The sequence below is a fragment of the Ornithodoros turicata genome, unplaced genomic scaffold (genome assembly GCF_037126465.1).
Source record: "Ornithodoros turicata isolate Travis unplaced genomic scaffold, ASM3712646v1 Chromosome117, whole genome shotgun sequence".
Taxonomy (NCBI): Eukaryota; Metazoa; Arthropoda; class Arachnida; order Ixodida; family Argasidae; genus Ornithodoros; species Ornithodoros turicata.
The window spans coordinates 177,103-321,281 of NW_026999299.1; the positions used below are offsets into that span (position 1 = coordinate 177,103).

The 144,179-nt window shown below is 45.9% G+C and overlaps 3 protein-coding genes and 3 long non-coding RNA genes across 11 annotated transcripts; 3 read left to right on the forward strand and 3 right to left on the reverse strand.

Annotated features, from left to right (window-relative positions):
• Nucleotides 1-6,031: 6,031 nt before the first annotated feature.
• On the reverse strand, nt 6,032-23,257 carry LOC135371612 (uncharacterized). 2 transcript variants are annotated; one of them, XM_064605601.1, is made up of 10 exons: nt 23,151-23,257; nt 21,431-21,567; nt 21,220-21,310; nt 20,345-20,446; nt 20,006-20,143; nt 19,242-19,343; nt 18,258-18,395; nt 16,826-16,927; nt 15,885-16,022; nt 6,032-12,460 (listed from the first exon to the last, which is right to left on the reverse strand). In XM_064605601.1, the coding sequence occupies exons 4-10, from the start codon at nt 20,439-20,441 to the stop codon at nt 6,759-6,761; spliced, it is 6,417 nt and encodes a 2,138-aa protein (XP_064461671.1). In that variant the 5' UTR covers nt 20,442-20,446; nt 21,220-21,310; nt 21,431-21,567; nt 23,151-23,257; the 3' UTR covers nt 6,032-6,758. The 2 variants fall into 2 exon arrangements, with proteins under 2 accessions (XP_064461671.1, XP_064461670.1); XM_064605600.1 differs by having other exon boundaries at nt 21,220-21,313.
• A 10,770-nt stretch (nt 23,258-34,027) lies between these two features.
• Nucleotides 34,028-50,291, forward strand: LOC135371594 (uncharacterized). The gene is made up of 3 exons (XR_010415653.1): nt 34,028-34,239; nt 47,185-47,259; nt 50,032-50,291. It is a non-coding gene; the product is annotated as an uncharacterized LOC135371594 (long non-coding RNA).
• LOC135371593 (zinc finger protein 883-like) lies at nt 37,599-63,931 on the reverse strand. Of its 3 annotated transcripts, XM_064605578.1 has the most exons (5): nt 63,768-63,931; nt 63,387-63,513; nt 60,930-61,159; nt 57,978-58,130; nt 49,983-52,105 (listed from the first exon to the last, which is right to left on the reverse strand). In XM_064605578.1, the coding sequence occupies exons 3-5, from the start codon at nt 61,084-61,086 to the stop codon at nt 50,313-50,315; spliced, it is 2,103 nt and encodes a 700-aa protein (XP_064461648.1). In that variant the 5' UTR covers nt 61,087-61,159; nt 63,387-63,513; nt 63,768-63,931; the 3' UTR covers nt 49,983-50,312. The 3 variants fall into 3 exon arrangements, with proteins under 3 accessions (XP_064461649.1, XP_064461648.1, XP_064461647.1); XM_064605579.1 differs by lacking the exons at nt 49,983-52,105; nt 63,768-63,931 and adding an exon at nt 37,599-42,419 and having other exon boundaries at nt 63,387-63,755; XM_064605577.1 differs by lacking the exon at nt 63,768-63,931 and having other exon boundaries at nt 63,387-63,744.
• A 446-nt stretch (nt 63,932-64,377) lies between these two features.
• Nucleotides 64,378-75,721, forward strand: LOC135371609 (zinc finger protein 501-like). 3 transcript variants are annotated; one of them, XR_010415663.1, is made up of 8 exons: nt 64,378-64,490; nt 64,564-64,684; nt 65,854-65,940; nt 66,070-66,258; nt 69,936-70,088; nt 70,759-70,911; nt 73,628-74,563; nt 74,626-75,721. XR_010415663.1 is itself a non-coding variant. In XM_064605598.1 (7 exons), the coding sequence occupies exons 4-7, from the start codon at nt 66,153-66,155 to the stop codon at nt 74,482-74,484; spliced, it is 1,269 nt and encodes a 422-aa protein (XP_064461668.1). In that variant the 5' UTR covers nt 64,378-64,490; nt 64,564-64,684; nt 65,854-65,940; nt 66,070-66,152; the 3' UTR covers nt 74,485-75,721. The 3 variants fall into 3 exon arrangements, 2 of the variants coding, with proteins under 2 accessions (XP_064461668.1, XP_064461669.1); XM_064605598.1 differs by having other exon boundaries at nt 73,628-75,721; XM_064605599.1 differs by having other exon boundaries at nt 64,378-64,476; nt 73,628-75,721.
• Nucleotides 75,722-133,246: 57,525 nt separating this feature from the next.
• Nucleotides 133,247-134,322, forward strand: LOC135371608 (uncharacterized). The gene is made up of 3 exons (XR_010415662.1): nt 133,247-133,448; nt 133,670-133,695; nt 134,126-134,322. It is a non-coding gene; the product is annotated as an uncharacterized LOC135371608 (long non-coding RNA).
• A 1,386-nt stretch (nt 134,323-135,708) lies between these two features.
• LOC135371606 (uncharacterized) lies at nt 135,709-141,375 on the reverse strand. Its single transcript, XR_010415660.1, has 3 exons — nt 141,278-141,375; nt 138,985-139,087; nt 135,709-136,035 (listed from the first exon to the last, which is right to left on the reverse strand). It is a non-coding gene; the product is annotated as an uncharacterized LOC135371606 (long non-coding RNA).
• Between the last annotated feature and the right edge of the window lie 2,804 nt (nt 141,376-144,179).

Sequence of the window (144,179 nt, forward strand, 5' to 3'; positions counted from 1 at the left end):
TTAGCGAGGTTAAGGGGTTTTGGGATATCATGAAAACGGGGTTATTGTTAAGACCGATTCATGGATACAAGCCTGGTAATACTCTCCTATCAGTTGGACATGGCACAAGGCATGAGCCATGTTAATAAACTGTTTCTGATGTTTTGCAATTTGGAAAATGGTATGCGCACTGAATGACTCATTGTTTCATGCCCAACCAGAGGCATAAAGCTCAATGCATGTTCAAAGCATTAATGGACTGTCATTTGTTGCTACACGACAATGTGTGAAGGTCTTTAAACATGAATTCAACCGAAATACTATGACTGCGTGTGCTTCCTGCTGTTTGGTAGGCTCTTAGAATCTGGTTGCAAAGCTGCTTCTCAAAACTGCCTTACTGCGATTTCTTTCTTCACACTGTCTGTGCATCAATATTTGTACAGCTTGGGACAAAAGTCTACGAAACACCAAGGTGTCACATTTCTTCATTGGAGCGCCACCCTAGGAGCAAACAGAAGCAGGCACACACACTTAGATGTGCATGGAACAGCCAGTCACCCGTTCCTTGTTCAATATCCTCCTGCTAGCCAACAGAGGGCTGCTCCGATGAAGTGCAAGCCAATAGGCTCATTGATATGGTGTTCAACTGTAATTCACGTTGTATTTTGGAACGATGTGTTGTTGTCCTTGAGGTGTTGAGAAATTGGAGCTGTAAGGACAAGGGACCAGTCCTGTGTATGTGTGTTCTTTATGTCCCTTGTCCTTACAGCTCTAATTTCTTCATATTAGCTATGTACCAACAGGCTCACTCTGCCATTCTAATTAGTTTATGTTTGATTCTGTGTGTTGATGTCTCTCCAGTACTGAGTGACCTGCAATGTACTAGACAACTGCCCCTGTGATGGCACCCATGACTGATGGTATAGTTTTCTTAAACTGCAACAGATGCTTTTTACCAAAATGTATTTAGTGCCAGTACACAACTGTCTCATAGAGTGGCCCACCTGTGGTGCCATGTATAGGATCTATGCACACTTTTCTTGGTGCCCAAATGCCTTATTTGCCTATATGCCTTATATGCCTGTTTTTGCCTGTCTCGAGAACTAGCAAGAAATCCTCAACAAGTCCTCCTCCTTGCAACAAGTCAGTATTTCGTCATTGAAAGAGAGTAGCATCACCCTTCTTGCCTTTGTGTGTGACGAAAAACACTGAACTGCTTGTTTGGGCTCTGACCAACAAGGCAACTCTTTCCTCTCACTGTAATATATATTATAGTACTTCATGGCGGTATCCAAGCACTGCCTTGTAGTGAGGTGAACTCAATCCTTTGCAATGTGCCATCCAGCACACCTCGAATACTGAGCTGCATAGAAGGCCGAGTGCTACACAGTCACGTAGTTTCCTAATATAAACAGATACTTCAAAAAAAAATACAGTACAACAAGAAAAAAAAGACATTCCAGTTAGTGTTTGACAGGGTCCTGCACGGGCTGCCTGTATTGAATCTTCCTCTGTTTTTGTCAGTGGGGTGTGGCACAGCCCAAGTCACATGCATAATAGCAAGCTTGGAAGACAAATGAGACCTTGCCAGTTTGGAATGTTGCAGACACATCAGCAAGGCAGGTGTCCCCACGCATGACGGAACCTCGTGATTCTATGGAACATTTCCTTTGATGTGTCCTCTCTGTAAAAGCACCTGATCAGTCACAAATATAATAACACTTTAAACTTCCACCTTTCAATCTTTTTGCCCCTATGCCTTTAGTAAAATGACTCTTGGCTGCCTTCTGCATTTCTTCTCTCCATGCCTAAGAATATGAACTCAGCAAAAATAAGCAATGTCCCCAGTTTTAAAACAACTGGCATGTTTTGTAATTTCGTTGCCCCAGTTAAAAATGCAGCATGAGAGTTCTGAGTAAAAACACCAGAACAAAATAATAGGAATAATTAAGCACAACTTAAGATTATCGGAACCACGATATTTCTTACACATTTACCGGCTCCGGTGTTGAGATGGAACTGGTGATACAATTATAGTCCGAACAACTATAGTCCGAACACACCACACGATGGGTGTACATTACACACCAGACTGCCGGTTTATGCCACTGCCTCAATTTTTGGAACACCTGCAAAATAAGTGCATTGAACGCGAATGGCATGCGTGTATTAGTGTAACAGAGCATGAAACATACTTACCTGCTTCTGAATTGTACATTCACCTGGTGCTGCTGTTGCCTGGGCTGAGAAAAAGTGGACTTTCATTTATTGCAATCTGCAGTAACAGAGCAGCCCATGGAGCAATTTTGTTCAAACGCCCTCACCTTTGAACCGAACATGCTACTCGCAGGTGTTACTGAAACGTTCCCTCACCTGGTGAACATCGACGGACATCCAGCGAGGAGCTTAAACGAAATAATGCAGCAAAGCTGCTTCTCTGGCTTCACGTCCCTACCCCTACCACCCTACCATACAAATCCATCCTCAAGCAAACCGCTGTCTCATAAGGCATGCGCACGAGAAACGAGCAGACGACAACGCGGCGGCAAAGAGCGACACGTGACCAACGTGGCGTCCATGCTGGCGCATGCGTCGTGCAATTCATGTTCCTCTCGCGAAAGCCAAGTCTCCTATGCGCGATCCAGCCTTTATACATAGAGATCAGTGGGTTCGACAGCCTGCCTGTAACGATAGTTCGCGCGCAGAACATCTACGTTGTTGTTGTTGACTAGCAGTGTCGAGTGTACAAGAGAGAGAGAGAGAAATACATGATGACGATGATATGGGGATGACAAGCAACATGTTCAGGCTGAAGATTCCAATCACTAATATCGTTAGGAAAGAATTATTTCAGAAAGGAAGTGATATTACAATGGGGAAGCTTAATCACATGGAACGTCGTTCAGACGAGATGAAATGTAGTTAAAAAGCGATAGAACTTGCGTCGTCTGTTTTGTCTGTCTGTGTCCCCTGCACCAGAGAGTCGAACCGAAACATTTAACGGTCCGGTTCGGGTTTAGGTTCGGCGATAAGGGTTCGGTTCCGGTTCAGCTCCAGAAAGCAATTATAATGGTTCAAACCGGTTCTTTCCAAACGGTTCGGTTCCCGAACCGGTTCAGGGGTGACGGGTGCGAATGAAGCACAACAGGCAGGTTAAAACAAGCTTCCGTGTGTGTGTTACGGTGCCTGGAGTGGGCAGGAAAGCGTCAGTAGTCGTTCAGGATTTTGAAAGAGTTTGTGCGATATAAAAGACAAGATTAGTAGCGGTTACAAGAGGAGCATAGCCATGAATTACTCGTTTGGGTTGACTTTACCCGCACGTAGCTCATGTCGGGGAGGTTAACTCACCCACTGGATTGTTCGCGGAATCTCACCAGGAATAACAGTCAACCAAGCCTCCTACCTTGGCCTAAGTCATTTAAGTCATTGAAATTATTCGTTACCAGTCAGAACCGCGATTACATGTTAATCAGATAACGACGCTTCATGGTATGTAATTGGATTGGAATGGTGCGATCCTGAGCTCCGGGACATTACGTGTACTAAAGGGCACCTTATTGTATCAGCATTGACCACCGCCGTGCTCGGCGTTAGAGTGAAGTGTCTGTGGAACAAAGACAAAGCAAGTGCAAACAGACAGTTCGACTCATTTTAGACCCACCGGTGATTTTTAGATACTGTGTCAGTATGGTCGTTTTTGCTTCTTTTATTTTAAATCCACAAAGAAAGCAAACTTGGCATGTTCTTTTCATTCGGACCAGCATGAGTGTGGCCGGTGCTTTACTTTCTAGTACCCTAGGCACGCCCGGGCAAACTTAATAAACGAAATGACAGTAACTTCACCTCCTGACCAACCATCATCCCGAATGACACCGTTTTTTCAACGCGCCCCTGCTTTCAACAAACCAGGAGAGAACCACCCCACACAAGATGATAGTTGGTGAGGAGGTAAACTTACCGGCATTCCGTTTCATTAAGTTTGCAGTGTGGCTAGCGTATAAGGGGCTTATGTAAGATCACACGCGCACACGTTGGGAATTATGCTGCAGCGTTGTACACACGAATACGTGCTAGAGCTGAGCTCAGATAGTTTGCTTTCGCAATGCACTACGTACAAGCGAACAGAAGAAGAAAAAAGAAAAACGAAGGGAAGAATATTTGAATGACCGAAGGTCGCACAGACGACGACATATACGTCGGTTGGTCCCCGTATTTGCATTTACCAGGATGCCTGCGATACCGGTAGAAATGATCTCGAAGACATAGCGCTGTCAAAGAAAAACTGACAGGTTTGTGTTGCAAACGGACTGATCCTGAAGTGCAGTGCCTGTTTCTGACGCAAACGTCATAGGAGAGTGTCAGTTTCCCATTGACTGTGCAATGTACCAGCGATCATTTCTGCTGCTAGGGTGGACACCCTGTGTATAGCTGACTCTGATTAGTATATTGTTATAATATGTCACTTATTGACTACTATCCAAAACTGGCCCTCATTTCCTGTTGATCCCTAATTCTTATATATATATTTATATGTATGTCTTAGACGTTAGTAGTCCTAGCAGTTTTAAGTTACTACCTGTTGCTATTTCGTGACTCGAGAAGACCCAGATCATTGTTGGGAGGGCACGACTTTTTCGGCAAGCAAGAGGATGTCTACGAAGCTAATAAATGAAGAAAAAATACGAAAAATAGTTTTTGTGTTCATGCACAACATCCAAAGTTTCGCACTTAATTCCGTGTGAACCGTTATTTGAACCGGAAACCGGTATTTTTTTACCGGTTTAGTTCCGGTTCAGCTCCAAGATGGCGTCGACTCTTTCGGTTCGGTTCAGTTCCGGTTCGGCCAAAAATAACGGTTAATAACGGTTTTCGGTTCGGGTTCGGTTCGACTCTCTGCCCTGCACTGGAGTTTTATCGCTTTTAGAAATCTAGTTAGCAGGGACTAGGAGTCGATCGCCAGCGTTTGTGTCGTGACACATTTTATGGAAGAGACACCGCCTGGCTATCAACCGTCTTGACTTGAAGATCAACGTCGAGGTTTTTCTTTATACGTGAAACACTCGCGTCTCTGGAATAGTTAGATGTAATGAAGCACATTTTGAACTGACTCTAATGCTTGAATTAAGTACTCTTGATGGGGATCCCATATGGCCGATGCGTATTCGAGTTTGGGCAGCACGAATGCACGATATGAAAGCAGCTATGACAGTGATGTGGTGGGAGCACAAGATGGCTGCGAAAATTTAATTTGGTAACTCTAAACATAAATCTAAAAACAGCACGCCATCAATGGTCCCACATCGGTCCAAAATTGGCAGCCAATATAAGTTACGTTGGTCCAGTATATAGGCCGTGCAACAAAGGTCTGGTAATACGCCAATCAAAACTGCCAATATTGGTCCAATGTTGCAAGCCCGTGGTGAGCCAATGAAGAATACGAATGCCCTGTAGCTATAGTAACTGTCACTCTGGTCTAGTTTTAATTGGTTTGAATGGAAGCACGACAACGGGAAGGCATCACAGTACAATACATTCTTTTTTTCTCTTTTGTCTTTTCTCTTATATTTACCTGGGAAGGTACTGAAACACTGCCATGGGTAGCACAGTGGTGAGAGTAGGATAAGCCAAGATAACACCACTTATTGCTCTTCATTGGCTTGATTGGCCCTCATTAGGCTCACTAGAACCGAGACAGTGCCAATATTGGACCAATATTGTGCGCTGCTCGGGTAGTTAGAATCCGCAAAAGTAACTGTAATAACAACTAAAACACGCATCCCAAGCTTTCACAAGCTGGCCATAACTATAACTTGCGTCCCCTCGAAACACGTGTCCTTGTGGCTGCTATGAGGCCCTAGGACATGTCCTGCGCTGTGTGCGAGCCGCTAATTCTGATTCTCGCTCATGATGAAGAGGAATAGCAGTCTCTGTTCGAAATATATGGGCGGCTCTCATCCTGGGACACTTCCCTTCATCTTTGCTTACCGGTTCACTGAATTTTCTCCTCATCTGCATCTCTTGATGACATCTAAGTGGACACATTACTTCCAAGGACAACTGCATATAATCATTTAATCGCACGTACACAAATCTAATTTGTAACAGGCATATTTGAGTCAGTCGAGGTTCCTTTACACGAACCTTGATTACTTCAAAGTAATATGTTCCGTAATCTGTAACGATAACTGGAAAAGCAATTTGGAACCCTTACATTTATTAGGTCGTAATAAAAGTATGACTGTATCACACATGTGTTTCGCTCGACAATATTTACTTTATTCAACTCTGCAGCGAAGTGAGCGAGAGTTCCAAAATAATTTGAATTAAACCTTCTCCAATGTGCGAAAAACACTTTTGTTCATTTACATTTGACATTTGGGTATATACATTTGACACCGAACATAATCGCACGCAGCCGTATTCTAATACTGTGGCATATCATAGCTAACCATATTACTAGCACATTAGGAATAGACACATTTTTTACACATTTTCAAATCACCTTATGAACCTACTACGGAATAGTACTTTGTAACATAAGGAATATGAAGCAAAATGCGTAAGTCATAATCACAATCACAAAAAATCAGAAAAGTGATCTTTTCTCTTTCATTTTGACACTGGATGAATATTTGTGCTTTCTCGGATGAAGGCAAGGACTCAGTATACTGCTGTTGATACCTCTATTAAAACTGCTATATCATCTTCAGAGCTCGTGTCCATTGACAGCTCAGTGGCACTTGGTGCTTAACCACAACCGTTGCCAACAATCGTCAGCATCATGAATGAAAGTCCCTCAAGCGAGTCCATTTCTGAAGGAAGCTCAAAAATTCGGGATCTTGGCTACTTCGAAGGGCTTCTTGTAATAGTTTCTTGTCTTCATCGTCCTTAGCAGAAACATTTGTATGCGGAAGCAAGAGAGGAATATAATTCAGGATTAGTGATATCTCAGTCTCTTGTGGACGCCAGAATGAATCACTCTCTACATAATACTTTCGAATGCGTCTGAGTGTTGCACAGAAACACTTATCTACTGCCTTGACATCTGAGTGGAGTACCATCAGTTTCAGACAAGGCATAGCTTCCATACTCGTATCGTCCTTACGAAATGACAGCGGGAGAATAGTCAATAAACTCGTTGCGTCATAATCACAAGAATATGGCAATAATGTCACCAGCTCTTCTCTCATATAATCTTTTGCACACATTCGCATTGGTGATTGGCCTCTCCGATTAGGACAGTTCATAAGAGAGTGAGGGATGAGACATCTCAGAACATTCATTCCCCTTCTTTTAGCGGAAAGGGCGCAGCACGTGTAACCCACTTTGTTGTGCATATTAGGGAAGGAGTGGGGAAGAAGGAAGTTCACGATATCAACGGCACCACTGTAACAGGCCAAGTGAAGAGGTGTCTTTCCAAGCTTGTCACGGGAACTCATTCTAGAGCGGAGTAATAATAACTTTACAACGTCCAGGTGTCCCCATGAGGCGCACATATGCATGGGCGTCATTCGATCCACATTGATCACTTCCACTGACGTATAGAGAGGAATGAGAAATTTCACCACATTTGTGTGTCCCTTCCACGCGCTCAAGTGCAATGCAGTGTTCTCTCTCTCATCTGTAAAGCACACGGATGAATGGGAGAGGTGAAGTTCCACAGCTTCCACATTACCTTCCTCTGCTTCTATGAGCAATTTCATACTGCCGTCGTCGCCGACCATTTCCACGTTGACATCGTGAATATGGGGATCATCGATGTTACTCATGTCCGACCATCTCCGATATAAGGTAACAATGTCATTATTTCGTGCGCTATATTTTACATAATCCTGCTCAGTGAGATTTAAATGCGGCAGTAACAGCTTCACGTAATTAATATAATTTACTTTTTGTATCCAAAAAAGCTTTCTCTTGGCCATATCATGTAGGAGTTTACGGCTATAAGGATCACCAGCGATGTCATCTAAGTGGAGGAAGAGAAGTTTCAGAGAATAAATTTCTTCTTGGAAATCCCAATTCAGTTCCACATTCACATATCCTCTGCTGATCCTCTGTGCATGCCTAGGGTCACTGTGTCGCAAATAAGGCCATAGAGTTTGCATCAATACCCTTCCACCATCTTTCGCCCAGACGTACAACGGTGATGAGCCGAACGTTTCAGGTGAGTTCACGAGCGAGTGTGGGATGAGACACCTCAAAACGTTGGACTTCAATCTAAAACGATATTTCCAAATTGCCCAAGCAACGTCTAAGCACGTTTCTCCTTTGTAGTTAAGCATGTGCGCATTTGTGTGAGGTAGAAGGAACGTCACAGCTTTAAGAGAACGAGAGCCAGAAGCCACATGAAGTATTGTGTTCAGTCTCATGTGATGTGCGTCATATGTTCGAGTGCGAAGGAGTAACAACTTCATGGTCTCCAAATAATCTCTCTTTACACATATATCCATCGGAGTTCGTTGATAAGAATCGAGAACATTCACTGAGGGATAAAGAGGCAGAAGTAGCTTCGCAATCTCTGCATCTTCAGCCAAGTGCAAAGGAGTTTGAAAGTGTCCATTTCTCTTGTTAACGGATAAATGTGCGAGGTGAAACTGTGTTGTCTCCCGATTTCCTTCTTTCGCACTAATGTGCAACATTGTGTTTCCATCCTTGTCAAGAATTCCCATATCGCAGTAAGGAAGGAGCATTTTACAAACAGCCTCGGACTTTGCGTAAAAAGGGGCAGTTCTATAGTCACTGTCTGCAAAGGCATCAAGGTTTCCAGTTACCGAAGGCTCTGCAGAACATCTCAAGCTTCGTTCCCTGCGTGTTTCTAATTGGTTCGTGATGTCTCTGTCTAGGATTACGGTACTCTCTTTCGGGGACACATAGCTCAGATACACGTCTAAAATGCCTGGTAGGTCGTGTATCACAGCCGTGAATATTGCTCGCTCGAGGAAAAGTCTTTTTTGCTCGAAGGTTTCACACCTGCGCAGATTTTGGGTAGAACGTCTCACTGCTTCCTTACTGCATCGAGCGCATAATACGTCGAGTCTCTCTTGCACAGGTGAAGTCTCAGTCCGCAGATATTTCTTTATAGCCACAGTCGACAAATAATTGTTCCACTCTGCGTCCCATGGGAAAAAGAGTCCTACGTACTCGAATGGTGACATTTGAAACAAATCATCCTTGATTAGTTCATCGTCCATTGGAAGCCTCTTCAATGTTGCTTCATCAGAATGCAGGGCTCCTACGTGCAATGCAGTTCTTTCAAGCTCATCGACTTCGAACATATCCACTCTTTTGACACCGGGTTGCTCAAAATATGAAGCGTCGTTGTTCATCACAGCAGAGTGAAGTGGATAGGACGCCGACGCCAGTCCATCGAACAACAGCATTACACCCTCGTAGTCTACTTTACCATACAATTCCAGGACTTTGTTCCTAAAGCTCAGTTTTTGTCTGATCTTTGCCTTCTCGAGGAGATAGTGAGCTGCGAAGAATTCGGCGAAAGTCTTATGAACGAACTCGGGAGTTCCTCCGTCGTTAATTCCATTCACAAAGCCTTCTTTGTGAGAATTGTCTGCAACGCGTTTGATGAAACTTCCTTTTGGATCTAACTGCACTAATTCGTCTTCATTCAATAGGATTTCCAAGGCATCCTCAGGAAATATACACATCATAGCGAGGAGACTATAGTTTGCGTAGAATGAAGACTGCGCTGCATCGTGCTCCCCTCGTGTGGCACATAGGACGATGTCTTCCTTCACCATCTCTTTGCGGTGCACAAGGTGCTTGTACTCGACAAACATCTTGTAGATGTGTACAGTGTATATACTTCGGCCGGCGGAGATGTCAGCAATATTAAGCAGCGAAGAGTAATCGTTCAACTTCGTAATTTCCCCGCTCTCCACCTGAGCCATCATACGAAGTAGGAGAGGGGTTTCCAGGATTGTCTTGTTTTTCTCTTTCAATGTCGCGTACAGTTGCTGGAATTTTTCCGCAAATGCGTAATTCCTGGTCGCTGAAGTTTCTCCTTGGACCCTATATCTTGTACGGAAATCATTCTGGTTTTCATCAGAAAAAGGAACGAGATCGTATGACACCGTGTGCAAGATATCTTGTGCATGGCGTTTAAACACAGTGCGAGTAAAAAGGTACACCTTGTAAATTTTTCTCTTAGCTAGAAACTGTACAAGTTCCACCACACACTCTCGACATTCCTCATTGACTTCATCGAAGCCATCCAACATGACAACGACCTTGAAAGGGTTTCCATTGTCCAAGCTTTCCTGGAACAGAGCGAACTCCAGGCCATATTTTTGTACTTGGCACAGATCCGCCAGATATTTCAGACTAGGCGATGCAGTTTCAACCGATGCCATTCTCTGAGGAAGGTCGACGTAGAGCACCCACCGCTTCACGTCTTGAGTTTTTAACTGTGTACACAACCGAGATGCCAACACACTCTTTCCCATACCAGGTGCTCCAGAGACGACAACGACCTTCTCGGGCACTTTCAGCAAAGCGTCCTCGGTGTAACAGTCACTTCCCGTCATTGGAAGGTGACTGAGACGTCCATTTGATTTGGTCCACAAGAGTCGGTTACGGGATTCGTTTAGCCTTAGCAGGTGCACTACCTTCTCTCTGTATTTATCGTTGTTTAGGAGAGCGTCGTAGTCACGTGACTCTTGAAGGACCACGAATTTTTCAAACTGCGTTAAATTTTCCTGATGTTTCGCCTCGTAGCCACAAGGTACAAGTTTTGCAGCACAATAATCGGGAGACCCCAAAAGTGCGAAAGCCTCATTCTTGTCATCGTCCAGTCTGCACGCATTCAGGTCAATTTGCACAGTCCTTGTAAACACTCGCTCCACATAACAGTTCTTGACAGAACGTTCAAGTTCAGGAAGACGAAGTCCCAGGTCAATTGTCTTATATTGGCACAGGTTTAGGAAAACGGAAGTGTCTAAGCAGCGTAAGAAAGCATCAGTATGCATTACATTCGGAAATTTTGAAACATATTCGCCCTGAAGGCTTAACGAAGAATTTTTAAACAATTCTTCTTTGCTGTCGCGCGTGACATTTTGGATGTCTGCTTCAACGATACTGCGAACTTCATGTTTCCCGGCAAAGAATTTGTACAAATTCGACAAGTACTCTTTGTCACTGTTTTTCACAACCAAGATGACGTTTGTTCCAGTCACACGGGATACTTCACTCAGAAGTGCAATAATATCTGGGACGTTTTTGTTTGGATAAACCGTTACAAGCACCAATCGACATTTGTAGTTCAATAACACATGCTGCAGCGTAGAGTCCATTTGGTTTGCTTCGAAAAACAAGTATGGCTGCCCTGTGCATTGCACAGTGTTGTGAACCATTATTTCGAGGAGACTCAGTTCTGGACCCGCAAGGACGAGAAGAGGCATATTTTGCAGGTCACTCAGGTCCAGCGGCTTCTCGAAATTGACTTTGAATTGGCCAACATGGGAAGCTTTTCCAAGTCTTGCGTTCTCTTTTTCGATTTCCGTTGAATCTATGGACGGGATTCCATTCAGAATGTATCTCTGCATGTCTGGCATGACAGTGTCCTTGAAAAACTTTAGTAGTTTCGGCGCTTGAAGCTCCAGAATCCTATTTCCTTCGTCACATTCGGTCAGTATGTGAGGAATCCGTACAATTAGCTCTTCTTCCTCATTATTGTCGAAGGCTTTCTGGATAAGGAAATGCACATTATTTTTCCTTCCTTTAACGTCGTTCAGAATTTCTTGGTACTGACGTTCCTTCTCCTTATCGCCGCTGTTATATGGCTTTCCCTCATTTGTGTAAACTAAGGACAGTGCCATGTGGGACAACTCATGAATGAGAGTTCCCCAAACTTCTCGCTTCTCTGTGCTGCCACACACGTAAACCCTTTGTTCTTTACTATAGGTCAGACCACGTGTGGAACACCCGCCGGATCCAGTAATCCTCTGAACGTTTTCAGCCACAGAGTCGAACACTATATCTAGGTGTGGTGCTGTTGCAACAACTTTCAGGATACTCTTGTTTACTTCATCACTGGAGAGCTGCTTAAACGTCTTCTCCAATCGTACACCGAAGTCATCACATCCGCTGGCGCTCCGGGATTTGCTTTTCAGAGAGTCGATGTAGGAGTCCTCGTATTTGGTGGTGTAATATTGTTGCCGACGAATTTCAGCTCGTTCAACATGTGTGAGACCTTCGTAACACGATGAGTCTTCGTCGTCTTTGAGGGCGCATTCGCGCGAGATTAAGAGACCATGAATACGCAAAGCTTTCTCTTCGACTGCTTTGTAAAGAGCTGACTTATCTTTCACAGGGTCCAACCACAGTTTCAATACAGGCGCGGCATCCAGGCACTTTCGAACACCAGCCTCGTCTTTGGCCGCAATAGCTTCGTGCATTTCCTTCCTGACGTCTTTCCACTGTTGCGACCTTTCCATGTGGAGATGAAATTGAGCTGCCGGATCAGTTCCTGTAATTTTCATAAAGAAATTAGTAACCTAAACACATATTCATCGAAGTAAAAGAGACTGATCAAGTGTGGCATTTCGTCCGGATCGCGGCACTCGCTTTTATTGTATCATCACGTTGTCTGAAGGCTGACGCCCATGGAGCGTTTCTTGCACGCTAAAACGCCTCTCGCGACAGACTCCGTCGCCTAGATACTCCCGCACGCCACGAGGGAAAAATGTCGCCCTCGGCGTGCTCCCCGTATAACACAAACACTGGGATCTCAGTGTGCACTGATGATATATCCAGAAATAGAACGACACGATTCTAAGGTAATCAATACATACTTAACGTGGATTTGTAGTTGGTCCTTAATGTGTCACTTATTTTGGGGTTGACTATTGCGCTTTTAATAAACTATACTACTGTGCTTGCGTACAAAACAGCGTTCCGAACTGAACTAAGCCACGTCAATGTCTCCGGGTACCATTTTTGTGGTCGTCACAGCGGCCGTCGCGAAGCATTGGTTTTGTTACGACGAGAATGAAGCAGACACATAGGAGAACGGGAAAGGCGCCATCGCAGGCGAAAGAGGTTGGTATATCAGACGGTTGTGAAGTTGCATGCTCTAATGTTTCTTTCTTTACGTTTTACTTTAATATACATATATAAAAGATATGTTCGCATTTAGCTGGGGTACACTGTCTATATATATATATATATATATAGGTATTCAATAAAGATCAGAAGTGGAGACGGTGCTTCTACAGGATAAGGAATAAAAGGGGGACTTTATTAAAAACTAAGAGGGAGTATTCGACGTTTCGACAGCAGCGCTGTCTTCAACAGGAATGGGATACTATGGTGACGCAAGACAATTGCAAAGAATGAAAGGGGAATATGTACAAGGACTGTTCACAAGGATATGTTCAAGGACTGTTATGTACTGGTCACCCCAGGAAATCATTGCCCTCCGGCGAAGAACTTGACTGCCTATGATTCATTGTACCCCTTTACCTTTGTTTGACAAAGCACGTGTGCTGCCCTCTCTCCTTGTACATATTCCCCTCTCATTCTTTGCAATTGTCTTGCGTCACCATAGTATCCCATTCCTGTTGAAGACAGCGCTGCTGTCGAAACGTCGAATACTCCCTCTTAGTTTTTAATAAAGTCCCCCTTTTATTCCTTATCCTGTAGAAGCACCGTCTCCACTTCTGATCTTTATTGAATACCTTTATTTTTCGTGGTCAACCGCATTCGTTTATTTCAACTTATATATATATATATATATTACAGAGATGTCGATAACCATCTATTAAGGATGATAGCTATATTTCGGCGTGATAAAGAGAGTAAGATTTGGTAAATACCAGCTAACGAAAAGACATCAAAGGTCGCATTCAAAGCCGCATTCTCCAATACGCCTTATGCATAAGTGCGCGCCATCTATGTGCGGAGACGGAGACTACGTTTACGCGCCATGTTTGAGTATAGCTGCCGGTGGTTTCGGTTTTCGCCACATCGCCTATCGCCAGCAACGCGGCATCCCGGGAGGTTGACCGGCAACTCCCCTTTACTGCTCGTGCCACTGTGCACCCAAAAGGGCAATATTGGCTGGAATACCGATAAGGTAAATCCTCAGTTCGCTATTATTGCCTCTAAAATAATTAAAAAGGCACGTGACACGTTCACGGTCAGAACATGCTTAGATTGAGGTTGTTTGGCGTGTCACGGGACGGCGGCTTCTTTCAGAAGTAGGTCTATACGAAACGCGATCTACAGAGGACTTCATTTATGTGCAGGAGTGTTGAATTTCCAGTGGCAGCGTGCTGCAAGACCAGTATTTAGAAGATGACTGGGAAAATGAGCTTTGTGCACTGTATCTCATAGTGGTACATGTCCGTTTGAGACATTGTTGCTATAATTGCTTTTAAAAAGGAGCTATGTACCAAGCAGATAACCAAGTACGACACATCAGATTTCAGAGCAAAAGCAATGTGCTCCTTCTGATGTGCCGTTGCCTTTGCATCACAAAGAAAATGACATATGATGCGAGGAAATCGTCAAATCATTACAGAAACTCCGGTTTTCTGTGTCTCCAAGAAAAGTGCTCTTCCTCTTTCTTTGTGTGAACAGTCAGCTCCACATGACTTCCATGTACAAAAGTGTGTATCCGTTCACCTTTTGTTGGGTTACTGGTACCAAACAACTACATGCGAGTATGAAAGTACATACGATATCTTACTGAAGGTACACAAAATGTGTCTAGTCACAGGTGCTCAAATGCTTTTTTATTCCGTTATTGAACAGGACTAGCAGCTAAGCAGAGAGTCCTGTAGTAAGATCATCCATCGCCACGCCATGCTGCACGAACGCGCATATATAGGGACCCGCTACGTAACTGCGTAACACACCGCATCAGAACACTCTGCTGTAAAGTTCGGGCAAGTAGTTGAGTATTCATATGTACAAAAGTGACAGAGTCCCCAAAATTCCGCAGTTCGACGTGAGATTCAGTCACGAAATCGCAGCTACGCCGAGCGTGCTTATCCGATGCTGTCTGCTCGTCGTAGAAGACAATAGCGAAGTTGTCCGAAAGGAACGTTCGTATAACGTTAGCTTCGTGAGCTCGGCTGTGCATTCTTCCTGCTCGCCTGCCATGCTAAAAAGCTTGAATCGCAAGTTTAGCGCGACCGCCCGAATACTCAAACATGGCGCCGCCGCAAGCCGCCGCCGCCACGAGATGGCAGCACTTATGAATAAGGCGTATTGCAGTAAAGTATTGTCTGTGAGTGGAGCTAATGAGTAGCACGGGCACAGGCGGTCTCCAAGCGGGCAGGTGGGACACTTCGTCATCACGACATATCCTATCTTCATACTGAGCGACATAGCGCGCACATCTTACACTCCCTACACTGCATTGTGTGTGTATTAATATATCAACCATTCAATACGGAATACAACTGCGTCCAGTATCCTATGAGACAGAAAACACGAATCTCTTCAGGGCCCATGTAAATGACAAAAACAGAAAAAAAAATATACGATGGCTATTATGTGGTACATAAGTACAAAGACAGCAGTGGATTGTTGATCTACGTATCTAAACGGGTCGCGAGACCTGGATAGACGTTCTTAGTTGCATTGTGCGCACAACGTACTACCAAGCGTGTAAATTGAGAAAAAAAGTTAACTGCGTATTAGGATATAGGTGTGTCCATCATCCGGTCCATAGGGTTATTCGTTCGTTCAGTCCGCGTTGTTAGTCAGTAGGACAGTAGGTGCATTGCGGAGATTTTAAAAAAAAGTTGGTAAGCGTGTAAATTCTGAATCAACGAAGAAAAATGTATCGACGTTCTCCGAGTCATTATGTTCCGCGCAGGAATGCCAAGGTGGAGTTCACGAGGTCTGAGTGCTGTGCCTCAGTTCAATGGTGCGTAGCTCACCTGGATGCCCTGTGTACTGTTCCAGTTCCTTCTTGAAGCTCATCACGTGAAAAGGGAATCCGGCCATGCCAACAAGATCCATCAACTCCTGGAACTCTTCTTTCGTCAAGTCAAAAAGCTGCTGCACATTGTCTACGCCTAGGGTCAAGTTCAACACTTAAGTTAAACACGTTCCAAGTCTCATGAAGACGATTTACTAAATGCGCTGTAGACCACGCAAAGCGCTGCTCTACAAGCGAGAGAAATTGTCGTTTTGATTTATTTATTTATTGGTCATTAGTTAGAGGCCCGCTTAAGGGCATTACGTAACGGAGGTGGCACTGCCTACGCATGCACTTATAGGACTCAAATACATACAAATACATACAAAGCCTCAAATTGCCTAAGAAATTAACGATGAAAGATGAAAGTCACTGAAAAGGTTAGCCAGCTGTAGGACTCGAACCCACATCTTCTGGATTACCGAATGAGTGAAAGGAGGACGAGTGAGAGAGAGTGACTGGTTTGTCCCCTCAGACGACGCACCCTTGGAAGTCGCTGAGAAAGCGTGTTAGCTTAGCTCAATTGGTAGAGCCCTGGACCGGTAATCCAGAAGATGTGGGTTCGAGTCCTACAACTGACTAACCTTTTCAGTGACTTTCAGCTTTCAACATTCGAAGTCTCATGAAGACGATCTACTAAATGCACTATAGACCACGCAAGGCGCTGCTCTACAAGTGAGAGAAATTGTCCTTTTGATATATCTATTTAATTTTATTATTATTCGCGCCATTTCAAATCCGAGGCACTTGGCAGCAGTATACCACTGATCCACCGAGGCTGACTTCAGAAAAATCGTTCAGCGAGCATGCCGAAAAATATTTATCTTAATCGTTAAAAAAACAACCGAAGTACCTGTGAGCTCGCTATATTTGGTGACACGAAGTCGCAATCTGGCTCACCTTTCTCGATGAACTTGTCGTAGTAGGCGAGGAGATCCGCTCGCTGAAGCAGTTCGTGAATTTCACGCTCCGACTCGCTTGAAGGAATGGACGTCATTACGGCTGCAAAGGAAGATCGGTGTAGGCGATACAGACACATACGTCCGGGCAGTGAGATCTTAAATTTTCATTTAAGATAAGATAAAATCGACTTGCTAGCATAAAGGAATACGTAAGCTATACTGCACCAGGAAGAGGAATAATATGTGTAGAAGGGGATGTAACACTTGGCCCCCTGTTACGCGGTACATATTTAAGAGAAGGTTCTCCGATACGATGAGGGCCTGTATACCGAGTTTCACAACAAAGGGTAAGAGACGCGTATTACATCGTTTGTGCGAATCTCGAAACGCAGCTGGCTCTGAAATGACGGAGGCACGTCAGTCAAGAGGGTTTGTGAGCCATCGTGCATATCTCTCGCGGCTGACGTCCACGTCCTTAAGGGAACCAGACCTATAGCAACCTACGGCCATCGCGCTGTTCATTGACAACATAATAAAACCATAGGAGGGGCTGAGGATTTTTTTCCTCCTCTGATGTGAGAAATGGACGAGGAAACATGTGCGGCCACCGTCTTACTTACTTTATTACCTTCACTGAATTTCTTTTGCAAGCTCCAGAGAAGCACTCCGTCACAAAAGGACACAATTACTAATGTAGTTGGAGGTTTGAGACGTAGGACTGAATCTTCTTTGACACCTCACTACGGCCATCGGGTCTCAACACCTTTTCGCTCACGTATGAACCTGTTTTACCGTCCATCAAGGCGCTATCCCCTGCTCATAATAACTCCAAAGCAATACGCGCATAAGTTCCGAGGTATCTTATTGCTTCTCCCGAGTTTCTTGAGTCTGTATTGCTCCTCGCGAGCGACCCTACCGCTAGCACTGATGAGACACGTGCGTCTAGAAACTGCCATGCCCTACACTTGGTGCGTCCCTGGCGATGGAGATGTCCTGCGAATGATACACTACGGATGTGACGACCGGAAGTGAATGCTGCGTGGCGTCCTTCCCCCATTTCAATCCCAAATTCCCCTCCCGAGTTGAGAATCCTTGCTCAGGCACATGCCTTTACTAACCTGAACCCGTAAGTGCTCCGAAGGGTCCGTAACATCTTTTGTGGATTGTGGTTTGTTCGTGGAATAATTAGAGGCATCGCGGAGATTGAAGTAAAGGAAACTAAAAGCAACATACAACTGATTTCGAATGCCACATAACACCTTGCTACTATGTATATACTCAGCGTATGACCTGGGAATCAACGAATAACGCACGTACAACCGAATTCCCCTTGGCCAATATGGATCGCGTACGAATACTACCATGGAGTGCCAGGAGCATGTACACGATAAGTGAGTCGTTTTACCAGAACCCGGGATTTCTCCAATTACCTGCATGGCATGACCACTGTTTGAGTGCGTTCTTCAATCTTTTCACGTGAAGGGGCTTTCTGGCCATGCCTACGTGCTCGGCGAGTGTCTGGAACTCTTCGTCGGTTGAGTCACAAAGCTGCTGCACACTGTCTGCGCCTGAGAACAAATCCAATACCGAGGTTAAACATCCGTAACGTGTCCTCGGACACATTAGACACATCCCTAACACAGAAGGCCCTACCCGACCTGGAATACGAATTTTTGTCTTTGTCTCGCATTAAATAGTTTTATGATGACCTATACTATAGGGCTCGATAACCTCTGCAATCACAAAGACCCTCTTTTCAGTCTTTTTCGTTCTTTCTCTCCAGCGGATGCTGAAAACATTTAAACCCATTCTAAAATAAGTATTCTTCGATTACTTCTTAGAATGGCAAGAAACATCATACAAGGGAGAACGAAACGACAGGACTAAACATTTCTTTTCATGTTCCCTTCCATTGGCGATTTTAAAATTTCAACACAGCTAGCCCATCATTCTAACATCTTCTGTCTTAGCTCAGCATGCCGAAATTATCAATCTGTCGAACGAGATTTATTTGTAATAATAATTCTAACTGTATAGAAAGCCCTTTTGATGGCCAATTGCATTCACACAGCTATGGTAAAAATATATGAAAAACATCCTGAAGCCCCATTTTGGCTGGAGGCGTTCATCCGCCATGCCCCGCCCTCTGCCAATTAGCGAATCGTAGAATTTTTGTGGCGCGCTCATACGGACCAACGAGCTGAAATTTAGCGCTTCTTCAGCGCAGGAAGAAGACTTAGCATTCGGGACAGCGTTAGATGACATCTTAACTCTCTCTATCTTAACACTCCCCTTTCTCTCATATTTCGCCTTTCACCACCACCGGCCCCACAGATACACACGCCTTTGGAAATGCAACAACCTGCCTGGATCCCGCTAGTATTCGGTACACACAGACACACTTTTTAACTCACCTAGTTCGATGAACGTGTCGTGGTAGGAGAGAAGATCCGCTCGTCGAAGTAATTCGTGAAGTTCCCCTTCTGATTCGTCGGCCGCACTGGACGCTACCGCGGCTGTAAAGCAATGTCGACTGTTAAGCCATCGATCGACATCCACAGAAAATCATAATTAATTGTAAGATAACGTGAAACTCCTGTCACTATCTTCATTTAACGATGCTCAGAGATAAAACTACAGAGTGATTGATGTGGCGACAGCGCGTGTGAGAATCGAGTCAGTTGTGGGTACGTTGTCGGCAACCTCTATCTCTCAATTCTACATTTCTATGCAATCATGCACGTGGAAGTCCGGTACCTCCAAATGACCTATGTGATCATCTGCTTCAATATGAAATTTTCTTCCACGCAATTAGATCGATTAGGTATATTGCGGAGGTTGCAGAAAATAGGTCGTTAACTGCTTGGCTCGTAATACAGTCAAACTCCCTTATAGCGAACACCTTTTTAACGAAAATACCACTACAGCAAATTTTTTTGCGGTCCCGCTGGAGCCTATAGGTCCAATAATAGACATCCTTTTTAACGAAAATACCTTTACTGCGAATTTTTTTTGCTGTCCCCTGAGTTTCGTTGTAAAGGAGTTTGACTGTATTGCATTTGTGAACCAACGAAGAAAGCGTTCCCGGCATTCAGAGTGCCATTATACACCGGTACTGGACGCTAATACGGGTTACACGAAGATGGAGTCCTTTCTCCCCGTTTGGTTCTTCATTTACCTGACTGTCCTGTCCACTGGCCCAGTGCTTTCTTCAGTCTCTTGACGTGAAATGGCTTTCTGGCCATATCAACACGATCAATCACTTCCTGGAAATCCTCCGCCGTCGAGTCAAAAAGCTGCTGAACATTGTCCCCGCCTAGAGACAATTCCAAAAGAGTTAGGTTAAGGTTCCAAGACACGTGACTCCGTGCATTATAGAAGTAACACTAAAACACACTGATGGGGATTATGTGCGCCTACAGGTGGTACAGCAGACGCTGAAATGTGAGCGAACGTGACGTCATGTCCCTGATTGACATGCCTATGCATTGAGATATGAAGTTCCGTTTTGGCTCACCTATCTCGATGAATTTGTCGTAGTAGGAAAGAAGGTCTGCTCGTTCAAGGAGTTTGTGAAGCACCAGCTTAGATTCATTTGTCGTAACGGTCGTCATCGTCTCTGTAAAGTAGGAGGGTTTTTCAGAGTGTGGTTCACACACGGGAAACATGGCGATTCAAAAGGTCGCCTATCTGAGGTAAAACGAGCGTTGCAAATGATGAAGCCGTCTGCAGTTAATCTATAGAAGCAAACATGTCTTTATACTGCCTATACTGCGTTATTTACGCACTAGTGTGTTACACTATATATTTTATTTATCTCTCTTTCCATCAAGTTGTAAAAAATAACAACAAAATAAAATTAAAACTAATTGCGCGCGGAGAATTCGCACTGAGAAAACCGCAACTAAGCCAGCCATCACTGAAGACACCTTCGACGACGTGGTCCCACCTACTTCCGTTAAGGTCACGTGTTTGCGAAAACCAATCAGCGTGGCCGAAGCTTTCACTTCCCAGATGGCAGGGATCGAAACAGTTTGCTGAAGATGACGCGAATAAACATATTCGAACATCTGTTCACACTCAGAATATAATGTCGAACAACCAGTCACATAACCGAAGAAACTTGAAATAAACAATTTGCGAGTAACATATGCAACGAGTAAAATATTTTCCGCTTGGGTTCATAAAAAATAAAGAAAACTACTATATGAATGACGATCATCTGATGAGGCCTATTTACTTCACATGTGGAGTCTAGAAAGTCCCTTTAAGGAATCTGTTCTACGTTCAAAATGTTTATCTAGCCTGAAATTATACGGAACACATTCCAGCAAATGCGTTTGTTTGCGAATCGATCGTTTCTGGTAAGTGGGATACTCTGACGGGACTTACCTTATTGGGCGTTACAACCGTGTGCAAGAATGTGACCTTCCTGGGAGCCCTCGCTGTGATGGTACGTGTTGACGGGTGGTTGATCGAATACCTGCTACGGTAAAAAAGAAAACGTCAAGGGAATGCGGGCTATAATCCCCGTCAACTATGTTATCTGGCTGAATGCAATACCACACAATGGAGTGTATAATAGTATTCGAGTCTTGCAAACCTTTTCTGCAGTACTTCTTTCAAGCACCAGGTAGATCACGTGTCAGTCTTTGTACCCTGCGCTCATCGTGCCCTGGCTCCGCCGATCACTTCAGTTACGATCGTCGTCGATGTTCCCACGCCGGACCCATGGCCCACCTGCAATGTGCGATGTGACTTACTAGGCATCCTCATGATGATCTTCCATGGTTACGGACGGGACATGACGTCACTAGTGCGGTGGAAAGCGCGATGTCTCAGATTCCATACAGGGCTTGCTGCATGCTTTATAAATTCATGCTCGTCGCTGCATTGTAATGAAGATCGCACCCACAAGCTATTCGTAAACTGTCCGTAGTCTGACTTTTAAATGGCATGTCAGTAATGTCATTGAGGGTTAATTTCACCTACAGCAGGGCCCTACAGGTTTAACACAATGAAAACTTTTCTGCCGAATAGAGGACCATCAATGGGAGCTATAGGTTTCAAAACTGCACAAATATAAAAATTAAGCTAGAAGGGAAAAGTATTATATATTACAACGTCTATGTGCCCTATGTGAGCAACACTCACTTCACGGTCGCTAAGGGAGAGATAAGGTTCGAGTGGGTACTTGACGTCATGCCTTGAAGGGTTCTTCTTGTCTTATCAGTTGTTTTTGCACCTGCAGGCCACACAAGGTGACCTTTCCTAGCGAGGACATCATTAAACTTACACTTTATTTAACGAACTATGAGAAAAAAGCCGACAGCAATTGTTCAGAAAGACACCACCAGGCACGAGAAGGGATGGCAAGTGAGATTAATTGTTCCCCACTACGGATGCTACAGATGGCGTGAGACGATAAGAGGGCAATGATGGGCGAACTACGCAGATATTTAGGGACATTAGCATTAATGACAGGCATTCGAATTAACCGTAACACACCCGCCGAAAAAGGCAGCCTTTTGAACGGAACCCTGAACGAGACTATATACATGGAACAACCGATTCCATTCCACGAAAAGAGCAAGGAGGACGTTTGCCTCTTGAAGAAAAGTCTGTACGGGCTTCGTCAGTCCGGAAGGCAATGGAACATACGGCTGGACGATTTTCTGAAAAGCGAGGGACTAACAAGGTCTAAGGCGGATCCTTGTGTGTATTTCAACCTTGCAGAAGGTATCATAGTTGGAGTGTACGTAGACGACATTCTGATCCTGGCTCAGACTGAAAAGAAGGCTGAGAGTTTCAAGAAAAACATGGGACACGTTTTCGAAGTGAAGGACCTTGGGGAGGCAAGCCACATCTTATCGTTAAGGATTCAACGCCAGAAGGACGGAAAGCTCACCCTGGACCAGATGATGTATGCCGAAGGAGAAAGTCTGAGAAAGTCGATTGCTAGGAAAAAAGGCAGACGGCACAAATAGGTGGGAATTCTGAGCGGCCATCGGTGAGAATGACGCTTTATATTAATCCGAGGAGAAGCCAGGGCACGCTTCGGTGATCCCTGGGGGTTTTAAGTAACCACCTCCCGGATGAAGCGTACGTTACTACGTTACAGATTAATACACTATGAGTAGCAGAGGAGTTACACGATCAGCGAAGATAAACGCAAGAAAATTCCGCTTCTAAAATTACGCTATACACTTGATAAAGAACAATTTACAAACACAGTGAGAACAGTAAAAAAATCGGGGCTACACAGTCAAACGCTACAACGCAGCATAAATAATGGTGAAAGATATGCGCATTGGGGATCTCACCTTACTCTGGACTTCCAGTGATGTTTACTTGAAGAGTTGGAGATCCATCGGTAACCTGGCGGGGTCTGGAGGGACGCTTATGGGAAACCTGCTTATGTGGAAGGCAGATAAGGCGTTATCTCTCACCGCGCCTTTGTTTGTCGTGCGAGTAAGTGTCACCTCCTGGTGTGGGAATGTGGGTTTAGAGTAAGACAGAAGGAATAGAGTTACATCACTACGTACAAGCAGCACGTAAATGTTGAATGGTGGCTTAAGTAGTAAACTAGTATAGTATAATAGTATAGCATGCTTCGGTATACGATATCTTTTAAGTAAATGTAGTACAGAATGTGGTGAACTCACATTCATAGTTTGTGCTATGATTGAGAGAGCAGAGATGACGTCATCGCGTATGGTTGCTTTGGGGGAAGTATCTTAGTAAATGAAGGTGGTATAATGCGGGTGAAATTTTATAGAGGAGAGGATATTGTTGCCACTTTCCCCCACAGTGAGGGCGAGATTCCGGTTTAAGCCTTTTTCTTTAAATTCCTGGATTGAAGGCATTATGTAATCTCTTTGGTAAAATTCCTGATGTCTTCCCAGACTCTATGCACCTCTGTTCTACCCCTTCTGGACTATAGAAGGCAAACAGATTTGCAGCTCCTCTGGTGTTATAGGGAAGATTCGAGTGAGTCAATCTGCTCGATGTGGCCGATAAAATTTCGAGACGATGTTCGCATAAGGCACAAGTCCGAAATAGATGGTAACGCGAAGGGGATTATAAATTATAAATTTTAATGTTTTTATATAAATAAATAAATAAATAAATTATAAAATTTAACGAAGGTTATTCGTTTGTAGAATGCTCGAATGAAGAACGTTCGAAATGGTGACGCCAGATTTGCCTGGTCTCGGTATGATTTACGACGGAAATGTTCCTGAAATGATGATGAAGTGATGGTATTCGACATAAATATGTTTGTAGAGTGGGTATTAAAATAGAACTGCGTTAAAACCTTATCCGGGTATTTGCTTCTCCCTGCCGATGTCTACTTTAAGAGTGGAATAATACCAAAACCAGCTCCCGTGGCATAGAGGTTAGGATGATCACTTTGCTACGCCGAGACTGGGACGTGACACGGGTTCGAATCTTGTCACCGGCTCTGATGTTTTCCCTGTGTTTTACGAAGACTTAACAGATCAATGTCCCCCACAGTTCTCCCTGAAGTTGGCCCAGGATGCACATTAATCCATCTGTCCCCAACTCCTTCCTGCTGTCCTCTCTCCATTTGTTCACGTCTGTACGCCGCTCACAGCCACTGTTGCTTCGCGGCGCTCACACGAACTTCAAATAAACACATATAAAAAGATTGTAACAATTGCGCTAAATATTCTGGCAACAAAAGACGTTTATAAGGTCATGTTCATCAACTGTAAAAGATCTCATAAACTGTCCATAATCTTTTAAATGCCCCCTCCCATGTCTGTAATATTCTTGAGCTTTAATTCCACCGCCGTAAAAACAACCACTCTAAAAACAACCGCTCGTAGCCATCTTGTTGGTAGACACAACCTTCACGTGGATATTACGTTTATTTTAATGAATGACCGTTACAATTGTAATACCTTATACATAACAAAACTGCACAAATATAAAAACGTGTATCATAATATGCATTAATTAAGCTAGAAGGGAAAAATATTATATATTACAAACTCTTATACCCTATGTGAGCAACACTTACTCACAATCACTGCACGGTGACTAAGAAACAGATAAGGTTCGAGAGGGTACTTCACGCGATGCCTTCGTGGGTTCTCATCGTCTTATCAGTTGTTTTTCTGCCTGCGGACCACCCAAGGCGACCTTTCCAAGCGAGGACATCATTAAACTTACACTTTATATAACAAACTATGAGCAAAAGCCGACAGCAATTGTTCAGAAAGACACCACCAGACACGAGAAGGGATGGCAAGTGAGATTGTTCCCCACTGCGGATGCTACACATCGCGTGAGATGATAAGAGGGCAATGCTGGGAAAACTACGCAGATATTTAGGGATAGTAACATTAATAAGGAACATTCGAAATAACCGTAACACGCCCACCGAAAAAGGAAAAAAATGTCAGACGGCACAAATAGGTGGGAATTCTGAGCGACCATCGGTGAGAGTGGCGATTTATATTAATCCAAGGAGGAGCAAGGGCACGCTCCGCGGTGATCCCTGGGGCTTTTAAGTAATCACCTTCCGGACGCAGCGTACGTTATTTACTGTGACAATACAGATTAATATACAATGAGTCGCAGAGGACTTGCAGGATCAGGGAAGATAAACGCAAGAAAATCCCGCTTCTAACAATACGCTATACAGTTGATAAAAAATAATTTACGAACCCTGTGAGAACATTAAAAAAAATCGCAACTACACAGTGAAACGCTACAACGCAGCATAAATAATAGTGAGAAATATACGCATCGGGGACCTCACCTCACTCTGGATTTCTTTTAAGTATAGTAGTGTAGAAAGTGGTGATCTCACATTCATAGTCTATGCTTTATTTGAGAGAGCAGAGATGACGTCATCACATATGGTTGCTTTGGAGCGAGTATCTTAGTAAATGAAGGTGGTATAATGTGGGTGAAATTTAATAGAGGAGAGGATATTGTTGCCACTTTCCCCCATAGTAAGGGCGAGATTCCATTTTAAGCCTTTTTCTTTAAATTTCTGGATTGAAGACATTATGTAATCTCTTTGGTACAATCCCTGTTGTCTTCCCAGACCTTATGCAACTCTGTTCTTCCCTTCCTGGACTATAGAAGGCAAACAGCTTTGCAGCTCCTTTGGCGTTATAGGGAAGATTGGAATGAGTCGATGTGCTCGATTTGGCCGATAAAATATCGAGACGAATTTCGCATAAGGCACGAGTCCGAAATAGACGGTAATGCGAAGGAGATTATAAATTGTAAAGTTAACGCTACCCACACGAAAGTTATTCGTTTGTAGAATGCTCCAATGGAGAACGTTCGAAATGGTGACGCCATATTTGCCTTGTCTCTGTATTATTTACGACGGAAATGTTCCTGAAATGATGATTAAGTGATGATATTCGACATAAATATGTTTGTAGAGTGGGTATTATAATGGAACTGCATTAAAACCTTCCGGGTATTTGCTTCTCCCTACAATATGTCTTCTGTAGTCCATCATTCGAGACAACTTGGAGAATATGACTTCAGAACAGACGTCTTCCTTCAACTGCACTACATCACGATGGAAGAGTTTGTCAAAGAATGTTGTCTGTAAATCGAATAGCGCTTTGTTTTCTGATTATGTTATCGTGCAACTAGAGTCTGTTTACATGCATCCATTTATATCTGTATGCACGCATGTCATGCGCGTGCAAGATGTGTTTCCTTTTGTTTCGTAAATTCATTCCTCGCTGCTCTAAAGTCTTCGACGATGCAGATATATTAATAAACTAAACAGACATTCTAGCCAGTCCTACTGTCCTCTCTCTAGTTAAAACCAGTAAAACTGTGAAATCCTCCTCTCTAGTTGTCGCCGTCTGTTCCCCGTAATGGCAGCTGTTGTCTTAAAGAGTTGTCAGGAAATAATAGAAAAAATAACACGGCGGCTTCCAAAGTCTTTGATGCAATTATGGTGCTTATCTATTCTCAGAACCTGTTGGAAACGGCGTGTTTGATGGCCTCTTCGCTAGATAAGGTCTCCTCTTGGGTCCCGCCGGCACGAAAACAACTGATAAGGCGATAAGAACGCACGAAGCCATGAAGAGCAATTCCACTCGAGAGTTGTCGGGAAATAATAGAAAAAATAACACGGCGGCTTCCAAAGTCTTTGATGCAATGATGGTGCTTATCTATTCTCAGAACCTGTTGCAAACGGCGTGTTTCATGGCCTCTTCGCTAGATAAGGTCTCCTCTTGGGTCCCGCCGGCACGAAAACAACTGATAAGGCGATAAGAACGCACGAAGCCATGAAGAGCAATTCCACTCGAGAGTGGTCTATCGATGAATGTTTTATAAAAGACACCAACATTCAAAGTTCGCACAACGACGTGAAACAACGACGACAATAGCAACAACAAGTAAATTAGAGTGAATGATAATATTGGGCCAAACTTAAGACTCAAAAAGCAAACTAATGGTGAGAAAGGATAAATAGGTAACTATAAACTATTTAGGACTACGCATTCATATTAGAGATGGGATGAATCCAAATGGTTCCGAATTCGAAATCGTTACCAAGGAAAGTTCTTCGAATCTTACGGAACTCCAATCTTTCCAATCATTTCTTTAAAAAAAGGTCTAAACAACGAGGAAAAAACAACGTACAGCAAATTGTTTCGTCCCCCCCTGTCCACCAGGAAAAAACAACGTACAGCAAATTGTTTCGAATCAGCATATGATACCTTTGTTTAATGAAAAACAAATTAAATGATTTTTGAATTTCAGGATAAAATATAGCCATATTGTTCTCCTTAAAGTTAATTTCCCGTATTCACCAGTCCCACTTAGCCACTGGTTTAGTGACGTCTGGTTTAAGTTGATCACGTGAGAACTTCGTCCGCCAATCACGAGCAATCCTCCTCTCCAGTTGTTGCGGCCTGTTCGCCGTACAGGTGTCTTTGGATTGTCTCGCGGCATGGCTGAGTGGGTTAAGGCTCGTTGGTGGTAACAAAGGTCGTGCTGTAGACTGGGAGGTGGTGGGTTCGAATCCTACCACCGGCTGTGCTGTCTTAGGTTTTTCCTGGGTTTTCCGAAGACTTTCCAGACGAATGTCGGCACAGTTCCCCCAGAAGTCGGCCCAGGACGCATACTAATCCCCCACTCCTTCCTGCTGTCCTCTCTCCGTCTGTCCACATCTGTACGCCGCTCATAGCCACTGTTGCTTCGCGGCGCTAAAATGCAATAAAAAAAAATAATACTAAGAAACGGCGGCTTCCAAAGTGTTCAATGCAATGAGGGTGCTTATCTATTTTCAGAACCTGTTGCAAACGCTGTATTTCACGGCCTCTTGGCTAGATAAGGTCTGCTCTTGATGATTGATTGATTGATTGATTATGTGCCGGTCTGCTCTTGTATGCCGCCGGCACGAAAACGACTGATAAGGCGAGAAGAACGCACGGAGCCATCACGAAAGTGGTCTCGGCGTCGAATCTTGACAATGGACACCTACGTTCAAGCTGTGCACAATGGCATGAAAAAAAAAACCAGGACGAGAATAAGGACAAATAAATTAGGGTGAATGATAATATGGGGCCAAAGTTACGACTCAAAACAAAAGTAACAGCGAGAAAGGATAACTAGTTAACTAAACTATTTACCACTACCATTCATATACTATGGATCGATATCTTGTGCCCTCAGTATGTGATTACCTCTGCATTCCGATATATTTGCCTCAAAATTTCACTATTTTCTAATTCGCTATTTCACTATCCTCACCTATTTTCGCTGTAACGCAATTAAGAGCCAGAGGTTGCAAAACTAATCAGAAGTGGAACTGTTACAATTGCAGTTAATGGAACAGAAATGTAACTAATTCATCAGCGATGTTGAAGTCCGTATAGTTATTTCGGCGTGTCGGTACATTATACATACTACATAGCGATAATGCGTAATAGAGACAGTGAACGTTATGGCCGAGACAGGCACTCTGTAGCAGCAAGCTGATTTGAATCGATGCAACGAATACTTAAAGTGACTTCGACTACACTCTTGTCGATACCCGTCCGCCGGACCCGTCAGGGTGTCATACTACCTAGCGGGACGACGCTTTCATAGGAGACGCTCGGAGACGCTTTCATACGAACCAAATATACGGCAACCAAAGTAATATTGCCACGTATCTTCTTTGGGGCGACCACACGCAACAACAGGCAACGAGGCGTCGAACGACGGGCTGGGGCCTGTGACACGTCGCGCTACATTGCAAGCGATCCTTCTGGAAGCATCTGCTCCTTCGCTCGCATCAATCAAGGACGGGCCGACGAGCCTTGGAGAGGCTTCCCGAGCAGCACATTGTACTAAAAGTCGAGTGCAATAGGGGTGGACGGTACGTGTTTTATCAATGTTCGTTGTCTGTTCAATGTTTCAAGAGTCTGTTCAAGGTCTTCCACCCCTAGGTGGTTCAAGGCCAACCCCTATTGTATTCAACTTTTAGTACATTGAGTTGCCTGGGTTCTGTATTTCCTCCTCTCCACCGACGCGCGCTTTCTACAATGTTCGCCGCCGTGCATAAAAGTTTGTGAGCTCCCAGTCGGACCATTATTCTGTAGAGGACGATGGTCTTCCTCTACATGAGCCCCTACCGGCGATGATGGTATGCCACGGAGAGGCGCTGACGGTGGCCTATCTCCATGGCCGCGCCGGTGGAACTGAGGCAGATGCTCCAGGCGCGCGGCCATTTTCGTCGTTGTCCACGGCCCGCTACAATTCTTTTAATTAGTTCTGTCTAAGAGCTGCCGCTCTCGTGTTAGCCAGCTAAGCAGCTAGAATAAAGCGTTCGCCGATTATTCGCCGTCTCGCTCGTGTGTTTTCATCCGTGACAATATATTACTGCGTGTTGGGCTGAAGTAATGAGGTGCTCGCAACGATGTTCCACTATGAGGACCAGCTGCCGTGGCAAAGTAATTAGGGTGGCCGCTTTCAATGCCGAGACTGTGAGGTGAAACAGGTTCCAATCGCAGCACCTTCTCTGCTGTCTGATGTTTTCCCAAGGACGCATACCAACCATTCTGCCTCTCACTTCTTCCTGCTGTCCTCTCTCCATCTGTCCATGTCTGTACGCTTCTCATAGCCACAGTCACTTCGCGGCGCAAACGAGGAATTTTCTTTAAAAAATTCCTCCGCGCGAAACGGATAGAAAGCAGCGCTGGACAGCTGGCGATATACAAGCTGCACGCATAGCTTGGTCCGAATGCACGTGGAAACTGCAATACCGGGCACCAACATATATGAAGTGTGCAGTTTGAGGGATGCTAGCAGACGAGGACAGAAGAAACCACATAGGACTGGCGTAATATACAGACTTAACAGTACTGAGTACTCGAATACCCGAGGCACTCCTACCATCTACGGACGACATTTTTCGTGTGCGCTGTGTACTAGCGGATCTTCAAAGACTGATACCTCGCCATGAGGAAGGAGGAACGTATGATATATCGTACGCTCCAAATCGACATTATCAATGATGAAAATTGGCGAATGATAAATAAAAATCATTCACCCTGGTAAATGACAGAGTTACAAATCTCGCAACTTTCGAATCCTCTCTTCAAAAGCTAGGAAAGAAAAAAAACTCTTCTACTGAAAACACGAAGGGAGTTCCCTGCCGGTTCGCTGGATTTCTACCAAACTATGTTTATATTTTTGTAACCCGAAGAAGCGCAGTCTCGTGCACGAAAGTCATGTTTACCGTGCGTAAATAAATCAGTCATTCCGACCGTATAAATATCACTTTCTGATTTTCTCGCCACTGGCACCTTGAAATCGCCTATTTTTTCTGCCTTCGTATCGTCTATGTTCTACCGAAAAGTCATTTGAAAGTATTTTGAAGCATAACTTGATAACTTTGTTTAATAAAAAACAATTTAGGGGCAAGATATACATATATAATTCTTCTTAAGTGTAACTTATCTAACACGTTGTTGATCGACTATGGGAAATACATAAACTTCGCCTTCTGATCCTGAGACCGCGGATTCGAACCCGCCAACCGAGGCCGCCAGCAACTTGGTGGCAGAGTACATCTTGCTTAAACACCCGTCTTCTGCTAGGGACGTTAAATAAATTGCAGTTAAATTGCAGTTGCAAATGCATTTAAAGCACCTTGTAAAAGGAAAGAAGGTATTTCATTCCAATAAGATAACTGCTTGTACTGAATCGGTATGTGTGAAGGTGGGCGGCAACAGTGAGTAAACAAATGCATGTGAGAGTGACTTAAGGGGAGCATCGCATCCGTCGCGGTGGATTCCAGAACTGTATTGCCATTATATTCCTCGTTCATCACAGACAATGGCGCCGAAAATACGACGGGAATTGATGGAGTTCCTTCTCTACAATTTAATGTAATGAAATGGCAACAGCAGGTGACGGATACTGAGAGCATTCCTGAATACCCTTTCTGTAGACGTCACTTGGGCAAGGCGAATCGGTGAGCGTTCTTTGGCACAGACAAGGCCAATCAAGGAACGGCACAGACAGCTTAGTAGTAGACGGAGAGGTCCTACAGCCAACAGTTCTCTCGGATCCAAGGGAAGCCTATTTAATTCAATTCTAAGCCAAAATCCAGTTCTAATCCAACACAACCCAGTTCTAAGCCATCCAATTGGTCACTATTAGTTCCGCACACTTCACGGTTTGATTGCAGTCTGTCACCGAACGTAAAGAGCTTTGGGCTCTGCACGCATAGTAAATATTTCGGAGAGACTTCTCAGTTAATACTATGCACTAAACCAATGTGATTTGTTCAAAACTTGTCTTAGTTGTTTTGGAATGCGGAATAACGAGCGAATAGACATGAAAACCATGAGAAGTCGATGGTAGTCAGGACCGGCCGAAAGGGGAGCCAAACTGACTCCTGATGGGCAGGATGATATGCATCACCGTGCTTTTTCACTGCTTGCATGCCCAGTGTTGCCTGAATTATCTCAAACTATGGGCTCTATGGGGAGCTGTCGGAGCCTGGTCTGGCTGTTGAGGCGAGCGGACGCTCCATGGCTGCAGGGCAAAGGGTGAGTGATTTGCCGTAATGGTTAAACCTTTTCCCCGATGTGTTTGGTCTTGGCGCATTTTTGCCTAGCTGTGAGTTCGTTTTATGCGAACATGACCAGTGTATGCACTGCCCCATGTTTAGAGTTGATTTGCAGTGTCTTCTTGAATTTTTACCTGTACCTAGTACTTTTTCTGTGTTCCAAGCAAACCGGAACGAGCCCAAACACAGTGGTTAGGCCTAAGCGCTCCGATGGCTAGCTCCTCGCTCGTCCTTTTCCCTCCCGATGAGTAATATTTTGTACATGATCTCATACTTCTTCAACAGTGTCTTTCTTGTTGCCATGTTTATCTCCCTCTAGTATTTTGTTGCTCTGTCTCTCTCTTTCGTGCATATCGACATCAGTGGCGCCATCTGGTTGATTCCTCCTTGCAACTCGTTTGCCATAGGTCTGTCCCTGCAACCGTCGTGCTCAATGGTGCCCAGCCGCCCGCACCGGAGTGATTTCTTCGAGATGGCGTCGTTGATTTTCAAATAAATTATTTCTCTGTGTCTGGTCTCTCTCTATTTAGTTATTATTTTTCTACAACCCGAGTTTTACGAAAAGAATCTATGACAAGTGCTGCATTGAGTAACATTATGCACTATTAAAAATAAGCAATTTTCGAGTAATTTGAAAAGTAAAAAGTGCAATACTTATGGATTTTCTGTGCAGAACTTGAGTTCGATAATAGACCTCTCCTTGTTAGTAAACAAATGACGTCATAATGTTCGACACTGGCACCAATTTGATAGAGTTGAACTACGTTCAAAGATAGTGGCGAACAAGGTCGCGCACGAAAGCTACGGTCTTGAGGGGATTAGATGGTCTCTGAAAGGGAATGTACCTTCGGTCCTACTTTTCTTTCCATAAGAGGCAGCGAACATGTGCCCATTCGTGGAACCCAGCTCTCCCTTTCCAATCTGTTTCGGTTTCAGTCTGTCTACCAAAGTCATGATGACGTTTATCGGGTAGAGGTTTATTATTACTGATGTTGATTTTGCGTTGCATGCTAACTGGTGCTCGCAGACAACGCTCTGACGCAATTTTCAACAATATTCACGACGCGGCCAACGTACTTCACTGACCTCAAGATGCGCAGTGCTGAGGCATCCGAGAAAACTGAAACGCGAGCACAGGCATAAGCCAGAAGCATGCAATACGAAAGCGTTCAAGGGAGATGTATGAGTAGTAGATGTAGTAGCGGATGCCAGCAAAACACGTGAAGTCAGGCACAATTTCGCGAAGTGGAACAAAGACAATGGGGGAAAGAGGTGAATCAACTATAACTAAGGCTGTGGTTCTTGTGATTCATACAGGGCAGGTGGTTTCTTTCATTTCACAGTGATGCTCCACTTCTTTCCACAGTAATGCCTCCGTGTTCGTGTCGTGTCCTGCTCTTTCACTCAGGTGGATGTCAAGTCGAGGAAAAGCTGGCACTACCAAGTGAAAGAGGATGGCCCGAGCCATCAGACGAGTGCTCGGTCGTATTTATTGCATCTTACTCAAGGCCCGTTTTGCCGAACGTCTGGGAGGAGGCGCCCGCGGTTTACGCCGTGGCCGTACTAAAATTCCTGGTTTCTGAAGTGCTCCAGTAGGCGGGCAACGCGGCTTCCTGAAATGAGACGAGGGTCATCCCCCATCACCGCCTCGGGCTCGCCGTTCTCTGCTGGCAGTTCGTCGTTAACCTCTCCAGCGTCAACATATAAAGTCGTGGACAAGCTGGCAAGTCGAACAAAACGACCGATCCGAGTGTCGCTCATGCGCATTACTTGTACGGCGCGTAATTGCCAGATACGTTGACGGCTTCGAACAATGCGTATCCTCTTCGGGAAAATGTTGGATGTAACGACGTACTGAGTAAGGCATTTCTCACGCTTCAACGCGCGATGTCACACCCGCTCTTCACAACGCACTTTCTTTCGCTTTCTTGTCAGACTGCCAACATATAACTATAAATGCCACGCCTGGCAACCACCAGACACTTTCCATTGGTGACGGCAATACAACGTTGCGGCGAATCGCAGGAGGCCCATTTATCTCGTCAGCAAATACGTCATAGCCACGGAGGAGGGTGCTTGCGTTCCGTGTTGTGGAGGGCCACCGAGCAGAAGACGATTACATTGGACCACAAAGTACGGCTCACATGTCATATCTGCCAGCGCAAGTGTAGGGAACGATATACACATAGAAAGCTGTTCATCATTGCGGGTTCTCCGAAGGCTTGCAGCGAAGAGAAACGTAATGCTTCGGCCTTCAGGCACGACCAGACACCTTGTGGCGTTGTGGGTGCGACTGGCAGGCGCCATTGGCAGCACAGCTGGCGATAGTTATGGTGAGCATTGCCTGGCATTGCACAATACCGCTGACGTAGCGGGGGCCAGCAGCAGAGCCCGCATAGTTGCTCCATCCTCTGGAGAATGGGGAGCGCGTGTATGAATGCGCGTTTCTCATATAGAGTGGAGCGATTTGCCTCGCAAACATACTATTTTGTGTGATTTTCAGTATAGTTTCAGCCGCGGCCAGCCCCTGAGGCTGCATTGTGACAGTAGGAAGTCGCTGATGATGACAGTCCTTACACCTAGTACTCTCGTCATACGGACAGTCTTAAATGATAATTGACAACAACCAGTGAACATGTGCCCGTATGCCTGCCAGGGAGCATTGGATCTAATGCACTTTAAGGAGTTGACACATCACGCACTGGGTGTCGCTACGTACATTCTCAATTGTCGTTGGTTCCAGTGATCTTGTGATATAGATATCAGCGGAGCAGAGTAAAATAATGCAGCGCAGAAAAAGTAGGTTTACATTTCAGAATGTATCCCATTCCCTGCTTACCGTACGAAGTTCCGGTAGCGCACAAAGACGTGCCGGACGAAAATGAAAAAAAAAAAGAGTTAACGAAACTCCGCAGGATGAAAAGTTACCAACGCAAACTTTATTTTCCGTGCATCCCGAATTGCCTACAGAGAAGGCAACATGGTGGCAGGTCACAGTTCCGTCCAGCTACCGCTAGATGTGCTAAATTTTGTTTCGGTTCCTGCACAGGTGGCACCCCTAACGGTAAAGCGACACAGCCCACACCGCGTATGTTCCGTTCAAAAGGAGCGGAGAGTAACGCTCGGCGTTGTGGAGCATTTTGTCCCCTCCAGTTTAAATATAACGATTTTTTGTTGATTATTCGTCGAGTGCGTCTCCGAGCGCCACAGGAACACTAAGCAGGGAACGCGCTATTTGGATAAACGTGAGGCTACATTTTCTGCACACACCACGTGTTATTCGGAGTGCATGAAACGGCTAATCAGATATGAAAGTTAAATGGTGGCGCCCCTCGCCAGACATCCTCAAGTTTCCCCCAGTTGAAAGTTTACCACAGGTTGAGAACTCCTGTTCCAGAAACCTGAAAAAGTGGGTGGAGCTTCAGGTACACGCATGATGAATGGCGAGATTCCCTTTTTAATTATACGGCTTTGGATTGCAGGCAGCGCGAGCGCCACCCGGCGAACTCTGATGACCCCAGAGGAAACTTTCGTCTGAGTTGGAGGACGATAATAATAATAATAGAATGGTACTGTGATGTTACCTAACAATGCTACATACAGAAGAGTATACGAAGAGGGAGTCAAGTCATGTAGATCACATAAACAAACCGACACTGAAGATTTTTGTTTAACTTGAATTTGTACAAGCTTTCGCGTGGAGGTCCACGCTTCCTCAGGTGGCTTCCTCAGACCTGAGGAAGCTTGTACAAACTAAACTTAAACAAAAATCTTCAGTGTCGGTTTCTGTATTTTGTTTATGTAATGCTACACACCTAAGGTTTGTCTGCGCACTGTGACATGTTGACTCCGCCTGACCTGCACGCCGCCTCCTCATCTTCGTCGCTCTTCTGCTGACGTCACTAGAGTAACGCATCAGAGAGCGCCGCGCGGCGGCCGAAACCCCATTTCTTGTTTCACCCTATTTGTGTTGTCGGTGTTTATCTAGTTCTATCTATATTGGTAATCCACCACTTGCGAAGAAACTGGCGCAATCTGTTGGACGCAGAGTGAACTTATAGGGCCTCCTTCGTTCGAGAGTGTTCGGTTAGAACGCTCTTGAAATATCGCAGTGGTTTCGCTTGCTTCTTGCCGTCCGTCTGACTGTTTCTTTGGGTGTCTGTCGGCCAGATCGAGAAGAGTGAGAATTCCTGTCCATGATCGAGAAAGACGGCATCCCGTTCCCGTTCTTAAAGTTCACGTGGACAGTATTTTTTTTAGCATGCTCTCATCCCAGAAGTTCTCACAAAAAGCATCCGCAGCCTGGGAACCTTGGGGAATTCTATCTCCTACAAAAAGTATACAAATGGGTACTATGTCATAGACAGTATCAGGGAGCTGTAGGTCCGTCTAAGGAGGCTCCAGTTGTGAAGTGCAAAATGAATGTATATATTGTAACTTGTAGTGCATACAGTGCAACAAACATTTTCCCCCAGATGCGGTTCTCATAACTGAGTCATTTTTATTACTTTGTTCATGATAAGGTCACTTCATAGATTACATGATGATAATACGATAATACGTGTACAGTTGTTTAATACCTTCCCTCTGTCGTGTTAGGCCTCATTTAAGGCATTTGGAAATTACTAAGGTAGCAGCATACATAAAATATCTATCAAGCAATGTCCACCATGCTGATTGGAAAGGCCCGATAGAGACTGTGAAATTCTTTCCAACGTCGGATCACATCCTCAACGTGCACTCTTTCACTGGCAATTTCTCTTGTACTCTGAACACTGCTCTTGGATATCGGGGCTTCCCCTCTCACCCTCAATGGTGGATTGTACACTTCAATTCCTTGGGGAGACACGGAACATTCGAGCCCTTATCTACCATTAATGCATCACCCTCTTCGAGGCGATCTAACAATACTCTACTCTGCACCATGTCCACATCAGATACAGACCAACCCCAAAGCCGGAAAACAAAGCTGATGTAACCGCCCGGCGTGCAGACTACAACTGCTTTCTAGGTGTTGTAATGTTTATAATGCGAAAAAGTTTGTCTCTGTGCATTTAGTGAGGGTGGCCTCCGGATTCTGACTTGAGTCGCATCGAGTACTAATCTTGTATTGGGAAGCTTGCGAAAAGCTTTGGGCAAATTCGTTTGTGTTTCCTGGACGGTTGGAAATGTTGTCATGTCTCGCAATTCTTCCTGTCTTTTCACAGCCCGAACCCACCGAACCCGTTTTTGAGGATATAACATATCACACGGAAACCTAAAAAAAGAAAAACGTAACTTCTTGCCCTGCACATAATAATTCGTACAGCCATAAGAGACGCATTTCACAGGCATGGCTTGCAGCAGCGGCGAGATGGCGTCTGTTTTCCAGCCAGTTCGAAACCCGGCGGGAAGCACTAGGGAGAGTGGGATGTGTGCCTGCGCCGTGTTTTTTTTTTTTTTTTTCGCAAGTGGCGGATTAACATTGACCATGTGAGTTCATTTTATTTGAGATCCTCAGAGTAGAGAGTTGCAGACTAAACACAATTTTGTAAACGGTAACGATGGTTGCCACTAATATAATAAGCGATAATTATACTTGATTACCATTCTCGTGTAGAAAGAAATTCTCTAGAGAGACGACAATGAGTGAGGAAGACTATGTACAGAGTGCGGCTCGTACTCGGGAAGGTATTCGCACTAGGTAATTTGCACTAGTCACTGACAGCATCGCCTTAGTAAATCTATTGAATGTATAGTCAAGTACCGTTACACGGACATTACCTATATATGCACCCCTCCTGCTACCATGAGCCACAATCCGAATCAAGATATAACACACATTCCTCGTAACTGCGTTCTTGTAATTCGATTGAACGGTTACCCACCTGAAAGTGAAATGCCGAACCACCGTATCACCATAGAAGATGAGAAGTAGATACCGTTTTGTGTTTCGCATACCCCGATTTATCCCTTTACCTTGTCTGGCTGGAATCCCTGCTCGACGATGAAGCGTCTCCTCACTCTTCTCTCTGCCATGATCTTCGGGCGCCTGCCAATGCCCGACGCAGTGCCAATCTTGTTATTTGCACTGCACTATACCGGCGCATCGTGTCGCGCCTCCCGGGGGCCTTTAACAGCCTCCAGAAAGAACTGGTGACCTGCCACCGCGTCCACGGATACCTGACGTGGGCCATAAATATCGTCTGCGATGTCCTGCAGGACAGTTTGTGCCTGCAGGACGAACGCCTCGACTTCGTGAGGTTTCTCGTCAGCCACTACCACATGCACATGACGACAGGCGACGCCACATGCCTTATCCGCACCATCACCCTCGTCATCCACACGCCCACCAATTCTTCCCTCGCCATGCCCAAAGGTCTCGTAGTAGCATTAAATGCCACATATTCTCCTGGTGATGATGAGCAGGAAGGAAGCTTTCCAGCAATAAATGTATGTCATGGTGTCTCGTATTGCAACAGCATTCAGGCACTCTTTCGAAAGACAGATCCATAGATGTTAGGATAATCATTTATCATGATGCTGATGACACATCCTTAGTTGCATAAGAACTTTATGACCATAGTATGCCCATATTCTATTCACCCTCCACTCACTTCTCTACAGTTAGGGGTAGAGTGCGAGTCAAGGCAGAGGACAGCTGGTGTGAAATGAGAGTTCCTGTTCTGCGTAGGTAATATACAGGACATGTCACAAAGAAAAAAAAACGTGGATGCTTAGCATGCATCTGAGCGTGTGTAAGGAGAACAAGTTGTAATATAATTGAAAGTGCACTGAAGTACTATGCTTATGTATATTAGAAGCGGTTACTCGTTTGGTTTACTACCATTTTTGAACTCAGCTATTCAGAAGACGTTCGAAACAGGCACAACACAGCCGAAGTAGAGGCATTCTGGCATTCGCCATAAATAGGGTCGTAATTGCAATGTGGATGCAGGTTTATATGATAAATCAGGTGGCATGACTCCACAGGGGTGTGTTTTTCCATTCTTAAGGCTTACCGATACAGGATATGAGGCCATATAATAGAGAGTGCACAGATCACATCAGTGTAAAGCTGCAGTGTCGTCGAGTAATTTCCAACTCTCCTACTCACAAAAGGATGCCGAACAGCATGCATACATTTTTGTTTGAAAGAAAAGCATCGAGCTTCAGGAGACACAGAAAGGACACTTTTTTGTTGTTGTTTAGCGCTATATTCACACTGAACACATGAGCACATGAACAAACTCTGTGGCCATATGACAGCTATCAACAAACACGCTATCAGCTATCAACGGGTGCTTGTTTAGCCTCGTTTACTACTGTTGTCTATATCCACACTCAATAAATGAGCACAGAAAAGCAATGCAGTCACACAGCAGCTGTCAATAACGCAAAAGCACGATAGCTACTGCTAACATATGGGTGCATGTTCTTCCACGTGCTTGTGTGCTCAGTGCACTGTAAACTTTTTCACACCTTTAAAGGTGAGCGCTATGCACATTCAACCTGGTTGCGTAACATTGTACCCCCAGGATGATATTTTAAAAATTCGGAAAGCATTAGAAAAGGTCAAGTGTCAGTGCAAATCTTGCTTTCATTATGTCTTGGTGCTAATGCATATGTGCATCACTACCGATAATCGAGCACGTGCAAGTGTCTACAATACTGTTTAACAATGTTGAGGTGTTGCAAGACTGAATTTTTGGAAAACACGCAACATTTGAGTAAAGAAAATTAGTGCGAAACCGTGCTCCATTATGATCTTACCAAAATTACACCGAAAAAGGCATACGCACTGCACGTTATTGCACCTTTCAAGACGTGGAAACGGTTACAGTGTGTATATAAACTGCTGCACTGGCTGGACAAATCCGTACTCATGTTAACGTAAGTTAACTTTCTTTTAAGTAGTTGACATGGTCATGTGGCCATGTACAATTTGTTCACGAGCTCATGCTACAGTATGGCAGAACCACACTTCCGTTTTGATGTTGCATGCACCAGCTGACTTCTATTATATTTGTCAATACGATCTATTGATGAGTCTAGCCTATGTTTTGTTATATTTGGACATTTCCACCATCACGATCACATTCAGCATCGCCACCGCAGCTCCGATCATTCCAGTCACCTCTCATCGTCACCACTTATCATTGTCACCACTCATATTAGACACCCTAGCTATGGAAAACCTCCCCACTTCATCATCAGAATATGTATATATGTTGTTTGTTATCTTCATCTGTTCTTTAATAAACACGTCCCCCTTGGAAGGTACTGTACGCAGTAATTGATTCCATTCAACTTTAAGCGTGGTGCAATGGGAGCAAGGGATCTTCAAAGTTTCTGTGCAATTCAACTCTATTGCGGCACAACATTTCAGATATATTAGTGGAGTCAGCATGTGGAATGCTATGCCAAGTTTGTAGAACAGAGAATACTTCTGTATAGTTTCACATATCTGTCTGTGTCTACTTGTGATGCCACAGGCCCACGCTGTGGCTGAACTCTGCAAGACGCACATCCCACTTGTAGGGATCCTCTGTCATATGTGTCTGCTTGTGACATCGCAATTCGTTCTGTGGGTGACCCTGCAGGTCAGAACTCGCACCTGTATGGCTTCTGGCCCGTGTGTGCGCATTTATAATTGTTCAGATTTGTGTTCTGGCTGAACTCTGCACGGTAGACATGGCACTTGTGTATGGCTTCTCCCCTGCACATAGTGCCGCAAGATCATTGCCATGGCTGAACTTTGCAAGAGAGGGGACTGCACTTGTACAGCTTCTTACACGTGCGTTTTCCCTTGTAAAAAGACGTACTTGTGTTCTGGCTGAAGTCTGCAGGAGAGACATCGCGCTTCTGTGGCTTCTCGCCCTCGTGCCTGCACTTGTGGTTCCACAGCTTCGTGCTCTTGCTCAACTCGGCAGGATAAATATCGCACTTGTATGGCTCCTCGCCCGTCCGTGTGTGTGTGTCCACTTGTGCTGGTGTAGGTTCCCGCTCTGGCTGAACTCTGCAGGGCAGACATCGCACTTGTATGGCTTTTCGCCCGTATGTGTACGCTTGTGCTGGTGTAGGTTCCCGCTCTGGCTGAACTCTGCAGGGCAGACATCGCACTTGTATGGCTTTTCGCCCGTATGTGTACGCTTGTGCTGGAGTAGGTTCCCGCTCTGGCTGAACTCTGCAGGGCAGACATCGCACTTGTATGGCTTCTCGCCTGTGTGTGTCCGCCTGTGATACTGTAGGTGGACACTCGTGTTGAACTGTGCAGGGCAGACATCGCACTTGTACGGCTTCTCACCCGTGTGTGTCCACTTGTGCTGGTGTAGGTTCCCGCTCTGGCTGAACTCTGCAGGGCAGACATCACACTTGTATGGCTTCGCACCCGTGTGTGTCCGCCTGTGATACCGTAGCTGGAGACTCGTGCTGAACTGTGCAGGGCAGACATCGCACTTGTACGGCTTCTCGCCCGTGTGTGTCAGCTTGTGCTCGTGTAGGTTCCCGCTCTGTCTGAACTCTGCAGGGCAGACATCGCACTTGTATGGCTTCTCACCCGTGTGTGTCCGCCTGTGATACTGTAGGCTCCCACTCCGGCTGAACCCTGCTGCGCAGACAACGCACTTGTATGGCTTCTCGCCCGTGTGTGTCCTCTTGTGCTGGTGTAGGTTCCCACTCTGGCTGAACTCTGCAGGGCAGACATCACACTTGTATGGCTTCTCACCCGTGTGTGTCCGGCTGTGACGCTGTAGGCTCCCACTCCGGCTGAACCCTGCCGCGCAGACATCGCACTTGTATGGCTTCTCACCCGTGTGTGTCCGCCTGTGATACTGTAGCTGGACACTCGTGCTGAACTGTGCAGGGCAGACATTGCACTTGTACGGCTTTTCGCCCGTATGTGTATGCTTGTGCCGCTGTAGGTTCCCGCTCCTGCTGAACTCTGCAGGGCAGACATCGCACTTGTATGGCTTCTCGCCCGTGTGTGCCCGCTTGTGCTGGTGTAGGTTCCCGCTCTGGCTGAACTCTGCAGGGCAGACATCGCACTTGTATGGCTTCGCACCCGTGTGTGTCCGCCTGTGATACTGTAGCTGGACACTCGTGCTGAACTCTGCAGGGCAGACATCGCACTTGTATGGCTTCTCGCCCGTGTGTGTCCGCCTGTGATACTGTAGGTGGCGGCTCTGGCTGAACTGCGCAGGGCAGACATCACACTTGTATCGGTTTTTGTCTGTGTGTGCTCGATTCTGCAGCTGCAGGTGCGCAATCTGGCTGAACTCCGCAAGGCGGAGATCACTCTTGTGCGGCTCCTTGCCCGTATGTGCTCGCTTGTGACACCATGGGCTCGTGCTCCGCCGGAACTGTGCAGAACAGAGATTGGACTTGCATGGCTTCTCGTCTGTATGCTTCGACACGTGGTTCTCGTCACTCCCAGACCATGAGAACCCAGGAACAGAGGAACAGATGTCGCACCCAATACCCGTCTCTCCCATCTGAGCATCCGATGGAGGAGTAGTGGGACTCTCTCTTGCTGCTGAAATTTCGGAAATGGGACATTCAGAGGCCTTATCAGCACGGGCGCATCTCTAATTGACAAATATTGGAAAAACCCTACGGTATCACTTTTGCGGTCACACTATGCGTGTCCGCCACAGCAAATAATCCTCCTTGGGACTCCCTGCGGTATTTGCTGTCAGGTAAAGTGAGGTGAGGAAAAACATCTGGGACAAAAACTGAGGTGAAGGCAAATATTGTGAGGGCGTTTGCACACCTCTACCTGTGTTCACTGGGTGCCGACATTTTGGGGAAACTAGATTGGATTACATTGAATAGACTCTTCCGTCACGCCAGGTTGCGTCAACGCGCGACAGCTGGATGTGCGTCCCATTGGACTTGCGGTTACAGCTGCTTTTGCGAAGGCGCTTTTGATAGCTCCACGCCACCAGGTAGCACCAGCGCACGTTAACCTGTTCTGTTTTCCGTTGGTCTTCCAGTTTGCGTCGTTTGTTTGCGAACGGTGAAATGGTCTATAGGATATTCCCATACGACGTGCGAACATGACAGATTTTGCATCCGCCTCTATGGGCGACGTGTGGATGTAGACGGGCATGTCGTGAAGATCCAGAATGGCAGAAGTGCTTGCTAGCAGAAATGATTGACCCCAGAACCGAGTGTTGGAACAGACTCCAGGTATCACGGAAATCCCTGTATTATATATATATACAAGGTTCGCCAAGATAAACTTCGGGGTTTGTAACGAAGATAAAACAAATAAGAACAGTGTCGGGGAGCAAAAGTAGATGTTAGAGGATGTATAATGCCCCAAAATTTTATGTCGATACTGCCATTTGGTCCGTTCCTTTGCGGATAAATCGTGAAAATTAGAAAACCGCCGCTGCCAAGTCCGCTATACCTGTGTTTCAGCTCCTTTCCGTCAGATGGCAAAACGTTCGAACGCGGCGTTGCAGACGACATCGAAATCTGAACAAGTGGAACTGAATGCAGAATCGTACTCTGCAACTCCGCGTTCGACCCTTTCGTCATCTGACGGAAAGAAGCTGAAACACAGGTATAGCCGTTTAGGGCGGCTATTTTTTAATTCTCACGATTTATCCGCAGAGAAACAGACCAAGCGTCACTACTGACATAAAAGTTTGGGGCATAACACGTCCTCTAACATCTACTTTAGATTCCGGACACTGTTCCTATTTGTTTTATCTTCGTTACAAGCCCGGAAGTTAATCTTGGCGAACGTGTACGAGACATAACAAAGTTGAATCAAGAGCGGGCAAGGGTGTTCATGGGGAGGTGTGAGTACAACATTCTGTTATAGCATGATAATTTTTGACCATCCATTGCAGTTTTCTTGATATTTGCTCACGATCGCTGTCTTTCCTAGGCCTAACAAGGACGACAAAACATACTCTTTTCGCCTAAAAATCGACGCCGAAGCACAATTTAAATGTGGTTTGCAAGACAACTGCAAGAGAACGTATACTAAGAGGGTCTGGATTGTTGCCCCTCTCATAAAGTGTATCACTGGACTGCCCTTTGTTCAAAATGGGATACTGAAAATTTACCCGGCAAAGCATGTCACAGCTATTAAATAACCGAATTAAAGTGATAAATATTGCAGAGCATGCTACAATCTGTATTCACAACAATGAGAATGGCTACGTCGCCCTGCGGGAAGGTCTGTGATAGGATGCAGAAATCGTCTGCTCTTGCGAGCGTCGATTTTCAGAAGCGACTGGGGACCGCGTCACCTCTCGTACATTTTCACTCGGCTCTCATACGAACAACGTTCTAAGAAATGGCTGACATGATGGTTTAGAACAACCATATAAATCTTCAGAGACAAGTTAGAAGTCGCAAGACGACCTCCTCACCCCCATCACAAATCTGAAGTGCCAGCCATCGGCGTGCACAGTAGGATTACAGCTCAGACCAACAATTTCCATTACACTCCCCATTGCACACTGATCATGTTTCAAAATGAAGTGTCGCTGACGATGTACATCGAGAAGGAGTAAGTGTTTATTTAAAAACCGCATTAAATACTCCCAGAAAGAAGATGCACGATTTGGCTTCCACGTATCCGATTATGCGCCACATTATCTGAGACCCCCCACAGTCAATGCATGGACTACATTCTCCGATGGCGGGGATATATGTCCGAGTGTCCCCATTTCGAGAGCAAGGGGGATGACTCAATCCAAGGTCCTTCTACAGGTTCCAATTTCCATGACTAGTTGGTGACTATTTCTGGTTGACTGTAACGAAGCGTCAAAGGAACACGAACAGCAGATGTAAGCCGGCACGAGCGCTTGTGTTATCCTAGTTCTCTTGTCCATGTATCCTTTTGTGCTGCATTAGTCAACCACAATAAGCATTCATCACGAGAGGAGTAAAAAACAAAAGAGGAACAATATAAGAGCACGTTGCTTATGAAAATAAACCATGCATGGTTAGCAGTTCTGAGCCTGTCAAATGATGTTCCTTTCGTGTGTGTTTCCCAGACAGTGGTTTTTCTTACATTTCCCACGCATCCCAACCCAACCGACCTCCGATGCAACCCTTTTTGAGCCTCAGTCTCTTCCGCGATCTACTACATTATAACCATGTCATACGCACCCCTTCCCAGCGCCACATTTTTTGGAAAGTAGCGGTGGCACTACTCTTCGTCCCAGTTATTGCTTCCTCAACTTCTACAATACTTTGTACTTCAGCTTACCCCAGTATTTCTGTACAAGCGGTGGATATTCCACAGGTGTTTCATTCTCAGGTTAGTTATCATCATTATTCTACGCATTTTCATAGGAGCTATAGGGTTTATTTACATGACGTCATCCGTAGGAGACCGCAACTGTCGCTAGCAAGCAGGTGTTCTGCCGTCGGCCGCCCTATTGTAGGTCCTTTCCAAGTCATTACCCACATCGCAGTCACCGTATATTTGGAGTTTCAAAATTATTGTGCCGTGTGATTTGTAGCATATCCAAGTAATTTCCATGTTTTCGACATTAACAGTCATCCACAAAGCAAATGGCAGCGTACGAATGCGGGTAAATAACTTTGAGAGACCTACAGTATGCCGGCGAGGTGACTTCAGTGAATAAACCCTATTGCTGTCGTCTGCTACGGTAGTCGTACATACGCTTCTGCATAGGGTTACCACCTTTCGTTGCGAAAAATACCGGCTGAGGGAGAGGTCGTGGAATAGAGGGAAAGGAGGAAAGGCTCGTGGAAAAGGGAAAGTAGGTGAGGGGTGGACGAGACACACACACATAGAGGGAGAGAGCGTGCTCGCTCAATGAATAACTAAGAAAACGACTGGTGACTGCGGAGCTGGGTGTGTGTTCCAGATTTATTCAGGCTGTAGTGGAATGTTGAAGGGAAAATCCCGTAACAGCCCTTATGAAAGGTCTTGAGCCACAAATACCGGCAAAAGGCTGCCTGTATCACCTTCCTACCGGCAACCGGCACAGCACCCAAATACCCGGCCGTGCCGGTATAATACCGGCCTGGTGTATTCTACTAAGAGCACTATGTCCTCGACCATCAGGACAACACAGAAGGCTCAAGAGTTCTGTTTTCTGCAGTGTTGCATGACAAATGAGAGACAGAAGAAATGGTCCGACAGAAAAGATATTTCATGTGATCGAAGCTCACTTGGTCAGTTCCTAGGAGGCTCTCAAGTCGCTGTCCCAGCGACTGTATAATACGCTACAGCACATTTTGCTGTGTGTGTTTGAAGTGCCCGCACTATAGACCTCTCCCTGTTTGTAAAGAAATGACATCGTAGCATTCGACAGAGCCACCAATTCGGCACAGTTGAACTACCGTAATTTTATGCGTATTAGCCGCAGCTTATGCACGATTTTTTTTTCTCACGGGCGCTCTGCGACTTATCCACCATTGCGGCTTATCTCGTGACTATTTTTCCTTTGTATTTTCCCCATACGCCGGTTTTAACGAAAGGGACGACAGTGTCCCTGGAACAGCACCGCCCTGCCAATGCACGAACAATGCGTAACAGGGGCGCGTCCATATTCGAGTAGACTTACCTTCCTGGTGCATTCCCTCAAGCAGCTTTAACGAAAAGTGGTGACAGTGATTCACGTCTTCTGGAAGGCCACTGACCCATCAAGCCATGAAAAACGCCCAACAAGGGCACAATCTGATCGTGGTAGAACTGTAGAGCTGACCCCAGAGTATGGACAACTGGGTTTATGGCCTTCTCAATACATCCTTTGTCACTCAAATCAGTTGCGTCGTACTGCCCTCGGCTTATCTGACCAAAAAATTTTTAAATGTTCGTAAAAACGGGCCCTGCGGCTTATGTGCCGTGTGGCTTATACGCGTGAAATTATGGTACATTCGAAGCTAGGGGTGAACAAGGTCGTGCCCGAAAGCAACGGTCTTGATGGGATTACGATGGTCCCTGCAAGGGACGAGACCTTCAGTTCTTTCAATAGGAGGCAGCGAACAAGTGCCCATTCGTGGAGCCCAACCCTCCCCTTCCAATTTGTTTTGGTTTCAGTCTGTTTACCAACATCATGATGACGTTTCTCAGGCAGAGATCTATTTTGCCAAGAAAAGAAATACAAGTTATTCATCTCGTTCATGTTTACAGCGAAAACTGTTCGTGCCTCCTCTCCAGATGTCACATCGCCTGTGTTGCCCGTAGAAGCTCTTCCCATACATAGCAACAAAAAGAGAGAGAGAGAGAGAGAGAATGCTCGTCATCTTACACCACTTTTTCCTTTTCCTCAACGATGCTGGCTTTACATTTCCAACAGATCCTCCCTCCCAATAACGGAGTCAATTTATTCACCGGCCACCTCCAAGGAGAACACTAGCTGGACCACTCTTGGGTAAGTTACTCGTAAAACAAAAAGTAACGGGGCTATAGTTACAGTTGATGGGCCTGGGGTCGCTACGTCCAACGAGATGTTACATCCAACGCGGCGTTACATCCATCTGTGGACGTATCGGTGCATTGGATGCAACGGCTCGTTGGCTATAACGGCACGGTATGGATGTAACCGCACGGTGTACTTTGTGGCCCTTTGGACGTAACTGCTCGTTGGATAAGCGGCTTCAGGATATGTCGTGTCCTAACTAATATGGCATCAATGCAGTTTTGGAATCAGCTACTCCGTAACAGATATTTCGTGGCGTATCCTCGGAATGTTTTTGTTTCTTTGTTTGTTCGTTTGTTTGTTTCTGTGAGAGTCCGTCAAATTGCGCTGTTTTATGATTTGGTATGTTCACAAGTAACTGACAGAGTTGCTGTAGTAAGAGAATAAATTAGGTGAGATTCTGAATTACAAGGTTGGTGCGCAAGTTGAAATCCCCAAATCTCAAAATATTCACGAAATAATATAGTTGCGCATTAGGTAAAAAAGCTGCTGGTGTCATATTCTGCTTGCCGTAGTTGGCCTCGCTGAGGGCGGGCCGCTCATCACGACCAACGCAACGCGCGATTTAATGGGAGCAGTGCGCGTCCTAGGCCGACTTCCAAGGAAACTGTCGGGGGAAACCCAGGCAAAACCTCCTGGCAGCACGGCCGGACTGGGCATAAGTAAGAAAGCAACCAACACTGCTTTACGACAACGAATGGCGCGAAGACAGCGAACGATAAAGGTGACAGCAAAGCAGTGACAAAGATAACTTCCCGGAATGCAGACGCAGCATTGCGATTTTCTATATTTTCAAAGTGCCCTCCGTTGACAATACAAAAAGCCATCTGCTGTACACCTAACATTTTATTAATATGCACGTTGCGCCACAAATGCGCGTTGCTTAGAACTCAGTAACCTGCCTCACACTCTAACGACCTTGGTTTTGTGGTTGTACCAAGCATTGTAGCAGCTGTCGATGAACTAATCAATGTCAATCCGTATTACAGGTCACTTCTTTTTATTTATTTAGTTAGCTTTTTTCCTATTCAAAGAAGTATCCATGATGTACCGAGTTAACATCTAGGTTTGACACAGGCGTCTATGTTCAGCTACACCTGCGTTCTTTGTGCTGGCATTGGAACCATAACCACTGTCCCACACTTTCCTACGTCTGTGGATGTAATGGCCCAATGGACATAACAGCTCGTTGTGTATGGTTTTTCATTGGATGTAACAGCTCGTTGTATGCACTGACTTATGGATGTATCGGCCAGAAATGGACGTAAAGTCTCATTGGATGTAACAGTCGTTTGTGTGTAAGAGCAGGGTGGATGTAACGACTCGTTTTCGGATGTAAGAGCATGATGGACGTAACGGTGCGTTGGATGTAGTGGCACGGAATCCAGTTGACGTGCCAAAAATAGCAGCTAAGTTGCAGTTATAGTATGACGTTTCGGATGCCTGTTCGGGTATGATCATCAGAATGAAACGAGAAACAGTATGCCATCCGAGTTCTACTTATAGCTTAGTCATGACCTTGTAGAAATCAGGTAGTGGCCCTTTGTGACTGTTACATGCATTATCATTACGGTGAATGTGCAAAGATTCCAAAAATTTTCTTACACCCCATCTATGCTCGTGTGCCACGGTCTTTGCATTGTGAAAGTCAAGAGAATGACCTGTTTTTAGATTGTGCTCGACAAGTTCTGTGCGGTGATTCACTGCCGGTGGTTTTGATATGTGTTGCTGATGTTCTTTCAGTCTCGTGACTTTGTTTCTTCCAGATTCTCCTACGTAGCAGGCACTGCATTGTTCACATTCCAACCTGTATACAACACCAGATTCTTCCATATGGGGCACTGGGTCTTTGGGGTGACATAAAATATTATACAGTGTTTTGGTGGGTTTAAAGGCTCTGCGTATGCCAAGTGGTTTTAAAATTCTGCAGTTTGAAGCACTCGCCAAGCAAGAGAAACCGAACGTAAGCTATCAAGTGACATCCTCACCAAGAACCATTACGCTGTCGACTTCGTCAAAAGCACCATTTCTAGGACGTCTGATGATCATGAGAAGAACCCCACTCCTGAAAACATTGTATGCATTCGTTATGTTGGGGGCCTATCAGAAGCTGTGCGAAGAATTTTAAAACCACTTGGCATACACACAGCCTTTAAACCCAACAAAACACTGTATAATATTTTATGTCACCCCAAATACCCTGCGCCCCACATCGAAGAATCTGATGTTGTACAATGCAGTGCCTGCTACGTGGGAGAAACTGGAAGAAAGAAAGTCACGAGACTGAAAGAACATCAGCAACACATATCAAAACCACCGGCAGTGAATCACCGCACAGAAATTGTCGAGCACGTGCTACAAACCGGTCATTCTTTTGACTTTCACAATGCAAAGACCACGGCAGGGCCACTACCTGATTGCTACAAGGTCATGACTAAGCTATAAGTAGAACTCGAATGACACACTGTTTCTTGTTTCATTCTGATGATGATGCCCGAACAGGCATCCGAAACGTCATATTACATTTTGTCTCATTGTTACGTCAAGCCAGCGTGTGGAAGTTTTCCTCATGGTCTCCCCTGGCTTTTGATCTATCTTCAATCTCAAGTGTTATGTTACCCGGAGAGTGCGCTAATATGCGGCATCATCGAGCACATTTATACGCTTCTACCATGTTCACGTGAGTGCGTGGCCTGTGTCTCAACTCATGCTTTATTTATCTAGATGCCGAGCTATGGATACGACCGGCTCATGCTATGGCCGAACTCGGCAGCACGTCCCAGCTTGTGCCGAAGCTTTCCGCTCTGGATGAATACTGCAGGGCACACGTCGCACTTGTACGGCTTTTCACCCTTGTGTGTCCACTTGCGATTCTGTAGGTCCTCATTTTGGCTGAACTCCGCAGGGCAGATATTGCACTTGTATGGCTTCTCGCCCGTGTGTGTCTGCGTGTGATGCTGTACATTTATGCTCTCGCTGAACTCTGCAGGGCAGGCATTGCACTTCTATGGCTTCTCTTCTGTGTGCGTGCGCTTGTGACCCCGTAGATGGCCGCTCCGGCTGAACTCTGCAGGGCAGACATCGCACTTGTATGGCTTCTCGCCCGTGTGTCTCCGCTTGTGATGCTGTAGATAGCTGCTCTGAGTGAACTCTGCAGGGCAGACATCGCACTTGTATGGCTTCTCGCCTGTGTGTGTCTGCTTGTGACGTTTTAGGTCGCTGCTCCGGCTGAACTCTGCAGGGCAGACATTGCACTTATATGGCTTTTCGCCCGTGTGTGTCTGCTTGTGACGCTGTAGGTGGCCGCCCAATCTGAACTGCGCAGGGCATACATCGCACTTGTATGGCTTCTCTCCTGTGTGCGTGCGCATGTGACCCTGTAGATTCCCCCTCTGACTGAACCCTGCATGGCAGACATCGCACTTGTATGGCTTCTCCCCCGTGTGTGTCTGCCTGTGACATTGTAGGTGGCAGCTCCGGCTGAACTTTGCAGGGCAGAGATCGCACTTGTATGGCTTCTCGCCCGTGTGTCTCCGCTTGTGATGCTGTAGATAGCTGCTCCGGGTGAACTCTGCAGGGCAGACATCGCACTTGTATGGCTTCTCTCCTGTGTGCGTGCGCATGTGATCCTGTAGATGGCCGCCCTGCCTGAATTCTGCAGGACAGAAATTGCACTTGTATGGCTTCTCACCCGTGTGCGTCCGCTTGTGTTGCTGTAGATTCCCGCTTACGCTGAACTCTGCAGGACAGAGATTGCACTTGTATGGCTTCTCGCCCATGTGTGTCCGCCAGTGATACTTCAGTTGGGCACTCTGGGTGAACTGTGCAGGGCAGAGATGGCATTTGTATGGCTTCTCGCCCGTGTGTGTCTGCTTGTGACGTTTTAGGTGGCTGCTCCGACTGAACTCTGCAGGGCAGGCATCGCACTTATATGGCTTTTCGCCCGTGTGTGTCTGCTTGTGACGCTGTAGGTGGCCGCCCAATCTGAACTGCGCAGGGCATACATCGCACTTGTATGGCTTCTCTCCTGTGTGCGTGCGCATGTGACCCTGTAGATTCCCGCTCTGACTGAACCCTGCAGGGCAGACATCGCACTTGTATGGCTTCTCGCCCGTGTGTGTGTGCCTGTGACGTTGTAGTTGGCCGCTCCGGCTGAACTCTGCAGGACAGAAATTGCACTTGTATGGCTTCTCACCTGCGTGTGTCCGCTTGTGCTGCTGTAGATTCCCGCTTACGCTGAACTCTGCAGGACAGAGATTGCACTTGTATGGCTTCTCGTCCGTGTGTGTCCGCCAGTGATACTTCAGTTGGGCACTCCGGGTGAACTGTGCAGGGCAGACATGGCATTTGTATGGCTTCTCACCCGTGCACGCTCGCTTACGAAGGCGCAACTGGTGCACAATCCGGTTGAACTTTGCGATGTGCTGGTCACTCGACCGCGAGAATGCAGGAAGAGAGGAGGAACAGATGACACACCCAGTACTCTCCTCTTCCATTTCAGCAGCCAGTGGAGGAGCAGTGGGACACATTTCAGACTCATTCTGACACTGTGCAAACGTGTGGTGTTTCCGGCTGTCTTTCGACGCGTACACAAGTGCACATGACTCGCTTTGGTCTTGAAGCCGTTCAGTGGCTCGACCGTTTGTAATGACTCGTGAAGTGCTGTCAAATTGTGGTTCAACGGTTATTGCGCTGATCTTGAACGGTGTCTCTGAAAAAGTGCAACCTGATGATTCTTCATCGCAAATGCCTCTGGGCTGGTACTTTACGTGGAGCGAAGCAGTGGTTTCTCTTGCTCCTGAAATTTCGGAAATGGGACATTTAGAGGCCTTATCAGCACGGGCGCATCTCTAATTCACAACTATTGGAAAAACCTTATGGTATCGCGTTTGCGGTCAAGCTATGCGCGTCCGCCTCAGCAAATAATCCTCCTTGTGACTCCCTGCGGTATTTTCTGTGAGGTAAAGTGAGGTGAGGAAAAACATCTGGGACGAAAACTGAGGTGATGGCAAAGATCGTGAGGGCATTTGCCCATCTCTGCCTGTATTCACTGGGGCGCTGCCATTTTGGGGAAACAAGGGTTGGATCACGTTGAAGAGGATATTCCCAGACAATGTGCGAACATAACAGATTCTGCGTCCCCTATTATCGGCGACGTGTTGGATGTAGGCCGGCATGTCGGGAGGATGCGGAACAGCAGAAGCCGGCAGGAGTGCTTGCAAGCAGAAACCGAGTGTAGGAACAGACTCCAGGTATCACAGAAATCCTGCTATTATATGTATTTTAAGTACAAGACATAATATAAGCTTGAATCAAGAACAAGCATGAATGTGTACGTGAATAAATGTCTGTTATAAAATGCAAATTTTTGGCCATCAATTGCTTTTTTCTAGCTATTTGCTCACAGTCGCAGCCTTTCCTATAGGCGTAACGACGATGACAACACATTCTCTTCGCGTAAACATTGACGCCGAAGCGCAATTTAAACGTGATTTGCAAGATAGTTGCAACAGAATGTATACATAAAGGGACGGTCTCATACCCCCTGCCCCTCTGATAAAGTGTATCATTGGATTGTACTTTGTTCAAAATGGGATACCGCAAGTTTACCCGACAAAGCACGTCACAGCTATTAATAACCAAATAAATTGATAAGAATAATTAATAACCAAATTAAAGCGATAAAGATTGCAGAGCATGGCACGATCTGCATTGGCAACAATGAGAATAGCGACGTTGCCCTGCGGGAAAGCCTGTGACAGGATACAGAAATCGTCCGCTTTTGTGCGTGTCCACTTTCAGAAACGACTGGGGACCACGGCACCTCCCGTACATTCTCACCCGGCTTTCATGTGAAGAACATTCCAAGAAATGGCCGACACGATGGTTTAGAACAACTACATAAATCCTCAGAGACAATTTAAATGTCGCAGGACAACCTACTCCCCTCCTTCACAAATCTGAAGTCGACGGCCAACGGCGCACACAGTCCGATTACAGCTCCGACCAACGATTTCCATTACACTCCCCGTTGTAAACTGATCATGTTTCGAAATGAAGTGTCGCTGACGACATACATCGAGAAGAAGTGAGCGTTTATTTAAAAACCGTATTAAATACTCCCACTCCTAACATTTCCCACACATCACTTCACACTTCTTACACCACATCACCACACAGTCGTTACATTTCCCATGCATCACAACATAACCAACCTCCAATGCAACCCTTTTTGAGCCTCAGTCTGTTCACGCGTGCGGCTTTTAAAACATCCAACAGAAACACAATGTGATGGGATAGAGACAGCATCTGTACAGCATTTCCACTATGCGCATTAGCACGTGCTTCTTAGTGTCTCCATGTTGGGGACATGTGACTGATGAAAACTGTCACTTAAACCAAAATTTGTCCATCGTAAAAAAGGGTCAGAACGAGATGTAAATCTTACACAGAATTACGGTGCCACTGGTATTTTGCGAGTACGCTGTAAAGGATGGGCATATCTTTGACGATTACGAGCGCGCTGGGCCGCCCACCTGACACAATCACCCATGGAGCGCATCCGCTGCCGCAAAGCGTTGCGGAAAAATCTGACGAGCAGTGACGTCAAATATCTCTCGAGCTCCACTCGCGGCTGCCAGGCGAACGGATGAACACAGCGAATTCCGAATAAAGCCTGAAGATGTTCGACTCGTCGACAATATGTCTGCACACTGCTTGTCCCGTTTCACCCGTCTGCAAGCAGGCATAGACGGATTCGTGGCGAGAATAAGATTCCTGTCTTTTGAAAAGAACTGAAATATGACAGTCATCAAAAAAGTCCGACATCGGTGGAACCTGAACTTCGCATCTCTCGATTGCCATTCGAGCGCCGATGGCCAATACGGCCACGGAAACAACCACAGACTGGTAGAGCGTGCTTGTTCTGGAAAATAACCTGGCCGAACGCAAGGTAAGACAGTCAGCAATGTAAGCAGCAAAACTCTCATCCCTAGAGAGAATGAGATCACCTTCCTTCAGATGGACCTTGGGGGCCAGCCTCAGTGGTGTTGTCTCTGTAATAAACGTCAGTCGATGTTTGACGCTGTTGTGTTTGTGCTGTCTCTCCGTGTGTCGTCCATGCAAGGAACACTATATCCTCGAGCTGCTGAGAGGAAGTCAGCAACATGTTGTAGCACAGCCAGGAAAGGCTTCACAAGAGGCAGAGGCCACCGGGTGGGTGTGTACTACGACACGCTAGTATTTTGTTGAACGGCCCCTTGCCTCGAAGGAGCTCGGAATGTACTTAAATCACTACTAATTTGTTAGACCAAGCCGTTCTCCCATCTATCAAAATGCACCATGCGACGTAATTCAACGAACAGGTGCACAAGGATCGCAGAATCCGTGACTGTGCGCAACCGTGGCAATGCCCCGAACGACCCAATGAGCCGCCCGCTTTAGTTTGACGTCAAGAAAGTAGAGCCGCTGGTTGATTTAGAGGAACGCCGTCCGCTATTTTTCACTCGGAACCACACCGCAGGAAGAAGTTTCTTGTCGCTTTTTCTTTGATTTATCAGGTACAATAGACGAACATTTGTCTTCAGACAGCGTTCAAGGTTAGGCCGTGATATTATGGAGGCTGTTCTCATTGAGCTCCCCGAACAAAGTTACCCAAAAATCAGTCAACCTGTCCCCACTCGAACTTGCTTTTCTCTCCCGCGACCTTCCGTAGTTGGTGGATTATGAAAATAAACTTCAGGTGCCAGTTGGATGCTGCTCTGTCCATGTCTGTGTTTTGTATGGTGTTCCTTATTGTGATGGTATACAGGAGTTAGGGGGCTGTCACTGAATGTTTGGGGGGTGTAAGGGGAGGGGTCTGGATAAATCACTGACAAGGGAGACTTCCCCATCCCATGTAAACCTCATAAGACACCTCCTGAAATATTTTTCTGGCTATGCAGCCGCATCATGACATAATTGACATTGTTGTCCATCATTTCTTGAATATGTTTCGATTATATGAAAAAGTCGACACCAGATATCTTATGATCATCATCAAACAAGAACATATGTCGTTTTGTTCAGCACCTTATGTACTTTTTTTAATTTCAGGTGGACGTAAATTTTAGAAGGCAGCTAGTGGAGGAAAAGATCATGGCCATAGCTCATGTGGCTCCTGGAGCTCCCAGTGGACACTCCTTATGGAGTAACTGTTCAGAACACGCACAAACAGTTTGCTCACAGAACCAATGAGTAGGATGTTGCTCGAATACTGAGAGAAAATGGCGTAACACATAAAAATATCGTACGACACAGTATGAGAGTAAAAACATTTCTCTCGAGGGATGCATGAAACACTGTCGGAGTATTGTGTGCATGAAGCATTGTGTGTGACACAAGCTGTGGGGGCACACCGCCTCGGACACACTTCGGGAAGCATAACACAGCGATTGCTAATATGGTGGATACTTCCGTTTTCTTTTTGGCCATGACAAAACATCTTCGGCCGAAATGAGACTACCTTCGGCCTTAATGGTATCTTGGCCGTAATGAGACTTTCGGCTGTAATGAGACTTTGGCCGTAATGAGAAGTTACCGTTTCATCAGCACTTACAATGCCAACACAGGCGTTCACTGTTCATGAAAGGTTTTTGAAGTGCAAGTTTTTCTTTCTTTTTTACCGATTTCAGCTTGCCTCATAAGAACAGCACCTTGTTCCACTGTAAAAATATTTTTACTGCACACATGCATATAAGCATCTATACCCTATGGTAACCCAATACATATTCCGCATTAGCACTTGGGATATTTTTCGTCACAACTGTGGCGACGCTTGTTTTCGGGGCCTAATTAGCTTAATGAACTCTTAACTTAAATAATCATTAACATAATTAACTCTTAGGGGCCTTTAACCTATGACGCAATATTCGATATTCGAAGTACAATTTTTCAGATATATTCGTATTCGATTCGTATTCAAAAATTTCAATATTCGCACACCTCTGATAAATAGGAATCCAAACAACCTTGCGGCTGCTGTTCCGTCAAAGCAGTAATTCCGTTTAACAGATTTCCATTCAGTGAGACTCCGCTGTATTTCGAATTGAAAGCGCGGGAAAAGCCGGGCCACACGGCTTCCCTGCCGGGCCACGACACGCGATGGTCTGTGCGTTGGTCACCCTGTGACACCCAGTCTCCCCCGATATTCGTGGATCCCAGAGTAAAGCCCGACCAGCACAACTACTTGAACGACAACATAACAAGATAACAAACCATACATGTCCCAACGAGACTTTGCGCACAAATTGGTGAGAGACTGGCGCAAGGAAAACTTCCAGGATTTCATCTTGGCGCAAGATTGGAGCCCCACCTCTATTCTCTCGATCACTCCGTAGGGGGCGTATAAGAAGCAAAGGCACATACAGGACGTCCCCGAAAACGTGGCTCTGAATTTTAATTAAGAAAACTACGCCAAACAGAACCATGCGGTCAACGGCATTTGTTCTTACTAAGTTTTTGCCACCTCCTGATGTGCATGTCACATAACCCAAGTTTAATTATGTAAATTTTTGCGAACTGAACTCGGAAATGTGCCGAGTAAAGGTCACTTCATTGCCCCAGGGGGAAGAGCGTGCCAAATTTACTCAAATTAATGATAATTAACGAGAGTTTTAAGGAGCTATCGTACGAGAAAAAATAGCTCAAAATAATCCTCGACGGAGCTCGCAGATGGTAGTGTGCGACGAATTTTTCAGCGAAATCATTGTCAGTCCGACGAAAGGAGGTTGGAAACCCAGCCCACACCGGCAAAGAGATAATTGTGACTGAAATGGGGTGTTGTGGCCACGGGCTTTCTAATTAGCACAAAGAAAAGAGACGTTTTCTTGGGAATTTATTTTAGTTCAATTAAGCTAATTAGACAAATTAATGGGGTACACTGATGGAAATCACCTGTTTGGGTGGCAAAAACCTTCACGAGCATCACGCAGAAGCTTTCCAATTTTTATCTCGAGTACATTTTTAAAAATAATTAGAGGTCACTCTTACGTGAAACACCATGTATTCAAGGTGGCTGCCTCCCCCTCCCCCAATAGCTCTTTCTCCCCTCCATAGCTACCAGTCTTTTCAATTTTAAACATTACCTACGCTGTGGCTTATGTTTCCAATTAAAGCTGAAAACGTCGAGATAATGCGACAATGTACGTACGAAATATCTCAGCGTGATTCTGCCACAGAGACTTCAGTAAAACAGAGCATGTGCTAGAAAGTTCTAATACGTGCCTCATCAAAAAGTAAAAAATATTTCTGTCGCATTCCTTTCTTTTTTTCATGCACACCCGGCTACTCGATTGTTTTTTTTTTTTGCGACTGGATCAATAGACCTCCCCCTGTTTGTAAACAAATGACGTCATAGTGTTCGACAGCGCCACCAATTTGGTAGAGTTGAACTACGCTCAAAGCTAGGGGGCGAACAAGGTCGCTCCCGAAAGCCACGGTCTTCATGGGATTAGTTGGTTCCTGAAAAGGACGTGACCTTCGGTGCTACTTTTCTTTCAATAGGAGGCAGTGAACAAGTGTCCATTCGTAGAACCCATCCCTCCCCTTCGGATTTGTGTCGGTTTCAGTCTGTCTACCAAAGTCATGATGACGTTTCTCGGGTAGAGGTCAATTGAGCACTCTATATTTACCTCCAGATGTTGAGTCTTGTCTGTGTCCCATCTGGTCCTGTTCCGCCAAGATTGCAGTGTTGTACGGCTCGGTCTTCACTTCTACGATGGGATGTTCACTTGAGCAGTCCTCATGAGGTTCTTCTTTGATGTGGTACATTCCAGCTGTCTCCCCTGAAGCAAAAACAAACAAGGAAGAAGTAAAAGTTCTCATATTGTAAATGTTCAAGTAAAGTTATACGGTCATCTCAACTTTCAGTCAGTTCCCTTTCTGAATCTAGTTACATTCTATTGCTTCCTACCCGAACATATTGCATACAAAAGCATCAGTCCACGAAACCTTGCTTGTAATCTCGTGTTCTTAAATTACGTCTAATATGTGGATGAGCGATATTTTCCTCGGAAACGTTCCATGAAACATTCCCCGTTTGGGTAGTACGCAGTTAGGGCAAGAGTTGTATGTCACTCGTTACGCAGTAACCAGTTACTTTTTTTTTGTAACAAAGTAACGACCAAGTTACTTTTCTAAAAATTGTAACTAATAATGTATTCAGTTACAAAAATCGCTAACTCGTTCGTTCATTTCCTTTGTTTATGCTCGGCTTCTTCAACAGGGACGATATGGTAAATTACTACGTGGAAATTCCCGAAATGCTGCACGCTTCTAACACGAGGTGACCTGACCTGGATGTTCAGCGCCTGGGGCCCCTCTGGTCGACAGTCATTCTCTCGTTCAGTCCTAAGGTGACCGGCATGGAGACTGCTTAGGGGTCTTCGTTTTCGGGTTTTATGATTTGTCAAATTCGGGGTGAAAAATCAGGTGCTATTTACGCGCGAGAATCAGGGTGGAAATTGAGCGCTATGAGCTCCGTTTGATATGTCAGCGGGGGATTTTCGGGTGAAACGAAAGGCATGTGAAACGAGCCACTGCTGTGAAACTGGGACAAGAAACGAGAACCTTTATATATTTCCGCTCGGAACTGAGGCAGTGAATGACCGCTATATCCAAACGCTTGCGCGAGCTCCACAAAAGCTCATCTTTTTTTCTTCCGCAGGAGGGGATTCTAAAAGGAGGACAAATAGGTTGTCACAAATAGCTCTCTTTGCTAATATTATGGTTCACTTTTCCGATGGTTTGCAGAGAACGACAAGCATTTCCACAAGGATTACACGAGGACCACAAGGATTTCTGACAGATATTGTGTTTTACCCGAATTCTTGAAAACTTGTTCAGGGGAGGGTTTGAAATTGGGTTTAACCCGAAAACCAAAGACCCTACGAATGCTGCAACGCTTTTCGGTCCTGTCGCTGACCATGAAAGCATCTCCGGAGATAAACCCTGGATTTCTTCTTTTATGTGTGTGTGTGTGTGTGTGTGTCAACTCCCAGCTGCTGCCAATAGATATATTAGAGTAACTACGCTCGCCTAAATTTGAATCCTGAGACGGTATTGCCACCCTCTGCTGATTCTCCGTGTTGTTGTAAAGTGAGTTCACCTGACCTGGCCAACAAGACCAGAGCGCATCAAACATACAGCTCGTGCGAGTCATTAGCCTAGCAGTGTATCCCGGGAAGAGACCTTAGTCCCCGTACTTTCTTTCCCACCTCCACACATGTCGGCTCCAGTGAGGATCACTCATTGCACTACGAGATTGCAACTGATAATAAGCACGTCAACATGGTCTGAGTTGGAGGAGATGTTCAGGTGATGATGATGATGATGATTACATTTTTTATGGCGCTCAGACAACTACGGTCAGAGATGTTCAGGGTGAAGGTGGCAAAAGGTGACGGGAATGTAGCATTTTCATGCCTTCTTTGCCTTCACAAACAGAAATGAGTCAGCACATCCCACACGTCGTATTTGAATTTGAAGAAGCGCGCTCGACCAAGTGACTTCAATATTTTTGCTAGCTGCGTGATGGTCTTGTTTACAGATCGTACGAGAGATATTGCGAGACTGTTATCTCTGATCTCTATGTGTTACGCCATACCTTTGTCCTTACTCGCCATGTCCTAGTCCCGGTGGCATTGTTCTCGCCACGCCAAAGACGACGGCTTACGGAAATAAAGTCTTCTTCCTGCGTTGGTTTCGTACGAGATGGCTGCTCATCATTCGCGCAACACCGTGGTGTCAGAAGTGGGGTGATGCGGATACCCCCCCCCCCCTTCAATCCACCATGCTGGATCCCCCACCAGGTGGAGAAACCGCGGCCAATGGAGCGTCGGCGTCTACGAAGCCTCAGCCATTACAATTCAGCGCTGTCAGTGCCGTTGGTCTCCCAGCGCCTTCCAAGTTCGACTCTGCAAACCCAGCAGAGTGGCCGTCGTGGCGAGCAGTCTTCGAGGACTATGCCTTCGCTTCGGCTATCTCAAGATGAAACACGTGTGCGAACACTCCTCTACTGGCATGGGGCCCCAAGCTCGCCCGCTCCTCAGGGCCTCGAGAAACACGAAGACAGCAAGTGTGACGAAAGTGATAACTAAACTAGAGGGTCACTTCGTCCACCCGGCAAACGTAATCTACGAGAGCAGACGGTGTCACCGTGAAGCGCAACAGCCTGGTGAGTAGGTGGACGCATTCTACGCCAGATTGCGAGCCTATGGCGAAGCAGGAAAAAAAAATAGTCATCAGATAAGCCGCACCGATGGATAAGCCGGAGAGCGCCCGTGAGAGAAAAAAAAAAAAAGAATCCCGCGTAAGCCGCGACTAATACGCGCCAAATTACGGTACACAGTTTGTGGAAATCTTTTGAGGACGCGCGAGAAATGGTAGTAAATCTTCACTTGTCTGAGTAGGGGCAGTTTGCCCCCACAATGCCGTTTCTACTGTACGTAAATTATGAGTTTTGAAAATAAAAGAGTCCGAATGTGAATCTGACATGACTTACTGAAACCTCGCTGCAATACATTCCCTGGGGGACATTCCGTAAAACATACTCACCACCTTACGTAATCTATAAAATAATTTACCGTAACTATTGCTTCTTAAAGGAGACTCGCTGCAGTACTGTTCCTGTATCTGGCCCTGTTCGTGTAGACATGCAGCATCAGGCGGTTCCACTTTCACTCTTGAGAGCTGAACACTGAACTTTGGGGAGAGGCACATTTCTTGCAGCTGTGGATCCATATGGATGGGACTCAAGAACTCAAACGCACAGGTATCACTTGGATCTTTAATGGGAAGTTAACACCCCTTGTCCCTGAAATAACCAAAAAGAGACAAGTGGGTGACCGAACAAAAAAATATATGCAGGGTGTTTCACCTAATACGAAAAAAAGGCGTACTGAAAAATTTACTTGTCCAAATATTATGAGCTGAATGCTTTCAGGGTGCATAGAAAAATTCGCCAAAGTTTTAAAAAATGGTTCATCGTGCACCAAAAAAAAAAAGACTGACTGTAGAGTGTTACCTGACCAGTGGTGACCTGACAGTGGTACCTGACAGATACTCAAACCATTTTTGTAATTACTTAATAAAGTGAAGATAATTAGTTTTTTTTAATTGTAAGAAACGGAGTCAAAATGTCAATGGGAAGTTTTAGTGGGCGATACAATGACATGAAACCTGCTGATTGCAACTTTGTACCTGTAAGGGATCCTTTTTGTGCCGACTACAAAGACTAACTTTAGGTGAGCAAAAAAACAATGTCGGACCCACGGGTGGAGAGTTTTCAATCTGCCGGAGGGAGCCGGGGCACAACATCCCCCTCCCCCTTTCATGCACAGAGGTCAGCCAGGCTGTCGTGATTCCTTGTTGCGACGTCACTAGGCAAATTTTTTCAGGATTAAAGGATTTTTACAGGATTTTTGTACAAGAAATTTTTACAGGATTACAGGATTTTTACAGGAGGTCATGCAGGGTGTCCGGAATTCCTTGTTGCGACGTTGTGAGACAAATTTTTACAGGAAATTTTTACAGGATTACAGGATGCTTACACGATTACAGGATTTTTACAGGAGGTCGGGCAGGGTGTCCGGAATTCCTTGTTGCGACGTTGTGAGACAAATTTTTACAGGATTATCATGATCACTGAAACACGCATTTCTTAAGATATCCCTTGAAACTTTCATCTCAAGTGTCGGCTCGGTAGACTTCCGGGAGGGAGCCTGCACCCCCCCACCCCCCGGGAAAGTTCCGGGGAGGCTCAGGCCCCCAAGCCGCCGCCCATGATCACAGCGCTCTCAAGTGTCCCGTTATCGAACGAGGACTAATCATATAGTTTTCACTGACATTTTCGCTTGACCCCTGACGCTCTTGCTACAGGTCCCACATTGGTGGTTTGAAAACCCGAAAGTAGGTGTTTGAAGACAGGAAAAGTTCTACGAGGGTTATGTTGCCGATGCAAGACCACATTCCTTTGCTGCAGCCGGATTGTTCTTCAAAATTTTTTTCGGAGAATCTATGTTCTTCCAAAGTTCTAAAGGTTTCTTTTTTACACCGAGCTCAAAAAAATAACTGCAAAAAAGTGGAGCCATTATGAAATGGGTGGCAATCATAAGGCCAAACTATAAGAAGGCCAAAGAGCCAGAAAACAGAACTACCAAAAGTAAAAAAAAAAGCTCTAAGCTCAATTAATCACAGTAAAATAAAGTTGTTTGTGTTCGCCAAAATAAATCGTTTTAAAAAAATTGAACGTTGAAAACAATTCCTGCGGAAAGTCACTTTTCCAGATAACTTTTCGAAAATAAACTCTCTCTGTATCAACGGCGGCAAGATTAACGTTGAAATAAACTTCACTGACGACGCTGCAGGAAGGAAGTTGCCCACGGAAGGGATGTATTAGGGTTAGTTCGTTATGACATGCTGCCAACTGATACGGGCAGGTTTCTAATAATTTACTTCATAATTTATTGAAGCGATGGGGTGCTGGCTATTCCTCCCTGCTAGTTCATTGAGGTGTCACCGTGTTCAATAAACGCATAACCCATAGCGCTTTAAAAAGAAACATTTCCTCTGCACATTATTTCCCAATGCCTCTCCCGAACTCAACTTTCTTGCTCTACTACTTTATGTAGCAGTTCTAACTCTTCAAAATACACTTTCCATTTCTTGATGGCTCGCGACTGTTCATTGGCACTTTCGACTATTCCGCCTTCTGAGTGTTTGGTATGTCGATTTTTTGGCCTTTTTAATTGGCTTCTTTATGGAACACCAGAGTGGATAAGTGAAGAACGAATGAACATGTTTCAAGAGACACACCTTTTACACACGGTGTCGTGCACACGCCCTGATCTGAATGCATGTTTTTATTTCTCAGTTGAAGAAAACCAGCCCTTGTAATTCGCTTTTCGGGGCCTCAGCGTGTTTTTGAAAAACAACGAAAAGTAGGAACCCACCTTGCTTTGTTGGCACACGTTACAACATTTAATTATACTCAGGGTGAATTCTGCAAGCCAATGTCACACACGAAACTAGATAGAACTTACTGTGTTCTGAAGAGGAATCTTGTTTTTCTCAACTGGTTCGAGCATGGGTTGTGTGTGTTTCCCGCTCTTTGGTGTTCTGTCCTGGTTGCCTCACCAATTGTTGTTCGTCCCCGACAATCCTCGAGCACTAAGATAGCACGGAACAAAGGATGTTATGCGTAGTAATAAACACTGGGAAGTAGACCTCCACGTAATGTCAGACAGCCTCTGTGTAGCGACGATCCCAATGCCGTCTCCATTAACAGAGCACCACATTTACTTCGCCTCGAAGTGCAAAGTAAAGGCTCGTTCTAAGCAACACTCGAAGCTACTTTGCCGTTACTAGAAGCGTGCTAGGAGTTTTTAAGTTTCAAAGTTTCTGCCGCGAACATGTTTACTTACCGCCATGGAAGAAAGGAGGAAAGAATGGTGTCGATGTCTTGCATGGCGCTAAGTGTAAAGAGAGATAAAATGTGATGATACGTCTAACAACTATACAATCGCGTTTTCTGGCACGTATCTTGAAGAATTTAATTCCCGATATCACGAAACTCGTGTTAATTTTGCCTTTAATTTACTTCGAATGCGCGTGTCCCGCGTCAAAATTCAACAGATATATCGCCGACCAGAAGAGACCTGCGCTAACTAATTGTACCTAAACAGTACACACAACGTGAAAAGACAACCCAAACGACCTCTAATTTGTTCTGGTGTGCACCACTCATATGTAATTCGTTGCGGCTGTGTCTTTGACGTATACAGTTTGACGTAATATAACCGTAGCAGACGACGTCAACCATAGTCATATATCACGCTTTTTCTGTTGTGCATACGAAAATTCGCACGATTTCACTTATTCGGGGAACTAAATTTTTCAGAAATACCTGCCATACGGAGCAATTTTATTATTTGACATATTAATTTGACATATCGTTATTCTTTCTTACAGTTAGCGCCACGCAAAGCTATCGGCCACCATTCTTTACTCCTCCTCCTTTCCTTCATGGCGGCAATCAAACTCGTAAACAAACATGATCGGCACAAAGTTTAAAGCTTCAGCGTGGTTCTAGTAGTGGCAAAATAGCTTCGAGTGTTTACTTTTCACTTCGAGGTATTTGAAATGAGGTACTCCGTCAATTAAGGTGCTATTTGGGATCTTCATTATTTTGAAAACACCCTTTGTTCCGTGCTCGCTTAGTGCACCAGCATTGTACAGGACAACAAAACAATTTTGAGAAGAAACCAGTACAGGACCTGGAGGACCAAGACACAGGCCGCATGCTCAAGTGAGAACAACAGGGCTTCATCTACGGAAAATAGTAAGTTCTATCTCGACGTAGAACCACATTAGCCAGCATAATTCAACTTGGATGAGTAATGAAATGTTGTAGGAAGTGTCTAGAGGTAGGATCTTTCAACATCACGGTATCCGCCGTGCGTGTCCTGACAACTATATGCTCGCTTTTGCCAAATGGGCGCCTAACTTAATGCATAATGATGAAGCATAATGCATCGTCTGAGCTTATTCTAGTCAGGGTAGTGTAAGTTAGCTTTGTTTGCAACGTGAGACAATTGATGTCCTGAGGCTGGAACAACACAGAAAGGACAAATACATACGAAACCTCGAGCGCTTAAGAAATTAATGATGAAAGATGGATAAGTCACTGGAAAGGTTAGTCAGCTGTAGGACTCGAACCCGCGGTAATCCTGAAGATGCGGGTTCGAGCCCTACAACTGGCTAACCTTTTCAGTGACTTCCATCTTTGGTAAATTGGTACAGCTCTAGGTTAGGTCCAGTTAGTTTAGGTAACTGGGTCTGTAGTTGGATAAGTCCAAGTTACCTTCTGGACGGTGCCGGCTTGAGGTGCCCTACTGCGTTCCTCATATCATGGACAGTCGGACGGACTTCACCGCATAAACAATTGGGTCCACTCGGCAGATGCTATATGTCCCCGTCATTTATCAGGAGCTTGAGTAAATTTTTCAAGTGTTGCACATTGGTGGGGTAAAAGACAGACCTTTATGTGACAAATTTTTTATTTCCGTTCGTAATAATTTGCATAATAAAAACTGATTTAGGTGACAATCACATCAGCAGGCGGCAAAACGCTAGTAAGAACAAATTCCGTTGACCGTGTGATTTCTAGGTGGCGTAGTTTTTAAAAATTGTAATTCAGTGAGACATTTTCTGGTACACCCGTATGTGGTCTTCCTACTTAGATGTACTTTGTCATATACTGTAAATATATAAATTAATTAAGCGAGTCTTCATGCACACACATTGAGAATTTTATTTAGATAATCATTGTTATAAAATTGCCTGCCAGCTAAGCAGACGTTGTATACTGCACAAAACTGCCCGTGGTTTCCTGGTGCATAAGTGTTGGAAAGGGGAAAACTATTAACCTCGTTCATCATACTTTCCGCCTTCCAAATGTTACATATCGAATCTGGAAAGTAGTTAAATACATGTATCGTGTTTCTTCAGAAAGAAAAAGAAGTCTACGCAAGATTTCGTCAGGAACTTCTCTCCGGCACCTCTTCTGTCTGAATGTAGCTGACCCTCTGACAAACGGTGAGTCGGCGTTTTCACGAATACACTGTTCAGGGATTTCATGTTCTGTGAGCGTACGAAAACCGTCGCTGTATTTGTTTGAGATCAGGACCCAATTTTCACTTTTTAATTTACATGGGACGAGGACAGCACCTGCATTAAAGAAGAGGCAAGAGATTCTTGTGACTTCGAGTCATCACGTGCGAGGCCCTTTGGAATCACAACTCCAAGACATGCAGTTCTCTCTGGAGTTCCGTGATCAGCCTGTGAGAGTTAAATCGGAACCACCTGATGTTGCATGCCTGCCACAACAGGACCAGGTACATCAACAGCGCTCCGGTGAGTATCCATCAAGAGGTGATGCTTATGGTAAAGTCTACGTAAAATTTACACTCAGGTGGTGAGTGTTTTATAGATAGGGTGTGACTTTTTCTAGTTAAATACTTGAAGCGAATTTGGGAGGGGAAAAAATCGTCCGCTATCATGGTTCCCACTAGTCCTTGAAACACTCGAATACCCTAGATTTTGAAAATGTAATTTTAGAGGTTTGGAGATCCCTGGAATTTTCCACACTCCTTGAGAGCCCTCCATTTTGCATCTTTTTCTTATTCTCACGGGGCTGGTAGTGCAAGTTCCACTTATCCTGAGCTATCCGTGGTTTTGAACTATCCCATAATTTCACAATTTTTTTCCCACGAGCCCTCTGTGGCTTATCCACCAGTGCGGCTTATCTGATGACTTTTTTTTTTCTGGTACCTTCCCCATACGCAGGTTTTAACGAAAGGGCCAACAGTGTCTCTGGAACAGCACTGCCCTGCCGATGCACAAACAGTGCGTAACAGGGACGGGCCCACATTCGAATAGATTGATCTTCTTAGTGCATTCACCAAAGCAGCTTTAACGAAAGTGGTGACAGTGATTCACGTCTCCTGGAAGACCACTGACCCATCAAGCCATGAAAAACGCCAAACAATTGCATAATCCGATCTTGGTAGAACTCTAGAGCTGACCTCCTTTGTTGTACACTATGCTGACCCCAGAGTATGGACCACAGAGTTTATGGCCTTCTCTCTGGTCTCCCTCATCGCACAATTCAGTCGTCTCTTAACGCCCGTGGCTTATCTGCGAGTGCGGCTTATCTGCTAGTAAAATTTTCAAAATTTTCCTAAAAATGGGCCCTGTGGCTTATCTGAAGCGTGGCTTATACGCGTGAAATTACGGTACATCTATAGAGCATTACCATGTCGTAACACCCGTGGCTTATCTGCCAGAAAGTTTTCAAAACGTTCCTAAAGACGCGTCCTGCGGCTTATCTCTGGTGCGGCTTATACGCGTGAAATTACGGTAGTTACAAAACCACGGGGATTAGCAGTCTTTGCAGTAGGAACCTAGCCTAACAATTCAAACCAAATTAATTTGCACAATGCTACCACTTAGAAGAAAACCACACTGAAAACAGAGCCCTCTGTCAGCAACGAGTGGGATCCCCAGAAGGCACAGATTGGCGACATCCAATGAGACAGCAGGAGACGAGCACTCATCCCTATCGTGACTGTGCGCATTTGGAAAGGGTCTGATCATAGTGTTCTGTATGCGCACGACATGGCACTGCATTTTTCAATAGCGATTCACTCAACTGTAGCCCACTACAGTTCTCAAATTTTCTTCTGACAACAATTATCGTCCTGTCCTTCGGACAACGCTGCCAGGCCACTTCACAACGCGCATTGTTTTTCACCAATCTGACACGTGATTGGAATTCGGGTCAGGGAGAAATCTGGTTCAACAGGGCATAATTGGTGCTAATCGGGTTTAACTTGAAAAAGTGAGACCCTGTTTACAGAACGCTGTTGGGGAACATGACACAGTAATATTCTATAGATGTACCGTAATTTTACGCGTGTAAGCTGCACTTCAGAAAAGCTGCAGGGCCCATTTTTAGGAACATTTTGAAAATTTTACAGATAAGCCGCACTCGCAGATAAGCCACGGGAAATATGACGCAACTGATTTGTGCGACCGTAGGGAAGGCCACAAACCCTGTGGTTCATACTCCAGGATCGGCATGGCGTACAACAAGGGTGTTCTAGTCTTCTAGCCAGGCGTGGATCTAGGAGGGGGGGTACAGGGGTTCAGACCCCCTCAATTCCAGACTTAAACATAGGGTTCAATGACCTGGCACTTGTCCATAGCGGACCCCCCCCCCTCGGAAAAATCCTAGATCCACCCATGGTTCTAGCAAGATCGGATTGTGCCCTTGTTGCGTGTTTTCCATGGATCGACGGGTCAGCGGCCTTGCAGAAGACACGAATCGGTGTTACCAATTTCGTTAAAACTGCTTGGGGGAATGCACCAGGAAGGTCAGTCGACTCAAATGTGGACTCGCCCCTGTTTCACATTGTTCCTGCCCTGGCAGGGTGTAGCTGTTCCGGAGACATTGTTGGCCCTTTCGTTAAAACCGGCTCGGCCACCAACACGTTATGGTAGTGAGTACGGCACAGGGAATTATATCCCGTACTGTCAAACTTGGGCTGCGGGACCACAGTCGTGCAGATCATCGTACCATGCATTTGCTCAAAATCATTTGAAAGTGACTGCTCAATGCATATATTGCGCGCATATATGAGCAAAAATGCGTGCGGGCACGCAAACTCAATGTGGATCATCGAGAACCATTTGCATCCACCTGAATCGAGCGAGGTATTCTGCTTTTCTCGTCTAAGGTTTACACCCTTGGTTGCTAGGTATTCATTGAGCTTCATCAGACAAGGGGCTAGTCTTTTTTCTTTGTCGGTCGTGCGATGATGCATCTTAATGTTGCAATGCCATTCATAATGAATCTGTATTCTAATGTACTGTGTTTGAACGTAATAACATTACAAATAAAACGGGAAAGCTGTGCAGATATGTCACCATTGTGCAACAAGTCTTTCCGTATCTAAGAAAAATTCCTTAAGTAGAACCTTCACCAAGCATACCCCCCCCCCCCCACACACACACTGAAAGCTCGGCACCCCCTCAGCAGCGGATTTCTGGAGCAATCACCGGTTTGCTGCACATTGTATGGTGCACAACAAGATGAGGAACAATTGTTGCGTGGTGAAATGTGCGTTCACCTATGAAGTGCTCCGCCTGGAATGAAATTTTCTTTGTTTCCTTGGCAGCCTCGTGAAAAGGAGAGAAGACTGAAGCGCAGTTAAACGTACAGTAAAACATTGCAGTGAAACGTTTTCGCTTGCAGTGACGTTAACCACTGTCAGGAAGCTATGCGAACTTCATTCATCGTTTCTTTTAGTAAAGATAGATCGCCGTGAATGTCCAACAATTGGCACTGTTATAAATGTAATCACTATTTTGCTGATGGCGCTAAGTCAAATGGTCCAAGAAGTACTTTGTATGTTCCGTCTATAAAAGGTCGTTCTATTGCGCTCCACTATGTCCATTTTTGCACGGGAACATGGACCCTCCAGCTGTACATGCAGACGTCATACATCATTGTCTTTCACGACAACACCATCGGACGTGTAAAACAGCCACGACTGGTGCTCTAATATTACACACGTGCTACCTCTCTGCGCTCTACAGTCGTAGCCGTTTTCAAACTGGAAGATGGCACACTGCTTCATGTACCGCCCATAGCTTACTGCTTTTGTGTTCTGAAGATTGATGTGCTTACGGTAGACGTGATGCAGCAGGCTGCATATAGGCAACACCGCAGAGTGTGCTACGAGCCCCGGGAAAAGTACCCACTCCTCCCACTAGGGGATTCGCTTGCGGCGCCCCCTATAGGCGCTGTACGGGGCGTATGCCCCTTCACCCTTCGGAAACCCTTCCCCACGCTTCCATTCGTGCACCATTGGCTGCGGTGTAGCCCCGACTTTTCATTACTGGCAACAGCGCACACCTCTAGGTGCAATATATAGTTAAACTAGGTTCAGAAAAAGTACGGAAGTGGTCGTCATGTGGCCCGAAGCTTTACACTGTGGCTTGCTTCTCTCCTTTTTGTTTTACTTAAGGAGTGACAGCTGGGACGTGTGAGATTAAAGATGAACCTCGAGAGGAATCTTTGAAGGAACCTGCAATCATGGAAGTCAAAACGGAGCCTTATGACGCTGCAATCTTGACTGGACAGGACCAAATGGGACGCCAGTGTGATTCAACATCAGAAGGTAAATACAAAATGGTCAGGGACATTTGGTGAACACCAAACTCGATAGTGTGACAAAAAGAGGGATACAACAGAAATGCACTTTAGTTTTCTGACATGATTCTCACATTTCTGACTGATGCACATGTTCTGTTCAATGGAAGGTTCTGAAAGTTATGGAAAATAGACGTGGAGACTCTTTATCAAACTTCACGTCACCGTTGCATCTCAATATAGGGAAATAGATAATGACCAAGTTGCATTTTTTCTGCGAATGCGGCTCCACTGTAATACATTTCCTCCGTGTGTTTCGCCTCTGTTTCCCAGTTATGCAATTGGTAGGAATTCCTGTTAGTAATTAAGTATTGTGTGTAAAAATCCGAGCTTCGAAAACTACGGTTGATTCTGAAGCCATTCCAGAGGTATTCAGCTGCGTTAGTTCCTCTTCCGAATTTTGTGATGTCTTTGAAAAATCCCGCATTTAAAAAGGGATTTCGCTTGGCGCGCTGAAAATAAATTTGGATTTAAAGTGATTTGATTTACCCAAATAAATTTAAATCCGGACCTGATTCGGATTGGATTTAAATTCGTTTTGTCTCCTCAAATCCCTCACACTGTACGGAGGTGGTTGTCACGTGACTCGAAGCCTCTCAAATATGGCTCACTTCTCCCCCTTTTTGTTTTACATTCAGGAGTGACAGCTGGGACGTGTCACGTTAAAGAGGAACCTCGAGAGGAATCTTCAAATGGACATCCTATCGTAGAAGTCAAGACAGAGCCTTACAATGTTCCACTCTTGACAGAACAGGACCAGATGGGAGACAGCTGTGACTCAACATCAGAAGGTAAATACAAAATGGTCGACAACATTTAGTGAACACCAAACTCAATAGCATGATACGGACAAAAAGTGGGATGCAACAGCAATGCACTTTAGTTTTCTGACAGACAGACACGCATCAGCTCTCCAGAGCATGCCCTGTTCTATGGAAGTGGGCAAAATAGATGTGGAGATTCTTGGATACATTTCACATCATGCTCACTCTCGAATGTCGGGAAATCTTCATCGAGTACAAACGTCATTGCCGTACTTGCCATTGAGGAGCACGGAAAAAGAAAAAAAAGTTTAGTTTTGTGTGAACTGTACATTCCGATGTGGCGAGCACTGGATGTTCGTAAGTTACGGATGGAAATCTCGTTTTTCTTTTCGGACGCGGCAGCGATTATCGCATATTCCTCACCGGCTCAAAAAAGCTAGATTTTTTTGGACTACAGTAATCACAAAACGCCACAGGAAAACAAAATCGAGAACGAATGTAATTAAGGAGCAACTGCATAGTAGCTCTCACAGCAGTGGTTATGCATGCCCATTCCAGCCAATTACATGATTTCATGTGGCAACACCAATAACCGATAACAACGTTAATGTTACGGCAAACTGACTTCTCCCTCCGTCCCCTGGGAAGCGGGATTGCTCCCTCTTACTCGCACATGGGAACGGCACACGGGATGCTGTAAAGAGGTGTCAGCTGCCTACGAAATAGAACGTGTCAAACGAAAGGAGTTCGTTAAACTGAGTGCAGGTATACATTGTCCTTTATGTGGAATTATACGTGCAGCGGAAATAATACGTTAAAATAGAGGATTTCGTTAAGTCTACTTTTGTATAAACAGCCACACATACGTAGAATATACAAAGATTTCTTAGGGGAGTATGCAATGTCGCGAGTGCATCAGAATCCTTCCAGGTGTCTGAAAAAGGTCATGTATATGCAGGATTCAGCAGGATATGTCGGCTCCTTGGATGATGGGAGAAAAATTGTGCTTGAAACATGTCTCTCGTGAAGTTTAGGTATGGACAGTTCTCATTGACCGTCAAGACCAGGTTGCTATCCCCAACGGCTGCCATATTTATACGTTTGAAATGGCTCAGGAGTACCGTAGTTTCACGCGTATAAGCCGCAGCGCAGTCGCGATCAAGTTGTTGATTCCGTCTCGTATGAGAAAAAAAAATAAAATGGGGGTTGTGGCGCTCATAACGAGAGGCTGACAAATGCCATTCATTTCATTAATCGCTACTGCACTGGATCTCGCACACTCCCGGTGAAATTGAGGGATCCAGAACCGGAGATGTTCAACACCTTTTACCCGTATTGAACGACATTAAAATCTGGACAGGTTAGATATTTATTTAAAAGCGACAAAACCCCGTTGCTAGGTAGTGCAGCCATCATACTTGTTTGTCCTTTGTTCTTTTTTACTCAGCACTAAGGTTTTATTGGTTCTAAATTTATTCACCCAGCCTTCTGTCAGGGTTCGCTCATAGGCTAGAGCCTGAAGTGTTAGGGTTTTACCCGATTCTTCCCTGAATTGAAAGTTGCCTCTTTAGGGTGAAACCTCATTTTTACCAGGCGAATTGCCCTCTCTGGGATGTCTATAGGAATGCACCAACTTACTTGTTTGGCAGAAAAATGCAGTTACATCACCGTTTGTACCAAACAGCTACAGTTAGCCAATTTCGTGAACAAAATTAGGTATTTTTCAAAACGTTCGAGGGGTTAAATTTTAATAGGGACTTTGGGCACAAGCGGCAGGGCAGGTTGAGAGGACTATCTTAGTTGCAAGCTGTACTTCACGTCTAACAGATCCTGAAACACGCACGTGCATGAAAATATCCAAAACCCAAACTTTGATATGTGTATGAGCCGAAGCTACGGCGAGGGTGGAAAAAACGAGAGCGTATGTTCCGCATGCACGCCAGTAAAGAAATATGAACGATTTTTTGTCCAGACTCGAAAGGGCAGAGCTAGTACATCGTTGGCTAGTTTTGGCTGGAATGGCTCAGCTGTGCCAAATTAGCATAATGGCTCGGAAGCCCTTTCTGCACGTTCACAGTCACATGATGGCGGAGATATAACCGTACCTAAATAAGCGTAACCTAATTATATGACACTGAAGCAAAAATTAACAAAAATACTCACACAAAAAATATAAAAAAAACAAAATGCTGTGACTGTCTCGAACTGAGCTCAGGCTGTTCCGTCCGCGAGTCCTACACTTCACTTCTTGGCAAATACCGTAGCGTGTTGCGAGCTGCTTCGAACTTGTGGCCTCAGTCGTGCACAACGGCGATTATTTGTGCAGTTGGAAGGCAAACGGCATGACAAGGCCTTGTGAATGTGGTGCCACCTAGTTTTTCAAAAATCCAGAATCAGAGATGCTCCTTGTCTTGTATGCCCTCGTAATGTCCGATTTGTGAAATTACAGGCCAAAGAGACAGCACTGATACGATCAATATTAAGAACAAGCCTAGAGGCACTTGTGATCAAGAATACTCTGGTTGCGCTTCTTGAAGTGCACAGTTTAAGGTCACCACAGCAACAGTTGAACTGCAGCTCGACAGCACTGCACTAGTGACTATGAACGATTGACATGCTGGGCAACATAGAGACCAGAGCAAGCAATCTGCACTTGCATGCATGTTGAAAGCCCGCCTCGAATGCCACATGTTTGCACACTGTCACAATGAGTCTGAAAAGTGTTCCACTGCTCTTCCAACAGATGTTCAGATGGGAGAGAAGTGTTCTGGGTGCAACATCTATCTCGCTGCATTGTGGAGGTCTGGAAGTGACGAGAACCATGTGGCGAACCATACTGACAAGAGGCCATACAAGAGGGATGTCTGCCCTGCAGAGTTCAGCCTGAGCGGGAACACGCAGCAGCAAAAGCAGACAGATTCGTGCGAGAAACCATACAAGTGTGATGTCTGCCCTGCGAAGTTCAGCCGCAGTTGGTACGTACAGCGGCACAAGCGGGCACACACGGGCGAGAAACCATACAAGTGTGATGTCTGCCACGTAGAGTTCAGCCAGAGCGGGATCCTACAGCAGCACAAGCGGACACACACGGGTGAGAAGCCGTATAAGTGTGATGTCTGCCATGGGAAGTTCAGCCGCAGTTGGCACTTACAGCAGCACAAGCGGGCACACACGGGTGAGAAGCCATACAAGTGCGATGTCTGCCCTGCAGAGTTCAGCCGCAGTTGGTACCTACAGCAGCACAAGCGAGCACACACGGGTGAGAAGCCACACAAGTGCGATGTCTGCCCTGCAGAGTTCAGCAAGCGCGGGAACCTACAGCGGCACAAGCGGACACACACGGGCGAGAAACCATACAAGTGCAATGTATGCTGCGCAGAGTTCAGCCAGAGCGTGATCCTACAGCAGCACAAGCGGACACACACGGGTGAGAAGCCATACAAGTGCAATGTTTGCCCTGCGAAGTTCAGTCAGAGCGGGCACCTACGGGTTCACAGGCAGACACACACGGGCGAGAAGCCATACAAATGCGATGTCTGCCCTGCGGAGTTCAGCAGGGGCGGGAACCTAGAGCAGCACAAGTGGACACACACGGACTAGATTCTATAAAAGTGCCGTCTCTGTCCTGCAGTGTTCAAACAGTGCGCAACCTTGTCACATCACAAGCGAAAACATACAGGTGAGCTGCCATAAAATTGCAACCTCTGTCCTGCAATGTTGATCCACAACCCAAACTTGCAGTGTGATACAAGTGCGGTCTCTGTCCTGGAGAATATCGCAAGCAGACACCTTGAGGTAGCCATGAAAGAGCATTCCCTGTTCTGCTGACCTGAGGCACAGGACAACCTGCAGTGTAACAAGAAGACCTACATGGGTGTGAAGCCATACAAGTGCAACCTCTGTGCTGCAGAGTTCGTGTACAGCAGGAACACACAGAGTTAGAGAAGCTGCTAGAGCTAGCTCAACCAGAGGAACAAACCTGTGACGTAACATGTAGCCAGGACACACTTGGAATAGCAACCGGAGGAGTGGTTAGAGGCCGTGTACACGTGAAAGTGCACCAGTCCTGGGCTGTCGCATGTCCTTGATGCAGACACCTGAAGAAGCACATGCTAATGCACAGATAGGAGAACGCTGTACCGATGCGATCTGTATTCCGCCGTATTTTACTTGTGTTAGACATTTTGAAACTCGCACTCGTGAGCAGGGAGAGCTGGGTTGGGTGGTGACACATGTGAAACGCAAACAAACGAACAAAAAAAAAAGGCATTGAAGGGGCACCCATACGGTGGCTCTGAACTACCAACCAAGGTTTACTTCCACGAACAACATGCATTGTATTGTTTCGCTTTAGCCTCTGTGTTCCTTTCTTTATTCCTTTGCCTTTTATTCCTTTCTATTTATTCCTGTTTATTATGACGATGAGTGCTTCCTTTATTTCTTGCGTCTCCTCAGCTGATAACATAAACGAATAAATCAACCATATGAAATAAAAAAAATATTTCTACAAGACGTGACAACTTGTGAGAAGAATCCCCATGGTTACGTTTTGTGTTACAGGCATGTGTTGTGGAATGCGTTACAATTTGTAACAATTTGTGAGTCACATCTTGGGAGAAATCACGGAAAGACAATCGTGTATGGTATGAGAGAGTAAAGGCTGTGAGCTCAGTCTCGAGAACGTTTTTTTTTTCTTTTTTCAACCGAGAGGGTTGACTGGAGACTGCAACTACTAGAAGTACAGCACCCGTCAACCTTAGTAATAACACGGGAAGAAGAAATGGTGTCGTTCCGTCATATGCACTTGAAAGAAATTAAACATGCACGCATCTCTGCACTTAACCTAGTCAAGACATGCAGTAAATATGTGTCATATGTGCCCTAAATACTCGAGCTGTATACGAAGATGTAAACTTTTATTTAACTGGATATGTTGGGGTTGCAGTGAATGGTAACCAAAGCGGATATTCGGAAAAAATAATACGAGACCGCGTTTCAATGATTGGAATCGTTGTCATGCTTCTATGCTAACTGAACTTTCAATTGGAATGATTGGATGATATATGAATTGGACTGTTAAAGAAAATGTTTGCCGCCAGATACCGTTGAATATTGTCTGGAGTGAAGTTCTGGAGTGAGTGTCTGTCAACCAAAACGTTCTTACAATTCGAAAATGACCCGTATACGTCGCATGTTGTGAGTGGAGCATACATGAAGGCTGAAAGTAAGGTGCGCGGGCACAACCTCCAGTAGAGTGGCGTCAGGAACCGAAGCAAACAGATCGCCGACTACTCTGAGACTGGTAACCGTTGCGAGCTCCTCGCGTTCGCCTTTCATCACATCCCAGCGAGAAGGAATTCCACGGCTGGCTATGGCACACACACACACGCGTGCCAAAAGAATAACACTAGCCCATCATGAACAGAGTTACACAAAGGGAAAGACACACAGATATATAGATATTACAGAAAATCGGAACAAGGACAGAATCACTCACCGCAGCTCAGCTTCATCGTCGTCGTCGTACGTGATCCAGACCGCGGAATTATATGCACTAAAAACCCACTAGATATGCATGCAATCATGCTGTAAAAAAATGGGAAAGCGTGTAACTAAACATGCAGCAACAAACGACGAAACATGCATAAAAATGCAGCTACAGTGGCAAAGCAAGCATTAAACATGCAGCAAATGCGGCAAAAAGTGTAGAAATATGCATTATGCGCACGGTTTATTTTCGTGCGTGTTGTACAGAACATCAGAGTACACTCTACATTTACAACATCAACAATGACTAGAATGTCGAATGACTACTTGTAGTTCTGGTGACAGTAGACCACGATATACTGCTCAACATCTGGTCGCACCAACGCGACCTGGGTTTCCATTTTTTCTTTCTATTCTATACAACTCCAAGTTTTCGGGGCTGAAACTTTGACATCTCTCTGTATGCATAGGCTTGTATGCTGAAAAGCTCCTCTCAACAATATTGCTTTGGTGACCAAGGCGATAAATGCTAGGATTCTCTTGTACCCAGTCCCCTGGGGATTCACCTTGCAATATGAGTAGGAATCGTTTGCTGACGAAGGTGTCATGCTATTCACAAGCAAGGCCAAGCGTGGGACCAGCCTATTGTACCAGACGACCAGATGCGCGGATTCCCCCCCCACCCCCATCAAAAACAGGGGGAAAAAAAAGGTGGTTAAGTTCCACTGAGCTGAAAATCTGGACACGACGGGGAAGTGTGCTGGATACGGCTTGACGAGAAAGAAAAGTATTTTGAGTACTGAGTAGCAAATACTAAAAAAAAGTATTTTAAATACTTTAAAAATACGTGTCGCGAAAGTATTGAGTAGAGTACCATAATATCGGAAGCAGTATTTAAAATACTGTAGTTTGTGTACGTAGTCAAGATACGTTCAAGTCTGAGTCGACTCCAATGCTGGTTTCGAATGCGCCTGTAGCGAACGCAGCCTTCCGCGCGTCTTCGCAGTGCCCGGCCTCCGAGAAGCTCGCGCCTGCCCGACGCACGCCGTTAAAAAACCAGAGTCCGAGGTAACTCGTTACTGTAACTAAGTTCCTTTTTTGGTAACTTGTAACTTAACTCGGTACTTTTGCGCCGCGGTAACTTTCATAGGAACTCGTTCCTTTTTCAGGTAACTTTGCCAAAGTAATTTAAGTTAATTACCAAGTTACTTTTAGCTCGCTTTTCACTCACGTCCACATATTTTCTTGCTTTCTCTCCGGTTCCTTCATGGCATCTTTTGCCACAAAACGTGATATTTAATCAATGACAGTATTTTATTCAGGGAGGTAAGAACCGTTGCCATTGAAATGAAGCTGAACCATTGTGTGCCCACAGGGAGTAAGATGCAAAGCGTTCGAATAGACTTCTACCAGAGAAACGTCATCATGACATTGGTAGACAGACTGAAACCGAAACAAATCGGAAGGAGAGGGCTGGGTTCCACGAACGGGCACTTGTTCGCTGCCTCCCATTGAAAGTAAAGCAGGACCGAGGGTCGCGTCCCTTTAAGGGACCATATCGTAATCCCCTCAAGACCGTGGCTTTCGGGCGCGACCTTGTTCACCCCTAGCTTCGAGCGTAGTTCAATTCTACCAAATTTTTGGCGCTGTCGAACACTGTGATGTCATTTGTTTACGAACAGGGAGAGGTGTATTGTTGGACATAAACGAAAACGATCTAAGCGTGTTGCACTCCTCCGCAGGCAACTCAAGGTCTAACTCAACTGCTCACGCGCGCTGCACCTCCGTAATGCTATTTTGTGTCCGATGTAACTGGAACTGTGCGGAAGTAACCCGTTCTTCTTTTAAGTAACTTAGTAACTGCGAGTTACATTTCAGGCCGAAGAACTTCGTTATTAACTTAGTTACATTTTGTACACGGTGTAACGAGTTCCTTTTGAGCGGTAACTTCTCAGTCTATGTGAAAAACATTTTATGCACAAACATGCAGTATTCTTACAAACATGCACTAACGTCCGAAACATGCATTTTCATGCATTTTAAAACCTTCACTAATGCATTATATGGCCTCAAAACATGCAAATATATTGCGTTCGAAACTCTGCATGCTCGGAAAAGAAACATGCAAATCCGCGGTCTGATGATTACCTGTTTTTTGTCATAGAGTGCTTTGGGTTTCGTATTGCGAACTGTAGGATTGGACAAGCGATGGGACAAGCCCACTGTTGGGAAAAATTTATTTACTGGGTGGCGTAGTTACAGGTGGTACGAAGACATGGCGATTGTGTGTTGCGATTTTTAGGAAAAATCTTCCCTGAAACAACACCGCAGAGTGTATTGGCATCAAATGGAAGGCCGGCCACAGGGACAGGCTTCCTGTAGCACCTCAAACAGACTCGAACAACATTCTGAATACCAACTCTCACCCAGCGACTAAGGCTGTTCAGAGATTGCTATACGTGTCCGTTTCGCCATGCAACAGTCCATGACACTGGAAAGCTGCAAGTGGGAGAACAACACGAGGATGTGGACACCTCATAGGTTAACATGGAATTTGCCATTGTCCACCCTGAAGAGGATGTCAGAGGTCATCCAGCGACGGTGAAACTCAACTGCTCCAAGCACCGCACGCAGAACTTTGCGAATACCGGCATTAACTAGCCGAATCACCTCCTGCACACTGCGGCTCTCCTGCGCGTGCACTCGTCGACAGCGTGAAATCCACACTTGGTAGTTGATTTCGACCACCAAGAGCACAAAGTGCCGCCTATCCCGCTGCGAGACAGGGAGGGGGTACAGACCACGAACTGTGCTCCACTCAACATCCGTCAGGCTATAGAGGCCTGCTACACGATGCCACAGGGCACCCGGCAACAAACATAAACTGAAAGCATGTTCTGCTGACTCCCTGTACTCGCAGAAGGGACAGCCGGGTGACGTTATACCAAAACGGGAAAAACGCTCACGCAGCGGCAAGACGTCATGCGCTAAGCGCCACTGAAGACTGGCCCGACGGGCGTCCAGCCAGCCAGCACAGTGGTCGTACGCCACGCTATGTGGCGCTGAATACGCGTCGTGTTCGAGGGTTGCCGATTAAGCGCAAGAAGTGCCATGTAAAGGCGCCGCACGGGCCATGATGTTATGTCATCATCAGGTAAACAAAGGCTGCGCATTGCCACAACGTATGCCTTCAGGTGGGGAGCCACGCACTCTGAGCGCGGGCGAGTATGTGTCAGCTCAGAAAAAAAAAAAACGAATGTCGGGTCCTAAGAGAAAAGTTAGTAGACCCTGAGCAGGATGCCGCTGATCTATAGGAGACCCTGAAAGATCGCGCGCAGACCTAAGGCAAGGCACTTCACTTTGAAATTTTGCACCAAAAGGCCGCCATCCACACGAGGCCGATACATACGACCTCTTGATACCCGTTCTACAGAACCGCCCCAGATAAACTGAAACGCCGCACGTGTAGCGGCCTGAAGAGTAGTCCGCGGAGGGGTGGAGATACAGTGAACCCTCGTTAATATGACCCCCGATAATCTGACATACGCGCTTTACGACCATACTCCTGGGGAACAATGCAGTGAAACCTCTGCAAACCCGCTCCGTTAATATGACAATTCCGCATTATGACCAAACTTTTTGGGAACGACCATGGTCATAATAACGAGGGTTCACTGTATTGGCTAAATACCAATATTTACTCAGAAACCAAGACGCAGCAAGGCGCGCTCTGCAGGAAATGGGGAGTACGAGCTCTTTCAAGTTGTATCGTCGACTGTAGGATGGTACAAGCGTTAGCTTGCCCATTCTGCCATTGCAAGTTCAGAAGAATTACTCGACTTTAACTGTTACCGCGGCGATCACCGCAAACGCGAAATTCGGCCCTGGCGACTGCTACATATCATCAGAGCCAGTCATCCAACTTTGCTGGTGTGGCGGATGTGTTTAGAATAAAAATGTTCGCCACTGCTGCTCCCCTAGCGGAACGCGATGACGACGACGAAGCCTGAGTTAACTGGTTGTGTTGCTGGCTCAATTCTGTGAAACATTCTTTCGAACAAGAAAAGGCTTCCTTTGCCCCAAAGATGTTAATCATACTGTTGGAAAGATAACGCACCAATAACATAAATTACCAATAAGAATGATTTTGTGTAATGACGCGCCTATTTGATACCTGAGGCTTGCTGCCAATACAAATTTCGGAGATTTTTGAGAAAGTACCTTCCCGGAAACAGCGCTGCAAAGCCACATTTTTAAGAGAAAATTTCCAGAGAATTTTTAAGAGAAAATTTCCACTAAAGAAAAGACTGCACCTCACGCGATACTGCAGACGAGCCCGGCAAGTAATGTATTGTATGGCCAACAGTGCGCAATTAATATATTGACCTCAAGATTGGGCGCATCAATCTCCAGGATGGCAAGTGTATTGTCATCAAGCGGGTGAACTATCAAACACGGGAGAGTCGCTGCGAAGGACAGTAGAGTCATAGCAGGCTGGCTGCAACATGACTTGCCACTCACCCTGAAGCTGACGGAAACGTCGAGTAGACGTCAGCCAACGGCGAGAGCACCCCAGAAGCCGTACAGTGCCTTATCACGGGCGATTTGGCTACGAAGACCTATCCTGACAGCCTGGAATATAGCTGCGCCGCCGAAGTCTGGGCCAGCGAAAGCCAGACGACAACGACGGATCCAAATCTGAAAATTTACCTCCGTAATTAACGAAGCCAATTGTTTGCGCTGAACGCGCGGAACCGGCAACGGTTCTAGGAATAGCATAGCGGCCCACACTCTAAGAAAAAAAGGAGTACTTTTACTCCTTTTGGGGACTAAGTGCATTGCCACAAAAAATAGTCCCTTTCGGGAGTAAATGCACGGGAGTAAATGAATGTCACACGGTGGAGACTGCATTTCACGCGCTGTTGTAAGAGTTCCAGGTACATAATTGGTGTGCATGCATGAAAATACTTTGAAGCAAACCGTCAACCGTGATATATCGAGTGATATAAAATCTTGTGCCATACATAGTTCACAATTTGCGAAGAAAGATGCGCTAACTGTTTCTTACTCTGTGTGGCTGGAAAATTGCTACGTTGGTTGAGTTATACAGCCTTATGCCGTTCAAATTGACCAAGGGCACATATTTACTTAGAGTGTTGCATTCAGGAGACTATTCGCGAAGTTCAGTGACAATTCGCAGTCCTGCTGGGGAGTAAATATCGGGACTAAATGTCGGGTTAGGGGACTAAAATGGGGAGTAATTGCAGACTAGGGGAGTAGAAGCTGCGATTACTCCCCGTTTTACTCCTTTTTTTCTTAGAGTGCAGGAGACAGTCGAGAGCTGAAATACTTGCGTTAACCTATGCCACAGCAAAAGAGGAACGTGGCAACGCCTAAAACAGTGCTCGGACGTTTCACACATCCCGCAAGGCGGGCAGCCGCCGGAACGAAAAATGTGAAAACGGCCCAAACGCTCACGAAGAGGAAAAACATCGTGGGCCAACTTCCACTGAAGAATGGCGCGGCGGGCATCTAGCCTGCCCGCAGTGATCCGACGCCAAGGCAGCTTCGTCGCAGACATGTACAAGATACTCAAAAATGTATTTAAGATAAGATAATAAATACTGAGGTTCGAATGTAATTAAGATAGAGTATAAATACACGAAAATTAAAGTAATTAAGATAGGGTACGAAATACTTAAAAAAGTATTTGAAATACAATTAAGATACTATTTATCCTTGAACGCAAAAAGTCACTGGTCAATGCGGCATGTCGCCGCTATGTGACATGAATCACCTAAATCCCCGCGTACTACGCAAGCCGTCCCTGTGTGATAGGAGTCATCTAAACACAAAGTCCCAAAAAGATGACAAAGGGACACCACATAACTCCACTAAGTATATGTGACCCAGAACAAAGCAAACTTCTAGCAGGTCCCTGCTCGGCGAGGTGAGAATTCGGCGTTACCGCGTCAGGGCCCACATAATAGAACCCTGACTCGCAAAGGATTAGTACCCACGGGCTAAAATCTATAAATGGAGACTTCCAAGAAAGGGCAATGTCCGGGTCAAGTCCGAAGAATTCAGGAAATTTCCACTGACCAAGCAAGATAATGGAAAGACGACACACAGAAAGTTTGAGAGGGAGATCCAAAATATGGTAATTAGAGTATTGAGTAGAAAATACCATAAAATGTATTTTAAATAGAGTACAAATACACAAAACAAAAAGTATTGAGTAGAGTGCCAAAATACCGCAAATTGTATTTAAAATACAGTATTTTAAATACAATACTCCAAATACGTACAAGTCTGCTTCGTCGGCACCGGCGGACTGGGTGACCGGACTCAAGCTCCCTGATAGCTGTATAAAAATCGCTGACAGCGCATAACTGGATTTCAGCGTCCGAAAGCTGGAGTCGTAAACGTTTACAACATCAACACAGGTACTGTATTGATGAGGCAGGACTTAGGACCTAGGCCGAAACCTAGGGCTCTCAACGAACCAACTGGTGGTACATCCCAGAGAGTACTGCACTAATGCGCACGCTGGTTGTCCGGGAGTGTGCAACGCATCTTTTTGAATTTCCCGCTCGCCTTTTTGAATTTCCCGCCACTCGTTAGCTCATAACGACCGCAACGACGATGAAGATGGGCACGTGACACATTGCGCGTGACGCCATCTTTGAGTGGAAAATATCGCTATGGACCCACCTGCGGGCAGAGGTGGGCACCCTCACGAGGGCGTGCGAGGGTGAGGGTTTCCTCACCTTCACCTCACGATATTTGAGGTGAGGTGAGGTGAGGGCCAATTTTTCTGGTGATGTTTGAGGTGAGGTGAAGTGAGGAAAATCTTCAAAAAACTTTGAGGTGAGGTGAGAGGAAAATTTTGAAAAATTTTTTGAGGTGAGGAAAATTTCGAAAAAAAAATGAGGTGAGGGCGAGGCCCGTGAGGACAAACGCCCACCTCTGCCTGCGGGAGACTGTCGTGTTCATTACGGGGATATAATCGGTTTCATGGTTACGCGGACGTTCGAGGTCTCTAACGATTACAATCCCATTGCACTCGACTTTCAGTACATTGTGCTGCTTGGGATGCGCTTTCACTCTTTCCCACAATTCTTCTTCCAGTCTTCTCTTGGTAGTTTCCCACGCAACGTCCCAGTCCGAAAAGCACGTCATCATTATTGGGGGGGGGGGGGGAAGACACGACATTCGACATTCCGTCGCCAGTGGCGACGCGAACATGGAAATGGGCCATTTGGAGCAGGTCCTCAAACCTGAAGAAGTGCAGCCTACTGCACGAAAGTCTCGTTTTTCGCAGATTAAACTGTTTAATACTCTCGACCGTTTTCTCTTTACTAGTGTATTTTGAAGTACGTGAAACTATGCGTGAAACAAGGTGATACTGATACCTGGAATCCACGATCTTGCGTTCCCATCATGGATTGGCTTGGATCACGTATTTGGCTATAGAAGTGCTTTAGCTTTTTCAGCTCACATCCGCTAGGGTCCGCTACAATATGGCCGCGATCTGGCGTGCCGTTGAGGAGGAAAGGCTCCTCCCGTTCACCCGCTTTGCTTTCCCTCATTCGCTCTCTCTCACCTTTTCTTCTAGCCTCTGTCCTCGTAATTTCTATGGTTTGAGAAGTTTCGAAGTTTATTCATATCCACATGGCCACAGTGAGATAACCATCTGTGATTGTTATCTCTGCAATCTGTGTTTGAGACGCGGGAGCCAAAAGCCTTCGCTGCTCTGAGGCTGTTGTGCATGTCGACCAATCAGAGACGATTTATTTTGAAAGTTTGAATCTGAAGCGTTTGTATCGCAAAAGTTGATTTTTACGGCTTTATCTTTACAACGTGGATTTTCTCGTGATTTGTTTTGGGGAGTTTATTCTCGAAGTTTATTTTGCGAAGTGTAAACCAGTGTGATCCTCCGAAATGAAGGCTACGAGACTGCGTTTCAGTACGAGGGACTACATCATCTGCTGATAAGAAGTCGTATACCTTGTACCATTCGAAAACACGAACTTCTGGTTTCTGGATGCTGCCAACCAAGTCCGAGTGAGCAGCAGCGTCCGCCATAACGGCGAGTGATAGCGATGAACTGACCGGCAGGGGGTGTCCGTTGTCCTTCCGTTTGTTGGTGGAACAACAAAGTAATTTTCGAACGCAAAGAAAACAAAAACAGAGCAAGAAAATGTAGTTATATTAGGCAATTCGTTCAGACACAGATGCCTCGACAACTTGGGTACGGTAGTTCATGTTTTCGCCGTTGGATGGCAACACAGTTCTTACCGTACCGTTCTGTGCGTTACGTAACGGTCTACTAAAACTCTCTATTAACGCACCCTACGAAAGTTAGTTTATCGAGAAAGCCGGCATATCCCGTTTTCACGTAAGCCACGCGTGTCGCCATTTTCATGCTTCAAACTGCGGGTTGCAGAAAATGAGGGAATAAATTAATCATTATCATGGAGTACTTACGTCCTTCCCATTTAGGTCGGCAACCATTTCGAGCGACCTGAGAATTCTTAACCTCTTTTTTTTTTTTTTTTCAGGGCTGCAGCATCCCCCGTACCAATAGAAGAGATTATGAATCGTACGCACGCAGCAGAGAACACCTTCCTAAAAGTAGTGCTCGTAAAATGTACCGGCACACGCGGCACCAAGAAAACATCTCCAAGAGACAAGTTTCCAGGCAACAACAAGAAATGTGCAAACAACAAGAAATGTGGAAATAACATGAATCACCGCCAAGTCATTTTTTTTTCGCGCAAATGTCATACGGAGTTGGGACATATAGAGTCCGTACAGCATCTTGTTTCTGCAACTGATTGACTACTTTTGTTTTTTTAGCAATACTGCCGGCCCATCCGTGCAGGAGTACAACAACAACATAGATGAATGGATGATGATGATGATGTGGGATGTTTCCCTGCGTTGAGTGCAGGACCTTACCCCATTCCAAAAAGGTTCACATGAAAGGATGACGAGGGAAGGAAATCCCTACAGTTCGTGAAGGAGGCCGGTGGCCCTCAGAAAGGAAAGAAAAGCGCCAAGTGCACGGCACTGATGTCCAGGGTTACTCCATGGGCCGAGAACTTTGCAGATCTTGAATGGCCTCTGACCCAGCATTTTAAGTTGACATTTAAAGGCCCGTCGCTCGCGTACGCACTGGCTGCAGTCTTCTAGAATTTGTCGGATTGTTGCCGGGAAATCACAAGTTGTACACAGCGCCGTGTTGCTGTGGCCCAGCCTATACCAGAGTGCAGGGGTGAATGCGACGCTAAGTCGTAAACGACGCACGAGAGACGTAAAGAGGCGAGGGAAACCGCCTGGCATTTCAAATAAAAGCGTTGGGTCAACAGCATACAGAAGCGACCACCGGGTGATGTCATGACACCATTCCTGATGGGCCCAAGGCGACGTCAACGCGGACAAGACGGAGCGCCTATCCCCAGGAGTACGCGGTGAACTATATAGTACGTAAATGTAACAATTAGAACAAGGCAAAATTAAGTACAAAGATGCACAGAGCACAAGGTGAACAAGAGCACACAAAACATAACACTGAATTTGCCTACTCTCTCTGAAGACAGCCTGTAAAGTCTTCAACAAAGCTATTTACAGAGGCCTTGCTTACTCTGTTTTCTAGAAATCTATTCCACTCGTCAATACACCTCGGAAAGAACGAATATATTAAAAGATGTGCTCGTGCAGGCAAAGGCCAAATATGTTTGGTACGTATGTCTAGTTCGACTTGGAGTTGGAGAAGAGCGTACAACATACTGTTCAAAATGCTCAGGCGGTTGCCGAACCATATGAAGAAAAAAAGTATTTTAAGTGGTTTATAGCAATCTGTTTTTCAGCAGGTAATATATTTGCACATTTTCTCAGGGCAGAAACAGACTGAGTGGGCGTAGATAAACCTAACACACACACACACACACAAATAGAGATACGATGATGAGATGGGGCTGATGCCGGCTAGCAGGCTGGGTGCTGCCCCAGTGCCACTTGTACGTGATGAGAGATGATATTGGATATGATAAGGGGTCCGGTAATCAAAGCAGGGTGGAGAGGCCTGTTGATGACAAGAAGTCCCAGAGGTGACGCAGACCTTGGCGTGTATGAGCTGGACTGGACCATGGGCCCAGCACCTTGCCTATGGTAAAGGGGCGATGATCGATCCCATGCAGTTCGTGCTGCAATATCGCACGCTCCCGCTGGTAGTCCGGGCAGTCCATAAGTAGGTGGTGCAGGTCTGCACGCACACTGCATGCTGCACAAAGGTCCGAGGGCGCACGGCCAAGACGCTGCCTCATAACTGGTGTAAATGCAACATTCAGCCGCATGCGGTGAAGCAGGGATGCGTAGTGTCGCGGAAGGCGATGAGGAAGCGACAGGGAAAGAGAAGGATCCACTGCGTGGAGCAGAGAGTAGGGTGTAATGTCATGCAGCCACTGTGATAAACCTAAGAGCCCTATTTTGAATGCGTTTTGTGTGGTTAACATTCTCTTTTGTGACGGGTGCCTATACCGAGGACTCGTAGTCAAAGATAGGGCGGACGTCTCAAAGCCAGCAAATTGATATTTGATGGCGCCCGTCACCGAGGTCTCAGTTTCCATAGTTTAGCTGAAGCCCTTGCACATAGTGTCTGTATATGCCTGTTGCAAAATAATTTCCAAGTTATACACCAAGGTATTTATAATCACTCAAGCGCACCAACGGGATCCCCCTTAGATTGTACAGGGATAATAGGGTTGTTTCATTCTCGTGATAATGATGCAGGCAGTTTTAGATTTACTAATGTCCGTATGCCAGTCTTCGCACCACTCAAGTTTTCCGTTACCCTAATGAAAAAAAGTTATGGCCAACGCATAGCCTGTCAATAGACAAAATGTCTATTGAATGTATAGCATGTGTGTTTCAAGTCTATAGACATTTTTTGGACTATCGTGTATCCTTCGTTTGGCCTGTCAATGGGAGATTGGCACCGGCAGTCTATAGAGAACTTGTTATAGAAAGGAGATGGATATATGCCATTGCCTGTCTATTGACTTTCTAGAGACTGACAATAGACTGGCCACTGGTTCACAACTGCCTTTCTATCGTGATGATATGCACTCAATTCGGATTCATGAACTGTAGTACGTTGAATCTGAACACAGTATTCTGTTGGGTTCCTGTTGTGTGAGAGTGTATTGATGGTTTTTTAACATGCGTGGTCATCATTGGCACACGTCGAGGATCATCGGGGACAGTCAACAGTGCCATTTGCATTAACATAATTCACGTGGTTTCAGGATGTCCACTTCTGAGCACGTAACACTGGCATTTCCTTCCTATAAGAGAAAACAGATACCATATGTTGCTTGACAGCCGAGCTTCCGCATGTTCGGGTGTCCTGCTTGCCTGTGAGTCAGAATTGAAGGGGGAGGAGCCCCAGCTTAATTCAATTACGCATACATGCAACGCCGGAGCAGTCTTGGGTAAGTCACTTCTAAAAAGTAACTGAGTTACAGTTACAGTTTATCTGCCAAAAATAATAACTAAGTTATAGTTATAGTTACTTTCTCGGTCGAGCAGTTACAGTTACTGAGAGAAAGTAACTTAGTTACATTACAGCCACTTTTTATGAAAATGACCATGAGAGGGTGATAAAATAGTTAAAAACGTACATTTATCTACGTTTACTGAAGTGCGATAAAAATTGTCTTCCACTAACTGCTTCCAGTAACTAACAAAGGGTCACTAACTTCACTCATTTCTGTTCGCAAAGTTGGAATACCCTGCTCGGTCGAGAGCCCAAGGCAAGGGGAACATACCGATTACGGATAAAAGGAAGGAAGACACTGTTAGGGGGAAGTAGGGTAAAGGAAAAAAAAAAGGAACGACATTTATTCGAGTAACTAGTTACATTTTGCAGTTACATTCACAGAGAGAGTAACTAGCTACAGTTACAAGTTAAAAGTAACTGAGTTACTACCCAAGACTGCGCCGGAGTAAGGATTTGCTTCGACTATTACAGCTCATCAGCAAGATAACGCCTGTGTTTGTAACTGCTTTCGGTTTGACACGTTCAGTAAGTGAAACTTGTGCAGCGAGATGTCAATTTGCATCAGTGTGAACTAGCATGGCAAATTACGCACTGCAGAAGTTTGACTTTCAATGGGCCTACTGAATGGCTCAAACCGAAAGCACTTACAGACAAACACAGGCGTTATCTTGGTGGTGAATTAATACCCCGAGCAATTTCTCAGTTCGGTGTTGGATGAATGCATAAACGAATTAACCTGGGACACCTCGCCCTTCATTCTGACTCGCCAGAGTCAAGCAGGACACACAAATTAGCGGAAGCTCGCAAGTCAAGCAACATATGATATCCATTTTTTTAGGAAGCAGATGGCAGAGCAGCATATGTCTTTTCTAACTGCGTGTGCAGAGGTTGCTGTACTGAAAGCACAGGTTAAGCTATTGCAGATGGCACTGAGTATTATCCTCGATGATCGTCTACGTGTGCCAATGATGGCCATGTATTGCATCACAACACATGTTAAAAAAAAACATCAATACACTTTGACATTCCCGGCATATACATCCTGACATTACACTTACTTTAGTGGAGCTTGCGTTGTCACCTTGAACTAATTATTTTCTACCGGTAAGATAAGCCTCTGTGCACAGCACTAAGGTCCTGTCTAGTATAATGTAATGCAACTTACGCAGCAGTCTGTGATGTTTCACGCGATCGAAAGCTGTGGCAAGGTCTAATAATATAACATCGATTTGCCGAGATATGTCAAGAATATGCGCAAACCCATGTGTAGGGTTAAAGGAACTGTAAAGCAGTAGCAGCAGCGTGGATCATATACTCCAAGACTGCCCGAGGTACAGTGCACACCGATGTACCCTTGTGTCGTCCCTGTCTCGCCTGGATAATCGGCCATACTCCACCGAAAAGGCTCTTGGGTGCTGGCCAGCAAATCAGCTCATACTTGCCATGCGCGCCCTTGTGCAATTTCTCGTCTCGACGGACCTGTTTGACACATTGTGACACTCTTTGTTTTTAGTGCCTTGAGACTTCGCTTTTGGTGACAAGCTCGGTGATGATGTTCTCATTTATTCTTTCAAAGCGTTTCAAAGCGTCGAGGTTAGTGTAGTTTCCCTTTCTTTTATTAATAACGCGTCCTGGAGTAGCCAGTCCCGAGTGGCTCGAGACTACCATCTCCATTTTTTTCTTTTAAAATCAATCAACTGTAAAGCAGTAGACAAGCAGGACGTGCTGGCCACGTGGCTTGAGACTTTGTTACTTGTAAATCCCATATGCGGAACCATACGACCGACAACGCTCTCTAAATATTTTTAATTTATCACGAAAAATCCGGCGTAGTGCAGCGGCGCGACGCCTGGTGTCGAACAACCCCCTGTGCAGCGGGCAACACTGTCGAATATGTATTACGTGTGCAGCACTATTTTGTCGCGTTTTGTTCTTTTGGTGGCTATATTATTTCGTATCGTATTTCCATAGGAGTGCAGAGACCCCTCTTTAGTGTGTTTTTTGCGAAAGAAAATCAAAAAGAAACGCAGCGCTGTTCTGCTCTCGGGCCCAGTGTTATACGCATGCAACGTGGTTGCCGCCGTACGCGGCTGAGAGTACGGATTCCTTCCGAATACTAATACAGTGTTCCCCGTAATCTTTAATTTAAATTTTCTAGTTAACTGCACCACCGATTGGAATGAAATTTGCGCCGCTTTTGTACTGATGGCTTGGACTATCGAATAGTCACGCTAAATGAAATTCGGCCTCTGCTGCTTTGCAGTACCTTTAACTGACCTCCCTTTGCGGAAGCCGTATTGATTTGGTTTTAACAATTTATTTGCCTCAGTGTATCCGTTTGACTCACTGTAACGTGCTCCAGCAATTTGCAAGATGCACAAGTAAGATATACTGGTCTATAATGTGAAATAGACGGACGGATAGACGGACGTTCGCGATGTGTCCCTGCAGTGCTGAAGTCGCCGACATTCTTTCGTAGTACTGCAAGCGGTACGCCGGCCACCGAGCCGTTCTCGCCTCAAGTCCCACTTCCCTAGGCCACAGGGAACTTTCCCTGGCGACGCTGCTGGGACCTGTTCGGCACTCCAGCCAGTGGGCAGTGACCCGAGCCCTCCTGCGCTACCTGAAGGACACTGGGCTGCTCAACAACCTTTGAGTCACCCCATCATACCCCGCCACTTCCTCTTTTCCTTTTTTTTTCTCTTTTGGGAATAGCAAGTCGGCCTTGGCCTAGTCTGACCTTTCCCCCTTTTCTTCTTTAATAGACATATCCCTTTTTTTAAGGGATCAGTTTCAAATCAGTTAGTAAGTTAGCCTCACCAATCGGAACACTTTGACGAGACTCTCCGCTGAATTGCCCCGTAATACAGCATTTGACGCGTGATTCATATGTGATCACATGAACAATGAACTTGTTTTCAGGACGCGTTGCTTTTATCCAGTCTGTCTGTACATGTAGTACGAAGATGAAGCTCGGGCTTAGTCATTTTTTCATATCTGTGTCGTGCAGTTTGCTTGCAACTCCTGGACGTTCCCACTGCCCTTGTGTTCTTCGAATTTCGTATCACAGCATGAATCTGAGGAGCCTGTTGAATTGCTATGCTGCCAAAGGTCAGCAGCAGTGCCTGCGTGAACGAGAGAATAGATAGGTAGCAAGAAATGAGCTGGTGGTATGATCCATAACACATCCCGCAGTCTCGGGGCTTTAAGTTATGGACCTGCATGAATATTAACATGAGTTCTGCTTAAAAGTAAAATACAGGAACCATCAGAGCTATACTCTGGGTTAGTTACGAGGATTACACAAAACTCATTTATTACGAAACTCATCGATTACGAAACTCATTTAAACCAGTGTGACTGAAGCGTTCTACGTAACGGTGACTAGCGGATTGTTCACGCATATCATACAACGAGCATCACCGGATAATACTGATCCTGATTCAGAAATGTATTCTTTTTCCCGATTTGTTTTGAAATCGAAGGTGAACGCCTTTTCGTACCAATTAACATACGTATACCCAAGCTGATAGAAAGAGGCGCCTACTTGCCGACGGGTCATCTACTTTTACAGCTTGAATCGGAAACTCAGAGGAATGGAGAACGCAACTCCTTCTTCGTTGCTTCTTTGTGGTTTCCACTGGCGTTATTAAAATAACCTCCACGGGTTATTTTAATTCGGATACCATGCAATACGGAACGCAGTAGCGCCAGAGTTGTACACCTTACCCCTCCCCCTTCCACAAAAAATGAGGAACTAAATACGTTACCCGTTACTAAAAAATAAAAGGAACGAACGCGTTTTCGTTACTTGCAAGTAAGGCGTTACTTCTATACGTCGCATTTGCATGTCAGTCAGCTGAAATACGAAAGTACCGCACACTTAATTTCCTCCAGCTTGTTCATGATTAATTGCACCCAAACTGGCAACTCAAAGGTGGTTGACATGACTTCCTGTGTAAGAGGCAAAACGACAAAACAATAAACGACCTGAGCGCAATGAATTCTTGAAGCAAGAAATCCAAATAACACAATTGTCTTCTGAAGCAGTGTGCACACTAGAACAACGGGAAAGGCGATGCTGTCTGGTTTCATTTTCTCTTCGATGGAAACTTTTTCCGTTTTCCGCTTGCTTCAACTTTGTGGAATACCGCTATGTGCGCTAGAAAAAAAAAAAAAGAACGAGTAATTTGCAGTGGCACGTTACCAATTTTTGTCACTATAAGTACGTTATTAGTTACATTTTTTTTCGAAACTGACTAAGTAGTTACTTATAGATACCAAAAACGGTAACGCGTTTCCGAGTAACGTGTCCCTTGTAACGCGTCACGTGCACGTCTGAGAGTAGCCAGAAAAAATATTTCGAAGGGGTTTTACGAAACCATTACATAGGGGAGGGAATTTTACCTTTGTTTACCCTCTCCCAAATGGCATACCAGATGCAGAGCTGTTTCAAGAAGCGCGTTACTGCGAAACACGTTACTGGTTTTGGTAGCGACGTAGTTACCCTTTAAAAATGGAACTAATAATGTAACTAAAATGTAACGTCTTTGTTTGCAAAAATTGGTAAGAAGTTACGCGTTCGCTTTTTTTCCTCTTTTGCTCACTGTCACCAGTCACGACCACCATTTATGGTTTTTCCCGCGTTCATAGCGGCATTCTACAACGCTGAAACACGTGGAAAAATCCCCAGCGATGAGAAAAGGATATCAGAGATCAACTTCTTTCTCATTACCCTACACTCTTAAAAATGAACTTCACCACATAGCACTCTCCTAGCCAACCATCATCCCGAATGACAACGTTCTCGCCCCCTATTTGTTGAAAAAGGGAGGAGGAGCCTATTTTGTGCCGTGCATAATGGGCACAAAATAGGCTCCTCCTCCCGTTTTCAGCAAATCAGGGGGCTTAATCGCTTCATCGTCGTTACGGTCGTTCCAAGCTAACGAGTGGCGGGAAATTCAAAAAGGAGGGCGGGAAATTTAAAAAGGTGGGCACGTGATAAAACACGTGCACGGCGCTCTTCGCGTGATACGTGAAGGCCGGGGTACACGTCACGCGCAATGTGTCACGTGCCCACCTTTTTGAATTTCCCGCCACTCGTTAGCTTGTAACGACCGTAACGACGATGAAGCGATTAAGCCCCCAGGGGCGAGAACGTTGTCATTCGGGATGATGGTTGGCTAGGAGCGTGCTATGTGGTGAAGTTCATTTCTAAGAGACTGGGAGGTACCTGGGTTCGAATCCCGGTGCCGGCTGTGCTGTCTGGGGTTTTTCCTGGGTTTTCCTCAGACGCTTTCAGACATATGTCGGCACAGTTCCCCTAGAAGTCGGCCCAGGACGCACATTTCCCCAGGGCGTCAGTCGTGACGTTGCCCACATAAGTGAGGCCGACAACGGCAAGCCCTTTCAACATCACCACCACCACCATCATTTCTAAGAGTGTAGTGTCCTCAGTGTTTCAGGAGACCCAATGTGTTCTTTTTATTCCTCCTTTTTACGAATTCACTGCGTTCAGGTGATTTAGTGCTTTGTCACTCTGTCCCCTACTCGGGAACTCACGTCAGCCAGCTTTGAGCTCCAGTTGCTACTAAGTGAATTCATCAGGGATGAGCTGAAAAAAAGAAAAATGAATCAAGTAGGCAATGCTTTCATGCTTCTGCGATTTGTATGCAAATGTAACGTATAGAAGTAATGCGTTACTTCAAAGTTACGAGAACGCGTTCCTTTAATTTGTTAGTAACGGGAAACGTATTTTGTTACTATTTTTTCCAAGGAACGAGTAACGCATTTGGTTCCGTGTTTTTTTTTTGGGCAACGTGCACAGCCTTGACCAGTTTCGTGGGGAGGTTTGAACCCACCCAGGTGAAAAAACAAAGTGGAGTCCCCAGTTGGATATGGTGGAACCGCTTGAACAACAAAGTAGTTTAAACTGGAACCACTTGGTCAGCAAGGTGGTTCCAAACAGAACCATTTTCTTGCCAAATTGTGTCCACTCCGAAATCAGAATGGGTTTGGTCAGAGCCTGGTGGGTTAAGCTGGAACCACTTTGAAAGTCGGATAGGGCTAGACCAAAGTCCATCGATCGCGAGGGACTCTAGGCTAGACAAGGTCCACTTGCGGTATAACATGAGGAACACGCTAAACAGGAAGAGGAGAGCAATCCAATCCAATCCATGTCTTTGTATCATTTGAACGGTTTCAAGGTGGCGTCGGTTGCATGGTGGAAGCAATGCAATGGAGCTATACTGAACCTGCCCAGTATCGTATTCCAAGTTCCGCGAGCTTCAGGCGCATAGGAGGTGAAACGCAATGCCTCGCCTCGCCACGAAACCGCCATAGCCGCTGATATCACTCGACTTCCAACTTCCAACCCATAGGGGTGGCATCCAATGTATTGCTCCGTAGACGAAAGCGTGCTGGGCGAACGCAATGCATCCTGGACAGGTCCTAGTCGCACGTCACAGCAAACGTCAAGCCACACGTGACCTTAAAGATGGCGGCACCCATGATCGGCGGCCAAACCTTTTGTAAACAATGCTGTTGTTGTTGGATTGGATTGGAAAAGAAAGAAAAATATGTTGGTTGTTGTTTCTGGACGGCGTTTTGGTTGTTTTTCGATCGTGGTAATTATTTTTATCCTATAATCTCGCAGTAAAACGCGCAGTTTTACACATAAAGCCTCGTATTGTTGACAACTTCCAAAGATGTGATGACGACCGCGCGTTAAGACTTACCGAGCCGATGCGATGTACTTAAACTAAGGTGAAATGGGCTACCATGTTGCGGAAGAAGCACCGCATAGTTTACGCTGGCATGTTTACGCAGGACAAGATGGCAGTTTTGCCCAAAAGCACCCGCTTGAGGGTAGTTACAACAATGGCGGGCTTGTGTCACCCCTGTGTTCCACTTGCAACAGAACAGGGGCCAGTCATGTTGTCTGTCCATGTGCGATACCTTGCGACATTGAAACATGCCTACGTGTGAAACACTTCCCGACAGCGTGCGCGAGATGTTTTCCGTTATTGTGTCAACCTGGATGCCAATTCGCTGGCGGTACGATTCCCTTGTCCACGTCAGGTTGGAAGCTTGAAATGGCACGGGCGAATGAGAACTGACAATATATGACGTTTGTCTGGTCTCGTTCGTACGTGGTGAAGGCGTGTCGTATCGCATGTGTATCTGATGCGCGAAACGCTGCGAGGGACCTCATATTTTATGACGTAACTGGACGCCACACGGTTTAAGCCGGAGCTTATTGAGCATTGTTGGGACACGGGACATTGTTTTGACTTCGACAACGCGGTGACCTTGGCTCGTGAACAAAGATGGGGACTCAGAAAGCTTCTAGAATCGTGGCACATACGTGGTGACCCCTAGGTTTGTAACAAAAACCGTGGCACCCTTCCCGAACAATAGTATTCCCATCTCCTTAAATGGCGACCGGTTGTGTACTCTCTCATTCAGCTTGGCATTGATGACGTCCGTCGCATGACGGACCGAACGTCTGAGTAAACCTTATTATTTTGTTATGTTGTGTCGGAGTTTCTCTACTTCTTTTTTTTTTTTTGTCCAGTTATGTCGTCTCCTGTCTTTTGGAGTTTTTTTTTGCATTTTATGACCGTTCGCCGTTTTAATCATGAGTTCTTTTTTTCTGAATGAGCCTCATGTTAATGCAGTACGTTTGCATTACTGGGTATAGAGTGTAAGCCGGAAACTGAAGTGGATTTACATGCACGTGGTTCTGCAGGTGGAACCACTTGCAAATAGGTCCCAAAGCGGAAAAACATGTGAGTGGTTTCCCAAGTGGAACCACTCGCAAGTGGTTTTTAAAGTTGGCAATTTCCAAGTGGTTTCTCAAAGGGGCATTTGTTTTATAAACAACCTGTGAGTGGATCCACTTGCAGATATTTTCCACCAGGGCAGGAACCCCCCCCCCCCCAATTACGAACGCAATAATAGAGTCACAAAGACAACGTAATACTAATATCAAATCCAAGAGCCTCTTTTTCTTGTTGCCATGTAGAACTGGCCTTTGCGACGGCATCCACAAAATTTAGCATTCTCTTCTGCGTGCTCCTCATCGTATACGACTACCGAAGATCGATAGTTTGCCAGCCTGACAGACGCAGCACCCTCAAGCGGTCTCGGAGAGAACCGCTACAGACTATCAATTAGTACTACACGTTATTGGAAGAGTGACGATTATACAGTTTGGCTCAAATAGTTCGATGTTGCCGGTACACTTGAGCCCTCGGCTTTATTGTCTCTCTTTATTCACGTCGTGCGCTCGTAGCTAAATATGTATAAATGTAGTCGTTGCTCCACGTTCCTGCCGTGCCGTGTGTTGCCTTGTTGTAATGGAATTATCGTAATGGAACATCGTATCGAATTATCGTGTCGGATTATCGAATTATCGTATCGCAGCTATCGTAAGCCAGGCAATGTTCGGGAACCGTTATTCCGCTACACTACACTCTTAAAAATGAACTTCACCGCATAGCACGCTCCTAGCCAACCATAATCTCGAATGATATCGTTATCTGCCCTGATTTGTTGAAAACGGGAGGCGTACGCCTTTCTTTTGTGACAATTACGAACCGCATAAGTATCACAAAAAGGTGTACGCCCCCTGCTTTCAACAAATCAGGGCAGATAACGATGTCATTCGAAATTATGGTTGGCTAGGAGCGTGCTATGTGGTGAAGTTCATTTTTAAGAGTGTAGTCGGCTCGCAATACGTCTGCCTGCTCTTTTCAGATTGCTCGAGCAATTTGAACCAGGGCGTCCTATAACAGGTTGCAACAGGAGGGAGGATAATGTTCTTTTTTTTTTTTTTTTTCTGGAAGAAAGTGATGGATCAACTCACCGTTCTCTGATCTCGCAACAAAGCAGTTGCCGTTGTCGAACACAACATCCGAGGTCAAGGTTGTGTTAGCTGCAAATAAAGATGGATCTCAAATTTCAAATCTCCGGATCCCTTCAGGATCTCAAATCTCTAAGCTCAATACATAGACAGCAGTACACATATTGTCTGCAAAGTATAATTGCGTACAATGGAGTATTAAAGACTGTGGTATTTATTTATCTGCCCATAATACTGCCCAAGTATACAAACAGGAGCTCGTTGGAGAAAAGTATAGTGCTGTGGTCAACTGCTGGAACACAAACTCGACGACATTAATAATGTGGAAACTACATAGTGCCGCTCAAAATCTTCGGAGTCTAACGCTCTCCTTCCGGAATAAAAAACGAAAGGAAAAGTAAGTAAGCAGCTGGGTTAGGTTTACAAGAAACGGAGACTCGTTGGGCAAATTATAAGGTTCTCTGCGGATGAGTCCACGCAAAATATTGCGCAGTATGTGTCAGGTATTGCTCGAAACACACGCTCAATATTTCGGGGAAATATTTTTCGCTAAACAGGAATTTCGCGACAAGAAGAAAAAAAAAGAAGAAAGAAGAAGAACCTCTTTTCAGAAAAAAGTTTTTGCGCCATCAATTAGAATATAACGAAGTGGTGTACAACCATTTGGTCAACAGCCTCACCAAGTCGAAATCGCAATGCTAAGTCAGTAAACTTTTTACGGTGTTTTTCATTTGGTAATGGTGTCACCTAATAGCGGGGGTATTGTGTTCCACGTGACATACACAATTCCGCTCCTCAGACCTTTCCATAGCTATGCGGTAACACTAAGGACGCAGCCAGGTCTAAGCACCGATTAACGGTTGACACTGTGACATTAGTTGCGTGACAGTTACAAAGTTGCATAAAAGCGTCTGCATATCCAAGTTTTTCTAGTTCTGCATGCTGAAACACTGCAAACACCTGTCTGCAGTAGTCAACAATACAAGTACGAAATAAAAAAAAACAGACAAAAACCGATGTATACAGAAAGACGAGAAGCGTTCTCAGAATTCTACAAGGACGTAAAGCAAATAAAATAACACAATGAACAACTCAGACAAGCTCGAAACGCTATCGTTGAGAATTTAAACGAATTAGACCTTTAACCAAAAATGTCAGAGGTGGACAGGCTACGATAGTGTATCTGAATACCTACGTGTGACCCCTTCAGGTGACGCACCCTGGAAGTCGCTGAGAAGGCGTGTTAGCTTAGCTCAATTGGTAGAGCCCTGGACCGGCAATCCAGAAGATGTGGGTTCGAGTCCTACAGCTGGCTAACCTTTTCAGTGACTTACATCGTTCATCGTTAATTCCTTAGGCAACTTGAGGCCTTGTATGTGATTGTCCCTTCTATGTTGTTCCAGCCTCAGAACATTAGTTATCTCGTGTCCTACGCGAGTTCCAAGAGCAAGGCATAGGGGGCCTTGACCCCCTCTGGAGCTTCAAGATCACCTGCGGGATTTGCCCGGTCGCCATAGTATATGGTCGCACGTCGTCATAATAATATCAGTCTGTTGTGATTGTCGTTATTCTATTGCCTATAGTGCCTGTTGGTCGCATGCATTCCTTCCCCTTGCGAAAAATCCTGGGAACGCCCATGCTGTGTGTCACCCCGTAGCTGTTCCTCAAACTCCAGGAAGTATTGGCTTCATCCACAGTTCAACAGCTCACTTGCTCAGTCGTCACCATAAAAGTTTGCCGTGAAAGCTTTCGAAAATGATCTATTAGATTACAATAATACACTGATGATCATGAGTCCTCTTTACTAAGGATCCTCCGGGTCTTCCGCGTAGGCATCAACAGTTCTAAACTGCTCTCTGTCGCATTCCTTTGAACCCCTTTTTTTAGGAAGCATGCAAGTAACCAGTTCGCTCTTTTCTTCAAGTAAAGAGGAGCGTATGCACATTTCCATATTAATTTCCATATCTTATCAGAACAGTTGGCATTACATTCACATGTTTATATGTATCTCTGTACTTCTTCTGTTTAGGCACTTACCAGAAGTTGTTACTCCTAGCGTCGTACCATTCGCTGTGACTGTTAAATTCACCGTTACCCTGCAAAGAGTAAACCCTCGTAAGCAGGTTCATATGGCAGGATCAGCTGCACAGTGTAGCCAAAACGCGCTATGGTAACACATGTTTGGTCAGAGACGGAAAATTTCTGATATTTTTACTCGAGGGGTCCCGACGTAGGGAATATACCTCTACCCGAGAAACGTCATCATGACGTTGGTAGACACACCGAAACCAAAACAGATCGGAAGGAGAGAGCTGGGTTCTACGAATGGGCAATTGTTCGCTGCCTCCTATTGAAAGAGAAGTAGGACCGAAGGTCGCGTCCTTTTCAGAGACCATCGTAATCCCCTCAAGACCCTGGCTTTCGGGTGCGACCTTGTTCGTCACTAGCATTGAACGTAGTTCAACTGTACCAAACTCGTGGAACTGACGGTGCTGTCGAACATTATGACGTCATTTGTTTACAAACAGGTAGAGGTCTATTCTCTATGCACGTATTTTCAGGAGCCTGGCGGTGCAGTAACATGTTGTCTGACTTAGCGGGTTGAACAATATACGGAGGTGTTCAAGTTGTGAGATATACACGATGTTTATCTCATCCGCAGCAGATAAAAAAAAAACGTGAGCGCAGCATGGATGGCATTTTTGCAGTTGGGTTATACAGTTATACACATTTTCTTGGAGAGGATGTGCCTAACTACACTCTTAAAAATGAACTTCACCGCATAGCACGCTACTAGCCGACCATCATCTCGAATGATATCGTTATCTGTCCTGGGCGCCTTGACGTATCGCGCGAAGAGCGGCGTGCACATGTTTTATCACGTGAGAAACTGATGTTCTGAGGCTGGAACAACATAGAAGGGACAGATACAAACAAAGCCTCAAATTGCCTAAGAAATCAACGATGAAAGATGAAAGTCACTGAAAAGGTTAGCCAGCTGTAGGGATCGAACCCACATCCAGACCAGTAATCCAGAAGATGTGGGTTCGATCCCTACAGCTGGCTAACCTTTTCAGTGACTTTCATCTTTCATCGTTGATTTCTTAGGCAATTTGAGGCTTTGTTTGTATCTGTCCCTTCTATGTTGTTCCAGCCTCAGAACATCAGTTTCTCTCTTGTTCAACAGGTGCCGCTTGCGTCGATTTCCGCCGTATGAATGTGTGTATGAGTGAGCAAAAAATGTAAGAGTGAAAGGAGGGTGAGTGAGAGTGAGTGGCTGGTTTGTCGTCCCTTCAGATGACGCACCCCGAAAGTCGCTGGAGAGGCGTGTTAGCTCAGCTCAATTGGTAGAGCCCTGGACCAGTAATCCAGAAGCTGTGGGCTCGATCCCTACAGCTGGCTAACCTTTTCAGTGACTTTCATCTTTCATCGTTTTCATCACGTGCCCACCTTTTTTAAATTTCCCGCCCGCCTTTTTGAATTTCCCGCCACTCGTTAGCTTGTAACGACCGCAACGACAATGAAGCGACTAAGCCTCCTGATTTGTTGGAAAACGGGAAGCCGTGCGCCTTTTCTGGTTTCTTTCCTTCTTTCGTTTTCTTTCTATCTTTTCGTTCGCTTTCTTTTTTTTTTCGTTCCTTTTTTATGAAAGGAATAGCAAGTCGGTCTTTGCCTGACTAACCTTTCCTTGCTTTTTTTTTTCTCAATAGACATATCCCTCCCTTCCCGAACCGCACTCTCCGACTCTCTTCGTCAGCTGGACTCTCGCCCCTTCTCCCTATCGAAATTGCTCGGTCCCTGGCCCAATCCATCCCAACCTCAATCGATCTGCGCTCAAAGCTCTTTTGACATTTCTGGACACCATCCGACTTCGATCGTTATTGTAAAGGGGATCATTATCTCATTCCCCACATCCCCACCAGCAGTGGGGTAGAGTATCCCCCCGTGGCGATGAAACTCCCCACTCTCCGTCTCAAAATAAAGTTGTGGTTGTTGTACCGCGTTCGTGACAATGGCGTTACTGAGAGAGACGTGAATAAAGGGGCCGTCGGTTGCGACGCCGTCGCACGTTTGTCGAAAAAAGTAAAACATAGAAAATAATCCAAATCATGACACTCTTCCTTCGGTAGCACGCCATAATCTCCGTTGTTGACAATGTCAACAACTCTTTTTTTTAGTGATAATTCATGATAGATGTCATCACTTACATTGCACCATCCTGGCTCACATTCCTGAAATTAAATGTGAGGTTCTTTGCTGTCCACTCCCCATCTCCTTCACTGGGTGCTTGCACGGTCAAACAGCTCTTTGGAGACGAAGACGTTGACTTCATGAGCTTGAAGTTTCCCCCTTCAGCATGCGAGGCAGCCTGCAATAAAGCGTAGCCACAAACGTCGACATAAGTGTGTCGTTACGAACAGCTATGAGCTGCATCGCACAACGAAGGTGTTGCAAAGAAAGCACTAAATAAGGGAACAGGTCTAAGAAAGTAGCACCGAAGATGCAAAGAATACCGCTGTCGTCTGCTCATTAGGTATCGAAGGTTTAGACACGGTCCAACGTTATAAAGTTCGCACGGTGCAGCCATACAGCTTTCTATGCCACATCCCTGCCGTATGACGTCGAAACACATGGGCTCCCGTCGTCTACAATGGTGGCGCTACACTCTTAAAAACGAACTTCACCACATAGCACGTTCCTAGCCAACCATCATCTCGAACGACATCGTTATCTGCCCTGGTTTGTTGAAAACGGGAGGCGTACGCCTTTTTGTGACAATTATGAACAGCGTAAGTGTCACAAAAAAGGCGTACGCCTCTCGTTTTCAACAAATCAGGGCAGATAACGATATCCTTTGAGATTATCGTTGGCTAGGAGCGTGCTATGAGGTGAAGTTCATTTTTAAGAGTGATGGTCACTGCTGTTTTAAGCACCACAGTGCTTTGGCGGTCTGAAAAACGCTATGCGTAACTCCGAGCTCAACAACATCAAGAGTCATCCCAAACCTTGGCGCCTTGCTTCAACACGTGTCACCCTCTCCCTGGGGCTACCCCGCGGGTCATGTGCCGTGGTCATAATAACGAGAAGATAATACCTGTCTTTGACCCCACTTGTGACGAAAGCCTCAGTCATAGTCGAATAAGCGGGTTGTCATACTAACGAGATGGATTTACATGGCGGCGGAACGGTTTCCAAGAAAAACGGTCATAAAGTGGTCACTACGGTCACTACGTTCACATAATCCCCTCCACATTCTAACAAAGCAGCCATTCACCCCGGCCGTAGAAACCCGTACGGAACCTTTCTTCCCTCCGGGCTGTTGACCCACAATTCGCATGAACCTTTAAACACGTCACACCTAACCCTTTAAATACCATGCCAATGATGAGGACGGTGCCCAGAAGAAGAACAGTCTCTGTTCGAAATATCGGCGGCTTCTGTCCTGAGGCAACTCCCTTCCTACGGTCATAAAGTGAGTATGCCATGTTGGGGCGCGGACAAAAACTCACCGCACTTGCAACGGCGTTTTCTCCCCGTGCGATATACATTTTGCGATTGTACTACGAATGGTTAATAATATAAATTGATAAAGTACTCTTCAATTGAGGTTTTTCCTGGAAAAACTGAAACAGCAGAACTGTGTATTGGGTTTATTATTTTACTTTTATATCTTTTTTTTTACGCTTCAGAGGCCAGATGGTCCCTCGCCTCACCCGCTTTCCTGGAGGATTTCAGATGGTTGCTTGGAGTAGTATTGTGTCGGCAACAGCCGAGGAGGAGGGGGAGGAGGAGTGTCGTTGGGAGGAACCCGAGAGGTCTGCCTGCCTGATTAGGCGGCATGTTTCTCGGGAAAGGAAAGGTGGTGGAGAGGAGGAGAGGAAAGGGTGAAGTGGAAGACCGAGCGGAATCCGCTCGGGGGGAGGATAGCTGCGTCCATGGGCCGACTTCAGGGGAACTGTGCCGGCATACGCCTATTACACATCTGAGGGAAACCCAGTAAAAACCCCAGACGGCACAGCTGGCCCGCGGATTCGAACCGCTGACCTCCCAGTCTCCAAGCGCACGCGTTACCGCTGCGCCACCGGAGCTGGTCGGCAACAGCCAGATCGTCTTATGTAGGCATTCAATTCATTTCCGAATGCTTGAGTGAGATTGTCCGACTAGCTTTGCGAAGGCGTTGTTCCAAGTTTCGCAGGCGTTGTTTGTTCCGGCTCCATCTTGAAGAGTTGCAGCCAGCACGTTCTACACAGGCGGTGGAAACTCTGTACGCCTGCGACGCATTCTTGTGAGGAGGCTGCCGCTTCCCCTGTGACAGCTCGGAAGGTCCCGTTGACGTTCTGGCTCAGCTGCAATGCGACTTAAGAGCTCGAGAACTAGGGAAGAGGGAACGGTGTCGCCGACATTGGTCTGAAATCGTCTGAGGGAAATCTCGGGAAAAACCCGAGACGGCACAGCTGGCGAGAGGGATCGCCTCCCAGTTTCCACGCGGCGGGATAGCGCAAAGAATGACACACAGATAGTTCACAAGGACAAAAAGGCAAACTTACGAGGAGCCGCATTTAAATTTTACAACTTAAAAGCTGTCGTTATAAACGCATATTGTTTGGTTCACATTTTAGACGGCATAAAAATTCCTCGTCATTGAAACATGCGCATTTTGTCTTTCAGTTAGCGCCCGCACACTAGTCTAGCACGCAAGCCACTAGCCCATAATACAGTAAAACCTCCAAAGTCGGACACCTCCCTATCCCGGAAGTAGGACAGGGTTTTCCCTGCTTATTCGGACAAAACCCTGGCCAAATTACCTCACCTCTTCTGGCCCATCTTTGCACCAAAAAGACCCAAAATGAGCCAGTGGCCTTGTCTTTTTTCCAATATACTGGTCTCAGCATTTTGTTGTTTTAGTTTTTCTCGTCCAAAAACAAATGCTGTCATTCCACATTGTAATTCTTTGTGTGAGCACTTGTCTTCTGTTTGTCTAGAGCCTTTGAACGCGCACTGCACCAAAGCAATGAAAAAAAAAAAACGCTTCAGAGAAAAGTCCTCGCTGCTCGACAGAATTGAATCTACCAAAATCAGTAATAATTAGCACTGAAGTAGAGGTACCACTACCACCAGGTACCGCCAAGGACCATAAATTGAAGAAGGGGGACATTTCTGGCAACACAGCTGTGATCTTTTCCATTTTTTGTTTCCCTTATATTCTGTAACTCGGACACCTCTATAAGCAGGACACGCTTCGGCTGCACCGCGGGTGTCCAACATAGGAACGTTTCACTGTATATAATTCGCGTTTGGAATACGCGCTTTTCGCCTACCAATGCCGTATCACTATATTCGCTGTAATACTATATTTCTGCGGATGTGAAGCAAAATTTTATTCTCATTCCGACACTAGTAATAATTCACAATACAATCAACCAATAGATCGTACAGTGAGAAAACGCCATTGCATATGTGGTGAGCTTTTGTCCGGGATTCGTCATATTATCGAGGGTCATATTAACGAGGATTCACTGTATATCTATCACAGTCCAGCAGGAGTACACGTTTACTCCTTCTAGAAGTGGTTGGCTATAGAGGAGTTCACTATGGTACAAGCCGCTGACTCCTCCTCTGGGGTTAATGTACACTGTTTTGGATAGCAGTGTACGCTTGAATTCGAACCACTGACAGAGCAGAAAGTGATGTCTTTGCAGCCCGGTAACAGTCGTTCCATACCCGGACACAGAGGAACTTAACGGAAAATATATCGGATGGCCGGAATAGAAACGAAGATAGAAACTGTGGTCCTCGTTATTGTTTCAGTCGTTCTTCTGTTCAGGAAGAAAGTGCAAAAGCTTCGAGGCCCATTTGTGGCGGATTCGTTGCATTGCATCGTCATGTTACTCGCATGCAAAATTTGATCCCCTTGCACAACTGTAAACCTAGTTTGCAAGACGCAGACAGTATGCCTGCAATATACTCACCGACCATGAAAGATACGCTATATGACTAACGGTTCACTAACTTACCTTCCAGGCCAGATTATCATTGCTGTCACAATTATCCTGGGAATGCGCAATGGCGACCAGAAGGCCGCAAGTGAGGAGGGTAGCCAGTTGGACCATCTTGGACTTCGACTCGGGATGACTCTGGTCTGGTACGGTGAACAGTGTTGGCCACTTTTATACTCCTTGCTGCGGGTTGGTTTACGAAACGATTCGCACAATAAGCCATAAGGCGCGGGCCCAGGTTTCGAGTATCATCGCGCTACTCAAAACTTATCTTCCAGGAATATTTCGCAGCGCTGTAAGATGTACCAGCCAGTTCGTCCACGGAGATGCGTAAATAAGAAGGTTTACTTCTCTACGAAACATGGCAGCTGGAGCCGCGACTGTGAAATTTAATTCTTCTGGCCATTGCAGACGTGGTAGTCGAAACGTGGCATGAGATGCCAACAACCTTGTCGTAACATGTGTTGTGATCTTTCCTCCTTTCCCCTTTTTCTTCTTCTTTAATAAAAATACCCCTTTTTTTTTAAGGGATCAGTTTCGAATCAGCTAGTGAGTTAGCCTCACCAATCGGAACACTTTGAACTTATCTTCCAGGAATATTTCGCAGTGCTGTAAAATGTACCAGCCAATTCGTCTACGGAGAGACGTAAATAAGAAGGTTTACTTCTCTACTAAGAACGAAACATGGCAGCTGGAGCCGCGACTGTGAAATTTCTTCTGGCAGGCCATTGCAGACGTGGTAGTCAAAACGTGGAACAATGTGATGAGATGCAAACAACCTTGTCGTAACATATATTGTAATGCCTTTTTAACTGACGTCTCTCATATCGCTATGCTGTTCCCCTGACATAATCACACCGCGTTGATTTGGAGTTCGTGTAATTATGAGTGCAACTGCCCCCTATGAAGATGGTTTATGAAAAGTTTATAGAATTGTATTCAAATCAGCTATAGTATTTGTATACACCATGGTGTATAGAGCCTATGCATTTTTTTAATAGCTATTTGGAACAAATTGTATACACTCACCCTTATACCAATATACACCCAGTTCTCTATACAAAGTGTATTGAACTCTGACGTTAAGATTACTATTGGTAGTACATGTCTCTTCTTCTGTCCTTCGTGCGTATGTGTATCCAATTTCTGATTCAGATGAGCTGTGCCCGTCGAGTTCCCACACGGGCAGTCGCGTTACACGAGAACAAAATAATAATAATGATGATGATGATAAAATAAAATAAAGAAAATGCACCACGGCCATCGACCACGTAACACTAAATTTTATTGGTGTACACAAACCTTTAAAGGTACTGTAAAGCAGCACCGATCAAATGTCATTTAGTGTGGCTATTCGATAGTCCAAGCCACCAGGACAAAAACTGTGCAAGTTTCATTCCAATCGACGGTGCAGTTAATTAGAAAATTACAATTAAAGATTACGGGCAACACTGTACTAGGTATTCGAAATGAATACGTACTTCTGACACATACGGCGGCAACCGCATTGCATGCGTATAACACTGGGCCCTACATAACAATCCACAACAATCCACCATAAAATCCGCCCCTGCAATCCGCACAACGATCCACGTCTGAGGATAAACGGATAAGCGAACTGAAATGAAATGCTGAGCCCTTGAAAAAAATGTGTCAGACGTTCAAGAAGCCAGACAGCGTCGGGACTTGTTTGTTCAGACGTTCACAGAGAGAGTTTGTTCGCTCCAAAGAGGCCGCGAACAAAAGGAGCGCGCAGGCGCAGCAGAGAAGTAGGGAGAGCCCCCCATCGAACATCGGCCAGCACTGGGTTACTTCGCAAAAACAGGGGTTAACAGGTGAAACTGTTAACAGGGGTTTCAGAATGCATAGGTAAACAGGAAAACTAATAATATGGTTACTAAAATAACGAAGTTCCGATGTCATAGTGTGTAATACCAATTTTCAGTGTTGCCCGCTGTACATGGGGTTGTTTGACACCAGGCGTCGCACCGCTCCACTACGCCGCATCTTTCATGGCAAATTAAAAGTATTTATAGCGCGTTGTCGGTCGTATGGGTCCGCATATGGTATTTAGGAGCAACAAAGTCTCTAGTCACGTCACCGGCATATCATGCTTGTCTACTGCTTTACAGTACCTTTAAACTGGCATCCAGTCCAGTGGCATCCGCACGGTGCGCGCTGTGGTTATTTTTCGTTCTTTATTGCATCTAGTTCCCCCCCATTACTTGGGTTTCTTCCGAATTCGAGAAACAGAGAACATCTTGAGTAGTGGGTGACAGTACTGCTAGGCCCTGTCCGTTTAACGCACATGTATACAGGGTGATCCACCAACCATGATAGAAATTCATAGTAAAAAAACGTACATATACAAGGCCTCAAATTGCCCTTGTATGTTGTTCCAGCCTCAGAACATCAGTTCTCTCATGTTCAACAGTTGCCGCTTGCGTCGATCCCGTCGTATGAATGTGCGTGTGAGTGAGCAAACATGTAAGAGTGAAAGGAGGATGAGTGAGAGAGAGTGGTGTTGTCCCTTCAGAAAACGCACCCTTGGAAGTCGCTGAGAAGGCGTGTTAGCTTAGCTCAATTTGCAGAGCCCTGGACTGGTAATCCAGAAGACGTGGGTTCTGGTCCTACAGCTGGCTAACCTCTTCAGTGACTTTCACGTTCCACGGACAATCATTACAGAGAGCGGCTGTCCGCGTTGCCTTTGTTCGGGGGAGGAAGTTCATTTAAACACCTGCGGGGCGGGGTGGGGGGTCTCTCTCACGTACACCTTTTGGCACGAAAAACTGGGTCAACATAGAACTCGATCTACAGGTAAGGTGGGTCAGCCTGTTTCTATGGCGACATGCTGCACGTTCCTCAGCGCAGGTCGATCGGGGCTAATTTGGATCACCTGGGGATATTTTGACGTGCGCCGGAAATCTCTGACACACGGCGCTGAAAGGAACGCTTAACCCCCCCCCCCCCCCCCACACACACACACACACACAAAGCTTGCTACCGTCCCCGGAAGCGATTGATCTTGAAAGTGTAGGTAACATTCATACGGATAAGAATATCTATGCGCTCGAGAAACCTCAAGTGCCGTTGTACTCCACGTGTTCCTTTTTCTTCTTTTCTTGACGTTGCTTGTTTACAGCGAGAGAGAACTGATGTTCTGAGTTTATAGCTGTTTACTGCTGTTTACAAGTTCAGGTTACTGATGTTCCTTGTTTACAGCCTTGCACGCAGACCTCTGAACTCGTTAGGCCCCGAGGGCACTACGTGTACGTTGAATTGTTTTTTGTTTTGTTTTTTCGCTACCTCCTTCGGTTTTTTAAACACCGTCTTAGTGCCGCGAAGCGATTGTCGGTATGAGCGGCGTACAGACGTAGAGAGCAAGGAGGAGAACGCGAGACAAGGGGGCCAGCATGCGTCCTGTGGGTTGACTTCGGCGGTAGCTCTGCCGACATTCCTCTGGGAAGTCAGCCGAAAAGGAAAAAAAGAAAAGACAGGGGAAACCTCAGACAGCACAGCCTGCGGGGGGATTCGAACCCGCTCCATTTCCCAGTTTCGGCTTGTAAAGCAATCATCGCAGCCGCTATGCCACGGGAGCAAATCGGGTGATTTCAGCGATAGATAAAGGGTCGTGTGGGACAAAAGCAGCATTCGTGAAGAACTTGTGCCCCCTATTGTTCAGTAGACCATGCACTCTTAAAAATGAACTTCACCGCATAGCACGCTCCTAGCCAACCATCATCCCGAATGACAACGTTCTCGCCACTGATTTTTTGAAAACGGGAGGAGGAGCCTATTTTGTGCCCATTATGCACGGCACAAAATAGGCTCCTCCTCCCGTTTTCAACAAATCTAGGGCGAGAACGTTGTCATACGGGGTGATGGTTGGCTAGGAGCGTGCTATGTGGTGAAGTTCATTTTTAAGAGCGTAGTTTTCTACACCTACACCTTTCAACCTCACCTATTCAAGATCCGTTTATGGCACAAGACTCAGAAGAAATCATTACACTCCTCAAGTGTATAGCGTCCCGATAACCTACATTGCTGTCGCCATCAACGACATGTTCTACAACGTCGCGTAAGGTACGATCATCAAAACAAAGTTGAAGACAGTGTTGACCACTACGGGAATTCCAGAGCAGAAACTGGACCGGTGTAGACTGGTTCTTGGACTTCCTAAACAGTAACAACAACTTTATTATTAAGATTATGAATGGGTAGTTTTATTTCAAGGGGGGATACCGTGTCTTATTGTTGATGGTGACGCGGGGAATGAAATAATGAGTACCTTCGCAAAAAGGTTCCAAGTTCTAAGGTGTTCAAAAATGTCAAAAGAGCTATGAGGGCAGAGCATTGGAGGGCTGGATTTGGTCAGGGACCAAGCAATTTTAAGAGAGAGAGAGAGAGAGAGAGAGAGGGTGGGGCAGAGTCCAGCTGGTTTAAAGGAGGTAAGAACTCCTATCTGCATGTATTTAGTTACGAGTTTAATATATGTTATATTGTTCTTCTACGCTTCGTAATTGTATTTACAATATATTGTTGAATTCTTCTCCTTCGTGCAGCGTTAATATAAAATCGCACTCTCTTTCGTATTCGGGCGAGTAGACGCACCGCCGTCCAGATACCTCCATCCATCGTTACGACATCTGAGTATTGTAGCACCCAATCAGACGCCAACGCGGAGGTACACATAGCATTCTACTTTACCCTCTTCAAGATGAACTTCACTACATGGCACGCTCCTAGCCAACCATCATCCCGTATGACAACATTCTCGTCTCTGATTTGTTGAAAACGGGAGGCGGAGCCCATTTTGTAGCGTGCATAATAAATACATAATAGGCCCCGCCTCTCGTTATCAACAAATCATGGGCGAGAACGTTGTCATTCGGGAAGATGGTTGGCCAGGAGCGTGCTATGTGCTGAAGATACGCACCTGTCAAATTCACCTACACAAAAGGTGTCACAGACAACACGTTCAAATCGCCGTTTTGGAGCCGACAGTCGGCGCGCTCGCTTGGTATAGTTCATAGCTCCTTAAGGAACCCGGAAAGTATGGAACGGAAAGGTTGGTAGCGTGGCCAATGAAGAAGAATGTGCTCCAGATCCTCAAGAGCACCACAGTGACAGCACCTGGGAGAGTCAACTTGTCTCAAGCGGTACATTCTTAGAAATGAACTTCACCGCATAGCACGCTCCTAGCCAACCATCATCTCGAATGATATCGTTATCTGATCTGATTTGTTGAAAACGGGAGGCGTACGCCTTTTTTGTGACAATTATGAACCGCATAAGTGTCACAAAAAAGGCGTATGCCTCCCGTTTCCATCAAATAAAGGCAGATAACGATATCATTCGAGATGATGGTTTGCTAAGAGCGTGCTATGCGGTGAAGTTCGTTTTTAAGGGTGTACCCTCTTCAAGATTAACTTCACTGCATGGCACGCTCCTCGCCAACCATCATCCCAAATGACAACGTTCTCGTCTCTGATTTGTTGAAAACGGGAGGCGTAGCCCATTTTGTAGCCTCGCATAATAGATACATAATAAACTTCGCCTCTCGTTATCAACAAATCATGGGCGAGAACGTTGCCATTCGGGAAGATGATTGGCCAGGAGCGTGCTCTGTGCTGAAGATACGCACCTATCAAATTCACCTACACAAAAGGTGTCACAGACAGCACGTTGAAATCGCCGTTTGGAGCCGACACAGTCCGCGCGCTCGCTTGGTACAGTTCATAGCTCCTTAAGGAACCCGGAAAGTATGGAACGGAAAGGTTGGTAGCGTGGCCAATGAAGAAGAATGTGCTCCAGATCCTCAAGAGCACCACAGTGACAGCACCTGAGAGAGTCAACTTGTCTCAAGCGGTACATTCTTAGAAATGAACTTCACCGCATAGCACGCTCCTAGCCAACCATCATCCCGAATGATATCGTTATCTGATCTGATTTGTTGAAAACGGGAGGCGTACGCCTTTTTTGTGACAATTATGAACAGCATAAGTGTCACAAAAAAGGCGTACGCCTCCCGTTTTCAACAAATCAGGGCTGATAACGATATCATTCGAGGTGATAGTTGGCTAGGAGCGTGCTATGTGGTGAAGTTCATTTTTAAGAGTGTGGGCCACCAACACGTTCTGACAGTGAGTCCGGTGCAGCAAATTACATCCTGTACTGTCAAACTTGGGCTCTAAGACCACAGTCATGCAGATGATCGTACCAGGTATTTCTCCAAAATAATTTCAAAGTGACTGTTCAATGCATATATTGCGCGCATATACGAGCAAAAATGCGTGCGGGCACGCAAACTCAATGTGCATCATCAAGAACCATTTGCGGCCAACTCAATCGAGCGAGGTATTCTGCTTTTTCCGTCTAAGGTTTCCACCATAGTGAATTGCTACCTATTCATTGAGCTTCGTGAGACAAGGCGCTAGTCTTTTTTGTTTGTCAGTCGGGTGATTATGCATCTTAATGTCGAAATGCCGTTCGTAATGCATCTCTATTCAAATGTACTGCGTTCTAACGTTATAACACGTACAAATAAAACGGGAAAAGTTGTGCGGATATATGTCACCGTTGTGCCACGATTCTTTCCGTGTCTAAGAAAAATTCCGTAAGTGAAATCTTCATCAAGCGTAACACCCTCCCCCCCCCCGCCCTCCCTGGTAACCTAGGTCGTGCTGCAGACTGGAAGGTGGAGGGTTCGAATCCTACCGCCGGCTTTGCTGTCTCAGGTTTTCCCTGGGTCTTCCGAAGACTTTCCAGACGAATGTCGGCCCAGTTCCCCCTGAAGTCTGCCCAGGACGCAAACTAACCCCTCATGTCCCCCACTCCTTCCTGCTGTCCTCTCTCCATCTATCCACGTCTGTACGCTGCTCATAGCCACAGTTGCTCCGCGGCGCTAACACGGAACTTAAAAAAAAAAGCTTTGTGTTTATGCACTTTGTGAGGCTGTCTCCTCGCCTTTCTTTTCTCGTTTGTATTATCTTGCTTTTTTTCTTTTTGGGTATTTTGTAAATAATATTGTCCATTGTCATGTCATAACAGCCCTTCCCCTCTTCAATGGCTCACGGCCCTGACGGCATTTTAAATAAATAAATTCGATTTACGTTTATTTTGCACGACTTATTTCATCAAGGTTGTATGGACGATACATTCTTCATTTTAAAGTACAAGGATGTCACTTTATTCCATACCTTCCTTAAAGGAGCATGGTAGGACTCGAAAAAAAAAAGGAAGAAAACGTAATGAGAAATACAAATGGGGGGCCAGGTGCCCTCCGGCATGCATTCGCACAAAAAAAAAAGCATGACAGCAGCGGGCAATCCTGATGCGCAAGAGAAACAACAACTTCATTTTGACTTTGGAGAGTGGGGAGGTTCATCGCCAGAGGCGATACTCTACCCCATTGCTGGTGGGGATGTGGGGAATAAAATAATGAACCCCTTCACAATAACGATCGAAGTCCGACGGTGTCCAGAAATGTCAAAAGGGCTTTGAGCGCAGAGCGTCGCTGGGCTGGATTGGGCCAGGGGCCAAGCAATTTCGAGAGGGAGAAGGGACGAGAGTCCAGCTGACGAAGAGACTCGGAGAGTGCGGTTCGGGAAGGTTGGTAGTGGGGGCAATGAAGAAGAAGAATGTGCTCCAGATCCTCTAGAGCACCACAGTGGCAGCAGGTGGGAGAGTCAACTTGTCTCAAGCGGTAGCACCACTGAGCTGTAAAAGTCACATCGAGGCGCATTCGGTGAATTAATGCAGCATTTTGACGAGAGGTGTTTCGTGGCATGCGGAAAGCGAGCGTTATATCAACTCTGCTCAACACAGAGGGGGGAAGAATGTCGGCTGTCCATTGGCGGAAAGCCAGGGGTGTCACGAGGCGTCGCAGAATGGAACGGCGGTCTCCTCTCAACAGAACAATACTGGTCCGTTTCCGATACCAGAGTGCTGCTTCTGCGGCGCTGTCGGCTTGCTCGTTCCCCACGACACCACAATGGGCTGGACCCCACTGGAGAACTAGCCTGCGGCCTTGTGGGTCAGAAATGGTAGTGGTGATGCTGGTGGTCAAAGGGTTCGTCGTTGTCGGTCTTACAGAGGTGAGCAAGGTCGGAAATGCTGCTTGTCTCGGTGGTGGTGGTGGTGGTGATAGGGCTTGCCGTTGTCTGCCTCACGTATGTGGGCAACGTCACGACTCACGCCCTGGGGGAATGTGCGTCCTGGGCCGACTTCTAAGGGAACTGTGCCGACATATGTCTGAAAGCGTCTGAGGAAAACCCAGGAAAAACCCCAGACAGCACAGCCGGCACCGGGATTCGAACCCGGGTACCTCCCAGTCTCGACGCTTGTCTGCTTGTCTCGGCCGCTAGTCCGCGTGTAAGGTCATTCACCCAATAGCGAGGGTTCTTTTTTTTTCTTTTTCTTCTTCTTCTTCTCTGCAGTTGCATTTCACGACGCCTAGATTGTTCGCTTTCGCTAGCAGATGCTTCTCGGTAGCTAATAAACCGTGTTATTTCGCTAGCAGGATTACTTTTCTAAGAGCGAAGCACGGCCACGATTATGAAATTTCTAACCGCCGGTCGTAAACTGGAAGAATATGATGAGATGGCAACAAACTTGATGCAACATAGATTGCCGCGCTGTCTTGATTGACGGCTCTCATCGTAACGTTGTTCCCCTGCAGACCAGACAGATTTGGGGTTGATGTACTCACAGTTGCGACTGCTTAATAGAGCACTGCAGGTGGAGTAAATTTCGTACTCGTTGGGAGCTGGCTGTGGCGCAGCTGGACAGGATAATCACTACAGTTTGTCTCTTTTGCGTTACAGGGGATAAAGTTTAGAGAAATCACGTGAAAAGGTGTCTCTCAACTCACGAGGCAGCAATAAGGGAGTACTCGGAGACCGGTACTCTACGCGAGTCCGCAGAGGGAAACACGTGTGTCCACTATTACCCCATGGCAGACATGTACAAGATACTCAAAAATGTATTTAAGAATAAGATAATAAACACTAGCGTTAGAATGTAATCAAGATAGAGCATAAATACTTGAAAATTAATGTAATTACGATAGAGTACAAAATACTTCAAAAAGTATTAGTAGTAATAGGGGGTGTCCTATTAACTTGGGGTCCACTTAGAACCCTGGACCCCTGCCCTGAGCCCTGCGCGTATTTTTCCCTGCGCGGCGCGTGTGCGGAGGGTTGTTCGCCTGCTTATCGGCGGTGGGAGGGCTGCGTGCGCGCTTACTCTCTCACATTTTTCAACCTGGGCCGACTTCTTTCGACATTTTTGAGCCTTGGCCGACTTGGGTCGCGTATTTTTTCTCGCACCCGGCGGGCGGCGCTCGGGTGGAGGCGCTTACCAGTGGAGGGCTGCGTGCGTGCTTACCCTTCAACCTGGGCCGACTTCTTGCGTCATTTTTCAATCTGTGCCGACTTCAATCGTATTTTTTTCCAGCTACAACAGGTGTGCAGCAGGCTGTTTACATGCAAAGGATAGCCATACACAAAAGTACAAGTGAAAATATATTTATTAAAGTCATTAGTGTCAGAAATTATGTTATGACTCTGCATGAATGGGAAAAACTTAGCAAAAAATCTGAAGCAGAAGAAACACAATACACGTAACAAAGAATATACTTATTACATGTATGATGCAATAGCATTGAATATAGGTATCACAGATCAAATATTTTTTATTAACTGTAATCATACACACAAGTTTTCAATTAATCAGAAGTGATAACACATTTAATCAAAGACGATATTCTTAATCAATACGATTACAATCAAAATTACAAGTTTTATTATAAAAAGTCTGAGATGTGAGAACATGATAGATGTAAGTAATTTCGAGCACAATAGCTAAGTTTAATATTCCAATATGACACAAATTTAATTAATCAATATCTATTGAAGTGAATAGCGCAGACATAAGGCAATAATTCAAATCAACACATAGCATTAATATAGAACCAATCATCCAACATGTAGGGAAATAATAGATACACCATATCAAAATGAGAAACGATCACCACATTTAATCAAAGAAGATATTCTTAATCAATATGATTACAAACAAAACTATAAGTTGTGTTATAAAAAGTCTAATATTCCTATACGTGAGAACCATCAGTGCAATAGCTGGAAGTTCTGATAGTTTGTATGTAATTAACTGTGAACAGCAGAGACCCTGGAAGACTATGGGACACGAACACAAGAGGAAATAAAATCTATACCACTACAAAGAAGACATTCCTAATCAAAACAACAGAGTAAGCTATCATTCAGAAAATCAGAAGAAAAAATCAAACACATCAGAAAATAGACATGATAAAAATGAACTTCACCACATAGCACGCTCCTAGCCAACAAACAGAACTACTGGTATCTGCCCTGATTTGTTGAAGACGGCTGCCAATAGATGTATGGAAGACCACGGAACACGAACACAAGACGAAATAAAATCTATACCACTACAAAGAAGATATTCCTAATCAAAACAACAGAGTAAACTATCATTCAGAAAATCAGAAGAAAAAACCAAACTCATCAGAAAATAGACATGATAAAAATGAACTTCACCACATAGCACGCTCCTAGCCAACAAACAGAACTACTGATATCTGCCCTGATTTGTTGAAGACGGCTGCCAATAGATGTATGGAAGACCACGGAACACGAACACAAGAGGAAATAAAATCTATACCGGTGCTACCTCCTCAACTCGAGTTTGACTGGTGTCATGGCGGAAGACAGGTCGTTCGCTGCGTCCATCGACTGCGTTTTGTGCCACGATGGCCTTTAACTGGGTGCTGACAACATTACCACTGAACGACAACGTTCAATAAGAGGCAATCAAACTCCTTTTGACCATTTTGATGATCACGAGTTCCTCATATGGTATACGGTACCGCTTCATGAAGAAAACTGTACGAAGCCGTTTGGATACATTGCCAGTGGAGGAAAATGTGTGTAATCGTGGGCTGCCTCTACCTCCTGTGCTACAGCTGCCCGTCGACATGCGATTTTATGGCGTTAGGACTTTTCGAACTGCCACGGGAGACATTGTGAATGTGTCAGAAACGACGGTGTGCCGCGTTGTGGAAAAAATCCCACACCTTATCGCAAGCACACTTTTCAAGACAGGGTGTAATAAATTTTCCTTCTGTCGCGCAATTTAGCAGAATGAAGGTGTGTTTGAAGGATGTTTTCACGCAAAAAGTGGTGCAAAAAAAGAAACAGTGCATTGACTGGACATCTAAAAAAAAATAAACATCTGATCTGCCTCCTCAATGTTTTTCCGTAGTCTTTATACTGTATCAAGCTGGCCCAACCCCTGCTCCAGGTATCACCGAAACGGCTCACCAAATCTTCCATTCATGTTTTTTTTTCTTCTCGTTTTCTTTTTTTTTTTTTGCAGTTTTTGTTCCAATAGTACAAATTCCGTTTGTGGGGTGGGATAACAGGCTCCACCGTTTAGGCAGAGTGCGATTGAGGGCCATAAAAGTTCGTACGACACGCTCGCGGTGACTCCCCAAGAATGGTCTCCCCGATTCTTTGCTCGGGATGTTGTTGTAAAACCTGTTTTGTTTGTTTGATTGTTTATAGCTACCCTCAAGGCGTTGGGTAAACCTGCCCATCCGCTAACAAACAGTCATTCCCGCCACATATTGTAACATAATAGAAGAGTGACAAGCAGTGACATCATCTTTCATATTACTTGACACGAGGTGACGGCATTAAGCTAGCTGCTGCCGTTGTGGTTGTAATTGCCAGACCAGAAAACTAGGAAACCTATCAGTCTGTTTCCCTGTTCGAAACACCTGCATCCTTCTTCAAACACTTGCAGACCTTTGTGTTTGTATTTGTAATGCACGTTGGTCGAAATAAAGTAAAGAATTACATTTATTTTTCATGCCATAAGTGTGTTTTAAGCACGATAATTAACATTTTCGAGTGGTCCCGAAAGACGGCTGGGGGCGAGACTACAGCTTTATTCGAGGACGGTTTCTCGAGGAGCGCCTTGGCGGAGGAATCCCCGAAGCGGGTTCATGAAACGCATGGGCTCTTCGAGTGGAGCAGTGCCACTTTCCTCCACTCGTTGGAGTCGAGGCGGAGCGTCGAGTCGAGGCTTGTTCAAGAATACGGCGGTTTATGTCTCTATCTATGTGACCATAGCACCGCGCATGCTTTATCACTCAAAGGGTTAGGGGCTATATTACTTTGTCCAGCAAACGGGGCGCTCTAGAGGTCAGATAAGAGAGTTCAAAGGCGATATATTTTATTGTGTAGCGCAAATAGATGTCGATATCACTCGCGGGGATCACTATCTTTTCGCATCCTTTCCTTGAGACGGAAATCTTTCGTCAAAGTGGTTGTCAAGTCGACCAAGTTTGTAGAGGTGCGATATTGTTATTGAACATGTAGAGAAAGTCCAAATTATTAATTGGTAGCAACGATACTCAATCAAAAAACGAGAAACAAATTTAATTACATCAATTTTTGTAATATCTTGCAACAGAAATTTCTAATGAACCACACAGCAAAATCAAATGTGAAGCACAACTCAGAAATATGAGGCATTCCTAACTCAGATATTTTTACTTATCTCAATCGAGTGAGGCATTGAAACAAATATGACACAATTAGTACATCATGCATACATAATGTCCAACTCATAGAATATCAGTCAAACCTGAAGCAAAACAATAATTAATTGAGACAAATCATTTCTAAGCAAGCAGCGTGAATACGCGGTAGAATCTGTACTGAAACTTGTCATTTTCAATGAATAAACATTATCAACTAATGGATTCAAGCGATAAAGTGTGATTAAACCCGACGACCCCCAACAACAACATCAAGTTAGGGAGGGACAGGCTCTAGTATGGCCTTGTACGTAGAATCATTGAAAGCGTACTTTTTTTTTCTCACTCATCACATCTTTTTGTAAAAAAAACTTTCTCATTCTCTTTCATTTCTCATTCTCATGGCATGTGAATAACATTCTAAAAAAATTTAATCAATAAAATGAGCATAGATATGCTTTTAATTAAGTGTAGACGCGCACTTGAAAACAGAAGAGACAATTGTTCTAAATTGAAAAGATGGACAGATTTTGTACTCGCTACCATAAGTCATGGGAGGACATGATAAAACACAGCTTCGAAAAGGAAGAGTCACGAAACGATTCCATTATCGCTGCATTTCAATACGTCCTAGACATGGTCGTATTCGGAGATATGGTACAAACTACAGAACTGAAGGTGCAAGAATTTATATGCCGAATCTACAATACTTATAAATATCTGCACATCAACGTCGGAAGGGCCACTGGGATTGATGGCGGAGTTTTTGAGGTTTGCTAACGAAGATTTGAAATACACTAGACCAGATGTAATTGCAATCATTGCAATGGGCATTGCGTTCATCAAGAAAGCAGTCGGATCAAATTATCATATACAAGCGGTCTATATCGCACGATTCATTACGGGTTTGTTGAAATTACACATATCTGAGATGGGAAGTACATAAAATCTTGTCACGTGATATGTTCCACCACCACGGCAACGCAATTATTTTCTTCTACCAGTCTCTGCAACGATGTCGAATCAACAGAAGTTCAATATTGTCGTGCAAGGTCTGATGCATATTATCACCTGTTGAAACTCACCAAACATATCAATTGCGGTGGAACACCGGACGATTTTCATCTAATACTCTCTTGTACGCCATTCAAGAATCTTCATACAAAGAAAGGAAACATCAATAAGAGACTGTACAAGTTCATCGCGACAAAGTGCAAGTTGTTGAAGCAATACAAACATGGCGACGACATAGCGCCTGTTTTAATCAACGCTGGATTCAAGCGCCCGATAATCAGAATAAACTATTTAATGTCTTCGGAATTCATCTATGAAGACAACAAACGAAAACTTCAGAGTTTGAAATATAACTGTAATTTATCGAAATAAACAAGTGTATAACTGAAACAATAAGTGTAATCTTTGTCATCATTATAATGAATTCTTCGCATCACAATGAAAAACACCTTACATTTAGCATGGCTAGACTGAGAACAGTGATCGCTACGGAAACGAATATTCCACAATTTGTGTAAGAATTCTCCTATGGAATGAGACCTGACCACCAAATAGGTTTTACACGACTACACTCTGTACAAGTTCAACACCCGAAGGATAGAATTGCCGGAGAAGGATCGGTCATTGAAATTTAGAGACATGATACATCAGTCTATGATTACAAAAAGGATCACTAATCTCATGTGCAAACTATATTTCATGAACCATATTTCATGAATTAAATTCCACAGTGCATGTATATTTCTCAATCAGTTGCACTAGCCCAGACATAGTAAAAGAAGAAGAAAATGCATCTTTGACAAGCAACCGATTGGAGTGCGGAACAAATAAATAAATATTTTCGTCAACACAGTTGCCGTTTATATGACTGGATAGGAAAAATGAGCCGTCCAAGATAGGGCAAAACGGGAAATAAGACAAGATAACTGATTGCGGCGGGATAAGTCAAAGCGTTCGCGACACAGTGTCATCGACTTTTACAATCGCATTCGGGCAGTGCCTGGGAGATAAGAAGAAGAAGATAAGGTGGTTAGATATTGTATGCCTGGTGTGAGGATCGCCCGCAGCCTTCTCCTTGGCATAGCGGGAGAATCGCGGAAGACGGCCGCTAGGAGCGCTGTTCTACGGATGTATGCTACGTGCTCCGTCTCTTCCATGCTGTCTGTTGCGCGCTTATTGCAAGGAAATCTGTATTTTTTAGTGATTTCAGCGTGCTCCTTTGGTGGCTGTGACTGATGAGTGATAACGAAAGAACATCTACCCTACCAGTGAAGAAAAAGCAACGCGCAAAAACTTGTTTTGCCGTGAGATCCAACACTGGTTGAACACGTGTGAGCAGGGTTGTTTGGATTTAATCCACATGTATTTTATCCAATTGATTCTTCGGATTTTATGCGCACAATTGTATCCGGATGTTTTAGAGATTTTCTCCAGAAGTGATGTGAAAATCAATCTGAATTCAATGTCACACGGACAACCCCCTGTTTATTTTCCTGTAGCGTTGACTGTTTGCAAAAGCCCAGGTACGCGCAACATTAGGTTTTAACCGTTTTAACTTTTCAACTAATTTTTTTAAACTTATAAGTTTTCAGATCAAACTTTTTCCCGCTTTCTTCAACTTCTGCCCATTCAGGAAGAGACTTCCTTCCGCTTTCTGGAGGCACTGTAACTGAAGTGCGCCGAAACACGACGGCTAATACAGGCGTGTAGGATCCACGTCATTCAACCACGCGTGCATGAAACTCAGCTTTTCAGAAAACAATAGAAACTGATGCAATGATGGGGCGGGGAGTTCCGTTAACAGTAACTGAGAGGTCACTCGAAATCAAGAACAGCAAAGCACATTTGTTTTTACTCTCTGTCACGTTTCTAGCCTTGTATATATTCTCCAAAAATATCCAGAGTTTATCCAGAAAAGCCCACTGGAGAGGATTTTTTTTAAAACCCTAAGAAAGGTATGGTTTGTTCGGTGTGCCGGACGATCTCGACCTCTTCAAGAAATGGGAGAAGAACCTGGGGCCCTATTCCGAGGTGCCTCGCTCGCGCAATCGAGTCGTTTGCAAGCGACGGCACGTGGTGTGTGATGTCATCTCTCATTGTCACCACTCACATTAGAACCCCGAGCTATGGGGTAGCCGCCCCCCCCCCTGCATCATCAGAATATATATGTTGTTTTTGCTGCAATATCCCACTACTTGATTGAAGTTGTGTTCAATGGGAACTTTTAGACGTGGACCAACTGGAAAAGCACCACCAAAGCCAAGGCAGCTCGCATCTCACATCACACGCGGGAGCCGGGAAGAGGTCCCCCACCGAAAGAATCGCTCTCTGAGCTGGAGGAGGGGCTCGCCTAGCTGTGATTGGGCAAGTGGCGACGACCGGGATGCAGGAGACTCGGGATACGGGCACTGCCGGCCTCGGAGTCCGCATCAACAATCATTTATATGGCATCGCCCGAGGCAGCTTCTGCCTCACAGAGTGATGAAGGCAGGTCGACGTGCACATAGGTTCCGACCGCGTTGGCCTCGATAGCAGCCACGCGAAGTAAGTTGCAGCCATCTCCGTTGAATGCTCTGGCTACTCGACAGGCCAAACGACTGGGTCCGAGAAATCGCTCGTGCACCGACACTCAGCCGATAGCATCGTTCACAAGCGACACGTTTAGAAGGCAATGAAATATCAAATGCTCGGTGCCGTCGATACGTGACATCACGCATCACGTGCCATCGGTTGCAAACAGCTCGATTGCTCGTGCGGTGCACCTCGCGATTCAAGCACGCTATCGTTAGACGCGCCGTCGGAATATCAAAAGTTGCATGGGTCGTTCCCACAAGGTCGATCGAGAGCGAGCGATCCTCGCCTACCGACAGTGTCGGTCACGCGCAATCGGTAGCTCGGAATAGCCCAACTGGATCGCATGAAGCGAGAAAGGCCGAGGCTAAAAGCCGGTGGGACGTGTAGGATGTGACGACCACGATGTCTACTTAGCAATGAAAATAGTCATATTCTATGCCGTAATTAGAATGCACTTCTTATTGAAGGGGAAAAACCGCGCTCGGCTGAACGTAGCAAAAAGTGTAAACTTGCTAAGGAAGCGAAGCTAGAATGAAACTAGTTTGTATGTGTGTTCATTTGATTTGTAGAACAGTATTGTATATATTATGTTCTTTATAGTGGTGTCCAATATAGCGTACATGTTAGAAAACGAATGCTGTGAACCACGAAAGGGAAGACAGACGCGAAAGAAATTAGATGAGGACTGCGAAATAGGAGGAAAAAAAAGGACGCTTATTAGCGTTAACCACAGAAGAGGGGACGACGTCTAAGCAGTCAGTGCTACCAAAATGTTACTGTTTGTTGCCCGTTGCAGTCTTTGTCCGTGATTAATGTTGTATATGGGTCTTGTTCATGTGCGGGTGTATGTGTGTAGCGCAGAATAAATTCCGCGGTCTTGGCTTGTCATTGGGCTGAAGTATGTTAGTGAATAGCCATTGTACGACGAAGATGTGTGATGTGATGTGATGTGAATAAAGAAAAAAATGGGGATGTGAGTTTCGACGAAGTCAAACTGGCTACCCCAGTACACTTAATACAGAAAGTTCAATCCGATGATGAGATGATGAAAACGCAAAAGGATGATGTCCAGAGACGAACAGAGATGATAATGGAGTTCAACATGTAGGTCAAACGTTCAAGAGCTGCGCCCAAGTTAGAGTAAAGTGGCGGAATCACCGGGGGCACACACAGGACACATCACACATTCACCGTGTCATAGGATGTCCATAAGCCCGGTTGCATGCAAAAAGTCTTCAAGTGCCCTTAGCGCCTTGTCGGACGAAGGAGGACCTAATAGTTTCGTGATGTCGAAGGCTCGGGAGTCCAAACGAGAGAGGCTTGTCTCTAATGCCCTTCGAGCATCGACGTACTTCTGACACCTGAGAAGGATGTGTTCTACATCCTCTACAACGCCACACTCACTACCGTTCGGAGAGTCTCGCTATATTTTTACGACAGCACCGCATCTGAACTCGCAATGCTCTGTGCACGATCTCCCGCGTGCTCTTACGAACTAAGTTAGATGCAAGAACCCTCACCCCATAAACTGGAACCAAACAGAGAATACAATATATAGAGTAGTGTTTTATAGTAATGTTAAGCTCTATGCGACGTCTTCTGTGACGCCTCCCTCCCAGAAAAAGAATCCTTCGCTGCACATCTCATTCATGATTACAAGTGAAAAGGGATAAAAAAAAAGAGCTTAATTCGAGTCAGGGTGAAGGCCGCGTGCTTGCTTTGTCATAACCTTTTCATGAAAGTATAATGCTGTTGTTCCTCCCAAAAATTACTCGTGCATGCGCTGCGCTGCAGCCGCTTTTCCATTGCATCTTCACGAGAGGTTGGCATACTTACGCATTGGCGCGCCACCTATCGCAGTCTTCCGCGGCCGTGCCGCCTCAAAGCGCGCGCCTCTTACACCAGGCATAGAATATCTAGCCACCATAGCATTAAGGGATTATCATATTACTGTGGTCTGCATGGAACACGTGTGGACTAGAGACGGTCATCACAGTGACCTCTGCGTCATTGCTTCAGTCGAACTGGTGGTGGAACAGAAGAACAGATTGGCTGGCTGAAAAGAATTGCCATTGTTGACAGAAGGTTAACAAAGCCATCGATTAATCGGTAATTGACTACCGAAAATTGTAATCAGATTACTTGGAAAATTACTTGCTCACAAAACTAACTGATTACGTCAAATAATTACCGAAAAAAGTAAGTGATTACTAGTAACGCGTTGCGTACAACTCTGGTTGCAGTAATATAACGCAGAGTAATGGGCACCTTTTATACCAGTTTACGGCTCCTTTAATGTCTCGAAAGGCCTTTGTGAGCGACTCTCTGCACGATGCCCTTTATCGGCCTTGCCGGCCCTTTATCAGGGGTCACCCCACGACGAGCCTGTTGTTAGCCGACAGTGTCCACCGCCGGCGTCACAAATCGAGCATGTAAGCTCAGGGCCGCTTACCTAAAATAACGCATTTGCGCCTGTCTCCTCAATGACGAGCGGAAAAGTGCCGCGACATTGACGACATCCCAGTTGAGTTCTACAGGTGCTTCTGGAGTGTAATGGGTTCTTGCGTGACTCGAGTTTTTAACATCCGCTTAGCTCAGGGGTTGCTATGCCCTAGCATGCAGATTGGTGTTGTTGTCCCCCTTTGTAAAGACAAGTCTCGGAAACTGGACCCAGAATGCTTATCGTCCGATTACTTTAGTGACGAGCGATTATAAGATCCTAGCTAAGACTCTTCTGCTGCTTCACCTCTGTTGGAGAATGTGTTACATCCTTGCAAAGCATGTTCTGTCCCCGGCAGGTCCTCAGACATTCATAGAATCACTCTTCGCGATGCCATCGAAAGGATTAACAGTGGCCATGCCCCCTCTGTGCTGGCTTCCTTCGATCAATCCAAGGCATTTGTTAGCGTGCGACACGCATACCTATTCTCTCGGTCGAGGGCATGAGAGTTCGTCAATGCTTGGGTAAGGTATGTGGAAACGTTGTATAGTGACGCTTACTGCCTCTGTCGCTGGCGGCCTGTCGCTTCCCTTTGATGTAACTTGTCGGTTTCGTCGAGGATGTCATCTTTCTCCTGCCTTGTACGCCATCGCCATCAACACTCTACACGAGTGACACTGTGTTCAATTCCTGTTGCATTGGCTCTGCCCAATGGATGCCCTGCACCTCTTTTTCCGTACGTGGATGACATATCTGCGAGTGTGATGACATATCACATCCAAGTGTTCCCTAAGGTACACTTAGAAGGCCTTTCTGTCTGTTTAGAAGGCCTTTGAAGATTACGGAGTGGTTTCAGGGGCAACACCGAAGAGATAAAAAAGTGCAGCACTGTGTTTGAACCTCCAGCCTTTCTGCAGGGCTCCTTTCCCTGTTCCAGACCAAAGTTCAAATTTCTTCGTGTGACTTTTGATTGCGCTGGCTTATCTAGCGTAAATTGGCCACGTGTGTTTAATGCGTGCTACAGACCTGTCCTGATGCAGCTTAACTTTGGTTTGCCCATCAGTTTTCGCGCTCACTTGCTACTGCCCTTGTACTACAGTGGATTCTGGTTCCTCGGAGTCGTTGCCACGCCGACACCACTATTCCGTACTGCCATCACTATGCCCACGCTCCGTTTTCTCTGGGGCGGTTCACTGGAGTGGGTCGCCAGGTCCCGCTTGCACAGTACAGGAGACCAGGGTGGCTAAGCCTTGCCGGTGGTGCTCGACAAGTGCCTTGCACTTCAGTCGCGCATTTATTTCGAGGCTTCGCCCACTCCCGGACACTCAACGTGCGCGTTAGTGCAGTACTCTCTGCCATGCTCCACCAGGTGATTCGTTGAGAGTCCTAGGTTTCGGCCAAGGTCTGCCTCAGAAGTCCTGCCTAGTTAATACAGCACCTCTGTAGATGTTGTAAGACGTTTACGACTCCAGCTTCCGGAAGCTGACATCCAGTTATGGACTGTCAGCGATTTTTATACTGCTTTCTGGGAGTTGGAGTCGAAGGTGTCTTGGTGTCGAATCACTGCAGGCAGGCTAGATGCCCGTCAGTCTCGCGCCAGTCTTCAGTGGAAGTTGGCCCACGATGTTTCTCCTCATCGTGAGCGTTTGGGCCGTTTTCACATTTTTCGTTCCGGCGGCTGCCCGCCTTGCGGGATGTATGAAACGTCCGAGCACTGTTTTAGGCGTTGCCACGTTCCTCTTTTGCTGTGGCATAGGTTAACGCAAGTATTTCAGCTCTCGACTGTCTCCTGGGCCGCTATGCTATTCCTAGAACTAGAGACACTAAATACGCTACGCTTCAGAGTAGCGACACTGAGCCGCCATGTTGTTTCGGATGACCTCCAGCCCCACCTCTATTTTGGCAGTAGAAATAGATGAAGGAGAAGTTCAGCAGTGGAAGAAGACGACACTTCGAAGAGCGCTAAATGGATGGCGCTGGAGGTCATCCGAAACAACATGGCGGCTCAGTGTCGCTACTCTGAAGCGTAGCTTATTTAGTGACTCTACCAGGAACCGTTGCCGGTTCCGCGCGCTCAGCGCAAACAACTGGCTTCGTTAATTACGGAGGTAAATTTTCAGATTTGGATCCGTCGTTGTCGTCTGGCTTTCGCTGGCCCAGAGTTCGGCGGCGTAGCTATATTCCAGGCTGTCAGGATAGGTCTTCGTAGCCAAATCGCCCGTGATAAGGCACTGTACGGCTTCCGGGGTGCTCTCGCCGTTGGCTGACGTCTACTCGACTTTTCCGTCAGCTTCAGGGTGAGTGGCAAGTCATGTTGCAGCCAGCCTGCTATGACTCTACTGTCCTTCGCAGCGACTCTCCCGTGTTTGATAGCTCTCCCGCTTGCTGACAATACACTTGCCATCCTGGAGATTGATGCGCCCAATCTTGACGTCAATATATTAATTGCGCACTGTTGGCCATACAATACATTACCTGCCGGGCTCGTCGGCAGTATCGCGTGTAGTGCAGTCTTCTCTTTAGTGGAAATTTTCTCTTCAAAATTCTCTGGAAATTTTCTCTTAAAAATGTGGCTTTGCAGCGCTGTTTCCGGGAAAGTACTTTCTCAGAAATCTCCGAAATTTGTATTGGCAGCAAGCCTCAAGCATTAAATAGGCGCGTCATTATACCAAATCATTCTTATGGGTAATTTTATGTTATTGGTGCGTTATCTTTCCAGCAGTTTCAACTGAACATCTTTCAGGCAAAAGGAAGCCTTTCTTGCTCGAAAGAATGTTTCACAATATTGCGCCAGCAACACAACCAGTTAACTCAGGCTTCGTCGTCGTCATCGCGTTCCGCTAGGGGAGCAGCAGTGACGAACATTTTTATTCTAAACGCATCCGCCACACCAGCAAAGTTGGATGGCTGGCTCTGACGATAAGTAGCAGTCGCCAGAGCCGAATTTCGCGTTTGCGGTGATCGCCGCGGTAACAGTTAAAATCGAGTAAACAGGCAACATCGCTTGCGGTGTTGTTTCCGGGAAGATTTTTTCTAAAAATCGCTGTTTTGTGGTCTATTTTTGAAGCGTGATGTGGGCAAGCTAACGCTTGTCCCATCCTACAGTTGGCGATACAAAATCGAGTAAACCCCCTGAACTTGCAATGGCAGAATGGGCAAGCTAACGCTTGTCCCATCCTACAGTCGACGATACAACTTGAAAGAGCTCGTACTCCCCATTTCCTTCAGAGCGCGCCTTGCTGCGTCTTGGTTTCTGAGTAAATATTGGTATTTAGCCAATATCTCCATCCCTCCGCGGACTACTCTTCAGGGCCCGCTTGCACGAAACAATCCTAAGTGTAACACTTGGCAAGTGTTGCACTAACGCGTTAGTGCACTAAGTTTAGGGTTGCGGTTAAGTGGCTTGCACGAACACTTCGACGACCGCCCTAAGTCAAGTATTCTAAAGTGGATCGTGGCTACGAGCAGTAGCAGTTTTCGGAGGCTCTCATTGGTAGAAAGAGAACTTCCGGAGTTCATCCCAGGAAGTCGTGCGTCACGGCATGTTTGGATTCTGGGAAGTCGTCTGCTTCTGCCGTCGCACGTAAACAGTTTGTAGAACCAAAATAAGGTATTGTACTATCATTGTAGCTGCAAGAACGAGTTAGGTCACTTGTTGCGTGCTTTTGTTAAATAAAATAAAGCCTGTGGCCCAAAGTATGTCTCGAATTGCTCGATGATTGGGAACTTATCGCCAACGGCAGTGCCAGTGAGAGGCACTTCGCGTGCGGCGATCATTTTGAGAGATGTTGCTAACGAAAAGCACAACACATACGGCACCCACAGCATAAAAAAATGAGACGTTGTTAGTATTGCGAGGAAAATGCGTACTGTATTGCGAGATACAGTTGGGGCCAACGACGAATCTTCGATACACGGTTCATAGCGGCGACATGTTAGTCCTAAGCTTTTGTGCGGTAGTTTAGGGTGCTCCTAGGACCCTTGGCCAGCGGCCTAAATTGCGCGGAGCGAGCGCCACCACTTTAGTGTTGTAGAAGTTTCGTGCAAGCCACTTACGGCTCCGGCACTACACTAAGTGGGGAACTCGTTAAGTTTTACACTAAGTTCGTTTCGTGCAAGCGGGCCCAGGACCCTCCGCCAGCACCAGCTAAGACTGTTTCTTTGTTGCCTGTCTTACCTCTTTGTAACCGGTTGCTAAACATGCAGAACGTATCATTTTGTAACATGCGTGGTATTCTATATGCATTGGTTAGTTCATTCGTTTAAAAGCCTCGCTGTTTCTCAAGTAAATATTTGTTTTGTTTAAGCTACATTGTCTTTGTGACTCCCCTCATTTCACAGTCTCGTGTTCACACGTGCCGCAAGGTCAACTTCTTTCTTCGGTGTTCTTGCTTACGAGGTAGGGTGTGCTTCGGGTGCGTCGCACAGGTCCAAAGTACATGTTGCGGAATTAGTCCCGATATTCCCCTGTGAGAATCGCATGGCTAACCAAACGGAGCACCCCCGCCGGACCTCGTGACAATCTCGCCGATATCATATTTTCACAGTTCGAATCAGTTGAGCGCGTGATCGGGCTAAGCCTAAACGACGAAATTTTGCCGCAGCCCCGCCGTCCAAGCACGCAGTAAACACGAAAAGCCTGCGCTATCCGCGATATCTTTTCGTTTCACAGTTCCAAACACTTCTCGCGTGGCCCCTTCCCTCCCTGGCATGCATGAAAAATATAAACACTGTGCTTTCCGCCATTGCTAACACCACATCTCTAATCACGCGCCCAGGCACTCGAGCTAAGCCCCATTTTTTATCGGGAAAACCCGCTGCCTGCTTCCCTCTCAGACACGCGTCGTCAATATGAACACTCCGGGCTTGGAGCCATTGCTAACACCACTCTCTAATCACGCGCCCTGGTTCAGCCTATTTTTTTCGGTAAAACCCGCCGCCTGCTTCCCTCCCCCGGACACGCGTCGTAAATATGAACACTCTCCGCCATTGCTAACACCACATCCCTAATCACGAATACGTTCTAACGCAGGATATCTAACGACGCCCGCCATAAATATGAACACGAGACACTTACCGAGCCAACACGTAGTACGTCATCCTCGCTTTGAACACTCCTCAGGGCATTAGTCCACGTCTGTGAACTAGGGTTCCGTCTCTCGTCAAAAGATGCCTGGGAAAGAAAGGAACAATCAGACGTATTCCTAGCTGTGTGTCCAACGTTAACGTACGCAGTGGGGTCGGCTTCTAATTCTAAACGACGAAATCTGGCCGAAGTCCACTCGTCAAAACACGTACACGAAAAACCTGGGCTACCCTCGATATCTTTTTGGCACAGTGCCAATCACTTCAGCGCGTGGTCGGGCTAAGCCTAACCGACGAAATTTTTCAACAGCTGCCCTACCCCCCCCCCCCAAACACGCAGAATACACGAAAAGCCTGCGCTATCCGCGACATCTTTTCACAGTTGCAATCACTCTCGCGTTGACCCGTCCCTCCCTGGCATGCGTGTAAAATATGAACACTCTCCGCCATTGCTAACACCACATCTCTAATCACGCGCCCTGGTTCAGCCTATTTTTCGGAAAAACCCGCGGGCTGTCCCCCTCCCAGGCACGCGTCCTAAATATGATGATACATGGGAAAGAAAGGAACAATCAGACGTACTCCTAGCAGTGTGTCCAAGGTTAACGTACGCAGTGGGGTCGGCTTCTAATTCAACGACGCGGGCGATTTCGACAATTCAATGAAATTTTCTTGCACTATATCAGTCGTAACGCGATCCACTCACCGCCATACTGAGAGTAGCAGAGAAGTCATTATTAACACGCTCTTTCCTTTACAGAAAAGAGCTGAACAGGCCAGTAACATGCACCACAAAAATTGATTCATCGCCAAAGGTTACATCCCCTGTCTACACTGGCTGACGTGTGCATTGGAATGATAGCAATCTGTCCGACACATCAACACACGCATTAAACATGAACAGAACGCACTCACCGCAATAGAGTCATAATTACCGCGGAAATTTTTTCACCCCGTTAGAAAGAACCGAACGGTTGACGGGAAACATTGCACCTGGCCCGACCGCCTCTTCCACCCCCAATTCTCCGGAGCAACTGGCGATAACTGGTTTCCGCGGCAAAGGGAGAGGGCGCTCACCACCACCGACAAGCAAATCACTTCCGTTCCCCCCTGCTGACGGGGGAGTTGCGAGCGCCGCCACACGCGAGAGATGGCGATCCGATAACTGCGCGTCGTCTGCTAGCTCCAAATGCGTAGACGTGACAGCGCTTTCATAGGAATGCGGAGAGGAATAGAAATTCGGCGCTAGCAGACGATGCCTGGTTATCGGATCGCCATCTCTCCCGTGTGGTGCCGCTCGCAGCACCGCCGCCACCAGGGGAACGCGATGACGCGAAGGCAGTACAACAATTACGAACACCGGGCGCTATTAGCGATATCATATTTTCACAGTTCCAATCACGTGACCGCACGGTCGGGCTAAGCCTAAACGACGAAATCTCGCCCAAGTCCCCTCGTCAAAACACGTACGCGAAAAACCTGGGCTACCCTGGATATCTTTTTGGCACAGTGCCAATCACTTCAGCGCGTGGTCGGGCTAAGCCTAACCGACGAAATTTTGCAACAGCAGCCCTACCCCCCCCCCCCCCTCCCAACACGCAGTACACACGACAAGCCTGCGATATCATATTTTCACAGTTCCAATCAGTTGAGCGCGTGATCGGGCTAAGCCTAAATGACGAAATTTTGCCGCAGCCCCGCCGTCCAAGCACGCAGTAAACACGAAAAGCCTGCGCTATCAGCGATCTCATATTTTCACAGTTCGAATCAGTTCAGCGCGTGATAAGCCTAAACGACGAAATTTTGCCGCAGCCCCGCCGTCCAAACACGCAGTAAACACGAAAAGCCTGCGCTATCCGCGATATCATATTTTATACACCCCCTGTCTACACTGGCTGACGTGTGCATTGGAATGATAGCAATCTGTCCGACACATCAACACACGCATTAAACATGGACATAACGCGTCTACATAACGCGTGATTGCTACTCAAAAACATCATAATGGACAAATGCTAGCACGCAACAATCAACTATCGCGCAAGCAGGCATGCGCAAGTCACGTGCGGCATTGCTCTTATGCACGTCACGCGAGAGCTCGCTGCGGCCTTTACTCGGGACCAACTGCGGCATAGAAAAAAGTCGATTATAAATCGTGCGATACGATTTCTTCTGAAATCTTTTGCACAGTTGTCGTGAGGAGTATTAGAAATCATAAGGCGGTGTTTCCCAGACCTATGTTTTCGACCGGACTGTCACTTTAAGCAGCATCATTAACCTTTTATGAAGTTCAGTGCCCTTTCGACAGTTTTGTCAACTGACCCTGAGAGATATGGGGAGAAAAGCCACATCACACTCTGGAAGAGGATAGAATTTGTACGTCACCGACCTGAAAAGGAACTCTGCAGGAAAATATTTCCGTGTATCACGCGCACCGTTAGATAACGCGCAGGACCTCTTCAGAACACTTTTTTACTGTATAACGCGCGCGTTATACACCGGAAAATACGGCAAATAAATATAAATATAGGCCCTACCTTGCTTCTTAGCAGGAAGGAAAATGTTACACAAATATTGCACAGCACATTGCTATGAAAACGCGCGTGCCCCAAGTCTCAATACGAACTACCAACTGTACAACGCAAAGAAGTTCCAACAGGGTCACGTGACAGAGGGAAAAAGATCCATAGGGAAGAAGATCCACTGGTGGGTCTTTTTTTTGCCATACGGATCCTTAATTTCTGTTTGGGTCATTTTTCCTGCCCAAGTAAGCAGGGGAATGAAAAGACCAGACAAAGAAACGTTTGACAAAGAGATCGATAAAGTAATTAGAGTATTCAGTAGAAAATACCACAAAAAAGTACAAATACATCTAAGAAAAAATACTAGGTAAGGTACCGAAATACCGTAAACCATATTTAAAACGCGGTATTTTAAATACAGTACTCTAAATACACAAATAGGTCCACTAAAGTGCTTACAAGAGGCAATTCATGGAAGTATGAAAGATGGAAGTCACTGAAAACGTTAGCCAGCTGTAGGACTCGAACACACGTCTTCTGGCTTACCGGCTGGATTTACTGGCTTTGTATGTATTTGTCCTTTCTATGGTGTTCCAGCCTCAGAACATCAGTTCTCTCATCTGGAACGTTTTTAGCCTCCAGGGCTACAAAAGCTCTACCCGAGAAACACCATCATGTCGTTGGTAGACAGACTTGAAACCGAAACAGATCGGAAGGGGAGGGCGGGGTTCCACGAATGGGCACTTGTTCGCTGCCTCCCATTAAAAGAAAAGTAGGACCGAAGGTAGCGTCCCTTTCAGGGACCATATCGTAATCCCCTCAAGACCGTGACTTTCGGACGCGACCTTGTTTGCACCTAGCTTCGAGAGTAGTTCAACCCCAACTGGCGTTCAACTGGGTAGTCCAACTGGCGCTGTCGAACACTATGACGTCGTTTGTTCACAAACGCGGAGAGGTCTATTGACTGGAGAGTATGAAATACTAAATCCAGTGAAAACCGGCCTCGGTGGCTAAGTCGGTTAGCGTGTTCGCCTTCTGATCCCGAGATCGCGGGTTCGAACCCGGCCGAGGACGCCAGCAACTTGGTGGCAGGGTACAAGTTGCTTAGACACGCCGTCTTCCGCGAGGGACGTTAAATACGGGGTGCCGTGTGATGAGCTTTCATCGCACGTTAAAGAACCCTCAGGTGGGCAAAAGCAATCCACAGACCGACCGCTGTGGCGTCGCTCATGATCTCAGTTGTCTCGCGACGTAAACACCCAATTATTATTATTTAAATCCAGTGAAAGATGGAGAGTCACTGAAAAGATTAGCCAGCTGTAGGACTCGAACCCACACCTTCTGGATTTTTCCTTTCTATGTTGTTCCAGCCTCAGAACATCAGTTCTCTCATACTAAATCCAAATTTTTGACGAATGAAATTTTGAAGAATGTATGCAAAAGTAGAAAGTGAAGTGAAATATATGGACGAAGAAATTTCTCCATCTAGTGCTTTTAATCGGAAATTCGTATATAAACCACCGAGTACAAGCTCGACGCAAATGGTCATGCTATAAAGTTCTGAAACGGCACACGCATGCACAAGTTTTCGAAAATGTTGCAAGAATACACCGCATTAATTAATCTCGTCCGATTATATTCTGATCACATAGATAATATGTAAGTGTTTTAACAGTTGCATACCTTCCCATGTGTATGTTTTAATCTCTAGAATGCCCCTGACAGAATGACAACAATCTCGGCATCTGTTGCGACGTTCGCCGCTCAGTACGTGCACCCGGTGTTACTGCCAGAAAAAACCGTGGTCCGATCACGGTCCTTGTGGTCCTTGTGTCGCTGACTATAATTCCGTTGGAGCGTAGAATTCCTTTTTTTGTTAAATATCACACAATATATAAATATCAGTATTGAAACCTGTTTATGCCGCCGATCAAATATGAGGGACCATCCTGCCTCGTTCCAAACCAACCGCAACCCTTATTACTCAAAACTTCCATTCAGGGAATCCGTCGACGGAAACCGCCTTGCGGCTACAGGAAACAGGTAATAAAAAACAAGTCAACAAGATAAGTCTCGAAAGAACATCTGATAGCGGAGTATCATGGAAAATGCGCATTCATAACAAAACCGAAACATGAAGCGATATCTTACCGAGCACCATCGGCATCAGAACTTGTCTGTCTGTTTGTCTGTACTCTTGTCTGTTTTGAAGGTTTGAAAAGTAAGTCGGCATGGCCAGTTGGCGTCAATGTGTCAGTTGTTGGTGGTTGTCGGAGTTGTGTCATCCTTTCATCTCTTCATACTGTGAATATCTGTGACGCAAGCTACTGTGCCACGCGCAGTATCTTCAAAGTAACCAGTTGAAGGCCGGCCGAACCAAGAGAAGGTACAAGCGGGACATAGGAACCAAATCCGAACTACGGTGTAGGTAGTGACCCAATATTTATGTAGTGTGAACTACCTTTCTGATGTGTCGTCGTCTCGCTGCAGATTCGTGTGAATTAGGAGGCAGCCGAAGTGATATTTAGGACTTCACGCATTGCGTTGCTACACGTGCTTTCGCACAATAACATGCCTCGAACTTCGCGTGAAACTTCACTTTTACCGCACCAAATATGTAAGTCATATCTGTACTTTGTCTACAGGTGAAGCAAGGACATCGTATGACAAGGTATGACAAATAAGCGAATATTTCTTTTCCCCGGGGCCACAGCTGATAAGAAGGGAGCTGTCATCTCTATTCATTTCCACTTTGGAATGAAGTCCTCCATTACACCTGCGCTTGTTGACAGGCTGCAGAAAATTTAATCACAGTGTGGAAAATTATGTTTACAATATTAAGTTTATAGAGCTATATGATATCATTCACTATAGTTTGCAAGTGTAAGTGTTGTTGAGAAGACGATCACCTACACTCTTAAAAAGGGTGTACTTTAACTCCTTTTTCTTGCCACATATATCACTCCCTACTAGAGAATACAGTTACTCTCAAAAAGGGAGTGATATATGTGGCAAGGAAAGGAGTTAAAGTACGCCCTTTTTTTTTTTAAGAGTGTAGTACTGCACTGGTTGATAATCACGTGAGCACCTTTGTCTTACAGGCACCGAAGACGGGCGAGAAGATTATTCCTTCGAACGCTTCAGCGTGCATTTCATCTGAAACATCGTCTACGCAGAGTGCAGCTTACATGAGATCTTTTAAAGCTCCACAGTGTGTGTTGCTGTGAAATATATGATATGATGTAATAGGTGATGTGACTGCAGATGTGATGTGCTGAACAGTATGCGTGAACATGTGTGATATGTCCTCTCCTGAACTGACTGGGGGGGGGGGGGGGGGGGGGGGGTCCTTGTGATCGTGCTGGCTTGTGTTCTCCCCTGCCCTGAACCATGTTTTTTGAGGCGAGGGTGTGAATAAGTAAGACTGTTGTATGGGATGTACTTGAAGTACCAATTACTGCTATACGTACATATTTCAGTGCTTGTACTTTACTTAAAGTACATTTAAATTTCAGTATTTTTCTTCTGTGCTTCCTTTCAAGTACCCCAAGCGGCACTACAAACGCAAAATATGTTTGCAAAATCATTTCTATATACAATATATAATATACTGTAAACAATATATACGTAAACAAGTGTAGTCTTCATCAACGTGTCCTCCTGGACTGAGTGGGGAGAATTTTCCCGATTGTGCTGGTCCGTGTTCACTCATGAGGAGGCGCTGAGGTGGAGCATCAGAGTCAAAGGCAGAGTGTCGAACCGAAAAACGTTTTTCGGTTTGTTTCGGTTCCGGTTCAGCGACCAGTGACACAATCTAAATTTGTATTGTACTTGAGGAGCACTTTAAAGTACTTTGCTAATGTCTTCACACTTTAAGTACATTTGTACTATGCAACATTGTACTGCACTTAAAGAACAACAGGGCTTGGTACTTTACTTTAAGTAGAATTTTGAGGAAGTTTGCTCATCACTGAGTATACTAAATGGTATCCTTGCAGAGAATGATGCATGGATCAGGTGGACTTTTGCAACCTTTAAATATGGTGCATGGGGACAAGCAAATAATTTCTTAGGGCCTGACTTTTTAGGGTTAAACCCGTATCCGCCCGATATTTACCCCCCGAACGAAATCAGTAAAAATTCGGGTTTAACCCGAATCTACCCGAAAACATCCGGGTCGCGTGGCACACTCATAAGCGAGCATTAAAATAAAGTTTGATAACATTGCTAAACATTAGTTCCATGTTAAGACAAATTTTTAGTAAACAAAAAAAAAATCACCCGAATACACCCGAATTCCTGATGACAGAATATGCCATAACGGGATTTAACCCGAATACACCCGAATTTTCGAATGAAAAATATCACCCGATATTTACCCCCCGAATTTGGCCAAAAATAAAACCCGAAAAAGTCGGGCCCTAAATTAATACTGTTTCTATTTCATGATTTAACTTCATAATTTTACTGCTGTATGTGCACTTTGAGTGAGTATATTTCAATTGGCGTACAGTCCTCCACTGTTGTTCTGATATAGAATATACCATACTGTTTGATGCACGTGATCTTAATAATAATAATAATAATTTATTTCACCAATGACACCTGGTGAGAGGATACAGCCAAAAAGCTTCAAAAACTGCATCTTCTTTGTGTCACAGGCGAAAAAGAAAGCGGGAACGTTCTTCGTCCGAACGTTTTCCCGAACTCTTCCCGAGGGTCTCCCCGGACTTGGAGGACAAGTCCAGGAAGCGACACGAGGCCAAGGAAATGACGTCGGAGTGTCCGTTCGACGATCGCTCCGGCGTGGAGACGGCCCACCCTGAGGTCCGCCAGAGCACTGACACAGAAGAGAACTCTTGCGTTTGCGAAGCATGTTCCGCGAGATTTGCACACAGGAATGCCCTCATAGCGCACATGAAACGTCAGCTGCGGAGACGGGAGCATCTGCTTGCTCTACGGAGGTTTCTCTCGCGAGGAAGACCGTCTACGGGATCACCAAAGGAAGCACCTTCGGGAAAGGAGGATTCCAAGGAATCGAGTGAGTTGGACACAGTGGATGTCCTTTCTATATTTCTTTATTTATTAATTAGCATTAAACATGTAAGAAACGGGACTGCAGGATAAACCGCCCTCCGGACACTGTCCCAGATACAAAAGAATTTTTTTTGTTTTTAATTTTGTGTTAGCGTCGTGAAGCAACTATGGCTATGAGCGGCGTACAGATGTAGATAGATGGAGAGAGGACAGGAGGAAGGAGTGGGGGACAGGGGGTGGTTAGTATATGCATCCTGGCCGACTTCAGAGGGAACTGTTGCCGACATTTCGTCTGGAAAGTCTGGAAACATAGCCGGTGACGGGATTCGAACCCGTGTCACCCTCCGAGTCTCGGCGTGGAAAGCGATCATCTTGAATTGAATTGAATTGAATTTATTTAAACTTTACAATGCTTAATGAAACCTACGCTATCTTAAGCACTACGTCATGGGAGCTGGTGGGAAAAATGTTACAAAGTGTCACCGTCTTGTGAAGATAGAGCAAAGTAACGATAAAGACGTTTTGAAACTAGAAATAAAAATCTGACGATGTCGAAAAAAATTAGTTAATGCCATTACCAGTAGAAAGGAACACTTTGACTCCCTGTTTAAATTTACGAATGGAGGTAGTCTGGCCAAGGGCGAAACGTTCCGCAGGCTTGGCAACCGTAAACTACACGAAATTGGTTCTGGAAATTGGAAGTGTCAGAGTAACGCTGTCAGTATGAAGTGAGTATGCTGACAAATAAAGTTGGAAAGAGATATTGATGAATTGCAGACCACATTTATGAATTTATACGCAAGGACGGCAAGTTGTACCTTTCGTAAGTCAAAAACACTACGTGCTTCCAGACAAATAGGGAAAAGGCGAAACTAGCTAACAGAAGCGTAAGGATGTGACGATAGCACGACTCTTAAGTGCTCTTTTTCCTGTAATATATAATTAGAGCCTGAAGTTTTAGGGTTTAACCCAAACACGCAGTACACACGAAAAGCCTGCGCTATCCGCGACATCTTTTCTTTTCACAGATGCAATCACTCTCGCGTTGACCCGTCCCTCCCTGGCATGCGTGTAAAATATGAACACTCTCCGCCATTGCTAACACCACATCTCTAATCACGCGCCCTGGTTCAGCCTATTTTTCGGAAAAACCCGCGGGCTGTCCCCCTCCCAGGCACGCGTCCTAAATATGAAGATACATGGGAAAGAAAGGAACGATCAGACGTACTCCTAGCAGTGTGTCCAAGGTTAACGTACGCAGTGGGGTCGGCTTCTAATTCAACGACGCGGGCGATTTCGACAATTCAATGAAATTTTCTTGCACTATATCAGTCGTAACGCGATCCACTCACCGCCATACTGGAGAGTAGCAGAGAAGTCATTATTAACACGCTCTTTCCTTTACAGAAAAGAGCTGAAACAGGCCAGTAACATGCACCACAAAAATTGATTCATCGCCAAAGGTTACATCCCCTGTCTACACTGGCTGACGTGTGCATTGGAATGATAGCAATCTGTCCGACACATCAACACATCGCATTAAACATGAACAGAAAGCACTCACCGCAATAGAGTCATAATTACCGCGGAAATTTTTTCACCCCGTTAGAAAGAACCGAACGGTTGACGGGAAACATTGCACCTGGCCCGACCGCCTCTTCCACCCCCAATTCTCCGGAGCAACTGGCGATAACTTGGTTTCCCGCGGCAAAGGGAGAGGGCGCTCACCACCACCGACAAGCAAATCACTTCCGTTCCCCCCTGCTGACGGGGGAGTTGCGAGCGCCGCCACACGCGAGAGATGGCGATCCGATAACTGCGCGTCGTCTGCTAGCTCCAAATGCGTAGACGTGACAGCGCTTTCATAGGAATGCGGAGAGGAATAGAAATTCGGCGCTAGCAGACGATGCCTGGTTATCTGATTGCCACCCGTGTGCTGCCGCTTGCAGCCCCGCCGCCACCAGGGGAACGCGATGACGCGAAGGCAGTACAGCAATTACGAACACCGGGCGCTATTAGCAATATCATATTTTCACAGTTCGAATCAGTTGAGCGCGTGATCGGGCTAAGCCTAAACGACGAAATCTCGCCGAAGTCCCCTCGTCAAACACGTACGCGAAAAACCTGGGCTACCCTGGATATCTTTTTGGCACAGTGCCAATCACTTCAGCGCGTGGTCGGGCTAAGCCTAACCGACGAAATTTTGCAACAGCAGCCCTACCCCCCCCCCTCCCAAACACGCAGTACACACGACAAGCCTGCGATATCATATTTTCACAGTCCGAATCAGTTCAGCGCGTGATAAGCCTAACCGACGAAATTTTGCCGCAGCCCCCGCCGTCCAAACACGCAGTAAACACGAAAAGCCTGCGCTATCCGCGATATCATATTTTCACAGTTCGAATCAGTTGAGCGCGTGATCGGGCTCAGCCTAAACGACGAAATTTTGCCGCAGCCCCGCCGTCCAAACACGCAGTAAACACGAAAAGCCTGCGCTATTCGCGATATCTTTTCTTTTCACAGTTGCAATCACTCTCGCGTGGCCCCTTCCCTCCCTGGCATACATGAAAAATATAAACACTGTGCTTTCCGCCATTGCTAACACCACATCTCTAATCACCCGCCCAGGCACTCGAGCTAAGCCCCTTTTTTATCGGGAAAACCCGTCGCCTGCTTCCCTCTCAGACACGCGTCGTCAATATGAACACTCCGGGCTTAGAGCCATTGCTAACACCACTCTCTAATCACGCGCCCTGGTTCAGCCTATTTTTTTCAAGAAAACCCGCCGCCTGCCCCCTCCCAGAAAAGCGTCGTAAATATGAACACTCTCCGCCATTGCTAACGCCACATCTCTAATCACGAATACGTTCTAACGAGGGATCTCTAACGACGCCCGCCATAAATATGAACACGAGACACTTACCGAGCCAACACGCCACACGTAGCAGGTCATCCTCCCTCTGAACACTCCTCTGGGCATTAGTTCACGTCTGTGAACTAGGGTTCCGTCTCTCGTCAAAAGATGCCTGGGAAAGAAAGGAACAATCAGAAGTATTCCTAGCTGTGTGTCCAACGTTAACGTACGCAGTGGGGTCGGCTTCTAATTCTAAACGACGAAATCTGGCCGAAGTCCACTCGTCAAAACACGTACACGAAAAACCTGGGCTACCCTCGATATCTTTTTGGCACAGTGCCAATCATTTCAGCGCGTGGTCGGGCTAAGCCTAACCGACGAAATTTTGCAACAGCAGCCCTCCCCCCCCCCCCCCAAACACGCAGTACACACGAAAAGCCTGCGCTATCCGCGACATCTTTTCTTTTCACAGATGCAATCACTCTCGCGTTGACCCGTCCCTCCCTGGCATGCGTGTAAAATATGAACACTCTCCGCCATTGCTAACACCACATCTCTAATCACGCGCCCTGGTTCAGCCTATTTTTCGGAAAAACCCGCGGGCTGTCCCCCTCCCAGGCACGCGTCCTAAATATGATGATACATGGGAAAGAAAGGAACGATCAGACGTACTCCTAGCAGTGTGTCCAAGGTTAACGTACGCAGTGGGGTCGGCTTCTAATTCAACGACGCGGGCGATTTCGACAATTCAATGAAATTTTCTTGCACTATATCAGTCGTAACGCGATCCACTCACCGCCATACTGAGAGTAGCAGAGAAGTCATTATTAACACGCTCTTTCCTTTACAGAAAAGAGCTGAACAGGCCAGTAACATGCACCACAAAAATTGATTCATCGCCAAAGGTTACATCCCCTGTCTACACTGGCTGACGTGTGCATTGGAATGATAGCAATCTGTCCGACACATCAACACACGCATTAAACATGAACAGAACGCACTCACCGCAATAGAGTCATAATTACCGCGGAAATTTTTTCACCCCGTTAGAAAGAACCGAACGGTTGACGGGAAACATTGCACCTGGCCCGACCGCCTCTTCCACCCCCAATTCTCCGGAGCAACTGGCGATAACTGGTTTCCGCGGCAAAGGGAGAGGGCGCTCACCACCACCGACAAGCAAATCACTTCCGTTCCCCCCTGCTGACGGGGGAGTTGCGAGCGCCGCCACACGCGAGAGATGGCGATCCGATAACTGCGCGTCGTCTGCTAGCTCCAAATGCGTAGACGTGACAGCGCTTTCATAGGAATGCGGAGAGGAATAGAAATTCGGCGCTAGCAGACGATGCCTGGTTATCGGATTGCCACCCGTGTGATGCCGCTTGCAGCCCCGCCGCCACCAGGGGAACGCGATGACGCGAAGGCAGTACAGCAATTACGAACACCGGGCGCTATTAGCAATATCATATTTTCACAGTTCGAATCAGTTGAGCGCGTGATCGGGCTAAGCCTAAACGACGAAATCTCGCCCAAGTCCCCTCGTCAAAACACGTACGCGAAAAACCTGGGCTACCCTGGATATCTTTTTGGCACAGTGCCAATCACTTCAGCGCGTGGTCGGGCTAAGCCTAACCGACGAAATTTTGCAACAGCAGCCCTACCCCCCCCCCCCTCCCAAACACGCAGTACACACGACAAGCCTGCGATATCATATTTTCAGTCCGAATCAGTTCAGCGCGTGATAAGCCTAACCGACGAAATTTTGCCGCAGCCCCGCCGTCCAAACACGCAGTAAACACGAAAAGCCTGCGCTATCCGCGATATCATATTTTCACAGTTCGAATCAGTTGAGCGCGTGATCGGGCTCAGCCTAAACGACGAAATTTTGCCGCAGCCCCGCCGTCCAAACACGCAGTAAACACGAAAAGCCTGCGCTATCCGCGATATCTTTTCTTTTCACAGTTGCAATCACTCTCGCGTGGCCCCTTCCCTCCCTGGCATACATGAAAAATATAAACACTGTGCTTTCCGCCATTGCTAACACCACATCTCTAATCACCCGCCCAGGCACTCGAGCTAAGCCCCTTTTTTATCGGGAAAACCCGTCGCCTGCTTCCCTCTCAGACACGCGTCGTCAATATGAACACTCCGGGCTTAGAGCCATTGCTAACACCACTCTCTAATCACGCGCCCTGGTTCAGCCTATTTTTTTCAAGAAAACCCGCCGCCTGCCCCCTCCCAGAAAAGCGTCGTAAATATGAACACTCTCCGCCATTGCTAACGCCACATCTCTAATCACGAATACGTTCTAACGAGGGATCTCTAACGACGCCCGCCATAAATATGAACACGAGACACTTACCGAGCCAACACGCCACACGTAGCAGGTCATCGTCCCTCTGAACACTCCTCTGGGCATTAGTTCACGTCTGTGAACTAGGGTTCCGTCTCTCGTCAAAAGATGCCTGGGAAAGAAAGGAACAATCAGAAGTATTCCTAGCTGTGTGTCCAACGTTAACGTACGCAGTGGGGTCGGCTTCTAATTCTAAACGACGAAATCTGGCCGAAGTCCACTCGTCAAAACACGTACACGAAAAACCTGGGCTACCCTCGATATCTTTTTGGCACAGTGCCAATCACTTCAGCGCGTGGTCGGGCTAAGCCTAACCGACGAAATTTTCAACAGCCGCCCTACCCCCCCCCCCCCCAAACACGCAGTACACACGAAAAGCCTGCGCTATCCGCGACATCTTTTCACAGTTGCAATCACTCTCGCGTTGACCCGTCCCTCCCTGGCATGCGTGTAAAATATGAACACTCTCCGCCATTGCTAACACCACATCTCTAATCACGCGCCCTGGTTCAGCCTATTTTTCGGAAAAACCCGCGGGCTGTCCCCCTCCCAGGCACGCGTCCTAAATATGATGATACATGGGAAAGAAAGGAACAATCAGACGTACTCCTAGCAGTGTGTCCAAGGTTAACGTACGCAGTGGGGTCGGCTTCTAATTCAACGACGCGGGCGATTTCGACAATTCAATGAAATTTTCTTGCACTATATCAGTCGTAACGCGATCCACTCACCGCCATACTGAGAGTAGCAGAGAAGTCATTATTAACACGCTCTTTCCTTTACAGAAAAGAGCTGAACAGGCCAGTAACATGCACCACAAAAATTGATTCATCGCCAAAGGTTACATCCCCTGTCTACACTGGCTGACGTGTGCATTGGAATGATGGCAATCTGTCCGACACATCAACACACGCATTAAACATGAACAGAACGCACTCACCGCAATAGAGTCATAATTACCGCGGAAATTTTTTCACCCCGTTAGAAAGAACCGAACGGTTGACGGGAAACACTGCACCTGGCCCGACCGCCTCTTCCAGCCCCAATTCTCCGGAGCAACTGGCGATAACTGGTTTCCGCGGCAAAGGGAGAGGGCGCTCACCACCACCGACAAGCAAATCGCTTCCGTTCCCCTGGTAACGGGGGAAGTTGCGAGCGCCGCCACACGCGAGAGATGGCGATCCGATAACCGTGCGTCGTCTGCTGGCTCCAAATGCGTAGACGTGGCAGCGCTTTCCTAGGAATGCGGAGAGGAATGGAAATTCGGCGCTAGCAGACGATGCCTGGTTATCGGATTGCCACCCGTGTGCTGCCGCTTGCAGCCCCGCCGCCACCAGGGGAACGCGATGACGCGAAGGCAGTACAGCAATTACGAACACCGGGCGCTATTAGCAATATCATATTTTCACAGTTCGAATCAGTTGAGCGCGTGATCGGGCTAAGCCTAAACGACGAAATCTCGCCGAAGTCCCCTCGTCAAAACACGTACGCGAAAAACCTGGGCTACCCTGGATATCTTTTTGGCACAGTGCCAATCACTTCAGCGCGTGGTCGGGCTAAGCCTAACCGACGAAATTTTGCAACAGCAGCCCTACCCCCCCCCCTCCCAAACACGCAGTACACACGACAAGCCTGCGATATCATATTTTCACAGTCCGAATCAGTTCAGCGCGTGATAAGCCTAACCGACGAAATTTTGCCGCAGCCCCGCCGTCCAAACACGCAGTAAACACGAAAAGCCTGCGCTATCCGCGATATCATATTTTCACAGTTCGAATCAGTTGAGCGCGTGATCGGGCTCAGCCTAAACGACGAAATTTTGCCGCAGCCCCGCCGTCCAAACACGCAGTAAACACGAAAAGCCTGCGCTATTCGCGATATCTTTTCTTTTCACAGTTGCAATCACTCTCGCGTGGCCCCTTCCCTCCCTGGCATACATGAAAAATATAAACACTGTGCTTTCCGCCATTGCTAACACCACATCTCTAATCACCCGCCCAGGCACTCGAGCTAAGCCCCTTTTTTATCGGGAAAACCCGTCGCCTGCTTCCCTCTCAGACACGCGTCGTCAATATGAACACTCCGGGCTTAGAGCCATTGCTAACACCACTCTCTAATCACGCGCCCTGGTTCAGCCTATTTTTTTCAAGAAAACCCGCCGCCTGCCCCCTCCCAGAAAAGCGTCGTAAATATGAACACTCTCCGCCATTGCTAACGCCACATCTCTAATCACGAATACGTTCTAACGAGGGATCTCTAACGACGCCCGCCATAAATATGAACACGAGACACTTACCGAGCCAACACGCCACACGTAGCAGGTCATCCTCCCTCTGAACACTCCTCTGGGCATTAGTTCACGTCTGTGAACTAGGGTTCCGTCTCTCGTCAAAAGATGCCTGGGAAAGAAAGGAACAATCAGAAGTATTCCTAGCTGTGTGTCCAACGTTAACGTACGCAGTGGGGTCGGCTTCTAATTCTAAACGACGAAATCTGGCCGAAGTCCACTCGTCAAAACACGTACACGAAAAACCTGGGCTACCCTCGATATCTTTTTGGCACAGTGCCAATCATTTCAGCGCGTGGTCGGGCTAAGCCTAACCGACGAAATTTTGCAACAGCAGCCCTACCCCCCCCCCCCCCCAAACACGCAGTACACACGAAAAGCCTGCGCTATCCGCGACATCTTTTCTTTCACAGATGCAATCACTCTCGCGTTGACCCGTCCCTCCCTGGCATGCGTGTAAAATATGAACACTCTCCGCCATTGCTAACACCACATCTCTAATCACGCGCCCTGGTTCAGCCTATTTTTCGGAAAAACCCGCGGGCTGTCCCCCTCCCAGGCACGCGTCCTAAATATGATGATACATGGGAAAGAAAGGAACGATCAGACGTACTCCTAGCAGTG

Bases quoted from the DNA above. Each gene is read 5' to 3' on its own strand.
- LOC135371612 (XM_064605601.1), bottom strand. From the start codon at position 20,441: ATGACGACCGTTACGACAAATGAATCTAAGCTGGTGCTTCACAAACTC. The intron at 19,344-20,005 runs GTAAATGAAGAA...ATTGCTTTACAG, and splicing joins CCAGTGGACAGGACAGTCAG to CCGCGGTAGCGTCCAGTGCG. The intron at 18,396-19,241 runs GTGAGTTAAAAA...ATTTGTTCTCAG, and splicing joins CGACACGTTCATCGAACTAG to GCGCAGACAGTGTGCAGCAG.
- LOC135371593 (XM_064605578.1), bottom strand. From the start codon at position 61,086: ATGGATCCACAGCTGCAAGAAATGTGCCTCTCCCCAAAGTTCAGTGTT. The intron at 58,131-60,929 runs GTAAATTATTTT...TTTTTGCTTCAG, and splicing joins TTTAAGAAGCAATAGTTACG to GGGAGACAGCTGGAATGTAC. The intron at 52,106-57,977 runs GTAAATATAGAG...CCGAAATTTCAG, and splicing joins ACAAGACTCAACATCTGGAG to GAGCAAGAGAAACCACTGCT.
- LOC135371609 (XM_064605598.1), top strand. From the start codon at position 66,153: ATGCAGTTCTCTCTGGAGTTCCGTGATCAGCCTGTGAGAGTTAAATCG. The intron at 66,259-69,935 runs GTGAGTATCCAT...GTTTTACTTAAG, and splicing joins GGTACATCAACAGCGCTCCG to GAGTGACAGCTGGGACGTGT. The intron at 70,089-70,758 runs GTAAATACAAAA...TTTTACATTCAG, and splicing joins GTGTGATTCAACATCAGAAG to GAGTGACAGCTGGGACGTGT.